The sequence below is a fragment of the Lotus japonicus genome, chromosome 3, assembly GCF_012489685.1.
Source record: "Lotus japonicus ecotype B-129 chromosome 3, LjGifu_v1.2".
NCBI classification, from domain to species: domain Eukaryota; kingdom Viridiplantae; phylum Streptophyta; class Magnoliopsida; order Fabales; family Fabaceae; genus Lotus; species Lotus japonicus.
The window spans coordinates 83,553,641-83,673,439 of record NC_080043.1 but is presented as its reverse complement, the minus strand read 5'-3'; the positions used below and the strand labels follow the sequence as shown (position 1 = coordinate 83,673,439).

Here is a 119,799-nt window from a genome sequence, read left to right as displayed (position 1 = left end):
GTATGCTTCTTAGAAGTGGAATAACCAATTAGGTATTCCATAGTCCACAATGAAGGTATCCACACAGTGGGTTATATTGTGATCTCTTGGAAACCTTTTATACTTCAGTAGTGATAGACTGATAGTGCAAAATGAAGAATTATCTTTCTTTTATATATATATATATATATATGACATTGAAGTTCTGTTCAGGGTTAAGATTTGTAAGCAAAACCAACAATTGATATCTAGAACCTCTTCTTAAGGATGTGTGAAAATGGATGTTGAATCAAACTTCTTATAAGTTTCACCTTTACATGGAGAAAATTACTATCTTTGAATTGTCAAACTAGAGGCTTACATAAAGGTTTTTGATCTTTGGGAAAGCTATAAAAGAGGATTACGAAATCCTTCTGCTACAAAAATGTACGACTTTTTTTTCACTTTTTGCTCAACCGGTCAATACCACCTGCTATAACAGGTTATTTTGGTCTTTCACAGGTGATATTAAAATTCTCTTGTGATTCTTCCAAGCTCAATCTTTATCGAGGCTTTTGACTACTCTAAAGTGAAAGAGTAAGTGTAAAGTAAGTTAGCAAAAAATTAATTAAGAAATCAATAATTGAGATATATAAGATTGCACTAGTTTATTTTATTTTTGTGGTTATTGCAGGGGGGTATGGGTCCTAACATCTTAGTTTATTATATATATGCAAGTATGTCATCATAATTACAATTGTTAATTTTCCAATCAAATAATGTGACGAGTGATGACTTATTTCACCTTAAAAGTGATTCTCTCAGTTTATCGGAGCCAAATCCAACTAAATGGTATCTCAATCACTTTCCTCCAATTTATTTTGTGATCTTCCTCTACCACAATGTCATTATTCATTATTGCTGCCTGCCAATATTTGGAGAGGAATTCCTCCTGCAGCTGGACCAATATTCAGCTACCAGCTTAGAGAATGAAGAGTTGGTATCCATTAGCTTAGAAGGCTCATCATATTCCAACATTTTCCCTTTAGTAACAAAGAGAAAACAAAATTAGGCAGCAGATATAACTAAAGAAGAGTGGTAGGATAACCCATAAAAAGGAAAAATATAAATGAACAAGCAGTCAACCTACCATAGGACAGGACCATGACCATGTCACTGTCTATTACAGTTGGAACTCTATGAGCCACAGTTATAACTGTGCATTCTGCAAACTCTTGTCTAATTACTTGCTGAAGAATGGCATCTGTGGCAGCGTCAATGGAGGCGGTAGCTTCATCCAGAACAAGAATTCTGTTCCTCTTAAGAAGTACTCTTCCAAGACAAAACAATTGGCGCTGTCCCAAGCTCCAATTTCCCCCTTCATCACTCACTGTAATAAAACTTGTCAAAATTAGACTTCAATAGCTAATTTGTTCCCTAATCTTAGTATGGAAATAGAAAATTTTATTAGGACAACAAGCATGTTCAGTGATCTTGTATTTTCCTCAACTTTAAAACTATAGAACTGCAAATCTGAAATACATTGTTATCAAACCAAAATTTATTCTTATATCAGATTTGTAGCTTCAAGTTGGTGAAGTTAACTCACCTGAAGAGTCCAAGAGACTTGGTAGATTGCTGATTGTTCCCTTAAGCTGACATTTCTCCAAAGCCTGTTTACAAATCAAGTCTAATCAAACATGTGCTTATTGAAAAGATCATGTAGAAGGTAGTGGTATTCAAATGCAACATTTTTTAACTGTGAAGTTCATTCATTCACCTTCCATATTTGGTCATCAGTGTACAGACCTAGAGGGTCCAAGTTGGTTCTAATGCTGCCCTTGAAAAGAGTTGGTTCTTGAGGGATGATGCTAAGATTGGTTCTCAAATCCTTCAACCCCATTGAGCATATGTTAATCTCATCTATGAGAATAGTACCTCTTGAAGGCTCAACTAAGCGAAACAAAGCACTGATAAGTGTGCTTTTTCCACTTCCAGTCCTTCCTACAACTCCAACTCTGCTCCCTTCTTTAAACGTACAAGTGATACCCTTGAGGACTAATGGAGCATTTGGACGATATCTAATCTGAAATCAATGTAGCAAAAACAGCCATCAAACTCTAATTTGTCTGTCCAATTGTCAGAAATGAAGGAAAAAAATATGAAAGTAGAGTAGAAAAAAGACAATTATTCAACTTGTCATGAACCAACTATCCTAAAAGCTTAAGCTGTTAGGGTAACATTTGGCTTAAAGCATGAACAATGCACTAATCCATCTACTTTGTGCTGAAATTCAACTTTTTATTAGAATAATGTGGGGAAACAAGGATCAAACCCTACACCACTTGATCATAGAAACTTGGATACCGCGTAAAGAAACAACAACCCTAAAAGCTTAAGTTGTTGGTTGAATACACGTGAATGATTTTATATTATATTTATAACACAACCTTACCTCTAAGGCTTGAAGATCAATCCTGCCCTTGGAAGGCCATGAAGATGGAGGCCGGTTATCCTCCACAATGGCAGGAGGCTCTGCTGGTATGTGAATGAATTGCTTGATTCTTTCAACAGAGATTAGATAGTTTGATAAGTTGCAAAACCATCTAGTCCAAAATATTTGGGATCCTGTCAATGAGAAAGCATAAGAAAGAGAGAGCCCTACAAGGCCTGCACAGATCAGGAGAATTACCAACAATTATTAGCTTGTTAAGTGCATGAAGAGAATCATACTGTGGTAACTGAACTTTCATGTAATAGTACCTGGCGACACGTATCCTTGAGGAGCAAGAATAAGTAACAAAGCAGCAGTGATGACTGTCAAATTTTGAAGCACTTCAATCCTTAAAGCTAACCATTCCATGGCCACATTAGAATGGAGGAACAGTGTTGCATCTGTGTCGACAAGTTTTAAGTAGTTTCTGAAAAATCTGTCTACCATGTTGAATGCTCTTACAGTAACCACTCCAAGGGAAGTCTCAGTTGCAAAATTCATCACTGGAGCTTTTGTTGTTCCATTGATCCTTATTAGTTCCCTTGCAGAGGCTTGATAATATCCCTTTCAGGCAAAATAAAAATATTAACTTCCTAGCGCCACTTCTAAGCAGGGACAAAGAATGGAAAATCAAGAACAAATACAAAATGATTAAACCTGAACAAACTTTGATGCGACCATTGCAGGAACAGCAACAATGAGAACTTGCCATGTGACTGAAGCCATTATACCAATTGTCACCAGAATTTCAATTATTACAGATGCTACAAAAGTGATGGCATAAGGAATATCAAAGTCCAAAATGCTCAAATCTGATGAAGCCTGCAAGAGAGAAAAAATTGACATATATTTTGGTAATGATTAAACAGAAGAAATTATAGAGATTTTTCTATTGGGAATGAAGAAATCTTACTCGGGTTAGAATCCTTCCTATAGGGGTTGAGTCAAAGAACAGCATAGGAGCATTGAAGATAGCTGTAGTGAAACTTGAGAAGAAGTTTTTAGAAGCTTTTAATCCAAGATATGCGGTCCAGATAGACCTTAAATATATAAACCCAACACTAGAAAATGAAATTAATGTGTAAACTCCAATCAAGATGGCACTGGTTACTTTTGGAATATCAATGGCTATAGCAAGCCAAAAACTTGATGCACTCTGGAAAACAATAAAAGCAGCTTGTGCTAACATGATGAAGCACAGCATGAGTGTCCCCTTGGAAAAAGTAATATAATCCCAGAATGGCATCCAGCCAACATCACCAATCTCTTTTCCTTCTTCTTCTGTAAGCTGTGGCCCGAGTTGACCCTTTGTAGAAATCTCCCCCTCACTTTGATTTTTAGTCAGGTAAATGCCATGGGAATCTTTTGGATGAGCCATAACCTCATTTTCAGAACCTCCTTTATTTCCATTGTCTTGATTCAACTCTGTGATTGCGTCTTTATGGGCGGTCACAAGTTTTTCAAAGGCTGTCCCAGCTTTCAGGAGATTCTCATAACTACCTGATTGAATAACTTTTCCACCTTCCATTACCTAGAATTTGAGTTAAAATAAATCATGTTAATTATGTTGCAATGTGCAATAGGCATCCAAATGAGATACGTTACCAAGATTGTATCCACTTCTGAGAGAAACTCCACTTGATGAGTGACTAGGATGACTGTTTTCTCTCTTAGAGCAGTCATGACACAGTCCTGTAATTTTGTAAATGCAGTTAGTTTGATAAACCAAAAATGAGGACAATAGCTTTTTCAACAATTATTAATTAACTAGATGAAAGTGATGTCTCCTCACATTGAACAGAATAGCAGAAGTGTGTGCATCAACTGCACTGAAAGGGTCATCTAGGAGATAGATATCAGCATCATTATAGACTGCTCGCGCGAGTTGAATCCTTTGCTTTTGTCCTCCACTCATGTTAATCCCTCGCTGACCTATTTCTGTTAGATCACCATGGCTAAAATCATTGATATCCTTATCCAAGGCACACACTTTGATGGCATTCTCATATCTTGTTTTGTCCATTGGCTTGCCAAAGAGTATATTGTCTTGAACTGTCCCACTTTGTATCCAAGAAGTTTGAGAAACATAGGCTAGGGTGCCTCCTAGATTAACCTGTTTTTTATTATGGTGAAATTCCAGGGGTGATAAAATGTAAGATAGTAAGACAGTGATCATAAACTTTGCATGATAAAAAGCTAAATTTGTTTGATTAATCACTTACAATTCCTGAAATCTTAGGAATCTCTCCAAGTATTGCATACAAAAGTGATGACTTTCCAGCTCCAACTGGACCACAAATTGCAATTTTCTGTCCCCATTTGATTTCTGAATTCACATCTCTTAGAGTTGGAGACACAGATTCATGATCCCAAATGAAGTTGCCATCTTGAATTTCCACAGCATTGGCTGAACATTGCTTTATATTTCTTCCACTATCATCATTGTTTAGCTCTTCATCAAGCAAAAACGCATTGAGACGATCATAGGAGACCTGATTTTGGATCATAATAGATAGAGCCTCCGGAATCAGTCGAACAGGTTCTCCCAAGTTCCTGAGTGTCGCAAGAACTGTGAAAATGGTTTCAGCATTCAAAGGGGCACTTTTGAAAAGAGCACATCCAAGGAAAACAACACTAGAAACAATGGTAGGAGACATCCAATAAAGAAATGATCCAGAAGCTTTCAGGATCTGTGCCTTAGACAACCATATGAACTCCTCAGCGCGTAAGGACTCGATCAAGTTCCTGAACTTATCCTCCCATGATTGTAATTTAATGATTTTCATACTATTTAGAATTTCTGATGTTGATCTAAGACGCTCATCCTGTGCAATCATGAACTTTGACTGACAATTTTGTAGGATCTTCGCAAACGGTACATTGAGAAATCCACATATCAAAAGAGGGACTAAACCAGGAAGAGCACCAAGGCCTACAACACCAAAAAGTACACCAACAGACACAACAAGCTGCAATGCACAAACCCATGTTATATGAAACCACCATGGAAACTCTCCCATTCTATAGGCATCAACCGCGATGTAATTCACAATTTCACCAGTTGAGTGCCTTCTCCTTGCTGTGCTTGAAAGCTTCAGCTGCTTCTTATAAACTGCCACCATCAGAGCTGATCTCATTTTCATCCCAGACCTCCTAGAGTTGAAAAACCAATGTCTCTGGGACAAAGACTCAACCACCTTGGTGACAATCAGAAAACCCACTATGGAAAGACCTTCTTTGAGATCTGACTCAGTTTTATTAGAGTAGTTTACAAATGCAAAGAGTATTAGAGGTGAAACTACTACAGCAATGGTTCTGAGCAACGCATAAAATGCTATTAATATGTTTTCTTTTAAGTAAGTTCTGACAATAGACCAAAGAACCAAGTTCTTGGTATTGTTCTTGCTCCTCTCCCTCACAAGGGATTCCCATGAATGCACAAAGTTTTGGTAGGCAGAGTCTGCTTCGTCTTCGGAAACAAGGGAAGGGATGTCTTCAAGAGCTAGAGGTTTTGAGTAACCTAAACTGAGTAAAGGATTAACCCAAGAGAAAATAAACTTGCTGAGGAAGGTAGCATGGGCTAGTCCTGTTTGTTTAGTTTCAAATTTCTGAGATAAAAGTGGCTCAGATAAATATTCAGGGTCACTTTGAGTGACAAAAAAAGCAAGGTTCTTGAAGGCACAGAATAGAAGAAGGAAATGCACAAGCCACTCTATGATATCAAAAATTTCAATGGCATGATCTTTGAACAGAATTTCAATGTTGAGAGCTGAAACCAATACACATGAAGATGCCCACCAGATAGATGTTAAAATTGCAATCCATTTTGATCTCTGAACAAGCAGAGAAACTGTGAAAGAAATCCAAACAAATCCTCTGATAATGCAAGCTAACCATTTGGAGTTGCCAGTTTTGACTATGATATTCCACAAGCCAATAGTGAAGAAAGCAATGGCAATGAGAGCACAACAGATTGAGACAACAGGGAAAACCCAGCTTTTTCTGTGGCTCCCACTCGAAACTCTTCTGATTAAACTAATAAGCAAGGAAGTGTACAAGAAACAGACAAAAAGTACATTGATGATGTCTATTGAGCTCCTTTGAGAACAGAGAGATGTGATATCAAAATCCTTCAGACAAATCAATGAGAAATCACCTACATATCCATTAAAGAAATTGCAATAAGAAAATAACTAGTATAAAATTCAATAATTAATATAAAGACATGAACTGCATGAACAAGCTGCACTCAAGAATCAAGATCTATCTCTACTGCATATATAATAAGAACACATGGTATGTGACACATCAAATGGTACAGAAAAGCAAGAAACCATTACATCTTATAGCAGAACCTGATAGTGCTAGCATGATTAACATACGTGCACCCTCGCACACGATCACAAGAGGAAAAAGAAGAAAAGAAGAAAAGATTGAAAGTGTAGCTAGCAATAGCATACCTATTGAAATCCCAGAGTTAGCCATTTTTTGAGCAAGAATTTGAATGGTTTGTGCTTCTTTTCCAGCTGAGAAGCATCTAGCTAGGAACACTAGTGTTTTTGTAGTACTTGCCGAACAACTTAGCCCTTTGTGGCATGCCGTGAGAATTTATCTCGCTCATATTTTATATTATATAATATTTGAATGAAATCTTGATTTTTTTTAACTTCATTCTCCCTATCCCCTCATTCCTTTTGGCTTTTAGTTAGGAGAATGGAATGATAGAATTCCCGCATGGGTTGAGTAGTTTATAACCGCAATGTCTCACTCACGAGTTATTTTAAGGTTTTGTAATGAATGTATGTGAATGATGTTAAATCATTTGTATTCTTTGCATAACGTGGGTTGGACAATGAACTCGTATCCTTTAGCCAAAAAGTGTTACATTCACGTCACACTTACTCTTATAACTTCATTTTCACTTTTTTTGGATGTCTATCCTCTTTCCATATCTCATTCGTTATCATATTTTTTTTATTCACATCTCATTTTCCCTAATAATTTCATTTTCATTTTTTTAGTCTCTCTTCTTTCCATATCTCATTACTTATCATGTTCTCTTTTTTCTCTCTTTTTTACTCTATTTCTCTTTATGCATGTGGATAAATCTTTTTTTTTCCCTCTTTTTTATTCTATTTCACAATGAAATATTATAAGTGAGATTTTATGTTTTTACATGTTTCTTTTGTCTGAAGAAATTATTATTCAGAATATTTTATAATTCCATCGTATCTTTTTGCAACGAAATGAACGTAAATATAATCAGAGCGATTCTGATTTTCTGAATGCCTTTATGAATTTTCATCAATGTCTATTCATGGAATGTGAGAAGTACGTAGACGAATCCATATATATGAACTTAAAATTTTTATTAGGGACCTTATAAAATTTGTTTTTTTTTTTGATAGGTGGTCAAAAGTTCATATGAGTTCGAATCATACTGAGATTCATTAAGTATCAGAAATCATTGAAGTTCTAAGAAATTACTGGTAAATTAAATATATATGTAAGACAAAATTGTATTTGCAAAAATATTTTCTTAACTAATTCTATTTCATCAAATTCAATAGGTGATATGGTTTTGAAAGATAAGATCAGATGTAATTTTAATTTTAAATAAGATTTAATTCTTGAACATTTTTTCCCATCTATTCCATGATAAACATTACTCCACGATTGAAATCAAGAAATGACATATTTATTTACTTTTTTTTTATTTTCCAATATCTCACAACTGACCATATGAGATTAATTCTTCAAAATTCTAAAATTACATATAAGTAATTAAGGATCTCCTAATAAATAAATGTTTATTCATATAAATTGTTTAGAGATCGAACCTTGACTATATACTTAAGGTCTAAGGAGCTAAAATATATGTTTTTGTCGGTAAATATATATTCACTTTATCAATGAACAAGTCGGATATTGTGTATTATACTATTTAGTAAGAGATTTAATTTTTTATTTATTGATCCCTTCGAAATGCATAAAAATTTATTTTTAATAAGATATTGAACTCATACTCAAGGGATAGGAATTCAAAAATAAATCTTTATTATTGAATCTAAAGTGACTTTGACTAAACTTTGACTAAATTGGTTACATCGTATTTATGACTACACATTCATCGCATTTCTGAGTACCACACGTTCAAACCAGATCCAGCAGCCAGATGATAATTCATTAATGAGTAGCAATAATTATGTCGTCTGTACTCAAATAGACATTTGAAAAGCTACAGATTTTTTTTTTGTGTGTATATATATATATATAGAGTACTCCTTCCTTTCCTTCTATTCCAAAATAAAATATAAATTGTTTTAATATTTATACTATGTCTTAAAATATAAATTGTTTTGCAAACTCAAAACATTAATTTATTTAATATTATGTTTCTTATCAATCATCTTTAATTTTTACCAATCACAAACTCTTACTACATACACCCTCCGATCACTATTATAAACAAAAGTTAGTTCTTTAGATTCATTCAATAAATGATGTATGTGGTCATTAAAATGGTCACATACATCATTTATTGAATGAATCTAGAAAGCTAACTTTTGCTTATAATAGTCACCGGAGGGTGTTCTTGATCAATAATTACATTTATCTCTTCTTATAATGACTCAACTTTAAATATGAATATTTCAGTCAAAATATTTAACAAATTACGAGTTGTTAATATTCGTATATAATCTTACACATAACTTATATTTTAGAATGAGGAAGTACTGGGTGGGTACGTGCTTTAATTCCTTGTAAAAACATTCCAAGGGTATCACTTTAATCTCCATGGTTGTGAAAGTCTCTCTGCATAGTTTTGGTTCACGTTATTGTTTTCACCACAACACGACTAATTTGGTTGAAATTAAAAATAAATAAATATCTAAGAATACAAAAAAAAATCTTATTGATAATTATAATTATCTATTGATTTTTTTTATGAAAGAATGTTAGTTGTTAGTAAACTAGTACAAATTATCCATCTTCAGAGTTTAAACCCTGACTTTTCACCTGCAATTATCCATAGATTCAACCATGTGAGCTACTCAACTCACCCATATGATCTATTGATAATATTAAAGTTTAAGTTGCTGCTCAATCATACTATTTTATAATGTTATTACTCTATATTTAAATGAAAAATTAAACCCTGCTCCCAATAACTAAAAAAATTAAAAACAACATAGTAAAATAAAATATTTGTACTAAAAAACTATTTTTTTTGGTGTACAGGGAAAATAAGTACAAACTTATTAATACTGCTAAGTGCTAATACATGATTATTAAATTGAAAAGGAAAACAAAATATGAGCTGTCAGCCGTAGGACTTCGTGTGGATAAAACAAAAGTCATGTCAGTTCATATATTTTTTGACGAACACAAAAAGGTAATATTTTCACACAAAAAGGTAATATTGTTCCCCTTATCAAATCATGTTCATATTTTACATGCGTTACGCCAAAAAGTGACTCAAAAGAGAAAGAGATGCACAAGGATGGATGCATCTGCTTTTGAATGATACGACGACAGACAAAATAATAGAACATAAAAAGAATAAGGGTTAAATATGTTTTGGGTCTCTGAATTATAGTGAGAAATTAGTTTTCATCATTGAATTATATTTTCGTTGATTTTCATTCCTTAACTTGTAAAACTGTTTGATTTCATCCTTTGACCACTTAAATGGCATGTCACCTTGTAGGTAAATGGTGACGTATCAGTTTATTAGCCGGTTTTTTTAATTACATGTAGGAAAATAACTTAGAAAATGATTTAAACTTTAATTAAAATGCTTAAAATAAATAAATAAAATCAACAACATTTTCTGAGACAAACTCTTTTTTCCTAATCCGTTCTTTCCATTTCCTCTTGCACCTTTGTTTCTTCATTTTCTCAATTTCCCTTACAACGGCCGCCACCCCTCTTCCTTTCCCTCTTTCCCATGTTTCCACTATTTTTTTCCTCTAACCCTAACAATGTCCGCCCACTCAAACCCAGAGGAGAGGAAGATGAAAGTGTCTTCCTTTTCAGAATAAAGATCGCCGGCAAATTTGCCGAGAATCGTCTCTTATGGCGGCACGATGTAGGACGTCGGAGTCAAGTGTTCAGTGGATCTTTTTCTCCTTATAACAGAGATCATCATGGTGGTATTTGTTTTCCCAAAAGGTGAAGGATCTGGTCAGAAAACGTCGTTGCAGGTTCAGTGGCTCGACGGAGTAAACCTAGATCAAGGCGGAGCTCGAGGCTTCTAGGGTCTTCTTCTTCACCTAGATTGGGGTCTCTCATGATAGTGGCTGATTTTGTCTCTACAAATGTTGTTGATTTTATTTACTTTTTTAAGCATTTTAATTAAAATTTTAAGGCTTAATACATCAGAAGGCCCCTGTAATTGTAAAGGGAATCAAATCCAGGGCCTAGAAATTTTTTGCATCAAATTGGGTCCCTAGAAAATTTTTTTTAATTCAATTAAGGTCAAAGTGTGCCAGCTCTCAATTTTATCCCAGTCAGCATTTCCACGTGGCTTTTATTATTATTTTTTAATTTAAAAAAATAATTAAAAATTATTTTTAATTCCATCTCAGTTAAGTAATCAGAAAAAAAAATTAAAAAACTTAATAAATAACCTAATCTAACTAATAAACTAATCTAACCTATTCTAATCCCAAATCTAATAATCTAACCTAATCTAATCTAATAATCTAACCTAAAACAAAGCATCAAATTGAACCCAATCCCAAATTCCCAATTGAACCCTAACTGAGGAGAACGAAGAACACGACTGAGAGAGAGAGAGCGAAGAACACCTTGATAACATCGAAGAACAACCACCACCATCACGATCGAAGAAGGCAAAGAAAACGAACTCCAACCGAGAGAGCGAAGAAGAAGGTGAAGATCAACAAACTCGAAGAAGCTGGTGCTGTATTTAGAAAGGTCGAACCAGGTATTACGAATATAGTTGTTGATTTGCGTATTAAAATGCTGTCTGGGATGTTCTTACTTCTTGTTGGGGATGAATGGTTGCTTACTTGTTCTTTGTTGGGGATGAATACTTGCTTAGTTGTTATTGGTTTGAATACTTGCTTAGTTGTTATGGGTTTGACTACTTGCTTACTTGCTATGAGTTTGAATACTTACAAGTTAGGTTTTCTTTTGCAGGAATGGCAGAAGGTTTGATCAAAACCAGAATCCACCATAAGGGTCATTTCAGAGGCATACCTTTGAGATATGTTGGGGGAGAGTCCATTGAAATTGATGGGGATATTGATTTATTCTGTTACTTTTCCATCAAATCTACTGTGAAGGGACTTCTGGGATATCCTGATGATGAGTACAAATTGTGGTGGTCCTCAGAAGTGAATTTAGCAAAGGGCTTGAAGAAGATACTTGATGATAAGGATGCTATGGAAGTTGCTAGGTATGCAATGGATACTGGGGGGTGGTTGATATATACCTGGAACATACTGTGGAATTGCCTGAAGTTGTTAGGAATGAGATGCAAAAAGAAGATGCTGTGTTGGATGATGAAGATGATGTGTTTGTGGAAGTGACTGAAGTGGAAGTGATTCCTATGACTCAGGAAGCTCCTACTGTTGCAGTGCCTGAAGTGGAAGTGCATGAAGTGGAAGTGACTGAAGTGGGAGTGATTCCTATGACTCAGGAAGCTCCTCTTACTGTGCCTGAAGTGGAAGTGAATCCTGCCACTAAAGAAGCAAAGGGAAAATGTCTTGCTGACAGTGATTCTGATGACATTAGGATAGTATACTCTAGTGACAGTGACATTGAATGGAGCGGTGCTAGCAACATAGACAGTGAGGATGAAATCTGTAAAAACCTGACCAATGATGGGTTTGATGATGTGGATGAACCATTTGATGTACAACAGGATGGTGATGGAAGAGATGATGTGAACAGAAACAGTGGGCCCAACAATGGTGTTCAAGATGGTGATGAAAGTGATAATAATGTTGGTTTCATTCCCTCTGAGGTTGCAGCCCAACATAACATTGATATGGAGTATGAGAGTGATGACCTTCTGAGTGATTATTCTTGTGATGAGGAAGATAATGGTTCCAGGGTCAGATACCAGAGGTTCAGGCAAGAGGACTTTGACAAAGACTATAAGTTCAGATTGGGAATGGAGTTTGCTTCCACAGAAGAGTTTAAGAAAGCTATCCTTGCACACTCTGTGATGAATGGGAAGGCTGTGATATACAAGAAGAATGACAAGAATAGGGTGAGGTTTGCTTGCAAACAAGAAGAATGTAGGTTCATTGCATACTGTGCCAATATAAAAGGGACTTCAACATACAGGATTAAGACACTTAATCCTGATCACACATGTGGAAGAACATTCAAGAATAGGGCAGCAACAACTAAGTGGATTGCAAAGGTCATTGAGGACAGAATGAGGAACTCTAATGGGGTAATGCAAGTCAAGGAGATTATTCATGAGATGAGGACAAGGTACAGTGTTGGTGTCAGTTGGGGGACTGCTTGGAATGCAAGAAAAATTGCTAAGGAGGCTGTTGAGGGAGATGCCCTAAAGCAGTTCACCTTGATAACATCTTATGCAGCTGAGCTCATGAGGGTGAATCATGAAAACACAGCAGCTATCATTCTGAGATATATTCCCACCACACTTCAGCCTAGATTTGGTTGTTTTTATATGTGTTTGGAGGGATGCAAATCTGCTTTTAAGCTCGCTTGCAGACCATTTATTGGGATTGATGGATGTCACCTCAAAACCAAATATGGTGGCATCCTTCTCATTGCTGTGGGAAGGGACCCAAATGATCAATACTTCCCACTGGCATTTGCAGTGGTTGAAGCTGAGTGCAAAGAATCTTGGAGATGGTTTTTGAACCATTTGATGCGGGATATTGGGGATAATGGTGAGAAAAAATGGGTGTTCATCAGTGATAAGCAAAAGGTAACCTAAATTAACATATTATATTTACAGCCTATATTAAACCCGAGTCATCATGCCTTACTTAACTTACATTACAATCTGATTGTGTTGGCTAGGGGTTGCTACAAGTGTTTGCTGAGGACTTTCCTGGTATAGAGCACCGCTATTGTGTGAGACATTTGTACGCAAACTTCAAGCAGAAGTTTGGTGGAGGAACTGAGGTTAGAGACCTGCTGATGTGGGCATCCAAAGCAACATATAAGGAGCTGTGGGAGGAGATTCAAGGGCAAAAAAACAAGCTCCACCACCTGCCACTGGAAAAGCCAAAAAACAACCAACACCATCTCAGCCTGCTGCAGCTGCCATAGCTACAAATCAAGCACCACAACCTCCACCATCTCCAGCTGCAGCTGCTAGAGCTAGACATCAAGCACCACCACCACCTCCAGCATCTCCAGCTGCAGCTGCCAGAGCTAGACATCAAGCACCACAACCACCTCCAGCATCTCCAGCTGCAGCTGCCAGAGCTAGACATCAAGCACCACAACCACCTCCACCATCTCCAGCTGCAGCTGCTAGGGCAAGACATGAAGGAGAACCTGCTGCTAGATCTGCATCACAACCAAAGAAACCTGCTGTCCAGCCCTCAAAGCCTGCTGCTCAGCCCACCAAAAAGCCTGCTACTAAGCCCTCCAAGCCTGCTGCTCAGCCCTGCAACACAACCCAAGAAACCTGTTGTTGCTGCTCCTAATCAAAGGGGAAAAAAGAGAGGGCCAGACAATGAGATTGGTCATTGGATTCCAGGAGACCAAGGAAAGAAGAGAGTTATCAAAAGGAGAAGATGGATCTGAAGAAAAAGAGGAGCACATGATGCTGCAGGACAACAAAAGATGCTCATATCTGTCTTTTTTTGTAATAGTTATGTTAGATATAGTTATTTAGTGGAACATGGGACCACATCACCAACTATTGTAATGAAATGCTTGGATGACATTACTTTGGCTCCATTACTTTTGTATTAGCTTTATGGCTCACATTTGCTATGTTCAAGACTCACATGTTTTGAGGTTGTGTTTTCTATAACAATTTGGCTTTTGTTTATTAAGCATTTACTTTACAATTATGCATCATGTGTATATACTGCCAAAACAGGGCAGCAAGTATACTTTATTGTGTGCATGAGTTATGGAACATTGCAGGGGAAAACATAACAAAATTGAAGACCATACTTTATGTTCAAAACAACCAGAACACATTGCATTTAATCATGCTGGATGTTGCATTCATTACATAGGACCTTTTGCATTCAATTCAATCCTGGCAAAATACAAAAGCCATACAATGCAGACAAAAGAAGTTCAACTTGGACAACACATAAGAACCTAAGCCCTAAATCCACCACACCCCATTCCTAGAAAAACTTTGACACTGCTACAGCCAAAGTAATGCCTAAAAAGAACAAGAGCACATTAATCTTCAATCCCTCTGTTTCCAGCTTCATCTTCATCATCTCAATTTTGTTGTCCTTCTCATTCATGTCTTCACATAACTTAATAATTGCCCTGTGCACTATTTCCTTAACATCTTCCCTCAAACTAGCAATCCTTTTTTCCATAATGTCATTTATGTCTTCATTCAGATTTGAAGAACCCTGCATACCATCTTCAGCAGCAACACCTTTATCCCATTCGAAAATACCACAAGTCCCTTTCTCCTGGAACAATTGAAAAATCAAACATTACAAGCAGAACCACAGCCAATCAGATGAATAATTATACATGAATCAGTAGAGAAGAAATTACCTTCCAATCAGGGCACCTCCAAAATAGCTTTCCTGGGTTATTCTTGGAATTGGATCGGTAGAGAATTACCTCTTTCCCACAGCCACAAGTCTTGCATGAAAGTGAGGGTGAAGGACAAGATGTGGATGAACGACCACTGAGCCTTGGGTTCTTCGATGCTTCGTGGTTCTGAGAATTCATCTCAGTCGACCCAACAAGCTTCGTTCGCTTCTCTTCTTGTCGTTCTTCACCCTTCGCTCAGCTCCTTCCTCCCTCCTGCAACTCTCTCGTTCGTGGAGCTGTCTCTCAATCGTGTTCTTCGTTCTCCTCAGTTAGGGTTCAATTGGGAATTTGGGATTGGGTTCAATTTGATACTTTGTTTTAGGTTAGATTATTAGATTAGATTAGGTTAGATTATTAGATTTGGGATTAGAATAGGTTAGATTAGTTTATTAGTTTATTAGTTTATTAGTTAGATTAGGTTATTTATTAAGTTTTTTAATTTTTTTTTCTGATTACTTAACTGAGATGGAATTAAAAATAATTTTTAATTATTTTTTTAAATTAAAAAATAATAATAAAAGCCACGTGGAAATGCTGACTGGGATAAAATTGAGAGCTGGCACACTTTGGCCTTAATTGAATTAAAAAAAATTTTCTAGGGACCCAATTTGATGCAAAAATTTTCTAGGCCCTGGATTTGATTCCCTTTACAATTACAGGGGCCTTCTGATGTATTAAGCCAAATTTTAAATCATTATCTATGTTATTTTCCTACATGTAATATATATATATATATATATATATATATATATATATATATCGGCTAATAAAATGACACGTCAGCGTTTACCTACAAGGTGACATGCCACCTAAGTGGTCAATATGTTAAATGGACGAAAACCAAACGGTTTTACAAGTTAAGGAATGGAAAGCAACAAAAATTTAATTCAATGATGAAAACCAATTTCTGGTTATAGTTCAGGGACTCCCAAACATATTTAACCCAAAAATGAAAAATGTGTTGGTTATGTTCATATTACACTAAACTTATATAATGCATTCTTGTAAATATTTTTACTAGTAATTTTATAAATAAAACTCTATCTTTGTCCCTATGTAATATTTATTAATTTAGTAAATAAATTTTATCATTTGAATCTTCTGAATTATAATTTTATTGTGGGAAATGGGAATTACTAAATTTGGACTGTAGGAGTACACCAGGAGGACGTAGATCACCAGTCACCACACACAGTGACGGATCCAAGAACTTTAAGTTGTGGGGGCAACTTATATATATAATTTTTTTTTTAAAAATTATACATATAAATTCATAGCACTAAAAATACATTAATACTATAAAAAAGAGTATAGTTTGTACTCCTAAAAAATTATCCATTATCCCACATACCAATACTTAATACTATGGGGGCATTCAATGTAGTACATAAAAAAAACTTTTACGTGGGGGCATACTATTGGTAAACTATTAGTGTTGGGGGCATAATTTAATCTTTTGCTAGTTTATTACTCTTGTGAAACTTTTTTTCCAAAAAAAAAACGGTGGGGGCATTTGCCCCCATAGTGTTTCATGTGGATCCGTCATTGACCACACATATTATGAAGTTGATCTTTCAACACAAGTTTTCTGTTGATGACTGCCGCGGCCATGAATGATAAGAAATTAAGAATAGAAAGTGACAAAGAGGTTTTTTTTTTGGTCAAAAAAGTGACAAAGAGGTGAATGATAGGATTTGGTATTTGGGCTATTCTTTAAAAAAGTTTGGGGCCCTCGTCAGTTTTTTTAAAGTGAGCTGTGTGCTTCTTTTGAAACATTTTACAATTGGGTAAATAAAATAAACTGGGTAAATATTTTAAACTATATTTAGTTTTTTACCAAAGACATAAACTATTTAGTTATTGGATACTAGTACTTTTACCCGTGCGATGCACGGGGGTTATTCATTTATGTTTATCGTGTATATTTTTTCTTTTTAAATTTGTGTTTTTTATGTTTATTGATAGAAAATTTATTATGAATTAAAAGAATAAAATTAATTTAAGATATTAGTAAATATAAATTTGTATACTTTTTCAAGTGATGAATGTATTTGTTTTTATTTTGTAGAAGCGGTGAAATTAAATTTTTTGTGGTTTTTGTCCTAACTTTTTTTTGTATGAGCTTTGATTAAATATGCATTTACCACTATGTTGGGTAATAAGTCTTCGTCTATATGTAAAATATAATCACTTAAATACTTTCAGGATTCTTTCTAAACAAATTATGCCCTTAAAAGCAGATATGTTAATAGTAATGTAGCAAAAAGTCTTCTAAGATTGTTTGTTGTGCTGCAATGCAAGACTTCTGTTACTTCATCAATGTATTCTTTATCATCATATAGCACACGTCCTTGAATGTGTCATATGTAACTTTATATACTTTTCTTATGTTTAGAAATTAATGAGCCCCTTTATAAAATTTAGCAATAACTTTAGGTAATATTAACTTTTTTATAGCCTATAAAAATCTGTGTTACTTTTGATACATTTATAAAAAGAAATTATGAATTAAAATATTTAAATTAAATTCAGATATAAGAAATCATAAATTTGGAAGCTTTTTTTTACCGTGAAAAAAAAAAACATGAAAATAAACCTATTTGTAAACCATGAAAACACCTATTTATAAACCATGAAAACTGTCCAATATTAAGTAGGATGAAATCAATAGGAAATCATTACAAAATCAAAGCGCGAGTTATAGCACATTTAGACATTCTAAGCTAAAAAATCAGTATCTAGCCTCTGGTATATGCACTTGCAAAATGACTAAAAGTTCGAGCCTTAATTCAATGCGAATAAGTCAAAGCAGACTATATGAAGTGCACATTTTGAATGAGTGTTGTTGCTAATTTATATAGTTGTAGGACCGGTTAGTGGAAAATTTATTTTTTGGAGTGATATCATATTTCGTACTAAATCCACCACCTTTAATTTTTATGTTCTAATTTTTAATATTAATATTAATTAAAAACTACTTAATAATTCTCTAGATCAAAACATATTAATTGTGACCTATGTAATTCTCTAAATTATACTATGAACCAAATAGTAATGGGCTAAATAATAATAAACTCATTTACAAAAAATTCAAGGTAAATAATTAATGTTTTAATATAATTAAAAACCATTAATTTAATACTTATATAGTTTCATGGAAAATGCATAATGGGAAGGTTATTTTCTACATTGATATGATATTAAACACACTATCTTTATCTTTTATGGATTAATATTAATATTAATTTTTATTTAACTAATAATTCAATAAATCAAAACTAACTTTGTGTGCTCTATGAAATTTCCTAACTCATATGAACCAAATACCTACACTTTTTTATATATTTTAAGGTAAATAGAAGAAAGATATATTTTCTAACTTATATATAGCCCCTATAATGTGTTTTCTTTAATAAAAAAATCAGTTTATTCTAGTTTTATTCGTATATAAAGTATTTGACCCTGAAAAGAAAATAGGACCAATATCCTTCAATTTTTGGTCTAGAAAATATCATTAATAAAAAATTGAAAATAATAAATCACTTATTATGAAAATCTAACTTGAAGGTTAGAAATTCTTTTGTCATATAATCATTCAAAGAAAAATGCCTTCATGCTAGATCTATGTGAATTTTTTTCAAAAGCATAAACTTTTATTCATTAAGAAAATAAAAATCGAGAAAAAATCTTTCTCAATTTGACAAAGAGTCAAAATATGACATAAAATATATCTATCACACTCAACGAAGCATACCTTCACAATTGACAAAGAAAGCCAAATAAAAGGGTTGTCAACCTACAAAACAATCTTTAAAAAATTATTCAATGATAATTTAGATGTTAAATGATATGAATGAATAATTGGGCCATTGGAAAGCAATTTTTCAAGTGTTTTGAGTCCCTTGAGGATGTTCTCAAAAACTTCTCAATGCCATACACCAAATTTTTCAAGGATGACAAATAGGCAATGGAAAGATTGAATCAAACTAAGAAGAATGATATAAAGAAACTATATAGAAGATGAGAGTTCATAAAGTTTAGTTAGTTGGCTACCTTGAGATGTACAACTTTTTAATGGCTAACACCAAGCCTAACATGAGAAACTTAATATCGGTTACATTATACCTTAGAGAGTAGATCAACCGCAACAATTGACCTCAGATGACTTCAAATCTTGGATTGGTTTTCGAACCAAGAAGAATGCATATGGGAAACATACTGACACAAAAATAGAAAAATAAATCACAGAAAAATGAAATCGATAAACATAGTCATTGTTCAGGAAATCCTGATCTTACATCCTTATAGAAAAATCTACAGAAAAAATAAATAACAAAACAGAACATGTGCACTGTCTAAAAACCGCATTGATTTTTTATGCAGGATTTACAAAACTTGAAACCTAAAACATAAGCTAGAAGCTCACCAATTTCACAGCAGCAAAGAAACTCTGCATAGAGTTATGATTTGTAGTCACTGACAACTTTGGAGCCCAAAAATGTAGATGAGATTAATGGAAAGATGTAGACAAATCAAACAAATGAAGAGTATTTATACCTAAAGACTCAACCATGAAGGATATGAAAAGCCCAACCTCTTCCCTATTCCATTCATTGAATATTATTCATTTTAGAATCAATTAAAATTAGATGAGAAGTTTCAGATAATGAAAAGTCATGAATCATTAATTTAAAAAAGATGAAACAATTAGAATATTGAAAGATCAAGAATTATTTTAAAGTATTAAAATCATTTAAGTGATCTCAAATTTTAAAATCAATTTCATAAGAGATGAATTAAAAATTTTTTTTTTTTATAAATGTATAAAAAAATATAAATATTTGATTGGACAAATGGCGAAATTAAAAGAGAAATAAAACTACATAAATTTTAAAAATTTAGAATAAATAAAAAACTAAAAAACTATGTGCTAACAAAATAACTTATTTGTATATCACTAAAAAATCACATAATAAATAAAAATATTTTTTAAAAAGGTTGCTTGATTGTTAAAGAATTGTTGATTAACCTAATGGAATATGAAAAATCAATGTTATTTAAAACCACAAATTAATTAATGTTTAAATTTAAATGTTAAATTTTATATTACTTTTTTATGTGAATATGATTGTAGAATTTGAAAGGTTCTTGTGACATTATTAGACACTTTGAAGTTGGATCAATTGTTCTTTTTAAGGTTACATGGAATGAATGGCTGAGATTCAATCTAAGCAAAATAAAATACATTTTTACTAAAATATCCATACTCATCTTTCACAGTTTATAAAATTAATTGTTGAATGACAGTTTGCCCCCAAAGTTGCATAAACTCTCCCTTTATATATAGTATAGATAGATATGTTGAAAAAAGTTTTGCCATCTGAACCATGTTCTTTGTTTCATATTTAAAAAAAATAAACACTAAGTTAACATTTTAAATTATGTTCAGTAACATGTTGAAACACGATGTAATTAGTATAGATTATTATTATAACCTTACAAAGTATATTAAAAATTATTAGAGTGACACGAAATAGTCATTTCTTTTAATATCTATCTATAATCTATCTATAATTTATAATCTATCTATCTATCTATAATATATATAAAAGCAAAGTTTTGCAGTCTTGGGGGCAAAAAAGTCATTCAACAATTTATTCCAATAACTATGAAAGCTGGGCATGAATATTTTTGTAAAAAGTCATTTTATTTCACTCAGGTTTGATCTCAGCCATTCATTCATATCAGTTTCACCCCTTCTTTCATTCAAGGGATTTATTAAATTTGTGAAACGCTTTTCAGTTTCAACAAAATACAGACGCTTCCCCTTTCACCTTTACCTTCTTCCTTTTCTCCTTCTCTCAGCCGTTTAACGAACTTGAAAAGGCAGACACATGGTTTCAAGTTCGTTTAAAACCTTCTCTCAGACACTGCTTTTCCGTGTCTGCCTCTGATTTCCAGCATCTCCTCGACACCCTGCCTCGCCCTTCCACCGCCGTCTGGAACACCTTCATCATCGGCTTCATCTGCGACCAGAAGCCCCTCGACGCCCTCCTCCTCTACGCCCACGTCTCTTTCAGGATCTCAAGGAGGATATTTGTTTTGCAATGGTAACCCCTGTCGCAGGTACCTTGGCCACTGGGATTGGGGCTTTGACGGGTGGTCAAGGAACTGGCTAGATGGCGGTTATGCAAATGAAGGGGAGACAAAGGATTTTTGGAGGGTTCGAATCAAAGTAGGGAAGGCGGTCTGCTCCGTTTAGGTATGTATTTCATCTCTGGTGGTCTCTAGGATTCTGAACTGATATCGTTTCCTTTGTTTTTTTTCCACTTCGTGATGGAGATGATTTTTGGCTAAGCAAATTTGATTCAAATTGTTCACTGTGATTCCTGTCCTGCAGATTTGGTGCGCCTTTGCTGGGATTATGGGGTTCCAGTTTGTGCATTGGTGTCGTTCTTCTACGTTGTTCTTGATTGTGGTATTGAATTTCCTTTCCCTCTCTCTCTCTCTGTTGTTCCTGAAAGGCCCAATTTTTTTTGTCTCTGATGATTGATTCCCAATTTTTCCATCCTTAGAATGGGGCAGCTCTGTTGTTAGGTCGCAATAACCTTCATTCTATAAATTAGTTTACTTTAAATGTATTATATTGAAGTTTGAAAGATGGCTAAAATTGAGTTGATGCATCTGTGTTGATGGTGAAGGAATCCTTTGTGATCTTCATTGGAGTTTTTTGGTTTTCAGTGAGAACAAAGATTTAAACTTGATAATTTTAATTTTTTATAATTTCCTGTACATATTGATAATTATATTGTTGATCTTTTCCTTTCTAGAGCTTGCCATAATTAAAGGAGGCAATTGATTCATCTTTTTGTTATTTTGATTTCCATTCTACTGTTTTGATGCTAATTCTTTGTTTTGGTTAGCATCCAAAAAGAAGAAGCCTCAAACACAGTGAATGTATGTATTTTAATATGAGATTTACCATGCTTTGAGATTATACTTAAAACAGGGCTAAGAGTTTGAGGTTCATTAGAAAGCGTTTTGAGTTTCGGGATGTGAAGTTCATCACAACTTTGATGCAGATAACTTCTTTTAGCTAGCATTTACTATAGAAACAATTTAACTACAGTTGATTTTTCTTTGCTGAAAAGCTTTGTTTGCTGAGAAACATTTGAGTTCTCTACAAATGTATTGGTATAACGCTAAATTTTTTGTAATTTTTAGGGTTAATCAGTTCTTTGGTGTGATGAGGCTGCAACTCATGATGCTTATTCCCAAAAGAAGTATTAGCAGCAACAACAGAAAAAGCAAAACGGAGGTGGCTTTCTCTCTCTATCAGCTTATTGTTTTCTTTTATTTTTCAGATACAAAGTAAAAGTTCATTTTTTCATTTGTTAAAGGTTGACTGAAGCTTGGCTTTGAGGCAGGACTCTCGAAAGCTACCACTTGCGGAGTTATTCAATTTCAGAATCAGAAGTGAAAGATCTCTGAAACTGAAATTAAGTTGGGGTGTTCAAAGAACCTGATGATTCTATCCTGAGACAAAGAATGACTTCAGTCACCAGCTTAGGAAACAATTAGATTGTGCGGTGGAAATCAGAAATGGCGTGAAGAGGACACATGCTGGTGAGTAACTTGCTGATTTCCTTTCCATCTTTGGTTTCTCTTTGTCTTTCTCCATTGTTGATTGTTTTGGTATGTGTTCAATGTTGACGATTGGGTTTCGGTTTCTCTGAAATCAGGTTTCGCTTGGTTTAATATTACCTGGTGAGTACTTCTAACTATTCTCTTTTCACCATTTTTTAATTGTTTTCGCTATAAGAAAAACGTGTTAAAAGTTGAAGCCGTGGGTATTTGATCTCTGGTGGGGTTGTACTGTTAATTTAGGAATCAATTCTCTGATTTCATTTGTGATCTGCTAGGATTCAGAATCATCCTCTGATATCATTTGCGATTTGCCGGGGTTCATTCATTAAGACAAAGCAATCACCTTTTGTTTCTTCACTTTTGACATTCACCACCATTACTGTTTCGCTTTGGTTTTTGGCCTTTTCCCTTTTCAGTGCATCTATCAGAATCATCATTCTTTTTGTTACCTTACATTTTTAATTTCTCACTGTTTCTTTAAAAGCTTAACATGTTTTTGAGGCCCTCAATTATAAGCTAACAAAGAGTAAATGAAATGTTTTGGCTGGAAAATTTGGAGTTGGTACTTGATACGTATGCAGCTTATTTTGCTTTGTCTTAATTTTTATTTTCTTCACTTTCATTGTTTGGAACTGATGAAGTGGTTGTTTTATGTTTTGATATTGTTAATTAAGATTGTCATGGTTTTTTCAGAATGAGTTTATTTACCTTTTCAGAATATTGATGGTGAATTTGGAGGGATTGGTTAAATCCAATCAAATAATTTTTTGGCATATTGAAAAACTTCAATTGAAACATTCACTGGAGACACACAGTTACCCTCAATGTTGTAAATATGGGTGGAACTTAAATAATGTACATTCCTTCTCACGGTCTCTTTTTTTAATAAGATCTTAAGCTTCACATAGCTTTTTTGGCTTGCATTCCGTCTCATAATCTCTTTCTTTGTTGTCATTGTTTTTTGGAGGGCGTTTGACAACAGGTTTCTCCTTGGATTTCATCTATTAGGTCTGTTATAGGATGGGAATATTGATGGGAGTACACTGTTTGGTTTGATTCAATTGAGATCATGGAAGTGGTTGTCTGCAGAAAACAAGGAATTTACTTCATCAATGTTTGAATGGTTAACTAATCTAATGGCATGCCTCGGTGGATATTGATCAGTGCTTTTGGTTCAGGATGGCTTTTGATTTCAAGTTGCAATTGGGTTGGCGGTTGCTGCAATTTTGGATTTGCTTCTTGGATCCTGTATTGTTTCGCTAGAGGATGCTGGACGTAGAGGACAAGATGCTGGTGGATTTTGAGATAGTAATTACTATTGTAATAGCCACTATCTTAGCTTTAGGCAGCATAGTTGGTTTTTTCTTTTTGTCTAATTTTCTGGCCCATTGAATGTTTTGTGCAGAAGCCTCTCAATAAAAGTGAAGCAGTTGTTCCTTCTAATTTGCTGGATAATAATTTGGCTTTTGATCCAGCCCTCAATAAGATTGCCAGACATGAGGGTGCATCAGACATGTAGCTTAATCCCTTTTGTAATTTGGTATTTGATTTCTAATGGGCAGAAGTGTTTGAATTCTGAACTGTACCATGAAATTTGCAGTGCTTTTTTCTTTTTACGGATTATTAGCTACACAATTTTTATTTGTGGCTTTAATGTGATTGATCTACCTTACTCGATTACAATCCATAAAACTGAAGAAAAAAAAAGGATGAAAGATTAAGGATGAAATTTTGCGTAGAACAAACATAAGGGGCAATTCCAAATGTAGAAATTTTTAAGAATGGCATAATTTATTTGACCTATAGTACGTTCTGTTAAAAATTGTGTTGATCATTTAAATAAAAAACATTAACAATTGTGTTGTTTCAAGTAAAATAACTAAAAGGCTATGTAACACCATTAAGTCTATTAAAAAATATTACAAAACTTTGTCACTGATATAAATTAATGTGCAAATGATTTCATTAAATTAAAGCATAGGGAAGTTAGCAAAGTCATGGAATCCAAAGAGGATTTTAGTGAAGCTTACAATTGAACAATAAAGGTACTAAATTAATATTTTTAAGAAATATTGTGAGGAGAGTTACAAAGTGATGGAATCCCAAGGGGATTTTAGTGAAGCTTGCAATTGAATATTAAATATTAAACACCATTAAGCCTATTAAAAATGAAACTGATGTCAATTAACCACCCAGTACACAACTACGAAAAAAACTAAAAGACAAATAAGAATGATCCAGCTTCTTAGGGAAAATAGATTGATAAGCGATTTTTTTAAAACATAAATTTAGAAGTTAATAGTTATTTAAATTTAATTATGTGATAATTAGTATTTATTAGTCAATTTAAAATTAAATTTATTCTTGCCTTTTGGTTCCTTTCTTTGAAGTTAGAATCCACACTCTTGAGCTCTATATATAGATACAATAGTATGTGCATAGGCATCAAAGCAAGAGCTAATATTTTGTCATGGCTAACTCTATAGGTTCATATTCTATTATGTCTCACTCCATTCCTCCCTTTGCATTTGCGGTTTTGCATACCGAGTCAAGGGTAATGGTTGATTGCGTTTCTCTATTGTTTTACTCTCTCTTCTGTGTTTTCATTTTAATAGTTTTTTTGGGCTCTTATTTACTGGATGCAACACTACGGTAAGACTAATGAGGATGTGGTGGAATACTTACAACTCCCGGATGATGGAGATTTGATCCTTACTGACTCATTAGGTGTGACCAAAGAGATATCATTTGCTATGGTAGGCAAAAAAGCTTACCTAATCCTTGGATGGTGTGAGCTTCGCCAATTCTACAATTTTTTAGGAAATGTTTGGTTCCTTTTGAAACATGTGAACAACTAGCTAAGATACACTAATCAATAAAGACAGAAATAATATTAATCTACCATTTAAAACAACAAGTCAAAAGATAAAAATAAAATAATAAAAAAAAACAAAAAACAAACATTTAATTAAAAGAAACACATAAGAATTCATAAACTAATTTTTTTTATTATCTTTTAATCAATAAATTATATTTAAATAAAAACAAAATTAACAAAAAAAAAACAAAAAAAAACAAAAAAATGAATATCCCCGTGCATCGCACGGGTAAAAAGTACTAGTATTATATATATATATGATGTTAAAAATAATATTTAATTATCACCCATTCGAACATGTTATTTTCAGCAATCATGATCTTTACCCCTATTTAGCTAAGTAGGAACAATTCCATGTAACAATAATTCTCTTTTTAATTTTGGTCCTCCTGACATTAAAATGTTGCCTCCGCCAGTTATATAGTAATTCTAAACAAATAAATATATCTAAGAACAATAAAATACTAGGTAAGGATTCTCGTTGGAATTCTCTCCCCTCTCACGCTCAGGGCCGGACATCTTGACCGTGAAATTAATATTAACGGGTGGTCCAAATTTGGGGGAGTCCCCACAACAAATAAATAGATCTAGGATAAGCTATGATGTGATATTAGAATTATAGAGAGATATAACTTAACTCAAAAGCTAGCTCGATCAAGAGTTGATGATTGCTCTATATATATATATCCTTTATATATAAGCGATTGATCGACCACATCTCTGACAAATGTAGGACTTCTAACAATCATGACTATTAAAATTATGTGTTCTAAAAGAGTGACGAGTGGTCTGATTTTGTCCTTCAATGTTCTGATTAGGCTCAAACTCTACAAAGTACAAACTTGAGACTATTGTCATTTAATAATTAATATAGTTCTTTTTGTCTTTAGATGTTAGATCGAATGGAGTCCAACAACTTAAATGTGATCCAAGTCAAAGAAACACGAATCTAAGTCAGTGCTCTTGTAAGCATCAGTCAAGATGTAAGAATAAGATCAATAGAAACAACTTATTCGGCAACTTGAAAAAATCAACACTCTTGATGAGTATTGATTAGGAAAGAAAAAAGCTTGAAAGTAAAATTACATGAACATGAAAGAGATTGAAACGTCAATTCGTCAAACTTGTATTGAACATATTGAAATGTAAAATGACGGGTCACACTTTTGGTAGCTATTATCGTAACACTAGAGTTGAGTTTTATGGCCCGTTTGGTGGTCAAGATAGGATATGATAGGATATGATATGTGAACAGGATATCAACAGGATAGGATAAGAGCAGGATAGACTCTTATCATATCCTGTGTTTGAGGTGCACATGATAAGAACAGGATATGATAAAGAAAAATGTATCAGATTTATATTTGAATAAAAAATACATTTAAAATTGATTATTCTATTAAATTTAATTTCTTTACATTTTCATGAATGAGTCTATATTTTAAAATAAATAAAATTAATTTAAATTTTATTAATTAGCCTATTTTATTGTTTTGAAGATGTCCTATATGTTAAATAAAATTATGCAGTTAACCGATTGGTTTTCAATTAGTTGTGACACGTGATAATTAACAATAAAAGTTAACTAAATTAAGAATATTATTATTTCAAAAGTACTTTATATTTGAATTATAAATTATTATATAAGTAGATAAGTAGTTTTAAATAATAGGAGATGAAAATAAAAGATTAATCTACTACTATTAAAAAATCAATATTTGTAATCAATGTTTTTCACTTAGTTGTGACACGTGATAAACAATAAAAATTAACTAAATTAAAAATATTATTATTTCAAAAATACTTTATATTTAAATTATTATATAAGTAGATAAATAATTTTTAGATAATAGGATATGAAAATATTAAATTAGTCTATTATTATTAATAAATCAATATTTGTAAGTGAGTAGTCTATTTTACAATTTATGAATAATAATTTTATTTATTTTTATTTTAGTTAAATTAATATTTTTATATTTATTAATTAATATTATTATAAATTATAAATTATATAATATTAAAATAAATTAATTTGGAGTTAGGATACTGAAAGAAAATATATAACTGGTATCCTATCCTGCTCTATCCTAACTCCCCCCTCAGGATAACTTTTACACATGATTGACAGGATAGGATATGAGACAGGATAGTGTTATCATATCCTGCTGACGCAACAAACAACAGATAACAACAGGATATGATTATTATCCTGTCTTATCCTATCCTGTCCTGGTAACCAAACGGGCCCTAAATAGTACTTGAAGGAGATAACTGCTGGTTAAACCCACTGACAATATTAAAACTAAAATATAACTTCCTACATTTGGCACAACCATGAAGCATGCACAGAGATAAATAACTTTCAATAATATAGATTATTGTCGAGTGACTTCAAATGAAGTCCTTATAGCATGATTTCGAATCGATCATGAAGAGTTGTACCTGAATTGGACTGCCTTGAATTGGTCCTTGAACTTGCCTTAAATTGATGTTGGAGATTTTGGACTTCTTTAAGTTAATCTGGAATGCTTGTATTTTGATTTGGTTTTAATAACTTGTGTCTTGAATCTTGATTGACCTTGGAACTTCAATTCGGATCAACCTCATAGGAATGCATTTCAAAATGGTCATGACCATTGGCATTTTGAGATTATCCTTTGAGCCTGAGTTTCGAGCTGATCATGAAAGTTTGCACTTTGAGCTGGTCTTCATGCTAATGTTCATATTAGACAATCAAAGCCTTTGAACTAAACAATGGGACTTGTCTTCAAGCTAAAAGCTTTCTTCTTGAACTGGACTTTGGTATTTCCGAAATGATCAGTTTTTTTTTTCTGGTCAGTACCATGTTAGGATTTTTTTTTTGGACAAAGTACCATGTTAGTTTCAGCACGGGTCTTTTGGGGTACTTTTTTGTGGTTTACAAATTCGGTGACAAATTAGCCCAAAAGTAAAGGCCCAACAAAAAACAGGCATAGTATTTTTTTGATAAAATGAATGTTTTTTTTTTTTTGGGTAAAAAAACAGGGGTATAAAAACACTGTTAAACAATGTTTTAAACCGCTGACAAAATATAGTTTTGAACAAAAAAGAGTTGTTTAAAAAAAAAGGATGTTAGATTTGGCACTCCAATCGCTTAGTGTGTGTTTGGATCAACATTGGTAGAATTAGATTCAGTCAGAATTGGATCTAGGCTGGTAAACGCGAGTTTGAGTGACATGGTTTATGTTTGGATATATTTATTTATCAGGAATTGATTTCCGTAATAGAATTTTATTTGGATAATTTTGGTTAGAATTGATTTTGATTATATAATGACTAAAATGAGTATCAATATTTAAATCATTAATTATACAAGGTTTACATCATTTTTTTAACTTTATATTAGTATGAATTATTTTTAATTTATTTTGACTAAATTAATCTTAATATATATATATATATGAATAATATTAATTTCAAAAAAAAAATAAAAAATATTTAGATTTCATTAAATTAACAAATAATTGTAATAACAAATAAGTTGACAATGTTAATGGCAACTTCCACACTAGCACACTTCAACATAGATACCATATATACCATTTCTTCTCACCGCCCACATCTTCCTCGATGCCTGCTTGATTTCTCAATCCACGGCTCAATCAGTCAACAAGTCAACTGCAATAACCATTAAAAAAATGAAGAGAAAAATGGGTATTAAAGGAAAAGTTGGAATAGGGAAAATCTTGTGATGAGAGAATTGTATCTCTCAAAAGGACAAGCTAGCCTCCAACAATTCAGCCAAAATCAGATCTGGAAGGCGAAATCGATTATGCAAGAGAGTAATCAAACATCTCATTTTTTTATTGGATCCGCGTTTGACTGACCTCTCCACTTCTAGACGTTCTAGGCGCTGATCCAAACACAAGGTCGTGGAAGCCATAAGGCTAATTATGCACATGCCTAAGGCCTGAATTTCTTTTACTACCTATAGGCCCCAAATTGTTTTTTTCACACCTCACTTTAAGGTAGCAATTTCCTAAAATGCCCCTTCCTTATTTACTTTTTTTGTTTTTTTAAAACTTGGAAGTATAAATTTAATATACAGAGATTTAAAATTCAGTAGTGTGTGGTTTTTAATATATCGGGTTGTAAAAATCCTGAAGTTTATTTTCTAATATTTCCTGTTTTAGATATAAATTGATTGTCACTATATCTCACACTTCAGACATAAATTTAGACTAATATAAGAATAATAAGGGCCAAGCCTTTGTAATTAGCATGAACATGTTGGCTACATGCTGATCTTATGCTTTTTTTTATAAGCACTATGAATTATATTGAAAAGAAGTACAATAGGTACTTCAATCCCAATACAAGTAAGAAAGGATACAAGCACATGCTGATCTTATGCTTAATTGCTAGCTAATTTAATTAGCATACCTATCTTTTGTCTTGTAGGAAGCTCAAGCGAAGAAGCTTAACGGCGTGTTTGGAGTCGGCTAAATTTTCAGAATAAATTTTCCACAAATTTTACTTTTAAATTATTTCTGTCCCCAAAATGAAAATCTACTGGCTTTTTACATAGTCAAAATATAGAGGATAAGAGAATAATTTACTGTTCACGCTTAATTTTAATTATCACAGCAATAGTTCTTTTATTTGTTGAACTAGTATTTTTTTTTGAAAAAAATTAATCAGAGCTTGCAAATGGAAAAGCGTTTCGTAGGTTTGATTGGAAAACTACAAGACACGATCCGGGATATGTGGCGCCAAAATCAAGTAGAGCAAATGATGTCGTTGAATCATTGTCCAAAGTAATTAAACCATTAAATAAATTGTAGAGTTGAATATATTTTTGTCCTGATAAGACAGACACCAATGCTTAAACAGTTAAACGTTTAGTTGGTAATAATGAAGCACTTACCCTTAAAATGTTCTGTATTCGATTCTATTGCCAATATGAGAATTGTTTAGTGGGTTATCTAACGATGATCTAGGTGAATTCATCAAAACTTTTATTCATTCAAAAGAAAAATTTGTTGGTAAAGATGCTATGACTTCCATTGATGAGAGGACACTACAAATGGAGCTCTGTATGTTGTTAAAAACCGTGAGTGGGTCCAATCCAATGAGGGTAGAGTAGGGGCCTGGTGGTGTGGTGGTACCACCCTAGCTACCACCGAATTGGTTTGGAAAATTGGAAGTAAGAGATGAACCGTTGATTGAATGCTGCGGTGGTGACGTGACACGGTGCATTTTTAAAGTTCAACCGCTATGACATTTATGGCAAATTCCAAAACTACTGAATTGGGTCACACAATACGACAATGTAATTCAGCAATTTTAGTTTTACCATCATGGAAGAGGGGGATTGTCGTTTTTATTTATGGTCACTTGCATTCATTCACACACACCTGACCATGGCCACTTAACTCAATGCACACACCACACCACAGTTAATTAATGCACATTTTATTACCCTACAAAAATACAGGCGTGAACTTTCTATGACTTAATATTAAGCCCTCCTCTATTAAGAGGTTTGAAAATTATAACTATCCTTACTTTCTTACTTTTTCTTTTGTCTATTTCTGTTCCGGTATGGAACCGCAGACTAAGGCTAACCAATATCGAGAGCAAGCGAGAGTAAACAAAGCGAATAAAAATGCGTGAAATGATAGGATCCCTGCCGCTTGGGCGGCCCTTCTTTATTTATAGTTGGGTTTTGATCCGGCTGGATCATGGGTTACCCGGCCCATTTAATACATGATTCGGTCAGCCTAAGTAATATACATATTGATCAGCCCATACCAGACCACAAGCCCTCAAGACACTAAGGCTTAGTATAAGGCGAAAGTGTCTTTGATAAGCCCTCAGCAATTTACATCACATAAAATGTCAATAAAGGCGTGTAAATTCAAATATTTATAAATCTTAACTAACACATAATGAATATCATCTTTGCACGCTGAACCAATCTTGTCACATCCACTCAGCTGTCACTTCACATGCCCTTACCGTGGCAGATTTCGAAATCATTATTACTTTACCTGCTTTAAGTTCATCAAGTAGATCTTCTGCATATTTTTGGGAACTTGATACTACAATACTATCATATATATTGAAATTCCACTAACACAATCATCAAAGCTGCAATAAATATAATAAAGTGTTATAAATTTAAACGAAAAATTATACCTCCTCCTGAAACGCACCTAGTCTCGAAACGTCACGTCCTTAGACTATAATACCCCTCACCACTTCTCCCTTAACAAATCACATCCCTTCAAATTCAAAAAATTTTAGACCAACGTATCCCTTTGGTCCAAACGTCAGAACTTTTGCCTCGAACACAGCCCACACGCGAGGACACGCGTCCCTTTACTCACCATTCAATTCACCTTTTCATCTCCCCTCCCCCTTTCTATATAAGATCCGAAATTCTTACCCTTCTCTCACACTCTCATTTTCACTTTTCTTACCCTTATCATCCTCTCCGATCATCCACAACGGTAAGAATTTTTCTATTTTCTCCACCAAGTTTGCTTAACGTTCGACGACCCCACTGCATTCATCACCAAAATCCCAGAAATCGCTCAAACTTCTCTCCTTCGCAGGTAAACCTCATCCTCTTCTCCTTTCTAATTTCTACATTTCTTTTTTGTTTTTAAAACTTTAGCCTCACATGAACAACTTACTCTACTAAACCCAGAAACTCAACACAATGTTCTACCTTTCTACCCAGAAAATCAAAGTTTGACATTTCCACCCAGAAATTCAAACTACTTTTTCTCTTCTTCTCACACTTTGAAACTCTTCCTTTCAGGAATCCTTTGAAAATGACTACCAAACGTACTCGTAAGGAAGCTTCTGACTCCACCATTCCATCTCCTGCTGATTCTCTATGGGTTTCTAGTAAAATTAAAAAACAATTTTCAAAGATTTGCACCCCAAAAGCTGTCATCGACTTAGTCACTAAATATAATTTTAGGAAAGATGGCCTAGATGCCCACCTAGACATAATTCCCTGCGCCCCTGATGAACCATGTTGTTTCGGGAAAACAGATGGTCAAGGGCGAAACTTTACCTACTTATTCGAAAGCCTGTTCTCCGATCTAAAGTATGATTTGCCATTCTCTGACTTTACTTGCTCGGTTCTAACCCTTTTGAACGTTGCCCCCACTCAACTCCATGGTAATGCCTGGGCTTACTTAAAAGCTTTTGAAGTCCTGTGTCAAACCTTACACATCATACCTACCAGCAACAAATTTTTTTACTTCTTTGAAACATGCGGACGAAATGTGAAGGGCGAATATGTCTCACTCGCCACCGCTAGGGGTCTAGGATTGTTCACCCTGTATAAAAGCCATTACAAACACTTCAAAGGTAAATTTTTCAAACTTCGCGAATCTGATGCTTGCAAAGACATATTTTACTTTGCCGATGGAAGCCCAAAATTTCCTTTCTATTGGACGAACCAATACGAGAGCATCATCAAAATTCCCGATGATGCTCTTACCCCCGAGGAATTAGTAGACTGCAAATTTCTATCTGGCCTAGGCTTAAACCTTACAGATTTTATGGTTGCTCTCTCTAAAAATGCAGTTGAAAAATATGTTGGTAAGGCATTCTAACCTGTTTCGCCCCTTCCTTAAATTACATAAGAAGACTTTACCAAGTTCTAACTCTTGCTCACTCTTTTGCAGGAACAATGGCTCGCCTAACTGAAGAAGACATCCTTCGATTTCGCCGCGAACAACAGGCTGCTCGCGAAAAAAGGAACCCCGCGAAGTCGGTGGACGAACACGCCACCAGCCACTCTGGTACTGAATCAGGCCGCCCCGTAAAAAAGAAAAAGAAGAATGAAGATCCTACCTCTATCAAAAGCAAAGCCTCGAACCAAACCTCACTGGAGAAGTTCATGGCCAAAGGCGAATCTGCGTTGGTGAACAAAGGCTGTTCATCAAGCACCCCACCCGTTTGCTGGAAAAACTTGCTGAAAGAGTTTGAGGAATTATCCTCGGATGATGTAACTTCAATTTGGGACTCCAAAATTGATTTCAACTCCCTGGTGGAAACAAATCTGGTGTTCGAGGCAGACCGTGATAAGATGAGGAAACTAGGTTTGAAGGAAGCTTGTCAAGCCATGATGACAAAGGGCTTGGAGATTGCTGCTATCTCCAAGATGATCGACCTTGAATCAGCCGGATTCGATGGTCTCGCTTCAGCCAAACTTGTTGAAGAGAAGGAAAAAGAAATTGGAAAAATGAAAGCTACACTCAAGTTGCTGGACAAGTCGAACAAGGCGAATGAAAAGAAAGCCGCGGATTTGGCTTTAGAGTTGGAAAAAATGAAGAAAACCTCTGATGAAAACAATGCTACCCTCCAAACCTTGAATGAGGAAAATGAAAAAATCAAGGCTGACTGCGCTCAATTGACTACTGTGCATAATCAAATGCTTGAAGAAAATTCCCAGATGAAAACCGAAATCGCTGACTTGAAAATTTCCGTTCTGGATCAGTTTGAAGCTGGATTTTCTAAAGCACTTACTCAAGTCACTTTCCTTAATCCTGACCTGGCGATCAACTTGACGGGAACAGACCCTTACGCCCGCATTGTTAATGGCAAATTGATCGGCCCGGATAACGCGGATGAGGAAAGAGTTGATGAAGAAGAAGAAAAAGAGGAAGAAGAAAACCAAGAAGATGATGAAGGAAATGTCAACAACAAAGAAGGAGGTGGCGAAACTATCTGAATGATCTAGGCTCTGAGTTTGTTAGCCCCTTCTCTTTCAACCGACAATGTAAAAGGCTACAGGCCTCTTCTGCTTTAAATTACTCAACGTTCCTTACCTTATGTAACAATTTCCTTTATCATAATGAAATTTTCTTCAGTATCCACATGAGTGCCCTCTATCTAATTGTTTCGCCCAATCAACTGTAATAACTTCTGAAATTGTCATAACTTCTATAATAACACTATCCCTTACTCACCCAAACAACTATCACAATAACTAATTCTATAACTAAGCATATCCTTATTTAGTCACCTGGATTATCATATGACTCAAAAAATATAAGCATAACTTTACCTAGTTATTCAAGTTATCATATAACTTCAAAATATAACTTAACATAAATAACGTTTACTAACCTTTCACCCGAATCGGTCCGCCTTCGTCATTTAATTGAACTCGTTACTCTCACATTTTACTGTACATAGTAAAATACTCTGGAATAGATCTCTTTAAATGTTATAAAATTTAAACTTAATCAACTACTTTGGAATCATAAGGCCTTTGTGTATATAACTTAGTCAAATTTTCATTTTTGACATAGTTATTATTCATGGAAATCAAAGTCAACATATTTGATTTCATTGGTATGCTCGCGTGGAGACTTGTGCTTAGTTTGGACAAGCTTAAATCCAATTTAAGACTGTGCTTATGAATTCGTGGCCGGATGCTCTTGTTTTAAGAGACTTACTTTTTTCTCAATTGTCTGACGTCGCCCAATTGATAGACCTTAGTTGATAAGTTTCCGCTATGGGTAAAAGAAATAAGTAAAATGATAAGCCCTTGATCATTTTAAAAAAAAAAGGTTATGCCTCGTTAAAAACTCTCCCGCCTGGGGTAGAGAAAAGAGTGCACACCTGTTATTCATTAGTAATTGATGCCTCGTTAAAAACTCTCCCGCCTGGGGTAGAGAAAAGAGTGCATCAAATCTAGTCTTACACAACAAACATAGTCTTAAACGATACAACCAACAAACGTAGACTTCAACACACACAAACTGAAACAACGAAACATAGTCTTGGACAAACATACACTGAAACAAACTGTACAAAACCAAACAAACCGAACGAACCACCCTGCACTTCAACTGTAATAATAACGGAGATGCTGTGCATTCCAAGCCCTTGGGACCCTTCGCCCCGATAACTCCTCCAAATGATACGCCCCTTGACCAAGCTCACGCAGAATCCTGTAAGGTCCTTCCCAATTAGGTGATAACTTCGAATCATCAGGCCCCTTTGCCTTCCTACGCAGAACCAAATCACCAACTTTCATTTTCCTCGGAACCACTCTAGAATTGTATCGCCTTTCCGACCTCTGTTTTACCATCGCTTGCCTCAAACGAACCTCTGCTTGCGTTTCCTCTGCCAAATTGAGATCAACCACTCTGTTCATGTCGTTCTGCTCTTCATTATAAGTTGCCACCCTGAGATTTACATCCTGCAATTCTGCTGGTATCATTGCATCTACCCCGTAAGTCAACTTAAAAGGCGATTCGCCAGTAGTCGATTGAGGAGTTGTATTGTACGCCCAAATGACTGTGATCAACTCTTCAGCCCATAATCCTTTAGCTTCGCCTAGACGCTTTCTAATTCCATTGAGAATGACCTTATTCGCTGACTCCACTTGTCCATTTGTCTGAGGGTGCTCAACTGAGGCGAAACGCATCTCAATTCCCATTCCTGCACAAAAATCCTTCACACTCCTGCTTGTAAACTGTGTCCCATTGTCTGAGACAATAGTTGCTGGAACGCCAAATCTGCAAACCAACTTTCTCCAATAAAACTTTTTGACTTTTTCTGCTGTTATTTTCGCCATTGATTCCGCCTCAATCCACTTAGTAAAATAGTCTACCGCAACCAAAATAAACCTGATCTGAGAACCTGCCGGAGTGAACGGTCCCAGAATATCTACTCCCCACATTGCAAACGGCCACGATGAACTTATTAAGCTAAGAGTCTCGGGCGGCGCCTTATGTAAATCTGCATAAATTTGACACTTACCACACTTCTTCACATACTCCATACAATCCCCTCGTAAAGTTGGCCAATAGAACCCTGCTCTGAGCACTTTCGCCGCCAAAGATCTTCCCCCAACATGACTTGCGCACACACCTTCGTGAACCTCAAACATGATTCTTTCCGCCTCATCCTTGGAAACACATCTCAATAAAGGTATTCCAATCCCTCTTCTGTACAATTGACCGCCTAACAATGTGTAACGACTTGCCTCGCGAATTTGATCCTTAGAAAATGTCAGCACAGCAGAACCTTCTGCCTCCAAACACTTTTTGATACGCCCTATCCAATCTGAATCCGCTAAAGTTAACACCATCATTGTCTCATCTTCTTCGATACTTGGGCTGCTTAAAACTTCCTGGATGACTGATTTATTGTTTCCCGGCTTCTTGGTGCTTGCTAACTTTGATAGAATATCTGCCCTTGTATTCTCCTCGCGCGGAACATAATTGACCTGCACTATGCCTATCTGCTTTATCAATCCTTGAGCTTTCAATAAATACTTAGCCAGCTGTGCGTCCCTCGCCTGATATTCACCCTGAATTTGTCTGGAAACTATCTGAGAATCTGTTTTAATTATTATGCTCTTGACTCCCATCTCGATCGCCAACTTCAGCCCTGCAATTATAGCTTCATACTCTGCCTGATTATTGCTTGCTTTAAAGTCAAACTTGAGTGACTGCTCAACTGTCACGCCACCTGGCCCTTCTAAAATGATTCCAGCTCCACTACCCTTGACGTTAGACAAACCATCTACAGACAAACTCCATTCACCAACTTCCATATTTTTCTCACAGGAAGACATTTCATTGACAAAATCCACCAATACCTGTGCTTTAACCAGACCTTTCTTATCAAACGTGATTTCAAATTCCGACAACTCAACAGCCCAGGAAACCATTCTTCCAGCCAGATCAGGCTTTTGCAAAACTTGACGAAGTGGCAAATCTGTTTTTACCACAACTGGAAAGCCTTGAAAATAAGGTCTTAATTTCCTGGCGGAGATGATTAAAGCTAACGCAGCCTTTTCAATTTTTTGATATCTAACTTCAGCTCCTTGAAGAGCATGACTCACAAAATATATGATCCTCACATCATCTTTACTTTCTTGCAACAAAACTGAACTAACTGCATTATCAGAAATGGAAATAAACATTGATAATGAAATACCTGGAACTGGTTTGGCTAAAATTGGTGGCCTGGATAAATGATCCTTCAAACTTTGGAACGCCTTCTCACATTCTTCAGTCCAATGAAAAGTTTTGTTCTTCCTTAAGCATTGAAAAAATGGTGCTGATTTTTCCCCAGAACACGGAAGAAACCTGGACAAAGCCGCTATTCTTCCTGTTAATTTCTGCACATCTTTAACTGAAGCTGGACTCTGCATATCAAGTATCGCCTTGCACTTATCAGGATTCGCCTCAATTCCTCTCCTAGTGATCATGAAACCCAAAAACTTTCCACTTTGAATTCCAAACGAACACTTTTCTGGATTAAGTCTCATGTTATGCTTTCTTAATTCGCCAAAAGCTTCTTCGAGATCAGAACAATGTGCCATCATTTCCTCTGACTTGACCACCATGTCGTCTACATAAATCTCCATGTTCCGCCCCACCTGCTTGTCAAACACCTTATCCATCAACCTTTGATATGTTGCTCCCGCATTCTTCAACCCAAACGGCATAGTCTGATAACAATAGTTCGCCTGATTTGTCATAAAAGCTGTCTTCTCCTCATCGGGCTGGTACATTCTTATCTGGTGATACCCTGAATATGCATCCATGAGGCTAAGCATTCCGAACCCTGATGCCCTATCAACAAGCTTATCAATATTTGGTAAAGGATAAGAATCCTTAGGACAGTGTTTGTTCAAATCTGTATAATCCGTGCACATTCGCCACTTTCCATTAGCCTTCTTCACCATAACAACATTCGCCAACCAAGTTGGATACTTTACTTCCCTAATAAATCCAGCTTCCAATAACTTATTTGTTTCCACCTTCACAGCCTCTGCCTTTTCTTCACCCATCTTTCTTTTAAGTTGAACAATAGGTTGCGCCCCGGGATTTAAAGCCAATTTGTGACATATAAATTCCGGATCGATTCCTGGTAAATCCCTTGCACTCCATGCGAACAAATCCATATTCTCAGATAATAACTTTACTAACCTGTTTTCCTGACTTGTAGTTAAATTGACACCAACTTTCAAGTTTCGCTCCCCAATCTGGATCGCCTTAGTTTCCTCTTCTGATTTCATCTTGTGCTCACTAAATCCCTCTCGAGGATCCAAAATAATTTCTGACTGTTCTAAATCCACCTCATAGACCCGATGCCCCTCTTTCACTGCCTTCTTACCCATGTGCCCATACTGCTTGAAGCTTTCTGAATAACACTTTCGAGCAACCATTTGATCAGCCTTTAAAATTTCAACTCCTCCTTTGCTCAATGGATACTTCGCCGTTAAATGTCTTGTAGAAATGATCGCCCCCAGTCTGTTTAGTGATGGCCTCCCAATAAGTACATTGTACGGTGAAGTACACTTTACTACCAAAAACTTAATAGCAAATGCCTCCGCACTCTTCCCTTCTCCAAAAACAGTCTTCAATTCCACATATCCTCGAACAAATACTTTTTCTCCAGAAAAACCCACTAAAGAACCATCATAAGGCAATAAATCAGATTCACTGAGCCCCAACTTTTCAAAAGCGTCACCATAAATCAAATTCGCTGAGCTTCCTTGATCCAAAAGTACCCTCTCAATTTCATAATCCGCAATCCTCAGCATTACAACAATTGGATCGTCTTCGTGAGGTTGTACTCCCTCAAAATCTCGCACAGTAAACGTTATATCGGGTTGATTGGTTGCCCAACTTCCCCAATCATTAGAGTAAACATCATTAATAGAATGAACGTACCTCTTACGAGCTGAGTTAGTCATTCCTCCGCCACGAAATCCACCAAAAATAGAATGAATTCGCCCCTTTGCTTTTCCATCTGACTGCCTATCTTGACCATCTTCCTCAATCTCTTTTCCATCTTCGGTTCGTCTTGTTGAAGTTCCTGCTTCATCTGAATTGCTTCGCCCTTTAAGCTGCTTCATATACCCAGCCTTTATCAATTTATCAATCTCCTTCTTCAAAGTAAAACAGTCATCAGTATTGTGTCATGAAATCCTGTGATACTCACACCACTTCTTCTTATCCACATAACCCGTTGACGGCTTTGGCTGTCGCGGAAAACGAATAACATTCGCCTCCAGACACGTGTGCAAAGCTTCAGTCAAATTAACCGCCAATGGAACTGCACGATCATTTTGGTTCCGAGTCCACGTCATCGAATGTCCTGGCCCACGCACTCCATACGGTTGAGCACGATTTTTTAAATTAGAACGATTCTCAAATCGTCCGTCATAACGGTTACGATTGTTATACCCTGCGTTGCCACGTTCGGTCCATCCCTTCGAATATTGATCTGCAACCGCTCCCTTCTTCGTCTCAAACTGCTGTTTCTGTCCTGGAACCGCTGCATTCGGGCGGTTGTTCTTGATCCGATCACTCTGCTCCTCCCTGATGTATCCTTGTACCCTTTCGCGCAAATGCACCATTGTCTCCACAGGTTTTCTACTCAAATTACTGTTCAAACCACCCGGCTTCAAGCCCAATTCAAAAGCTGCAATGCAAATTTCTGGCATTTTATCCTCCAAATGAACAGATAATTGATTGAAACGCCCCATGTAAGACTGCAAAGTCTCATTTGGTCCTTGACGAACATTAAATAATGTCGCCGGAGTTACTTTTTGTGCACGACTGGTAGAAAACTGAGACAAGAACTTTGTAGATAATTCAGTGAAATTGACAATTGACCTTGACGGTAGAGTTGTAAACCAAATCATCGCCGATTTCTTAAAAGTTGATGGCAACATTTTGCACTTCAACGCGTCTGATGCGCCTACAATGACCATTTTCGTGTTGAAATACACTAAATGGTCCTTTGGATCTGAATCGCCATAGTAAGAGTCAAGTTTCAATGTCTTTAAATTGTCTGGGACGGCAGTGTTCGCTATTTCCTCTGTAAAAGGTTGAAAGTCCACCACCGTCTCAGCCATTCTTCGATCGCCCTCTCGTAAACCCTGAGTCTGATTGATATTAGTAAGTTGATTCTGTAACTGTTGATTATGTTGACGAAGTTCATTGAGATCGTCCATGATCCGCTGAAGAACATCGGGAGGAACATCATTTTGTTGAACATGATTCCTCTCTCCGTTCGTCCCGGATCGAGTCACCATTGCGGTGAAAATTGAAGCCTAGGAAAGTATCCTTCGGCCCCACGGTGGGCGCCAATGTTCCGGTATGGAACCGCAGACTAAGGCTAACCAATATCGAGAGCAAGCGAGAGTAAACAAAGCGAATAAAAATGCGTGAAATGATAGGATCCCTGCCGCTTGGGCGGCCCTTCTTTATTTATAGTTGGGTTTTGATCCGGCTGGATCATGGGTTACCCGGCCCATTTAATACATGATTCGGTCAGCCTAAGTAATATACATATTGATCAGCCCATACCAGACCAATTTCAAAAAAAAAAAACTTTTTCTTTTGTCAAATGTTTACTTTTTACTTCATTTTTTTTATAAATAACACTTAATTCATCTAAGATATCTTACACTCTGTTTGTTATAACAAAAGTTTGTGTAGAAAGAGAGATAAGGAAAAGAGAGTTTTCAAAGGGAGATGTTTTCCAACTTTATTTTCCCTAAACACTTTCACTTCTATCTTCTCTTTTTCATTATCTCATAAACCAAACGAAGCTTTACAGTTTACACAATGCTAGGTAAGAGTTAGGGAAAGAGAAATAGGGGAGAGGAGAGGGGGTACTCACTCTTATTTGGTGGGAGTAAGGATGGAGGGAAGGAGAGCTACAAAGCAAGATCTCACCCCAACACCTTTTTGCAATCTCCTATTTTACGAAGAGATTGAAGAGGGGCGCTCCCTGTTTAAATCCCTCCAGAATGAGAGCTGCAAAGCAAGATCTCATCCCAACACCTTTTTGCAATCTCCTATTTTACAAAGAGATTAAAGAGGGGCGTTCCCTGTTTAAATCTCCCTCCCCCAATTATATTTAAACCATTTACTCGTGATTTAACACCTACCACAAACTTTTTGGGTTTGATTTGAACACAAAAAATAATTCTCTCTTTTCTTTTTCATATTTTCTCTATGCTCTTTTTCTCTCTTAAGTTAAACAAAGCATTAAAGACAATATTAGGGGCTATTTGTACTTCAATTGAAACCAGAAAATTGATCGATTTTATAAAGTTAAAATTAATTAGCACAGTGTTAAATAAACGGACTCTCAATCTTTACATAAAATTTTAGGACATAATGATATCCATTTTTTAATCATGACATGGATATATACTAAAAAAGTAAAAATGTCAATTAGATACCGGCATTCAGAGACAGCATTGACGTAGCACTGAAACCAATCATATGCCGAATCATGAAGGAAGCTTTGATAATGGAGCAATAACATTAATCTTGGAAGCGCAGATGAAGGTACCCTTTTATAATTCACATCATAAAAAAAACTACTATATTATCTCCATCGATCCCATTTGAGTTGATGTCACCTAGATTTCCCTCCCCCAACTGCTGTTTTGGTCTCAAATGGCACACAACTTTAGGAGGAAGCAAGCATACTTTAGCACATTCGAATCACGCACCAAAACAAACAAAGCCCTTTAATTTGAAATTTAAGATGATATCATGAAGCAAAGATACAAATAAAACAAGATTATGTAGGTCCCCCAACACATTGTTACCTTCCCATAGCTCCAAATAACAATTGCATCATTTTGTCAGTGACCAAAAGTCGGTGAGTTTGTCATAACAACCACAACAAAATCAACTTATAGTTAATTCAACATTTCAAATGATATCATTTAAAAAAAACATTTCAAATGATACATGTTTGATTTATCTTAAACTTAAATAAAATCTTGTATTCTAGTCATATGTACGTGGATATAAATGTTTCTAAGCTCGAACATAACTAACTATCTTATGCGAGAATGGACAAAAAATAACAGTTACAGCAATATCAGGACACTGCCCCTTATTAATGTCATCATAGAAGTCATAACAAAATCACTGCAGAACAGAGCAGAGCAACCCTTGTTAAGATCCCGCGCATGCAACAGTTTAAAAATTTGGTATATTTCTCAGGATCACAATATTTCAATGCTAAAACGACACCGTGCGTTCTACAAATCAAAACCAAGGGGCATATCCAAAATTAAGAGGCATAAGAAGGGCATATGTTAAGGAGATTTTACTGCGAAAAGAAAACAAATTTGAGAGATGACTTGCAAGTTGCAACTGAGTATGAGGACAATTTACAATGTACAACCCAACCAAAGAGGAACATGATTGCCTTTTCCCCTAAAATTTGTATTTTTTCTTAAAAGAGAAAATTAATATTAGTACTTTCTTTATTTAAATATTCGATGACTTTAGCTTTTACCATATATATTATATTTATGGGTTTATTTACTGTGCACAACTTTTATTTTGTGTAAGGTTACACAACCCTAGTTTTTACTTGCTATACCAGGTTGCTTTCCAGTTTATTCATTTTGAATTTTTTTTATTTTACTAAATTATAATTAACCCTTGTTTACCCACCACCACCATTTTGTCATGGCTGAAGAGGAAGGAGATGAGGAGAAGAAAGGGGTGGCTCCGGCGGTGGCAGGAGAGGTTGTGGTGGCCGCTGGAGTGAGGCTGTGTTAACAGCGCCACCACCACCAGAAAAACAAAGCCAAACACCAACCAAGCCAAGCCTTCATAATCGATCGGGATCCTCCATAGTCGAGATCTTAGGCGTCGTCACTTAGCACCTCATCTCCACCGTTTCAGTCTTCACGGAACCATAGATCCATAGCCAACGTCGTTCGCGTCTCCACCACAGGGTCACCACGATCGAAATTTCTTCTGATCCCTCTCTCATCGTCTTCTCCGATCTCACTTCTGGTATCACCTCTCCCATCTTCCCTCTTTTGTTCGATGGTTGATTGCAGTGTATGGCTGGTGGTGGTGTTGGTGATTGGTGGGGGGGGGGGGGGAGAAGAAGATCTGTTGGTGGCGGCGGCGGCGGGGGTGGTGGAGGAGGAGGGATTTGGGGAAAGAAAAGAGGAATAAGTGGGGGAGAGGTAGGGATTAGTCTAATTTTGTTTTGATTTGGGTTTGCAGGTCCATGGATGTGTTTTCTTTCATCTTCATTTTCTGATTATGGCTTAGGGAAGGTTTGATTGGGGGTGGGAGTGAAGTGGTTCTAATGGTGGAGAGGTAGCTATGGTGGCTGGCGGTCATGGTGGAGGGTTGTAATTGTGGTGGTTTGAGTTGTTGGTAGGGAAAAAGAAGGTTGAGTTTATGGGAGGTGGTGGTGCTGTTGGGTGGGGGTTCTGGTGGTGGTGTGGTTGGGTTCTACAGGTAAGAGGAAGAAGGGGAGAGAAAGAAGGGAGTGGAGCCGGTGGTGGAGGAAGGGAGGGGTGGTGATTGGTGGGGGAGGAAGGAGAATATTTGGTGGTGGCAGCGGCGGCGCTGGCGGCGGATGACGTGGAGGAAGGTGGTGGAGAGAGGAGGAAATTAACATATAAATTTATAAATTAAAATAAATGGATGACCTGAACACCTACAAATGCAGGTAAAAATTTAGGGTTGTGCAACCTTACACAAGAGAAAAGTTGTGCACACTAAATGAACCCTATATTTATCACATTATAATTAAATTAAAACAAAAAATTCTAAAATGACAAGATCAAAATATATAATTGAATAACAAGGCAAATAATTTACAATAATTTTTCTCGAAGAATAACTCAAGTGATTAGAGCTGTGAGATTTACAGGTTGTGGAGGAGAATGTCCAAAGATTAATCTTTAGAAGAGAAATTTGACTGATAAAAAACAATTTTCTATACACATACATCGAACAAACATCTCTATTTTTTCTTAAATTTTATTAGGACATGGTAAATTGGTAAATCTTAAGTAAATGATTATATATTTTTCATATAATACATTTGTGGTCAGGGACATAACTACAGTATTCCGAGTCAGATTAGTCACGTGAGACCCCTTTCCTCTGGAGACTCGTGGTCAAAGTAAAAAAAAAACCTCATATTAATAAATAGAGGATAGGTTCAAATACTCATCCGTTCATCGTACTCAATTTCTCATTAATAAAGTCTCAGCTTTAAAAAAAATCCATTAATTATGAAAGCTAGTCCAAATTTCATGAGAATCAAGATATGGATATTCAGGCTTTGAATTACCCTCTTGTGGAAAGATTAAAAAAATTCCATATAAAATGATTTCTCATTGAAAACTACATGTCTTACCTATATTGTACATGTGGAGATCATTTAATTAAATCAAATCAAATCAATCATAATTAATTATTTTTAGAAAAATTAATAAAAGTTAAATAATTACCAATCAAAATATAATATTAATTTATTTAATTAGTACTTAAAATTCTTTAATCATTTAACATTATATTATTAAAACTAATCAAAAGTCTCTGACACTTCTCCTCTATACTATTTGCTTAACCAAGTGGATTGGTGTAGTGGTTCAGCACTTCATCCTTTAAGCAAGTGGTTGGGGGTTCGAATCTCAACTCTTGCGAATAGAAAAAACTCCTTGGCCAGCCCCCTACCGCTTAGTGCGCTGACCGTGGGGCGAGGGATTAGTCTCATGGCTGTCGGCTGTGGGGATATCTTGATTAAGAAAAAAAAAAAAATACTATTTGCTTTGTTTCTGCTTTCATTTTCCCTTCTCTGTCAGTCACCATCTCCATTTCTCACTCACAGCGAAGCTGATAATCTTCCTTGTATTCAATACTCATTACTCATTATCCATTCAACCATCAATCACTGTTATCTTCTTCCCCAACTCTCTTTCATTCTCAGTGTTTCTCTTCGCTCACAATATCATAGCCCTAATTTCACATTTTTTATTCAAATTAGGTCATTCAAATTTTCACTGGAAATCAAAGGTGAACAAGAATCTGATTACAATAATCGTGAGCTCAAACAAAAACAATGTCTTACATTCTTTTTTCTTTTTTTTTTGCTGGTTGTTTCATTTGTCCAAAAGGGTTTGATTCAATAAACAAATAAAATATTATAAAGCAAAAGAAATTGGATTTTTTTGGATCTTATGTAATTCACTTTTTCTTTCTTGTTTTCTAGTCTGCAATGATGTTTTTGACCTTCTAATCCAACAAAAATGGCAGTTCAAACTGATTAGCATATCATATTACATCTTGTGTTTGCACATGTTTGTGTTGTTCTGCAATGTTACTAGGATAGATTTTCACTGTTCTTGATTTTCTGATCTAAGTTGATTTGGGACTGTGCAGGGTAAAAATTGATGGTGAATAATCATGAGGGGTGATTTGATTTGACTGTTCTGTGTTGAAGAAGGAAGAACAAGGACAACAAGATACTATTTTTGTTGAGGAATCTTTAGTGGGGATTTGCTTCTAAGTTTTTTTTGGGTAGTAGAGCCAACACTAGTGGGATCCAAATCATACACCCCCACCCCTTTATCTTTTTGGCTTTTCTGGAGCTGCTTCTTTTCAACTATTTTGACTTGGTAGGTGATTTGAAGGCACAAGTAGGGAGGGGAGTGAAGGGTCCCCTTTGGCTATGTCTTTTTAAATATCTCACCAAACAAATAGTGAGCAGTGCTGTGCTTTGAATCCTGTTGAATTTCAGAAAATGCATATTGCATTTTTTAGCTGAGGGACTGCTGCAACAGTGTCTTGCTTTCTGAGCCACAAAAGGGTATCTGATTCTGCACAGATTTGATACTACTTTAGAACATACTTGTGGAGTCACTCTTGTTGGTGTTTAAAAAAAAGCAGATTCTGTGAACGTTACATGAGGCTTTACTTGTGAGTCTGTAATATACATAAGGTTTGAATTTGGTTACAAGACTTGGTATTGTCCTGTGGAAGTTGAAATGTACAAGGCACAAGCATGTTGGTGATAAATGATAATTGTACTGGTGGGGCAGGCTTATGGTATTGAACATCTTCTTGTGTTTCACTTTCTTCTACATTGGAGTTAGGGACATGTATGCTTTTCATGGTTGTTGTTGAAACTTAAAAGAGCTGAATTTTTTGAGTTAAGTTCTTGTGGCATTATTATTGCTGATGATGAGTCAAGAGCAACAGAAACGGGGTAAGCAAGAGAAAGGTTCTGATGGTGCTGAGAAGGTTATTGTTGCCGTTAAGGCTTCAAGGGAAATTCCAAGGACTGCTCTTGTTTGGTCCCTGACTCATGTTGTTCAACCTGGAGATTGCATTACTCTGCTTGTGGTTGTGCCTTCACAAAATTCAGGTGATACCTCTTTCTCCTCCATTTGATTAACTTCTATCTGCTTTTCAATTTAGATAGTGTTTTTTCTGAAATTTTTTGAAAATGATGATTTGTTTCCCCTGACTCAGATGTGATATGGTCAATGGTTTCTCATGTGTTAATCCTTCTTTCATCATATAGAGATTGTTTTTGGTTTCCGGTTCTGAAATTTTGTCTTGGCAGTGTGACAGGAAACAGCGCTGCCTGCATTGTTTATTCTTAGTCCCTGTTTCTAAATTACAGCAGTTTTTTATTGACACACTCCAAACTTTCTTTGTGTTTGTGTTATGGGCCTAATAACATTCACTATCCTATCATATGTAACTGTCTATTATCCTTCTCATGTGCAGGTAGAAGATTATGGGGATTTCCGAGATTTGCTGGTGACTGTGCCAGTGGTATTAAGAAGTACCCTCCAGGAACCATTTTAGAGCAGAAAAGTGATATCACTGATTCTTGCTCCCAGATGATCCTTCGGCTCCATGACGTATATGATCCAAACAAGGTTAGTAGCCTTGGTGTATGAAAGCTTAATGCAAATTGAATGATGAAGATATTATCCTTATCCAACCTTTTCCACAGATAAATGTCAGGATTAAAATTGTTTCCGGATCACCTTGTGGAGCAGTGGCGGCAGAAGCCAAGAAAGCAGAAGCCAATTGGGTGGTATTAGACAAGTAATAGTCTCTCTTATCATTTCTCAACTGAGAAGCATGCCATTGTCACAGTTAAACTTGATGATATTTATTTCTGGTTTATTGTTTAATTATTGATCATAGATTATAATCCTGTTAGTGTTGTTGGTTTTTGGTGTTCTTTCATTGCAGGCATCTCAAACAAGAGGAAAAGCGATGCATGGAGGAGTTGCAGTGTAATATTGCGGTTATGAAGCATTCTCAACCAAAAGTGCTACGCTTGAATTTGATTGGACCACAAAAGAAGGATGTTGGAGAAGCAAGTCCATCTCCTTCTGAGCAAGATGATATGCCTGAAAAGGGAACCAGAAACAAGATTGATTCTTTAAATTCTATCAAAGGGCCAACTGTCACTCCATCTAGCAGCCCTGAGCTAGGGACACCGTTCACTGCTACTGAAGCTGGTACCTCATCAGCTTCAAGCTCTGATCCAGGAACCTCACCATTCTTTAACTCAGAGGTGAATGGTCAATCAAAGAAAGAGGAAACCATCAAGGAAAATGAAGAGCTTGGTGATACTAATTCAGATACAGAAAGTGAAAGTCTGTCCACATCTTCAGCAAGCTTGAGATTTCAGCCGTGGATCACAGAATTGCTTTTACATCAACAATCATCTCAATGCAATGAAGAAAGATCAGAGACATATCCTGGTATGCCTCAAGCACCTACAACCAGAGCTTTGGTAGAAAAGTTTTCTAGGCTTGATAGAGGAGCTGGAATTGAAATCTCAACCTATAGAAATGACTCTGATTTCAGTGGTAATTTAAGAGAAGCAATAGCATTATCAGGAAATGCTCCACCAGGTCCCCCTCCATTGTGTTCAATTTGTCAACACAAGGCACCTGTTTTTGGAAAACCTCCAAGGTGGTTCAGCTATGCTGAGTTAGAACTTGCCACTGGTGGATTTTCACAAGCCAACTTCTTGGCAGAAGGAGGGTTTGGATCTGTTCACAGAGGGGTTCTACCTGAAGGACAGGTCATTGCTGTTAAACAACACAAATTGGCTAGTTCTCAAGGTGATATTGAGTTTTGCTCTGAGGTAGAAGTCTTGAGCTGTGCTCAACACCGGAATGTTGTTATGCTGATTGGGTTCTGTATAGAGGATAAAAGAAGGCTTCTAGTTTACGAGTACATTTGCAATGGGTCATTGGATGTACATTTATATGGTGATTTCTCTTGCCCCATACCAAACTATCTCATGATAGAAGTATATTTTGGAATTCACTTGAGCTTAATTAAGACATTCAGCATGTAATATTGACAAACAGCCAAGTTCTTACATGTTTTTCATATTTCTTAGTGTCATCAAACAATTGGAAAATGGGATTAGATAATTTACAATAATTTTGTAAAATAGGACCTAGTTTTATTTGTTCTTTGGTGGTATTTGCTTTATGAACCCATATGCTAACTAACATGATATTTTTTGACTTAAAGGTTACATTCATGCAGGCTAGAGTTTGGTAATATCATGCATGATATATTCATCATGTTTCATTGAGTTATTGAAATATGGTATAGGGTGCATTACACTAATACTGACTTGATTTTCAGTTGATCTAATACTTCAAATTGTTTCAGGGAGACAAAGGGATCCACTAGAATGGTCTGCTCGGCAAAAAATTGCTGTTGGAGCTGCTCGTGGTTTAAGGTATCTTCATGAAGAGTGCAGAGTGGGTTGCATTATCCACCGTGACATGAGACCAAACAACATTCTCATAACTCATGATTTTGAACCTCTGGTAGGGTAGTTCTTTGCCTCCCTTGTCAATGCATTGCAGTCCCATATAGTTTACACTTTACATGATTAAAGGCACCATTACTTCATTGTTGCAGATTCATCTGTCTATATTTCTGTTTGCACTCTAGATATTGTATTGAAATGCCTCAGATGTGTGCTTGATTTTCTAACAGTATTGTATTGTGTTGAATTATGCAAGGTTGGTGACTTTGGACTGGCTAGGTGGCAGCCTGATGGAGATACAGGTGTGGAAACTAGAGTGATTGGAACATTCGGGTACGTGTTGTATTGATTGTGAATTTCTTTCGTCGTTAAACTTGTCTGTGCAATGTTGGATGCAGCTAAGTTATGCTGTTATCATAATATCATGTAGGTATTTGGCTCCTGAATATGCTCAAAGTGGCCAAATCACTGAAAAAGCTGATGTATATTCCTTTGGGGTGGTATTAGTCGAACTTGTTACAGGGAGAAAAGCTGTGGATCTCACTCGGCCCAAGGGACAGCAGTGCCTTACTGAGTGGGTAAGTTCAGATTGTGGTAGTATATAACATTTGATATTTTATTGTCTGATGTTAGCATTATTTCAGGAGTCAATTAGCATTCATGATAACTTTTTTTGTCCATCAATGACTAATTGTGAAAACACTTGGAAATTATACAGGCACGACCGCTCTTGGAAGAATATGCCATTGATGAACTGATTGATCCGAGGCTAGGTAGTCACTATGCAGAGCAAGAAGTATATTGCATGCTGCATGCTGCAGCATTATGCATACGGCGAGATCCTCATTCCAGACCACGCATGTCACAGGTAAAAAAATTGTTTTCTACACATTTTATTTTTTTTCTGGTAAACTTTGCTTCCTTTAAAGAATCAACAACTAACATATTTCTAACATCTTGATCCAAAAGTTATAGAAAAAATCCTACATAAGTCAATGGGAAAAGGTTAACAGCACATCTTTTTCAGAAGGATCAGAAGCGGTCCACTTTCACTTTAATAATGCATGAAATTTAAAAAATTTGTTGCATTACCATTAAATGCTAATTGGAAAACACTTTTTAGTGACAATAATTCTTCTAATATGTCGATTGCTGGATACTAGAAGTTTAGTTGTTTGGACATGTTTGTGTATTTGCACGTTGCCCCAGCTTTTGGTTAACCCGCGGCTAACCGCTTTGGCATACTTGTGGCTGTTTATTAGGTTCTCCGAATACTAGAGGGAGACATGGTCATGGACACAAATTACATATCAACTCCAGGTTATGATGTGGGAAACAGGAGTGGTCGAATTTGGTCAGAGCCTCTACAGAGGCAGCACCCTTACAGTGGTCCCCTCTTAGAAGAATCATTCAGTGGGAAGCTATCTCTTGACAAATACAAACCTGCCTACTGGGATAGGGATAGGCACTAGCCTTCATGTGAAGATGATGACTTTTCAGGTGGTTGATGATGAAAATAGCATCCTTGGTATGCTAAATATGTTTGTGTCGCTCCTATTTTGTTGTTTTCCTCTTAATTTTTTCTGCATTGGGATCTGATTTTGTATGTGTATAGCAGAGTGAAAGTAGGTGAATACACAATTTTTTGAAAAAAATTCCAGAAATTATGTAAGCAAGTATGATCAGACTGAATAGGTTGTATGGTCTTCAAAAATGAAATAGCTTCTTGTAAAGTGGTCCAAAGTTCTAACCCCTCCCCCCCCCCCCCCCCCACTCTCCAATTCTGTGTGTGCATGGATGAGAAGCAAACAAACTTGGGTTGAAAATTGTCATCTGAACCAGCAAACAAGGACAATGATAGCACCAGATCACAGTTTACTTTAAGCATTTATGAAGGGTAAAAGAAGAGTGTCATATTTTGAATCTTCAACTTCTGAGCATGTACAATCAAGAACCTTGGTTGGCTGATGTTGACAATGTCATTATTTTTTGAATTCTTGACTTGTGTAGCATGTGAAGCAAATTTTATTGGCTATGTAAAAAAGAAGGCAACAATTTATTGGTTGGCTGATGATGACAGGGCTGGGAAGATCAGACATTTGAGAGACATGTCAAGTGTCTTGTTTTTCTGTTATATTTTGGCAAGTTACAAACAGAGTATCTCCAACCTTATCTTAAGGACATCTAGGCCTGATTTTGTGCTATCTTTTTCATCGCAGGCCTGATTCTTGTCCAAACATGTATGTCTTACTTATTAGATCAACATCAACAAAAATCTTTGCAGAACCCACGGCTTTGATCCTTTCAGTATTCTGTTAATTTTAATCTTGTTTTAGGACAAACTAGTTATATTAGGGTCAGAGGGTACAATTCCTGACTAAGTTTTTCCACTCTATTTTTCCATTTGAATTGGTCTCTCATTAAAGTAAGAAAATAGTACTTCAAAAAAAAAAAAAGTAAGCAATCATAATTGATGATAAAAAAAAATTAATTGATATTGTATATAAATACATGCATATGTTTAATAAATTGTGAAGTTATTTGAGTTCATTCCCTTAAATTTTTTTTTTGTTGAAATGTCATTCCCTTAATTTAATACAACAGTTATAAACTTATAATTTAAAAAATAATTTTCCGATGTACCAAAAAAAAAAAAATTTCTACAGACATCCACTCAAATAAACACAGCATTAGTGTGGTGACAACCTCTCATTCCCTCATCATCTCCTTATGATTGACTCCAAACAGAGCTTGGTTTAGTGCGGCTGAGCCGTCTTGATTGATATTCATTGCAACAGTTCTAACAGAGCTAACAATAACCCAAATATAGGGAGCAAAGAAAACGTGAAGATGTGACATGTTGTCTTAGTGAGTCACTAAGATATGAAATAAACGAACAAATATTGTGTTATCTTGAGTAGAGGGTGTCCCTCATGGGCAGTGTTATAAAACTCGGACCGGACCGGCCGGTTCGACCGGTTGAACCGGGAACCGGACCCCTGACCGATCCGAGCCATTTAATGGATCGGCCATGCAATTCAACCGGTATGAACCGGTTTGGACTGGCCGGTTCAGGGAATAAACTGGCGACTCGGCCGGTTTTCTATGAACTGGTCAGTTTTTTTTTTCTTCCTGATTTTGCCTTTTTTTTCAAAACTGTTTTTAATGGTCAAACTGTAATTAATTTATATTTAATGTTAATTATTTGGTCAAATGATATTCAATTGAGAGTTATTTAAAAAAATTGTCATAGATAGGACTTGAACACAGGACCTAGAGGGAAGAAAGCTAATCCAAATTTCCACTACACCACTTTGCTTCTTGTTAGGAAGAATGCATATTATTTTATATATATGATATACTAAATATTTTAAATTATTATAATTTTTTAATATAAATCGAGTCAAACAATCGAACCAATGACCCAGTGGTTGAACCATTGACTCATTGACCCAGTGTCTCGACCGAGTCGATCACCGGCCCGAGTCTGATAACACTGCTCATGGGTGACCTTCATGGTGGATGGTGAATTGTAATTCAAATCAGCCTTTTTGTACTTGAAAGGAAATTAATTTTTTATTTATAATGAGAAGTATGGTAAAGCTAAAATTCTAACTTTACCCATTTAATTTTAACACGACAAAATTTATTTGGGACCATAATTCATAAGTCATAACTAAGGATAGCATAATTTTGAAACAAAAATGAAATCTCATCAACTTAAAAAACACATTACTAATTTATAGTATATTATGAAATAATGTAATTTCATTTATTATATTCTTCACTAGAGTTTACAATTTCTTTCGTTACATAAAGCTTATGCAGAAACACGTGCAGATTCCGTTGGAGAAAGATTATGTGAAAGAGAAGCACAATATCCCCAAACTTTCTTACTTCTTTGTGAAATAGGAATCTTTTTGGCCTTGAGTTGTGGTGACATCAAAAGAAAATTTGTCAAGTCTTCATGACAACGTTGTCCCATGTCATTCACGAGATCAAGACAACATTCATCACCAACAATTTGATTACCATAAAATACACTATTGAAAATATCACGACCACACGTAGGGTTCAACCTTGTTGCACAACTTTTTATATACTTTACGTAGGACGACGATGACTCTGGTGCATAGTTACTTTCAGCTGAATCCATTGGAGAGAGGTTATGTGAAAGAGAAGCACAATATCCCCAAACTTTCTTACTTCTTGGTGAAATAGGAATCTTTTTGGCCTTGAACTGTGGTGACATCAAAAGAAAATTGGTCAAGTCTTCATAGCAACGTTGTCCCATGCCATTCACGAGATCAAGACAACATTCATCACCAACAGTTTGATTACCATAAAATACACTATTGAAAATCTCACGACCACACGCCGCGTTTAACCTTGTTGCACAACTTTTTATATACTTTACATAGGAGAGAGATGGCTCTGGTGCATAGTTACTTTCAGCAGAAAGCCCTGTTTGGACTACCAAAGCAAAACTTGTCATGAAAACCACCAATAGACTAATAGCGTGCAATGAGACCATGACTCAAAGTTTAAAGACTAGCTATTGATGATAACAAGACAACTTTGCTTTTGATTTTAGCGGTAAAATAAACTATATTTATAGATTGGTGATATTCAATATTTGATAACATAACTTAATTTGCTAAAACGCGCATAACTTGAGCTACAGAACTCAGAATGACATGAAACCAAAGCCTAAATTTCGACAATCGAAAGAGCTACGCTATAGCTCAGGTCATAGAGACCCAAAAATTATTTTTGGACACGGTACCCTAACAAACAGGTTTCGGCCACTCTAAAAAATAGGGTTTCCGAACTTTTTCTTCGATCTAATTCAATTCATAGGTATTCTTAGGCGATATCTAGGCCAGGGAAACTCTCAGAAAAATTATCGGATCGAAAACTAGAACATGGGTATTTTAGTCAAGATTTTTAGCTCGGAAACTCAAAGTCGGAATTTCGAAAAATAAATTGGATGAGGTTGATACCAACGACGTTTATGATGACTAATCCTACTGACGCTAAGCTCAGTCGAGAGTTTTTTATTCAAAAAGCAGAACCTCAGCATAAAATGAGTATTTTGAGCAGAATTGAAGTTCTGCGGCGATTTGACGAGATTCGGCGAAATGTAATCCGCTAAACATGCTCTTGGGCATGCAGGGAATAAGTTTAGACAGACAAATCAAGTTATTTGGACAGTTTTACAAAACACTCAAAACTTTGAGCACAGAAAGACATATAGAAAAGCGACAGAATTTACGATCAGAGGTAAGGAAAATCATCAGTACCTCGAGGCCTACATGTAGCAACGAATTGAGCGACGATCAGACAAGAATCGGCGAAAAGCTCTCCTCCCTTTCTCTCCTTGAAGCTCGCGGGTTTGGGTGCTTGAATGGTGAGGATTTTTGAGTTTTTCTCCTATTTATAGGAGATGGAAAACGCGGGAAAATGAAAATTTCGCGATTCTGATTTTTCCTGCACATTCCTCTGTGAATTATAAAATAGAATCTGGCGACAGAATTCCAGAACTCGAACCAGGTTTCTTGGAATTTGAGCAAACGATTCACTAACGGTGTTAATCGATTTAACCCGAAAAGTTACTTTTTGCAGTTGATGTCGGAAGAGAAAACTTCCTTCTGAAGAAAGGTCGAAAACATCGAAAGAAATGGGCGTGCGCGTGTGGAATCTTCATTTGAAGCTCCGAATAGAAAAAGCCTTCATCGACATTTTACTTTTAGGTTCTTGAGCTATCAGGGGTTTAGTTTCGGCAAACTTCCGAGAATTGAAATCGGTCGTTCGTACAGTCCAGGGTTTCGTGTCGAAACACTTGTCAAGGAAAGGAATAAGAGAAATTCTTATATTCCTCTGAATATTTTTGAATATCGTTTCTACAGTGCTTTAAGAGCAGATTGGTCATTTACTAACGTTTTTGCCCTAAGGCGGAAGTGAATAAGACTCGTGCTATAACCTATAGCGACTATAGAATTATTCTTAACCATTTCCTGAACTTTCTTCTTCATAACGCTAATCCAAACATTAAATGTAAGACCCAGGATTTTAGAATTAAATAAATAATTAATTTCCAACTCACGCATAGGTTTTTGTGTCAGCGTGAGAGGAACTTGACTTGTCTTTAATGTTTGGATTAGCGTTATGAAGAAGAAAGTTCAGGAAATGGTTAAGAATAGTTCTATAGTCGCTATAGGTTATAACACGAGCTTTATTCACTTCCGCCTTAGGGCGAAAGCGTTAGTAAAAGGCTAATCTGCTCTTAAAGCACTGTAGAAGCGGAATTCAAAAATATTCAGAGGATTATAAGAATTTCTCTTATTCCTTTTCACGACGAGTGTTTCGACAAGAAACCCTGGATTGTACGAACGATCGATTTCGATTCTCGGAAGTTTGCCGAAACCGAGTTCCTGTTAGCTCAAAAACCTTAAAGTAAACTGTTGATGAAGACTTTTTCTATTCGGAGCTTCAAATGAAGATTCCACACGCGTTCACCCATTTCTTTCGATGTTTCCAATCTTTCTTCAGAAGGAAGTTTCTGCATCTGACATTCGCTGCAAAAAGTAGTTTTTCGGGTAAAATAGATTTACACCGACTTTGGATCGTTTGCTTTAATTCTGAGAAACCTGTTTTGAGTTCTGGAATTCTGTCGCCAGAACCTATCTTAGAATTCACGGAGGAATGTGCAGGAATTATCGGAATCGCGAAATTTTCATTTTTCCGCATTTTCCAAAACCTATAAATAGCAAGAAAATGAAAAAAAAAACAAAAAAAAACCTCACAAACACACACACACGGCCGTGAGCTTCTTGGAGGAGAGGAGGAGAAGTGATTTTTGCTGATTCTTGCCTGATCGTCCCACAGTTCGTTGCTACGCGTAGGCCTCGAGGTACTGATGCTTTTCCTTACCTCTGATCGTAAATTCTGTCGCTTTTATCTATGTCTTTCTGTGCTCAAAGTTTTGAGATTTTTGTAAAACTGTCCAAATAACTTGATTTTAGTGTCTAAACTTATTCCCTACGTGCCCCTGAGCATGTTTAGCGGATTACATTTCGCCGAATGTCGCCGAAAGGCCGCCGAGTTTCGATTATGCTCAAAATACCCATTTTTGGCTAAAGTTCTGTTCTTTGGGCTTAAAAGTCTCGACTGAGCTTAGCGTTAGTAGGATTAGTCGTCATAATCTTCGTTGGCGTCGACCCCATCTAATTTGTTTTTCGAAATTCTGATTTTGAGTTTCCGAGCTAAAAATATTGACCAAAATACCCCTGCGACAGTTTTCGACCCGATAATTTTTCTGAGAGTTTCTCTGGCATAGATATCGCCTAAGAATACTTAGGAATTGATTTAGATCGAAGAAAAAGTTCGGAAACCCTATTTTTGAGAGTGGCCGAAACCTATTTGCTAGGGTACCGTATCCCAAAATAATTTTTGGGTCTCTATGACCTGAGCCATTGCGTAGCTCTTTCAATTGTCGAAATTTTGGCTCCGGTTTCGTGTCATTCCGAGTTCTGTAGCTCGAGTTATGCGCATTTTAGCGAAAACATGTCTTACTGTCCATTCGTGCCTAAATGTCGAACTCTAGAACTTCGAAAGATTCTTTTCGGGTTTTGATAGTGTTATTAGTTGTTTTGTTTCTTAGCGACTAAGCAATGATACTTTGCTTAAGGTTTGGAACGAGTTGAGCTGAGGAAAGAGACTTTGGATCAATTGGTGAGGTTTCACAACTGAGGAGGACGCCCGAGGAACTTGCTGGGTTCGGGAGCTTTATTTTGGATTGGACTGGGATGTTGAGCTTGGACGGAGAAATTGACTAAGGTAAGGGTAACTCAGTTTTAGAGCGTCTTTGAGTCTTGCCTGCTTTTATCGCATTGCATGCGTTTGAGATGAAGATGTTTATATTGATTGACATTGGATTATGATTATTATGCTTGCAATGTTGTATGCTTGCTTATGTTGACTGTTTCTGAGGCTTGTGCCAAATGTTTTCTGAAGGCTTCGGCCGAGTAAACTTATTGAGACGTGTGTCTCCGTTTTCTGAGAGGCTTCGGCCGTTTACTGGTTTCTGTCATTGAGTTGAGTTGAAGTATGCTTGTTGATATTAAGAGTAACATAGGGTTATTCTGTCTTGATTATTGGATTTGAAATTGTTGATATATATTTGTGCATATGCGTTGTTGGATTGTACTGTGTGGCCTTCGTGGCCTTGCTAAGTGGCGATGAGGAGGTGTGGTCCTATCATTGTCCCGTCTTGTGAGACGCTAAGTGGCGATGAGGAGGTGTGGTCCTATCATTGTCCCGTCTTGTGAGACGCTAAGTGGCGATGAGGAGGTGTGGTCCTATCATTGTCCCGTCTTGTGAGACGCTAAGTGGCGATGAGGAGGTGTGGTCCTATCATTGTCCCGTCTTGTGAGACGTTATAAGTGGCGATCAGGAGGTGTGGTCCTATGATTGTCCCGTCTTGTGAGACGTTATAAGTGGCGATGAGGAGGTGTGGTCCTATCATCGTCCCGTCTTTTGAGACGTTATTGATTGACTCATATTGTTGGTTTTATTGTCATCTGATATGTTAAGTGGTTGATAGCTGAGTTAATTTATATTGTTGAGGATTATTGATATCTGATTTGTTGTTATATTGTTGAGGATTATTGATATCTGATTTGACGTTATATTGTCAAGGTTGTTGACACCTGATTAGATGTTATAGATTGAGGTTGTTGTCATTTGATTTGATGTTATATTGTTGAGATTATTGTCATATGATTTGATTCTATACTGTGGAGGTTGTGGATATCTGAGTTGTTATATGTTGTTAAGTTGATGTCTGAATAAATGTTATATGTTGTTAAGTGGATGTCTGAATAAATGTTACATGTTGTTAAGTTGCTGATATCTGAGTAGTAATATTGTTGAGGTTGTTGATAGTTGATTTAAATCTATATTGTTGAATATATGTCGTCATCTATCTTGAATCAGGTTGCTAGCGTATGTGCTATGTTATGCAATTATATCTGAATAGCATGTTTTTCTCTTTCATACGTGGTAATGGCATGGAGTTAACCCTTTCTATTTGCTATTTGTTGTTTGGGCGCTTAACGTTATTAGGCGATGGAGGACTATCGATGAAACTTGACCTTTGCACGAGTCGGAGCTGAAGACTTGAAGATTAGTGGAAGACACGAAGAGTAGAGTCGGGTTTAAGGTTAGAGCCTTGGGTTAGAGAGCTTGCCGTTATTGGTTTAAGCTTGCCTAATAATTTTTAGGAATTTGCATTTGAGATTCGAGTAGGTTCCGATGCATCGCTTTCTTGCGGTTCCCCGGTGTGGAGATCGTAGGGAGTAGGTCGGATTAGGGTGTCGTGGCATAACAGATTCCTTATTGGATCTGATTTCATTCGTTAGATTTGTAGTTGTGTTCTTTCGTTCATACATTCGGGAACTTGCCTTGGTCAAGGCTTGATGTAGATTTTATTTACTGTTGGGTGTAGCCATTACATGTTTTGAAAACAATTCAAAAGAAAAAAAATTACTCGCTTTATAAATTCATTTGGAAAATATTGCATATTTAAATTAATAGGTTACTAAAGTGACACCCGAAAATCGGGGCGTTACATTAAACACAAGTCAAAATTCCCTCACGCTTACACAGAATCCTATGCGTGAGTTGGAAATAAATTATTTATTTAATTATAAAATCTTGGGTCTTACAGTAATACTCAAACCAAATTCTTTTAATAACCCTAAGGAAGCGCAAAATGTCTTCACCTCTGCTTATAAAGCTCATAAAGACCCCAACGCCATTGAGAAAAAAACCAGCAGTCTACCCTTCATGATTATCACTATGTTTTCTGGTGGTTTTTCGTATCCTTCCAACAAAGCTCTAGGTCTTAACCATTCAATATAGTTTCCACCTTTAAAATTAATATAAATACATGAGTTTTCTTTGAAATAAGTAGCAATAATAAATAAAATGAGGGTTAAATATGCTTTTAGTCCCTTTAAAGTAAATATTAATTGAATTTGATTCCTCTAAAAACAATCCATAGGTTTTAGTCCCTAAAACTATTGAAATGAGAAAAGTTAGTCAGTTGATTCACTTTGTGGCGGTTTCAACTACTACTAAAACAAAGAATAAACAATTTGTGGCGGTTAAAAATTGCCTTAAATATACAAAAATGCCACGAAAAGTGTGACAGAGACTACCTTCACCTATTTAAATAATGTTGAGGATTAAAAGGAATGAATTTTTTTGAGGGATGAGATGCAATTCACCAATGTTTAGTAGGGATACTAATATATTCAAGCCTAAAAGTAAATATAAAATGAAGCATATTTCCATAAATGCTATATTTGAGTGACATTAAATAGAGAAATTGCTGGAAAAGTAGTGTTCTAGCAATGAACATTGAAGAAAGGTACGGCATCAAAGGGTAGAGAGATTGTGCTAGCGAGAGAGAATGAGAGAGAGAATGCTGAATTTCATGTGTTATTTCATCCAATGAGCCAAAAAAGTCCCTTACAATTGATAACTACCTCCTATTTATAGGGTTTGAGCACTACCTATTGGGCTGATTGGGCCTCCGGAGTCGAGGCCCAACCCAAGGCCAAACTCTTGCTCTTTGGCGAGCTAACCCCTGGGCGTTGCCCCTCTAGGGGCTCGCCCAGTCCACAAGTCCACAAGACACCGAGCGCGAAGTATGAGAGCTGAGTGTGTCTTTTAAATGTCTTTACATGTATCCCATAATGCACCGGGATCTAAGCTGCCAACATGGCTTGAGAAAGAATAAATAAGCTATATCGCCGACATGGCGTAGATGAAAGGGAACAAGCATTTTTGGTCTTGGTGATCAACCTAAACCGGCGAGTCCACAAGTCCACCAGCGGCGAGGGCGATCGCTCCATGCCGGCGAGTCCACAAGCCCACAAACGGCGAGAGCGATCACTCCGCGATGAGAAAGGTGGCGTGTACTGACCAGGTACTGATCACCCCAGTGTCGGCTGGCGATGTCCCTTGCGAGCGACTAAACTTTAACGCTAGTATTACTTGTTAGGCGGTGGCGCTCGGCTTCTATGATGGCGAGGTCCTTCGCGCTTCCTCTTATTTCAAAATCCTTCAAATCCTTAACTGCTCCACGTGACGCGTCAGCTACATCAGTTTTCCTCTTTCTCCGGAACCGTCACTTCACTTTTCATAATTGTCCCATCACGCGCAGTAACTCCCCATTACATCCCATCATGCGCAATAACTCCCCATTACACGCAACCTACTTCCCCAAAAAACCATCATGACTTCCAACCTTCCACACGCGTCCAACACGCGTCACTCTTCCAGCCTCCCCCCTCTCCCTATAAAAACCCTCCTTCCCTACAATCATCCCTTTTCGAAACCTCTCTTCACATCCCTAATCGCTTACCAAACCCCCTCTGCCAACTTCCGTTCCGGAGCCGTCGCTTATCACCCTTTCCGCTACCCACTCTTCACATCTTACTCCGGTGAGTCCTACTGCCCTCATCTTTGCATCGTATCATCTTTGCATCGTATACATACTCATCTTTTCTTTTCTTTCATTTCGCTGTCTTCTAAAAATGGCTTCAAATCCTACCTCCCCTAACCACTCCTCTTCCTCCTCCGGAAGCGATCCTGACTCCATCGCCGCCGGCGGCCTTCGTTTAGAGGTCCCAGAGATCCCTCCTTACCGACTAAAAACCTTCGCCACTCTGCCCCTTCCAGTCCAAGGAGCCCCCACCCACGAGGCTATAGACCAACCTTCCATTTTCTAGGATAGCGATCTCATTGTGCAATTCGTGAGCTCCCTGGGTGGTTTGTCTAATGACGATGAGCTTAACGCCAAACTCAGGATCTGGATCTGCAGTTCTGAGGATCGCCCCTGGCTCCATAAGCTAAACGACGACGTAAAGAGATCCCACTTTTTCTTTGCGTACGAATACATGTTTAGCGAGCTCGGAATCAGGCTTCCTTTCTCGCCCTTTGTCCAAACCGTCCTCCGCGACATCAATGCGGCTCCCTGTCAACTTCACCCCAACGCCTGGGCCTTCATTCGGTGCTTTGAAATCTTATGCGCCGCGGTCGGCATCGCCCCATCGCCTACCAGTTTCTTCTACCTCTACGACGTCGACCCCAAGTCCATCAAAAACAGAGGATGGATTTCCTTAAAGGCCCGGGCCGGCCGGAAGTGCCTGCATCCCCACAAAAGTAACGCGAAGTCCTCCTTCGCGCGGAAGTACTTTCGTGTGGCGGTTCACCCCGCCTACCCAGAGGCATTCACCCTTAGGGACGGGACCGCCCTTTTCCCTCTTTACTGGACGGAGAAACCCAATGGGATCACCGATCCTTCAGAGGAATCTTTGTCTGCCAACGACAAAGCCTTTCTGAATCTCCTTGCCCCACTTCCCATCCTTGAGTGCACCACAGTCCTTGAGGGCGCTGACCTCTCAAGAACTCCCAAATACTTAGGTTGTCCATAGCTTACTTTTATTATCGACATTTTCTTTCTCGTCTCCTATGTTGTCACTGATCTTCTCTTTGTACTGTTGCAGAAGATATGAACTTCACGAACGCCGAGCTCCTGAAGGCTCGCGAGAGGAGAATGGCCCGCTTTTCCCCAAAGTTCAACGCTGAGGGCGATGGGAAAAAACGGGGCGGTGCCGAGAACCAAGGTGAGGGCGCCAAAGCCCCTAAGAGGAGAAAATTCGTCAAAGCCTCCTCCGTCGCCGGCACTTCCAACCCTGGCGCTCAGCCCATCACTGCCGCTGCATCTAAAGGCAAAAGTGTTGCTAAAGCCTCCGCCGCCGGAGCTACCGAGACAACCACTGTCCCGGCCTCCAAATCTGCTACCGCGGACGTGACCTCCGCAGCCGCCGCCAAGTCCACTACTGTAGGTGCTACAGCGGCCTCCACCGGTACTGCAACTACCTCTGCTGATCAGTCGCCAACCGCTGACACAACCGCCAACATCTCCCAACCCTCAGCTGTTGAGAAGCCCGTCACCGTTAATGCCACAGCAGCTGCCGCGCCGTCTGATGCTCCTGCCAGGGAGAAAGGAAAAGAAAATGAAACCCCCCAGTCTCCTCCTCGCCAGGATGCACCTCCTAGCCCCCCCCCAACAGATGATGGGCGCTCCGCGTCTTCTCCACCTCGCCGCGAAGAGGGACCTTCTCCTGATGCCACCGCTACCTCTGAAGCGACCCAGATCGAGCAAGCTCCTGGTAAAGAGGGCGGTTCCTCCAGCTACTACAACATGCTTCCCAACGCCATTGAACCTTCAGAATTCTTGCTTACCGGCCTCAACCGCGAAGTCATAGAGAAAGAAGTTTTGAGCCGGGGTATTGATGAAGCCAAGGAGGAAACCCTTGCGTGTCTTCTACGTGCTGGGTGTATTTTTTCCCATGCGTTTGAGAAGTTCAACGCCGCCACCGTTGAAGCTGAGCGGTTGAAGGCCGAGAGTGCTAAGCATCAAGAAGCCGTCGCTGCTTGGGAAAAGCGCTTCGACAAACTGGCGACGCAGGCAGGAAAAGACAAAGTTCATGCCGACAAGTTGATTGGCACGGCGGGGATTAAAATCGGCGAACTGGAGGATCAGCTGGCGCTGATGAAGGAAGAAGCGGATGATCTTGATGCAAGTCTTCAAGCTTGCAAAAAGGAAAAAGAGCAAGCTGAGAAGGACCTGATCGCCAGAGGTGAGGCGCTGGTTGCTAAAGAGTCAGAGCTCGCCATATTGCGCGCTGAGCTGGAGTTAGTGAAGAAGGCGCTGGCGGAGCAGGAGAAAAAGTTTGCTGAGTCCTTGGCCTTGGCGAAGTCTGACATGGAGACGGTGATGCAGGCCACGTCCGAGGAGATCAAGAAAGCGACCGAAGCTCATGCTGAGGCCCTCGCCACGAAAGATGCTGAGATTGCTTCCCAACTGGCAAAGATCAAAGGGCTAGAGGACGAGCTGGCGGCGGAGAAAACCAAAGCCACTGAGGCGAGGGAACAAGCCGCTGACATTGCTCTTGACAATCGCGAGCGCGGCTTCTACCTTGCCAAAGATCAGGCCCAACATTTGTACCCGAACTTTGATTTCAGCGCTATGGGAGTGATGAAAGAGATAACCGCTGAAGGACTGGTTGGTCCTGACGATCCTCCCCTGATTGACCAACACCTCTGGATGGCGACTGAAGAAGAAGAAGAAGAGGAAGAAGAAGAAATAGGAGAAAAAGACAGAAACAGTAAATAATGTAATTTTAATGTCACTTAGCCTCTTCCGCCTTCTTGTAATGCACTTTTCCGCCATTCATATATATAAGCAACCTTTCGCCATAGCCTTTATATCGCCGTTGGATATTTTGTACATCATGTTGGAATGATTTCGCCAAATATTCATTCGCCGACCTTATATCTTGCGCTATTTTTTCACGCGTCATGTGATTGAATTACGCCTAACGATTCTGTGCGTTAATTTTAACTAGGACTTGTTGCTTGGTATTTCCCCACCAAGACTTTATCATTTTCCACAAAGGGATAAATGGCCTCCATTCTTGAGGGCTTCGCCCGGGGCTTTGCCCGCTCGGGGCTTACAATGCTTGGGTCCCAATGGCCATATGGGGGTCCCAAGACTTTTGCCTAGTTAACGGTGCTCGTCGTATTCTGGCGAGACTTACCCAGCACATCGTTTACGGGACCGGCGATCACATCAGACTTTCCGGGGGGTGATTCCCAGGCGTCAAAGGCCATTTGTGGAATCGCCGCCACCATCAGGGTTCCAGCAGGCCCCTTTGGGGATCAAGCTTGTCCCACTTAGTGATAGCCGTAATTCTTTATGTCGATCGGCAATTCCGATCGTCAGGGAATCCTGGGAATTTTTGGACACGAATTTCATGAATTTTCATTTTATTTTATTGATGGAGCGCCTCATTAAAAAACTCCTTTCGGAGAAAAAGAGCACGCTTTGTTATAGCAATACATTGGAGAATTTGAAGACACTTTTTCAGAAAAATTTAAAGGATATCCAGCTTCGGCGACTCCACCTTGTTCACTTTCTCGCCTGCGATCAACTATAATAGTAGCGCAAGCTCAGACCATTGAACGACCTGGGTAAACGCCTTCCATCGAGCTCTTCCAAGTGATAGGCCCCTGTACCGAGAACTTTGACGATGCGATAGGGCCCTTCCCAGTTCGGAGTCAACTTGTTTCCTGGGGCTCCCGATCGCCACTTGAGGACCAGATCACCAACCTGTATGTCTCGGACGCGAACCCTGCTATTGTACTTGGCAGCCACACGCTGCTTCATCGCGGCTTCTCGAATGTGCGCTTCATCACGCGTTTCAGATAGGAGGTCCAACTCCGCCGCCATATTGGCTTGATTCTCCCCTTCAAAATCTGGCTGGGTTCGCCATGTGAAGTTGTCAATCTCCACTGGCAACATAGCATCGACCCCATAGTTCATTCTAAAGGGGGTTTCTCTTGTAGTGGATTGCATAGTGGTGTTGTACGACCATAGCACCACCGGGAGTTCCTCCAGCCAAGCTCCCTTAGCCTCCTTGAGTCGTCGCCTTAACCCACGCAAAATTACCCTGTTTGCGGATTCCACCTGTCCGTTCGTTTGTGGATGCTCCACAGAAGCGAACCTCATTTGTATGCCCATTTCCTTGCAAAATTCCCTTGTCTGGTTGCTTGAAAACTGGGTCCCATTGTCGGATACGATCGCCCTTGGGATCCCAAACCTACAAACAATACGCTTCCAGTAAAAGTTGACTATTTTTGCAGAGGTTATTTTGGCCAGGGGCTCGGCCTCAATCCATTTAGTGAAATAATCCACCGCCACTAGTATAAACTTCATTTGCGACTTGGCGATCGGAAAAGGTCCGACCAAGTCCACACCCCACATGGCGAAAGGCCACGGGGCGCTCATCGTTACCAACTCCTTTGGCGGTGCCTTAGATAAATCAGCAAACACTTGACATTTTTTGCATCTTTTCACAAAGTCCATGCAATCTTTCCTGAGGGTGGGCCAGTAGAATCCCGCCCTCAACACCTTGCAAGCCAAAGATCTCCCCCCAATGTGGCTTGCGCACACTCCCTCGTGCACCTCAGACATTATCGCCTCGTATTTTTCCGGCGGTACGCATTTTAACAATGGCGTCGAAAAACCACGACGATACAAATGTCCGTCGATGAGAGTATAGTGGCTAGCCTCTCGCCGTTGTTCCTTTGTGCATTGCTCCACTTCCGCTGGGTCCCCCGCCAAGATGGACAGTATAGGTCCCATCCACGTTGCCCCCCTGTCCACGCATGCCATGAGCTCGCCTTCAATGTTGGGGCACGCCAGCGTTTCCTGAATCACACTTCTGTTGTTGCCGGGCTTCCGCGTGCTCGCCAATTTGGCCAACGCGTCCGCCCGCTGGTTTTCAGCCCGAGGAACATACTCTACCACAACCTCTTGAAAAAGTGTCATCAAATATCGCACCCGCTCTAGGTACTTGATCAGATTAGGATCTTTGACCTGGAAAGTGCCCTTCACTTGGTTCTCCACCAACTGCGAGTCCGTTCTTATCAACAAGTTTCCAATCTTTACTTCACGCGCCAACTTCAACCCGGCGATGAGAGCCTCATACTCCGCCTGGTTGTTTGTGGCCTTGAACTCGAATTTCAGCGATTGTTCCAGTACTAGATCTCCTGGTCCTTCCAACGTTACTCCCGCGCCACTGCCACTGCTATTGGAGGATCCATCTACAAAGAGAGTCCACTGAGTGTCTACTCTTTCAAACCGATCTGGGGTCAATTCCACCACAAAATCAGCCAGCGACTGTGCGCCAACCTTGCCTCGTTTATCATATTGCAACCCATATTCGGACAATTCAACCGACCAGGCGACCAATCTGCCTGACAAATCCGGTTTTTGTAACACTTGTCTCAAGGGTAAATCCGTTCGCACCCTTACTAGAAAACTCTGAAAGTAAGGTCTCAACCGCCGGGCGGTGATGAGGACCGCCAATGCTGCCTTCTCGATTTTCTGGTATCTGACCTCTGCGCCCTGGAGTGTGTGGCTAACGAAATAAATAACTCGATGTTCGCCATCCACCTTCTGCAATATCACATAACTTAGAGCACTATCACTCACAGCAAAATACAAGTGCAGCGGGTGCCCCTGTATTGGTTTTGACAAGATCGGCGGTGATGACAGGAGTTCTTTGAGGCAAACAAAAGCTTCCTCACACTCCGCTGTCCACTCGAATGCAGCATTTTTCCGAAGACACTTGAAAAATGGGAAAGATCTATCGCCAGACTTAGGGAGAAACCGAGACAGAGCTGCTATTCGCCCGGTTAAACGTTGGACTTCTTTCACATTAGAGGGACTTTTCATCTGCTGAATCGCCTTGCATTTGTCTGGGTTTATCTCTATTCCTCTGGATGTGAGCATGAATCCCAGAAACTTGCCACCCTGAACACCAAAAGAGCATTTCTCCGGGTTGAGGCGCATATTGTGCTTTCTTATCTCGCCAAATGCTTCCTCCAGATCTTGATGATGGTCCAAACCATGTACTGATTTAACAATCATATCATCAACGTAAACCTCCATTTTTCTTCCCACCTGCCCAGCAAACACCTTATCCATCAATCTTTGGTAGGTCGCCCCAGCATTCTTTAGTCCAAACGGCATGGTGCGATAACAATAATTGACTCTAGCGGTCATGAAAGCTGTTTTGTCCTCGTCTGCCGGGTGCATGCGGATTTGATGATAGCCAGAATAAGCATCCATCAAGCTAAGCAGTTCGTTGCCCGAGGCACCATCAACGAGACTATCAATGCTGGGAAGGGGATACGAATCCTTTGGACATGCTTTGTTTAAGTCTGTGTAATCCACGCACATCCGCCATTTCCCGTTCGCCTTCTTTACCATTACGACGTTCGCCAACCACGTCGGATATTTCACTTCCCTGATGAATTATGCCGTCAGCAGCTTGTCAACTTCCTGTTGCACTACCTTCCCCTTGTCGCCACCCAAGCGCCTCCTGAGTTGTGAAACTGGCTTGACACTTGGATTCAATGCTAACCGATGGCAGATGAAGTTTGGATCAATTCCGGGCATGTCTTTGCAGCTCCAAGCAAACAAATCTAGGTTCTCCCCAAGGAGCTTTGTCAGGCGCGTCTCCTGTTCGTCCGTCAGTCTGGTCCCAATCTTCAAAGTGCGATCGCCAAACTTTAGCGCCTTTGTTTCCTCGATTGGCGTGGGCCTGTTTACCCGCCCTTCGCCACGTGGATCAAGATTTTCATCCGAAGCTTCAATTTCATAACATCTATGACCGACCAACGCACTTTTCTTGCCGTACAAGTTAAGGCAGTTATTATAACATTCCCTCGCCATCTTCTGGTCCACCTTCAGCTTTCCAACCTTTCCACTGCTTAGCGGATACTTGACCGCCAAGTGGGCTGTTGAGATTACAGCACAAAGGCGATTCAATGTATTTCGCCCGATGATGACATTGTAAGATGCCACCACCTGGAGAACCAGATATCTTACCTTCAAAACCCTGGCACACTCATCTTCCCCGAATATTGTGTCTAGATCAATGTATCATCGCACCATCACTTGCTCACCTGCAAAACCCACCAGGGTTCCCGCATACGGAGTTAGATCATTGTCAGTTAGTCCCAACTTGTCGAATGCGTCACCGTAGATAATATCAGCCGAACTACCCTGATCCAGAAGTACCCTTCTGACGTTGAAACTATTCAACCTTAATTGCACCACTATCGGATCGTCCTTATGGGGTTTTATCCCCTCAAAGTCTGCCATCGAGATTGTGATGTCAGGGTGCACGAATCCGAAAGCAACTTCATGAACCGAATTAACTGCACGAACATGACGCTTTCGCGCCGCATGGGTGTCGCCACCGCCGCCAAATCCTCCGGCGATGGTGTTTATGGTCCCTACGGGCGGTCTTGAGAGTTGAGCGAACGTGTCATCGGCCCCTTTTGTGGCGATAGCCGCTGATTCTTGCTTCTTCTTCTTGCCCTTATTGTCCATTCGTTCCTCCTCTCGCATATGCGCTTTGTTTTGATCGCCACCGTTGAGCCATGGACCTTGGCGATTTCCTTGATATCCCGCCCGAATCAACTTATCAATCTCCCGCTGCAAAGTCCAACAGTCGTCTGTATCGTGCCCGGCGGACCGATGGAACTCACACCACTTCTTGGGATTGGCATCCCGTGGCTGATATTTTGGGGCCTCCGGCTCATCCACTAGATTTGCGTCCCTCGCCCCTCGGAGCATATCCGATAAATCCGTGTTCATCACCATCCCAGTCTCCTCCCGCTGGCGATGAGACTTAGATTGCCAAGGCCGGCGTTGTTCATAATCATCGCGCCGTGGATACAACTGTTCCTTGGTCGGTTTGAATACTGCCTTCCCTTTATCTGGTCTCTGCTGCTTGCCATCCCCCTTATCTTCGCCGTTCTTATCTTTTTTCGCGCGCTTGGGTGACGTGTCGCCTTTTTCCAGTTTCGCGCGCTTTCTTTTGAAAGCATCGTCCTCTTCGTCTAAGATATAAGTGCTGGCTCGAGCACGCATCTCTTCCATCGAACGTGCCGGCTTGCGTGTCAACTTGCTGTTCAACCCTCCCGGTAACAAACCATTCTTGAATGCCAGAGCACAAGCTCGAGGTTCTTCGTCTTCTACCTTAACCGATGCAGCGCTGTACCGTGCCATGTATTCCTTCAGTGACTCTCCATCTTGTTGGCGAATGTTGTACAGGTCATTGATTGTTACCGGCTGATTCTTATTCGCCGAGAATTGTACCAGAAACTTGGATGAAAAGTCTCTGAAATTCGAAATCGATCCGCGCGGCAAAGTCGTGAACCATGCCATTGCCGTTGACTTGAACGTCGATGGAAACATCCTGCACTTCACCGCATCCGATGCCGCAATTATCACCATCTTAGTGTTGAAATACAGTAGATGATCCTTCGGATCAGAATCTCCACTGTAGGAATCCAGAACTAACGTTTTCATATTATCCGGAATTGCCACACTCTCAATGTCCTCCGAGAATGGACGGAACTCAGCTACAGAATCCGCCTCCCTGCTTCCATCATCCTGCTGCCCGCGGCGATAGAAATCTAACTAAGCTTGTAGATGCTCATTCCGCTGCTGGATGTTGCCAATGCTGCGCATCATATGGCGCCATTGCTCCTGTGTCACCGCCGGTTGTTGCTCCGGAGCAGGTGAATTCTCTGGTGAGCGCTCCAGAGATCCGACCTGCGAAGGCGACGGAGGAGGTGGTGGTGATGGAGGAGGAGAAGGCGGCTGTACCCCCGCCGTTCGTATCGGAGAATCCAGGACAACTCGATGAGGCCGCCGAGGCGGCGAAATTCGCTGTCGCACTGGTGAATGATGCTGCCTCCTGCGTCGAGTCTCCATCCACACTAGGAATGACGCAAACCCGATCGAAAAACGAACACCGGTCACAGAATCAAAATCAGAAAACTAGAGAATTGCCTGATCGCAATCAGAGATAACTTCCTGCACAATCAATCCACGTGAATGGGAGTAGAAAGTTTACAGTCCCCACAGACGGCGCCAAAATGTTCTAGCAATGAACATTGAAGAAAGGTACGGTACCAAAGGGTAGAGAGATTGTGCTAGCGAGAGAGAATGAGAGAGAGAATGCTGAATTTCATGTGTTATTTCATCCAATGAGCCAAAAAAGTCCCTTACAATTGATAACTACCTCCTATTTATAGGGCTTGAGCACTACCTATTGGGCTGATTGGGCCTCCGGAGTCGAGGCCCAACCCAAGGCCAAACTCTTGCTCTTTGGCGAGCTAACCCCTGGGCGTTGCCCCTCTAGGGGCTCGCCCAGTCCAAGTAGCATTATAGTAATCAATTTAAAATATGTCATCACTCACTACAAAAATAGAATCATCATTTTCGGCATAAAATATTTCCCTTAGCGGCAGCTAAAATGGTCGTCGTATCTTTTACCTGCAACCACAATTCGCCTGATTTACGAGGTCGACAAAAGGTTTTCCCGCAATTTTATAAGGCGTAAGCAAGCCTTTAGGAACCATAATTCATGGGCAAGGATTGCATAATATTGAAGCAAAAATGAAATCTCATCAACCTAAATAAAACATTGCTAATTTATATTATTTTTTTATAAAATAATGTAATTTCATTTATTATATTCTTCAATAGAGTTTACAATTTCTTTCTTTACATTAAGCTTATGCAGGATCACGGGCAGATTCCGTTGGGGAGAGGATATGTGAAAGAGAAGCACAATATCCCCAAACTTTCTTACTTCTTTGTGAAATAGGAATGTTTTTGGCCTTGAGCTGTGGTGACATCAAAAGAAAATTTGTCAAGTCTTCATGGCAACGTTGTCCCATGTCATTCACGAGATCAAGACAACATTCATCACCAACAGTTTGATTACCATAAAATACACTATTGAAAATCTCACGACCACACGTAAGGTTCAACCTTGCCGCACAACTTTTTATATACTTTACGTAGGACGGCGATGGCTCTGGTGCATAGTTACTTTCAGCTGAACCCATTGGAGAGAGGTTATGTGAAAGAGAAGCACAATATCCCCAAACTTTCTTACTTCTTTGTGTAATAGGAATCTTTTTGGCCTTGAGCTGTGGTGACATCAAAAGAAAATTGGTCAAGTCTTCATGGCAACGTTGTCCCATGTCATTCACGAGATCAAGACAACATTCATCACCAACAGTTTGATTACCATAAATTACACTATTGAAAATCTCACGACCACACGCCGCGTTTAACCTTGCTGCACAACTTTTTATATACTTTATGTAGGAGGGCGATGGCTCTGGTGCATAGTTACTTTCAGCTGAAAGCCCTGTTTGGATTACCAAAGCAAAACTTGTCATGAAAATCACCAATAGACTAAAAGCGTGCAATGAGGCCATGACTCAAAGTTTAAAGATTAGCTATTGATGATAACAAGACAACTTTGCTTCTGATTTTAGTGGTAAACTAAACTATATTTATAGATTAGTAATATTCAATATTTGCAGTTACAACTTTCGAAAAACCGTAAAGTAATTAAAAACCTATATATCATGATAAAAGCTTTGACTAGGCCATGGCTCAATTGAAATAACCACTCAGTTCAATTATGATTATAAGTTTCTAATTAATGTAAACTTCAGCTTTTTTTAATGCACATGCAGATACAGTGGTTACAAATTTTTGTGTTTCAAAAAAATAAACATGAAATTAGGTTATTTGTAATGTACATTTTTGGTGGAATTAAAGAATGCTTTATTTGAGTTACAAATGAATTTTATTACTATTATGATTACAATCATTAATTTATACAAAAAATAGTTTAAACTACTATGTACTTTTTAAAAAACAAGCGAGAAGTAAAATTAAATTATTTTAAAATATAAATTTGAAACATCATTTCTAACTTCGATATAATCACCTGAAGTCCTCCATACTTATCATTATTATTAAATTTTTTCACATGAGCTGACAAATTATACTTTACAGTAATGGATGTAGCTCGTTTCATAGACTCTGAAGTGTGAGACACAAATAACGTGGGAAATCATTATGAGCTGATACTACTTAAGGGAGTTGAAGATAGTAAAAGACATTCATCAAACTTGCCATCATATATATATATATATATTTAATCTCTGCACCAAGAAAAAATATATTTAATGTTCACCAAATTCAATACCATTTTCATTAGTTGGTGGTGTCTTTTGGAAAATAAAAAGCTAACTAGCGTACTTGCAATGTCCATTTGAGTGAAAAGAATATTTTGAAATATATAATCGCATTATAATGATAGATTTCAAATAAAATTGAAATAAACAACAAAGTAGGTTATTTGCAATGTTCATTTGAGTGAAAAGAATATTTTGAAATTTATAATCCCAATATAATGATAATAATTTTTTCAAAAATGAAAAATATTATTATGAAATGAAACAGCAGAAGAGGGCAACCCTCACTCCTATGGTAGCACTATACGTCCATAGAAAATTCTCCCACAGGCATCGGTCCATCACAACCTGCTTTTGCCAATAAAAAAATCAGCATTAGAATTAGCCTCCCTAAAATTATGAAAAACCCCCCACACACTCCATCTCCTTACATAAGTAATCTATCATATTCAAATCATTCACCAACTTCAAAGGACCATGATTATTTGAAGTAATCCGCCCCACAACAAGCACATAATCACTCTCAATGATGGTATTACTCATACCAAATTCTTTTAATAACCCTAAGGAAGTGCAAATTGCCTTCACCTCTGCTTATAAAGCTCATAAAGACCCCAACGCCATTTAGAAAAAAACCAGCAGTCTCCCCTTCATGATTATCACTATGTTTTCTGGTGGTTTTTCGTATCCTTCCAACAAAACTCTAGGTCTTAACCATTTAATATAGTTTCCACCTTTAAAATTAATATAAATACATGAGTTTTCTTTGAAATATGTAGCAATAATAAATAAAATGAGGGTTAAATATGCTTTTAGTCCCTTTAAAGTAAATATTAATTGAATTTGATTCCTCTAAAAAAAATCCATAGGTTTTAGTCCCTAACACTATTGAAATGAGAAAAGTTAGTCAGTTGATTCACTTTGTGGCGGTTTCAACTACTACTAAAACAAAGAATAAACAATTTGTGGCGGTTAAAAATTGCCTCAAATATACAAAAATGCCACAAAAAGTGTGACAGAGACTACCTTCACCTATTTAAATAATGTTGAGGATTAAAAGAAATGAATTTTTATTAGGGATGAGATGCAATTCACCAATGTTTAATAGGGGCACTAATATATTCAAGCCTAAAAGTAAATATAAAATGAAGCATATTTCCATAAATGCTATATTTGAGTGACATTAAATAGAGAAATTGCTGGAAAAGTAGCATTATAGTAATCAATTTAAAATATGTCATCACTCACTACAAAAATAGAATCATCATTTTCGGCATAAAATATTTCCCTTAGCGGCAGCTAAAATGATCGTCGTATCTTTTACCTGCAACCACAATTCGCCTGATTTACGAGGTCGACAAAAGGTTTTCCCGCAATTTTATAAGGCGTAAGCAAACCTTTAGGAACCATAATTCATGGGCAAGGATTGCATAATATTGAAGCAAAAATGAAATCTCATCAACCTAAATAACACATTGCTAATTTATATTATTTTTTTATAAAATAATGTTATTTCATTTATTATATTCTTCAATAGAGTTTACAATTTCTTTCGTTACATAAAGCTTATGCAGGAACACGGGCAGATTCCGTTGGGGAGAGGTTATGTGAAAGAGAAGCACAATATCCCCAAACTTTCTTACTTCTTTGTGAAATAGGAATGTTTTTGGCCTTGAGCTGTGGTGACATCAAAAGAAAATTTGTCAAGTCTTCATGGCAACGTTGTCCCATGTCATTCACGAGATCAAGACAACATTCATCACCAACAGTTTGATTACCATAAAATACACTATTGAAAATCTCACGACCACACGTAGGGTTCAACCTTGCTGCACAACTTTTTATATACTTTACGTAGGACGGCGATGGCTCTGGTGCATAGTTACTTTCAGATGAACCCATTGGAGAGAGGTTATGTGAAAGAGAAGCACAATATCCCCAAACTTTCTTACTTCTTTGTGTAATAGGAATCTTTTTGGCCTTGAGCTGTGGTGACATCAAAAGAAAATTGGTCAAGTCTTCATGGCAACGTTGTCCCATGTCATTCACGAGATCAAGACAACATTCATCACCAACAGTTTGATTACCATAAAATACACTATTGAAAATCTCACGACCACACGCCGCGTTTAACCTTGCTGCACAACTTTTTATATACTTTATGTAGGAGGGCGATGGCTCTGGTGCATAGTTACTTTCAGCTGAAAGCCCTGTTTGGATTACCAAAGCAAAACTTGTCATGAAAATCACCAATAGACTAAAAGCGTGCAATGAGGCCATGACTCAAAGTTTAAAGATTAGCTATTGATGATAACAAGACAACTTTGCTTCTGATTTTAGTGGTAAACTAAACTATATTTATAGATTAGTAATATTCAATATTTGCAGTTACAACTTTCGAAAAACCGTAAAGTAATTAAAAACCTATGTATCACGATAAAAGCTTTGACTAGGCCATGGCTCAATTGAAATAACCACTCAGTTCAATTATGATTATAAGTTTCTAATTAATGTAAACTTCAGCTTTTTTTAATGCACATGCAGATACAATGGTTACAGATTTTTGTGTTACAAAAAAATAAACATGAAATTAGGTTATTTGTAATGTACATTTTTGGTGGAATTAAAGAATGCTTTATTTTATTTACAAATGAATTTTATTACTATTATGATTACAATCATTAATTTATACAAAAAATAGTTTAAACTACTATGTACTTTTTAAAAAACAAGCGAGAAGTAAAATTAAATTATTTTAAAATATAAATTTGAAACATCATTTCTAACTTCGATATAATCACCTGAAGTCCTCCATACTTATCATTATTATTAAATTTTTTCACATGAGCTGACAAATTATACTTTACAGTAATGGATGTAGCTCGTTTCATAGACTCTGAAGTGTGAGACACAAATAACGTGGGAAATCATTATGAGCTGATACTACTTAAGGGAGTTGAAGATAGTAAAAGACATTCATCAAACTTGCCATCATATATATATATATATATATTTAATCTCTGCACCAAGAAAAAATATATTTAATGTTCACCAAATTCAATACCATTTTCATTAGTTGGTGGTGTCTTTTGGAAAATAAAAAGCTAACTAGCGTACTTGCAATGTCCATTTGAGTGAAAAGAATATTTTGAAATATATAATCGCATTATAATGATAGATTTCAAATAAAATTGAAATAAACAACAAAGTAGGTTATTTGCAATGTTCATTTGAGTGAAAAGAATATTTTGAAATTTATAATCCCAATATAATGATAATAATTTTTTCAAAAATGAAAAATATTATTATGAAATGAAACAGCAGAAGAGGGCAACCCTCACTCCTATGGTAGCACTATACGTCCATAGAAAATTCTCCCACAGGCATCGGTCCATCACAACCTGCTTTTGCCAATAAAAAAATCAGCATTAGAATTAGCCTCCCTAAAATTATGAAAAACCCCCCACACACTCCATCTCCTTACATAAGTAATCTATCATATTCAAATCATTCACCAACTTCAAAGGACCATGATTATTTGAAGTAATCCGCCCCACAACAAGCACTTAATCACTCTCAATGATGGTATTACTCATACCAAATTCTTTTAATAACCCTAAGGAAGTGCAAATTGCCTTCACCTCTGCTTATAAAGCTCATAAAGACCCCAACGCCATTTAGAAAAAAACCAGCAGTCTCCCCTTCATGATTATCACTATGTTTTCTGGTGGTTTTTCGTATCCTTCCAACAAAACTCTAGGTCTTAACCATTTAATATAGTTTCCACCTTTAAAATTAATATAAATACATGAGTTTTCTTTGAAATATGTAGCAATAATAAATAAAATGAGGGTTAAATATGCTTTTAGTCCCTTTAAAGTAAATATTAATTGAATTTGATTCCTCTAAAAAAAATCCATAGGTTTTAGTCCCTAACACTATTGAAATGAGAAAAGTTAGTCAGTTGATTCACTTTGTGGCGGTTTCAACTACTACTAAAACAAAGAATAAACAATTTGTGGCGGTTAAAAATTGCCTCAAATATACAAAAATGCCACAAAAAGTGTGACAGAGACTACCTTCACCTATTTAAATAATGTTGAGGATTAAAAGAAATGAATTTTTTTTAGGGATGAGATGCAATTCACCAATGTTTAATAGGGGCACTAATATATTCAAGCCTAAAAGTAAATATAAAATGAAGCATATTTCCATAAATGCTATATTTGAGTGACATTAAATAGAGAAATTGCTGGAAAAGTAGAATTATAGTAATCAATTTAAAATATGTCATCACTCACTACAAAAATAGAATCATCATTTTCGGCATAAAATATTTCCCTTAGCGGCAGCTAAAATGATCGTCGTATCTTTTACCTGCAACCACAATTCGCCTGATTTACGAGGTCGACAAAAGGTTTTCCCGCAATTTTATAAGGCGTAAGCAAACCTTTAGGAACCATAATTCATGGGCAAGGATTGCATAATATTGAAGCAAAAATGAAATCTCATCAACCTAAATAACACATTGCTAATTTATATTATTTTTTTATAAAATAATGTAATTTCATTTATTATATTCTTCAATAGAGTTTACAATTTCTTTCGTTACATAAAGCTTATGCAGGAACACGGGCAAATTCCGTTGGGGAGAGGTTATGTGAAAGAGAAGCACAATATCCCCAAACTTTCTTACTTCTTTGTGAAATAGGAATGTTTTTGGCCTTGAGCTGTGGTGACATCAAAAGAAAATTTGTCAAGTCTTCATGGCAACATTGTCCCATGTCATTCACGAGATCAAGACAACATTCATCACCAACAGTTTGATTACCATAAAATACACTATTGAAAATCTCACGACCACACGTAGGGTTCAACCTTGCTGCACAACTTTTTATATACTTTACGTAGGACGGCGATGGCTCTGGTGCATAGTTACTTTCAGCTGAACCCATTGGAGAGAGGTTATGTGAAAGAGAAGCACAATATCCCCAAACTTTCTTACTTCTTTGTGTAATAGGAATCTTTTTGGCCTTGAGCTGTGGTGACATCAAAAGAAAATTGGTCAAGTCTTCATGGCAACGTTGTCCCATGTCATTCACGAGATCAAGACAACATTCATCACCAACAGTTTGATTACCATAAAATACACTATTGAAAATCTCACGACCACACGCCGCGTTTAACCTTGCTGCACAACTTTTTATATACTTTATGTAGGAGGGCGATGGCTCTGGTGCATAGTTACTTTCAGCTGAAAGCCCTGTTTGGATTACCAAAGCAAAACTTGTCATGAAAATCACCAATAGACTAAAAGCGTGCAATGAGGCCATGACTCAAAGTTTAAAGATTAGCTATTGATGATAACAAGACAACTTTGCTTCTGATTTTAGTGGTAAACTAAACTATATTTATAGATTAGTAATATTCAATATTTGCAGTTACAACTTTCGAAAAACCGTAAAGTAATTAAAAACCTATGTATCACGATAAAAGCTTTGACTAGGCCATGGCTCAATTGAAATAACCACTCAGTTCAATTATGATTATAAGTTTCTAATTAATGTAAACTTCAGCTTTTTTTAATGCACATGCAGATACAATGGTTACAGATTTTTGTGTTACAAAAAAATAAACATGAAATTAGGTTATTTGTAATGTACATTTTTGGTGGAATTAAAGAATGCTTTATTTTATTTACAAATGAATTTTATTACTATTATGATTACAATCATTAATTTATACAAAAAATAGTTTAAACTACTATGTACTTTTTAAAAAACAAGCGAGAAGTAAAATTAAATTATTTTAAAATATAAATTTGAAACATCATTATTAAATTTTTTCACATGAGCTGACAAATTATACTTTACAGTAATGGATGTAGCTCGTTTCATAGACTCTGAAGTGTGAGACACAAATAACGTGGGAAATCATTATGAGCTGATACTACTTAAGGGAGTTGAAGATAGTAAAAGACATTCATCAAACTTGCCATCATATATATATATATATATTTAATCTCTGCACCAAGAAAAAATATATTTAATGTTCACCAAATTCAATACCATTTTCATTAGTTGGTGGTGTCTTTTGGAAAATAAAAAGCTAACTAGCGTACTTACAATGTCCATTTGAGTGAAAAGAATATTTTGAAATATATAATCGCATTATAATGATAGATTTCAAATAAAATTGAAATAAACAACAAAGTAGGTTATTTGCAATGTTCATTTGAGTGAAAAGAATATTTTGAAATTTATAATCCCAATATAATGATAATAATTTTTTCAAAAATGAAAAATATTATTATGAAATGAAACAGCAGAAGAGGGCAACCCTCACTCCTATGGTAGCACTATACGTCCATAGAAAATTCTCCCACAGGCATCGGTCCATCACAACCTGCTTTTGCCAATAAAAAAATCAGCATTAGAATTAGCCTCCCTAAAATTATGAAAAACCCCCCACACACCCCATCTCCTTACATAAGTAATCTATCATATTCAAATCATTCACCAACTTCAAAGGACCATGATTATTTGAAGTAATCCGCCCCACAACAAGCACATAATCACTCTCAATGATGGTATTACTCAAACCAAATTCTTTTAATAACCCTAAGGAAGTGCAAATTGCCTTCACCTCTGCTTATAAAGCTCATAAAGACCCCAACGCCATTTAGAAAAAAACCAGCAGTCTCCCCTTCATGATTATCACTATGTTTTCTGGTGGTTTTTCGTATCCTTCCAACAAAACTCTAGGTCTTAACCATTTAATATAGTTTCCACCTTTAAAATTAATATAAATACATGAGTTTTCTTTGAAATATGTAGCAATAATAAATAAAATGAGGGTTAAATATGCTTTTAGTCCCTTTAAAGTAAATATTAATTGAATTTGATTCCTCTAAAAAAAATCCATAGGTTTTAGTCCCTAACACTATTGAAATGAGAAAAGTTAGTCAGTTGATTCACTTTGTGGCGGTTTCAACTACTACTAAAACAAAGAATAAACAATTTGTGGCGGTTAAAAATTGCCTCAAATATACAAAAATGCCACAAAAAGTGTGACAGAGACTACCTTCACCTATTTAAATAATGTTGAGGATTAAAAGAAATGAATTTTTATTAGGGATGAGATGCAATTCACCAATGTTTAATAGGGGCACTAATATATTCAAGCCTAAAAGTAAATATAAAATGAAGCATATTTCCATAAATGCTATATTTGAGTGACATTAAATAGAGAAATTGCTGGAAAAGTAGCATTATAGTAATCAATTTAAAATATGTCATCACTCACTACAAAAATAGAATCATCATTTTCGGCATAAAATATTTCCCTTAGCGGCAGCTAAAATGATCGTCGTATCTTTTACCTGCAACCACAATTCGTCTGATTTACGAGGTCGACAAAAGGTTTTCCCGCAATTTTATAAGGCGTAAGCAAACCTTTAGGAACCATAATTCATGGGCAAGGATTGCATAATATTGAAGCAAAAATGAAATCTCATCAACCTAAATAACACATTGCTAATTTATATTATTTTTTTATAAAATAATGTAATTTCATTTATTATATTCTTCAATAGAGTTTACAATTTCTTTCGTTACATAAAGCTTATGCAGGAACACGGGCAGATTCCGTTGGGGAGAGGTTATGTGAAAGAGAAGCACAATATCCCCAAACTTTCTTACTTCTTTGTGAAATAGGAATGTTTTTTGCCTTGAGCTGTGGTGACATCAAAAGAAAATTTGTCAAGTCTTCATGGCAACGTTGTCCCATGTCATTCACGAGATCAAGACAACATTCATCACCAACAGTTTGATTACCATAAAATACACTATTGAAAATCTCACGACCACACGTAGGGTTCAACCTTGCTGCACAACTTTTTATATACTTTACGTAGGACGGCGATGGCTCTGGTGCATAGTTACTTTCAGCTGAACCCATTGGAGAGAGGTTATGTGAAAGAGAAGCACAATATCCCCAAACTTTCTTACTTCTTTGTGTAATAGGAATCTTTTTGGCCTTGAGCTGTGGTGACATCAAAAGAAAATTGGTCAAGTCTTCATGGCAACGTTGTCCCATGTCATTCACGAGATCAAGACAACATTCATCACCAACAGTTTGATTACCATAAAATACACTATTGAAAATCTCACGCCCACACGTCGCGTTTAACATTGCTGCACAACTTTTTATATACTTTATGTAGGAGGGCGATGGCTCTGGTGCATAGTTACTTTCAGCTGAAAGCCCTGTTTGGATTACCAAAGCAAAACTTGTCATGAAAATCACCAATAGACTAAAAGCGTGCAATGAGGCCATGACTCAAAGTTTAAAGATTAGCTATTGATGATAACAAGACAACTTTGCTTCTGATTTTAGTGGTAAACTAAACTATATTTATAGATTAGTAATATTCAATATTTGCAGTTACAACTTTCGAAAAACCGTAAAGTAATTAAAAACCTATATATCATGATAAAAGCTTTGACTAGGCCGTGGCTCAATTGAAATAACCACTCAGTTCAATTATGATTATAAGTTTCTAATTAATGTAAACTTCAGCTTTTTTTAATGCACATGCAGATACAATGGTTACAGATTTTTGTGTTACAAAAAAATAAACATGAAATTAGGTTATTTGTAATGTACATTTTTGGTGGAATTAAAGAATGCTTTATTTTATTTACAAATGAATTTTATTACTATTATGATTACAATCATTAATTTATACAAAAAATAGTATAAACTACTATGTACTTTTTAAAAAACAAGCGAGAAGTAAAATTAAATTATTTTAAAATATAAATTTGAAACATCATTTCTAACTTCGATATAATCACCTGAAGTCCTCCATACTTATCATTATTGTTAAATTTTTTCACATGAGCTGACAAATTATACTTTACAGTAATGGATGTAGCTCGTTTCATAGACTCTGAAGTGTGAGACACAAATAACGTGGGAAATCATTATGAGCTGATACTACTTAAGGGAGTTGAAGATAGTAAAAGACATTCATCAAACTTGCCATCATATATATATTTAATCTCTGCACCAAGAAAAAATATATTTAATGTTCACCAAATTCAATACCATTTTCATTAGTTGGTGGTGTCTTTTGGAACTTAAAAAGCTAACTAGCGTACTTGCAATGTCCATTTGAGTGAAAAGAATATTTTGAAATATATAATCGCATTATAATGATAGATTTCAAATAAAATTGAAATAAACAACAAAGTAGGTTACTTGCAATGTTCATTTGAGTGAAAAGAATATTTTGAAATTTATAATCCCAATATAATGATAATAATTTTTTCAAAAATGAAAAATATTATTATGAAATGAAACAGCAGAAGAGGGCAACCCTCACTCCTATGGTAGCACTATACGTCCATAGAAAATTCTCCCACAGGCATCGGTCCATCACAACCTGCTTTTGCCAATAAAAAAATCAGCATTAGAATTAGCCTCCCTAAAATTATGAAAAACCCCCCACACACTCCATCTCCTTACATAAGTAATCTATCATATTCAAATCATTCACCAACTTCAAAGGACCATGATTATTTGAAGTAATCCGCCCCACAACAAGCACTTAATCACTCTCAATGATGGTATTACTCATACCAAATTCTTTTAATAACCCTAAGGAAGTGCAAATTGCCTTCACCTCTGCTTATAAAGCTCATAAAGACCCCAACGCCATTTAGAAAAAAACCAGCAGTCTCCCCTTCATGATTATCACTATGTTTTCTGGTGGTTTTTCGTATCCTTCCAACAAAACTCTAGGTCTTAACCATTTAATATAGTTTCCACCTTTAAAATTAATATAAATACATGAGTTTTCTTTGAAATATGTAGCAATAATAAATAAAATGAGGGTTAAATATGCTTTTAGTCCCTTTAAAGTAAATATTAATTGAATTTGATTCCTCTAAAAAAAATCCATAGGTTTTAGTCCCTAACACTATTGAAATGAGAAAAGTTAGTCAGTTGATTCACTTTGTGGCGGTTTCAACTACTACTAAAACAAAGAATAAACAATTTGTGGCGGTTAAAAATTGCCTCAAATATACAAAAATGCCACAAAAAGTGTGACAGAGACTACCTTCACCTATTTAAATAATGTTGAGGATTAAAAGAAATGAATTTTTTTTAGGGATGAGATGCAATTCACCAATGTTTAATAGGGGCACTAATATATTCAAGCCTAAAAGTAAATATAAAATGAAGCATATTTCCATAAATGCTATATTTGAGTGACATTAAATAGAGAAATTGCTGGAAAAGTAGAATTATAGTAATCAATTTAAAATATGTCATCACTCACTACAAAAATAGAATCATCATTTTCGGCATAAAATATTTCCCTTAGCGGCAGCTAAAATGATCGTCGTATCTTTTACCTGCAACCACAATTCGCCTGATTTACGAGGTCGACAAAAGGTTTTCCCGCAATTTTATAAGGCGTAAGCAAACCTTTAGGAACCATAATTCATGGGCAAGGATTGCATAATATTGAAGCAAAAATGAAATCTCATCAACCTAAATAACACATTGCTAATTTATATTATTTTTTTATAAAATAATGTAATTTCATTTATTATATTCTTCAATAGAGTTTACAATTTCTTTCGTTACATAAAGCTTATGCAGGAACACGGGCAAATTCCGTTGGGGAGAGGTTATGTGAAAGAGAAGCACAATATCCCCAAACTTTCTTACTTCTTTGTGAAATAGGAATGTTTTTGGCCTTGAGCTGTGGTGACATCAAAAGAAAATTTGTCAAGTCTTCATGGCAACATTGTCCCATGTCATTCACGAGATCAAGACAACATTCATCACCAACAGTTTGATTACCATAAAATACACTATTGAAAATCTCACGACCACACGTAGGGTTCAACCTTGCTGCACAACTTTTTATATACTTTACGTAGGACGGCGATGGCTCTGGTGCATAGTTACTTTCAGCTGAACCCATTGGAGAGAGGTTATGTGAAAGAGAAGCACAATATCCCCAAACTTTCTTACTTCTTTGTGTAATAGGAATCTTTTTGGCCTTGAGCTGTGGTGACATCAAAAGAAAATTGGTCAAGTCTTCATGGCAACGTTGTCCCATGTCATTCACGAGATCAAGACAACATTCATCACCAACAGTTTGATTACCATAAAATACACTATTGAAAATCTCACGACCACACGCCGCGTTTAACCTTGCTGCACAACTTTTTATATACTTTATGTAGGAGGGCGATGGCTCTGGTGCATAGTTACTTTCAGCTGAAAGCCCTGTTTGGATTACCAAAGCAAAACTTGTCATGAAAATCACCAATAGACTAAAAGCGTGCAATGAGGCCATGACTCAAAGTTTAAAGATTAGCTATTGATGATAACAAGACAACTTTGCTTCTGATTTTAGTGGTAAACTAAACTATATTTATAGATTAGTAATATTCAATATTTGCAGTTACAACTTTCGAAAAACCGTAAAGTAATTAAAAACCTATGTATCACGATAAAAGCTTTGACTAGGCCATGGCTCAATTGAAATAACCACTCAGTTCAATTATGATTATAAGTTTCTAATTAATGTAAACTTCAGCTTTTTTTAATGCACATGCAGATACAATGGTTACAGATTTTTGTGTTACAAAAAAATAAACATGAAATTAGGTTATTTGTAATGTACATTTTTGGTGGAATTAAAGAATGCTTTATTTTATTTACAAATGAATTTTATTACTATTATGATTACAATCATTAATTTATACAAAAAATAGTTTAAACTACTATGTACTTTTTAAAAAACAAGCGAGAAGTAAAATTAAATTATTTTAAAATATAAATTTGAAACATCATTTCTAACTTCGATATAATCACCTGAAGTCCTCCATACTTATCATTATTATTAAATTTTTTCACATGAGCTGACAAATTATACTTTACAGTAATGGATGTAGCTCGTTTCATAGACTCTGAAGTGTGAGACACAAATAACGTGGGAAATCATTATGAGCTGATACTACTTAAGGGAGTTGAAGATAGTAAAAGACATTCATCAAACTTGCCATCATATATATATATATATATTTAATCTCTGCACCAAGAAAAAATATATTTAATGTTCACCAAATTCAATACCATTTTCATTAGTTGGTGGTGTCTTTTGGAAAATAAAAAGCTAACTAGCGTACTTACAATGTCCATTTGAGTGAAAAGAATATTTTGAAATATATAATCGCATTATAATGATAGATTTCAAATAAAATTGAAATAAACAACAAAGTAGGTTATTTGCAATGTTCATTTGAGTGAAAAGAATATTTTGAAATTTATAATCCCAATATAATGATAATAATTTTTTCAAAAATGAAAAATATTATTATGAAATGAAACAGCAGAAGAGGGCAACCCTCACTCCTATGGTAGCACTATACGTCCATAGAAAATTCTCCCACAGGCATCGGTCCATCACAACCTGCTTTTGCCAATAAAAAAATCAGCATTAGAATTAGCCTCCCTAAAATTATGAAAAACCCCCCACACACCCCATCTCCTTACATAAGTAATCTATCATATTCAAATCATTCACCAACTTCAAAGGACCATGATTATTTGAAGTAATCCGCCCCACAACAAGCACATAATCACTCTCAATGATGGTATTACTCAAACCAAATTCTTTTAATAACCCTAAGGAAGTGCAAATTGCCTTCACCTCTGCTTATAAAGCTCATAAAGACCCCAACGCCATTTAGAAAAAAACCAGCAGTCTCCCCTTCATGATTATCACTATGTTTTCTGGTGGTTTTTCGTATCCTTCCAACAAAACTCTAGGTCTTAACCATTTAATATAGTTTCCACCTTTAAAATTAATATAAATACATGAGTTTTCTTTGAAATATGTAGCAATAATAAATAAAATGAGGGTTAAATATGCTTTTAGTCCCTTTAAAGTAAATATTAATTGAATTTGATTCCTCTAAAAAAAATCCATAGGTTTTAGTCCCTAACACTATTGAAATGAGAAAAGTTAGTCAGTTGATTCACTTTGTGGCGGTTTCAACTACTACTAAAACAAAGAATAAACAATTTGTGGCGGTTAAAAATTGCCTCAAATATACAAAAATGCCACAAAAAGTGTGACAGAGACTACCTTCACCTATTTAAATAATGTTGAGGATTAAAAGAAATGAATTTTTATTAGGGATGAGATGCAATTCACCAATGTTTAATAGGGGCACTAATATATTCAAGCCTAAAAGTAAATATAAAATGAAGCATATTTCCATAAATGCTATATTTGAGTGACATTAAATAGAGAAATTGCTGGAAAAGTAGCATTATAGTAATCAATTTAAAATATGTCATCACTCACTACAAAAATAGAATCATCATTTTCGGCATAAAATATTTCCCTTAGCGGCAGCTAAAATGATCGTCGTATCTTTTACCTGCAACCACAATTCGTCTGATTTACGAGGTCGACAAAAGGTTTTCCCGCAATTTTATAAGGCGTAAGCAAACCTTTAGGAACCATAATTCATGGGCAAGGATTGCATAATATTGAAGCAAAAATGAAATCTCATCAACCTAAATAACACATTGCTAATTTATATTATTTTTTTATAAAATAATGTAATTTCATTTATTATATTCTTCAATAGAGTTTACAATTTCTTTCGTTACATAAAGCTTATGCAGGAACACGGGCAGATTCCGTTGGGGAGAGGTTATGTGAAAGAGAAGCACAATATCCCCAAACTTTCTTACTTCTTTGTGAAATAGGAATGTTTTTTGCCTTGAGCTGTGGTGACATCAAAAGAAAATTTGTCAAGTCTTCATGGCAACGTTGTCCCATGTCATTCACGAGATCAAGACAACATTCATCACCAACAGTTTGATTACCATAAAATACACTATTGAAAATCTCACGACCACACGTAGGGTTCAACCTTGCTGCACAACTTTTTATATACTTTACGTAGGACGGCGATGGCTCTGGTGCATAGTTACTTTCAGCTGAACCCATTGGAGAGAGGTTATGTGAAAGAGAAGCACAATATCCCCAAACTTTCTTACTTCTTTGTGTAATAGGAATCTTTTTGGCCTTGAGCTGTGGTGACATCAAAAGAAAATTGGTCAAGTCTTCATGGCAACGTTGTCCCATGTCATTCACGAGATCAAGACAACATTCATCACCAACAGTTTGATTACCATAAAATACACTATTGAAAATCTCACGCCCACACGTCGCGTTTAACATTGCTGCACAACTTTTTATATACTTTATGTAGGAGGGCGATGGCTCTGGTGCATAGTTACTTTCAGCTGAAAGCCCTGTTTGGATTACCAAAGCAAAACTTGTCATGAAAATCACCAATAGACTAAAAGCGTGCAATGAGGCCATGACTCAAAGTTTAAAGATTAGCTATTGATGATAACAAGACAACTTTGCTTCTGATTTTAGTGGTAAACTAAACTATATTTATAGATTAGTAATATTCAATATTTGCAGTTACAACTTTCGAAAAACCGTAAAGTAATTAAAAACCTATATATCATGATAAAAGCTTTGACTAGGCCGTGGCTCAATTGAAATAACCACTCAGTTCAATTATGATTATAAGTTTCTAATTAATGTAAACTTCAGCTTTTTTTAATGCACATGCAGATACAATGGTTACAGATTTTTGTGTTACAAAAAAATAAACATGAAATTAGGTTATTTGTAATGTACATTTTTGGTGGAATTAAAGAATGCTTTATTTTATTTACAAATGAATTTTATTACTATTATGATTACAATCATTAATTTATACAAAAAATAGTATAAACTACTATGTACTTTTTAAAAAACAAGCGAGAAGTAAAATTAAATTATTTTAAAATATAAATTTGAAACATCATTTCTAACTTCGATATAATCACCTGAAGTCCTCCATACTTATCATTATTGTTAAATTTTTTCACATGAGCTGACAAATTATACTTTACAGTAATGGATGTAGCTCGTTTCATAGACTCTGAAGTGTGAGACACAAATAACGTGGGAAATCATTATGAGCTGATACTACTTAAGGGAGTTGAAGATAGTAAAAGACATTCATCAAACTTGCCATCATATATATATTTAATCTCTGCACCAAGAAAAAATATATTTAATGTTCACCAAATTCAATACCATTTTCATTAGTTGGTGGTGTCTTTTGGAACTTAAAAAGCTAACTAGCGTACTTGCAATGTCCATTTGAGTGAAAAGAATATTTTGAAATATATAATCGCATTATAATGATAGATTTCAAATAAAATTGAAATAAACAACAAAGTAGGTTACTTGCAATGTTCATTTGAGTGAAAAGAATATTTTGAAATTTATAATCCCAATATAATGATAATAATTTTTTCAAAAATGAAAAATATGATTATGAAATGAAACAGCAGAAGAGGGCAACCCTCACTCATATGTAAGCACTATACGTCCTTACAAAATTCTCACACAGGCATCGGTCCATCACAACCTGCTTTTGCCAATAAAAATATCAGCATTAGAATTAGCCTCCCTAAAAATATGAAAAACCCCCCACACACCCCACCTCCTTACATAAGTAATCTATCATATTCAAATCATTCACCAACTTCAAAGGACCATGATTATTTGAAGTAATCCGCCCCACAACAAGCACATAATCACTCTCAATGATGGTATTACTCAAACCAAATTCTTTTGATAACCCTAAGGAAGCGCAAATTGCCTTCACCTCTGCTTATAAAGCTCATAAAGACCCCAACGCCATTGAGAAAAAAACCAACAGTCTCCCCTTCATGATTATCACTATGTTTTCTGGTGTTTTTTTCGTAAAGCTCTAGGTCTTAACCATTTAATATAGTTTCCACCTTTAAAATTAATATACATACACGAATTTTCTTTGAAATAAGTAGCAATAATAAATAAAAAGAGGGTTAAATATGCTTTTAGTCCCTTTAAAGTAAATGTTAATTGAATTTGATTCCTCTAAAAAAAATCCAAAGGTTTTAGCCCCTAACACTATTGAAATGAGTAAAGTTAGTGAGTTGATTCACTTTGTGGCGGTTTCAAATACTACTAAAACAAAGAATAAACAATTTGTGGCGGTTAAAAATTGCCTCAAATATACAAAAATGCCACAAAAAGTGTGACAGAGACTACCTTCACCTATTTAAATAATGTTGAGGATTAAAAGAAATGAATTTTTTTTAGGGATGAGATGTAATTCACCAATGTTTAATAGGGGCACTAATATATTCAAGCCTAAAAGTAAATATAAAATGAAGCATATTTCCATAAATGCTATATTTGAGTGACATTAAATAGAGAAATTGCTGGAAAAGTAGCATTATAGTAATCAATTTAAAATATGTCATCACTCACTACAAAAATAGAATCATCATTTTCGGCATAAAATATTTCCCTTAGCGGCAGCTAAAATGATCGTCGTATCTTTCTCTTGCAACCACAATTCGCCTGATTTACGAGGTCGACAAAAGGTTTTCCCGCAATTTTATAAGGCGTAAGCAAACCTTTAGGAACCATAATTCATGGGCAAGGATTGCATAATATTGAAGCAAAAATGAAATCTCATCAACCTAAATAACACATTGCTAATTTATATTATTTTTTTATAAAATAATGTAATTTCATTTATTATATTCTTCAATAGAGTTTACAATTTCTTTCGTTACATAAAGCTTATGCAGGAACACGGGCAGATTCCGTTGGGGAGAGGTTATGTGAAAGAGAAGCACAATATCCCCAAACTTTCTTACTTCTTTGTGAAATAGGAATGTTTTTGGCCTTGAGCTGTGGTGACATCAAAAGAAAATTTGTCAAGTCTTCATGGCAACGTTGTCCCATGTCATTCACGAGATCAAGACAACATTCATCACCAACAGTTTGATTACCATAAAATACACTATTGAAAATCTCACGACCACACGTAGGGTTCAACCTTGCTGCACAACTTTTTATATACTTTACGTAGGACGGCGATGGCTCTGGTGCATAGTTACTTTCAGCTTAACCCATTGGAGAGAGGTTATGTGAAAGAGAAGCACAATATCCCCAAACTTTCTTACTTCTTTGTGTAATAGGAATCTTTTTGGCCTTGAGCTGTGGTGACATCAAAAGAAAATTGGTCAAGTCTTCATGGCAACGTTGTCCCATGTCATTCACGAGATCAAGACAACATTCATCACCAACAGTTTGATTACCATAAAATACACTATTGAAAATCTCACGCCCACACGTCGCGTTTAACCTTGCTGCACAACTTTTTATATACTTTATGTAGGAGGGCGATGGCTCTGGTGCATAGTTACTTTCAGCTGAAAGCCCTGTTTGGATTACCAAAGCAAAACTTTTCATGAAAATCCCCAATAGACTAAAAGCGTGCAATGAGGCCATGACTCAAAGTTTAAAGATTAGCTATTGATGATAACAAGACAACTTTGCTTCTGATTTTAGTGGTAAACTAAACTATATTTATAGATTAGTAATATTCAATATTTGCAGTTACAACTTTCGAAAAACCGTAAAGTAATTAAAAACCTATATATCATGATAAAAGCTTTGACTAGGCCATGGCTCAATTGAAATAACCACTCAGTTCAATTATGATTATAAGTTTCTAATTAATGTAAACTTCAGCTTTTTTTAATGCACATGCAGATACAATGGTTACAGATTTTTGTGTTACAAAAAAATAAACATGTATTTGTAATGTACATTTTCAGTGGCATTAAAGAATGCTTTATTTGAGTTACAAATGAATTTTATTATTATTATGATTACAATCATTAATTTATACCATAAATAATTTAAACCACTATATACTTTTTGAAACACAACCGAGAAGTAAAATTAAATTATTTGAAAATATAAATCTGAAACATCATTTCTAACTTCGATATAATCAACTGAAGTCCTCCATACTTATCATATTTATTAATTTTTTCAAATGAGCTGACAAATTATGATTTACAGTAATGGATGTTGCTCGTTTCATAGACTCTGAAGTGTGAGATACAAATAACGTGGGAAATCAATATAAGCTTATACTAATTAAGGGATTGAAGATAATAAAAAATATTCATCAAACTTGCAATCATAAGTATATTTAATGTCTGCACCAAGAAAAAATATATTTAATGTTCATGTTTGATGATTACATATATTTAGTCCCTGGCGTTTATTTGGACCGGGCGAGCCTCCCGTAACTTAGAGGGACTCGCCCAAGGGCAGTGGGACTTAAGAGTTTCGCTCGCCAAGGGAAAGCTGACTGACTTAGGAAATTAGTAGGTCTTCCCTCTTTGGCAATCTCCAGGGGCGAGGATTGTAGTGCGGTCCAACAAGCCCATTAGAGTTAAAACTAGGGGCCATGTAATCTCTATAAAAGGGGACTTGATACTCAATGTTAGAGACTTTTGGCTCATTTATCAATTGAATTAGGCTATTACCATTTCTAAGCTTTGTTAGAGTTTGAGCTTCTTTGAGTGTTCATTACCGGAACATACATCACCTTACGATACCCAAGATCTCTCACATCCTCAAGACCTACAAACATTGTGCACAACTCTGCCAGAAATGCATCTCACGCTCCAAACATAGATGAAAACCGGATATCCATCTTTCCTCCCCATCTGTGAGCATGCCCCCTCCCCCCACAGTATTTGATCGCGGAGTCAAGTTACCATTAGTACATAAAGCTACCATACTAATACCCACGTTGTTATTAGAAGGCGCAACAACCATAGTCATTCTCCCCCACCTCTGAAATTCAGGAACAGCTCTGCAAATGTTGCGCAAGGAAAACCACCCCAAAAGGCCAAGGATGCTGCTGAAAAACATAGCTATTTCGCCATGCCCACCAGCACCATAATATCACTAAAGAAAGAATATACTGCAGGTGCACAAACAGCCAAGAACAAAATGTTAGGCCATGCAGAGAAGAGGGCAACATGGAGCGGAAATTACTCCAAACTTGATGTAATGTTGGGCAACATCGCAAAATGTGTTCCACATCCCCCACAAGATCTCCGCAACAAACACACGCAACAGAGGCAGCAAGGTGACATTGCTGTTTTCTGATCACATGTTTTCATTCAATATATATATAAAACAAGTTTGTGAACGACATTACTTTTAATAGTAATATTTTGAAGAGGCCAGATTAAGAATGAAAAAAAACATTTATGTGTCAAATATAGCAATAAAAAAAAATTGGGGTTGTGACCCTTTGGATACGCTAATAAAATACGGTCTCACTATCAAACCATGAACTTGCAAAATTTCGTTTATGTAGCATACCAATTCATTAATCTTTTTTATCAACTTAATGACATCAAGCTCTTATTGCAGCCATGTTACTAATCAGCTACCTATTTTTAGTACCAACATTTAATCGTGCTCCCCTGCTTCAAAAACTATATAAATAAATAAAGCTTCTAATAAACAACGAGCAGTTTGGGTTAGATTTTTAATATGAACACCATCTGGCTTTGTAGATCTATAAGATGCCATCTTAGGATTCCATTACCTAGTAAAAATCTTTACTTTTCAACAAAATTGTAAGAACTTTCACCCTCCATTTGTAAAATGGGACACCTCAACCTTTTCCTATATGTCGTAACTATTCCAGAGGAAACAATGTTGCCTTTAACGAACAAGCACATTATCCGGGAATTGTCAAGCTCCAATTTCTTCTAACGCTTCCTCATTTTAGACCTTGCATACCTAGAGAGCACAGATAAGGAGAGAACAAGGTTAGAAAGATGAACTAACCAATCATAGTGGAATAAAAATTGATAGAACCGATTAGGTAAGAAGATACTCTATGTGCATGCCACCCCGATCTGATGATGGCAAAGAGCTGCCCTGAAGCTCCTCCAAGACCTTAGTAGCTTGATCAATTTCCTGACAAAAGAAGAAAGGCTGATAAGATCATAATAAATGTACAAATTTCAGGGCAAGGGTTGTTGGATAGATATGGTATGCTTTATTTTACTTTGGTGGCAAAGCACGCAGGCTGGAGAGGGCATGGGTGTATGGGAGGCATTTGCAGTCAACAAAGGAGGTTTACAATATCTTGTTTCTTTTTAATAAACGCAAACTCGCAAAGCTATGAAGAAGATGCCATGACGTTCTCATATTTTAATAGTAAAGTATTCAGGCATCAAGCAACAACAACAGCATACGCAATGTTGCCCAATCAATATTTTTGTGCACTGAATGATACTCCCCTTGATCAGATTTAGTCCCGTAGACATTTATGTTATGGTCAGCTGAGGTTGTGCAGCTATAGTTTCGAGATTACCTCAAACTGACACTGATGTGAAAATTAGATTTTCCAGAAACATGCTATAAAACTGATGATATTGGCTCAAAGATAATGATCAACAATCATATTATGCTATTCTTAAAAGTAGAGATTCTATTCAAAGAGCTAAGCACATTACTTCAAAGAAAAGAATAACAGAAGAGTGAGATAAAAAATTGCAATAACCCTCAAATTGATAAAGATTAAATCTATAATATCCTCCCTGTCCTTCTTTCTCTGCCTTTGACATCCACACATAATGTATGACTATTGTAAATGCCTACTCTTCCACCAAGAGATACTAGCAAGTAGCAACACACTCTCTAACACACTCAATGTGATTGGTTTATTTTTCAAAGTCAACACATTTCTCTCCTTTCTTCCACCAATGATGTCTAACATTATCCTGCAAGAACTGACTCACCTCAAAATCAGCAAATGCAACAGGCATTCCTCCTCTAGAACGCATTTTGACCATGTTGAATCCAGTATATCTGGAAAATTGGTTTGAAGACGGTAAGTTCTATAATCAATATAAAGTAGATACAAGCATTGGAGGACCTAGATATAACAAGAACACACAGTTTCAACATTGTTCCAATCTGAACAGCAATACCATAGACCCTTCGCAGATTCATAAATAAGATAGAAGCAGAAACTCACACAGATAAAGCTTGCTTCAATTCATCCTCAGTGCAGTTAGGACCCAGATTTGCAATAAAGAGAGTAGAACATGGCCCTCCATCACCACCACCCTTTTCATGTTGCTCCTGCAGCCAAAATGAAGGGATTAGATTACATAAGTTACTAATGGGAAAAGGAAACCACGCTTTCTCCAAACTAAACATTTTTTTATGTTTTATATCTATGGTTTGGCTGAACCACAGAAAGGATTGAATTCTATGGTAATCATTTAATGAGGAAGAAAATATTGGATGTTTTCTACAAATGCAGTAAGCTAAGAGTTCGAGCATATTGCTGGTTTTCACTTACACTTCCCAGAGGTACAGCACTGTCAGAACCAACAGCAGTCTCTCCACTGCACATAAGTAGCGAATATAATAGACTTAGTGAAGCATTAGAATATTCAAAATACTAGGGTAATTTTATTATTAATTTTTTGTTTGTATTAACAATTAGCAAAACTTTGACCTTTTGAACTGTGGAAAAGTTATTAAATTCTATTGTACTGCTAACCTTTGCGTGGTTGCTAAATCACCATGGTTGTCTCCACTTTCCGATGGTTCATCAGGGTCACTTTCACCTGAATGTGAAAGATGTGCAGGTAAGCCACAGAAGAGGGGCAAGAATATGAAACCTAACATCCTATATTGTCATGAACTTATAATGAGAGATACATCACCATCATCACTCGATGATTCCTGAACATTAGTCTCCCCTTTTGACCTTTTATCTATAACCACGTAGGCTCCACCACCTGCGCAAAATAAAAGACCAGTAATCATACTGGAAAAGAGTTAAAATCATCAAAGTAAAGCACACTGAATTTCTCCAGAACTCATCAAAACGATTAAATAAATAAAAAAAATTCTTAAATTGGGATTTGGGGGAACTGAAGAAAAAGCTGCTTGAAGACAAAAAAATGGAATAAATCTGAAAATGAGAAGATATCTATATTTTATATATGCAAATAGTTGACAATTTGATGTTTTCCTTTCCTCTTTTTTTAGCCATAATCATCTCTACAAAGCACCAATAAAACATATACCTGGCTTACGTTTCCTCCTGGAGTTTGACCTTGCAAGTTCAATATGTAAAACAGATCCAGTTTGAGGGTCAAATTTCACACCCTGGTTATCATCAAGGAAAAAATTACATTATACAGAAAGAAAATTCCCTTCCATTGTAAACACCTTATCAGTAAACTATGATAAATTGATAATTAACTGCAACATGCAGTTCTCATATCCACTGTCCATTTTATTTGTTAGTAAACAAAGTGACAAAATTAAACAGAGTGTTGCTATATACTACGTAAGATAGATTCGAAAAGATGCAAGATGAAGTTAATGTATCACTATTTCAAATTAATCAGAAGCACTAGCCGACTTTTCAGGAGCTGATGACCTATCGTAATCAGCTTGAATTTCATTCTTGAGTTTCATTTTCGTACCAATTAGTATTTTCCTTAAACATAACTAAATTTAATGGTAGACATAGAACCCAGTTCCACCAAACCATTACATAGGAAAAACACATTAGAAGCACAAAAAAACCACTAACTCCTACGATTTCCTTTCGATTACGTGCGTAAATTCACTGCAATTGACATATTATAATGCACTTCATGGCTTCAGCAATATCATTTTAGTCAACAAAGGGGAAGATGACACCAAATTCTCATACCAATGAACCATAACTAACACAAGTAACTGTATTATCATGAAATTAGACTACCTATAACTAAATTCCTAACTCTCAGTGTTCATCATCATGGACTGTGCTATTAAAGCTTAGGCACTCACATTTAGGGCGTGCAACGCTGCCATTGCTGATTGGTGGTTGAAAAACGTAGCGAAAGCAACGACCTGAAAAGAATAGCGAATTCTCATTCAACATTACAAAATTCACGAGTTTTCAGTGTCCATTGAAACTGCATCAGTACATAGGAGTAGAAAACGAAAGGAGTACCTGGTTGGCGCGGCCGGTGTACTTGAGCTGGCAAGAGTCGAAGCCAGGGCGGCGGCGGAAGAGGTTGTGGATTTCACGGGCTTTCACGTCGTCTGGGAGACCGGAGACGAAGAGTGTGTTGATGTTGCTTCGCTCGTCTTGTTGGTACAGGAAATACGGGTCGAATGGCTGCTGATCCATTCGGAAGGTTGCGCCGGTGAGGGCGAATTGGTGGGCGCGGTTGTATGCGGCGGAGATGGTGGTCGCCGGAGAAGGAATTGAGTTGAATGTGTGGAAATGAAGACGGAGGATGTGAGCGCCAGGATCCGGTTAGGTTTTGATTTTGTACAAAACGATTCGAAACGATTTTGCACTGTCTCAGACTCACTGTCGTTTACTTGCTTCGCTCATTTCGCTCATCTCCTATTAAATTATGTCGTTCCTAAACAAAAACGATATGAGGAGTGCTTATTATTTCAGTAAATTAGTCCATCCTAAGTTTGGAATCATGGACGGTTGGTTGAACTTTCACTCTTTATCCCACAAATTCTTATATCCTCTAACTTATTAGTAAACCACTAAACAAGATAGACAACTTTTTAACACTCAACTTTATTGTAGCTAAAAATCGCCACATAATTGAGTATCAAAAAGTGATTAGTATTGTTTAATGGTACAACACAACGATATTTTAATCCTTTGACCAATGATATCTGTATTAAGCGGTAAATAACTAAAATCGTACAAAATGTACACCAATGACCTACAAGGATTAATTCATAGAATTGATCAAATTTGATCAATGATTTTAGATTTGAACCGTGTAATGCATGACAACAATAGTTGGAGACTCATAGCAACAACTTCACACCCAACCCAATATCACAATTTGGATCTTCTTCATCCAGATCATTCACTCGATATTTTTCATCTATATATCTCTTGATTCATCTCCATTCTAGATTTGAACTATTGATTTTAAATTTGATGGTCGGTTTAGGGTTTATGTTGTCCTTCAGGCCAGACTTAGGGTTTTGGTTTGCATCGGTTCAAATTAAGGGTTTAGGTCGACATTGGGTCAGGTTCAGGGTTTAGGTCAGCATCATGTCAAGTTTAGATCAGCGTCGGGTAGGGTATCTGGTCAGACACAAGGTTTAGGTTAGTGTCAGTCAGATTTAGGGTTTAGGTTGGTGTTGGCGTTAGGCGAGTTCGCATCAAATTGAGCGGATCGACGCCAAATTAGTTTTATGGTTTATGTCGGGCAGAGAGAGAGAGAGAGAGAGAGAGAGAGAGAGAGAGAGAGAGAGAGAGAGAGAGAGAGAGAGAGAGAGAGAGAGAGATTTTTTCATAAGTCAAAGAAAAATTATAACTTTTTTTAATAAAGACGGTCCATTTTACTAATAAATGGATTGAATAAATTTTTATTAGATGGATCGTAAATGGATTGAATTCTTTGAAACAATTTTAATAGATCTTAAAAAATTAATGAATTGTTATTTTTTTTTTTATACATCAGAAAATTAATGAAGTGTTATTGACTCGTCCATTACAATTTGTATCTGTTTTTTTAATACAACTTATATCCATTTAATTCATCCATTTTCCACCCTTATTTTTTTAATTAGTGAACAACACCAATTTTTTTTTGTGAACAACACAAATTGAGAATTGGGAAGAGGAAGTTTTCAACTAACAAAAAAAAAAATGGGTTGTCTAAATGACCCATGATAAAGTTTGGGTTAAATAACCCATCATCCAATCACATTGGAGATAAATGAGTTGGAAATAAATTAATAAATAATATATAAAAATTCCAACTCACTTATCTCCAATGTGATTGGATGATGGGTTATTTAACCCAAATTTTATCATGGGTTATTTAGACAACAAAAAAAAACCATAGAAAAAGGAAACAAAGCATAAGCAATTCTACGAAATTCAGCAAATAACAATCCATTAACAGAATCAAGAACGAGCAGCGCCAGAATTAGGAACCAACCCAGCAACAGCAGCTTCTTCTTCTTCAAACAACAAATCCCCCGTCATTCTAAACGCCGCATGCACCACCACAACCACCACCCCGACAACAACCGCCACAAGAATATTAAGCGTCGCATCCGTCAGAAGCAGCAGAGCCACCGTGAGCACCGCCATGAAGATGAGAACAAGCCGGTCGTCAACGAGGCGACCGAGAAGAACAAGCGGCTGGTCACGGAGGAAGTAGAGGAACAGCCACGCTGCCATCAGGAGAAGGAACACGATGAGCGAAATGGGGTGCCATAGAAGGCTCAGGAACAGGATCAGGAGCATAACCATGGCGTAGTTCATGCGGAAATACGCCATGTTGACCCGAACACGGGAAATAGCTTCGGATATTCCGCCGTCGGGGATTGCCAGTGATCGGAGGTCGAGCATTGTCTTCCATGGGCGGCGAGTTCCGAGGCCCGCTTTGACCCTCTGCTTGGCGCGTGTGATGTACTCCAGCTTCGGAGGTGGTGAGCTGGGGATTGTGCCGTAGGTTGTTGTCATCTTTCAATTTTCACTCACAACAAGAATGGTGAGATACTGAGATCAGAGTTTTGAACTTGGGAAATTTATGTGTGTAATGTTTATGATTGCAGGCTACAATTTAAAATCTTGTGCTTCACCATTATCATGAATTGGTTAATGGAAATCCAATAATTCTAGGAGCATTTGGGTCCTACTATGCTGTTAATTTGTGAGCTTGTTTGTGTCTTTTTTTACTTCTATTTTATGAGAAGTGTATTATTGATTTGTGAGGGTGCAAGATAAGAAGGATGTTAGTTTTTTTGCTTTTGGATTTACATTTCCTTAATTGTGCTGTGCAATTGTCCAGTTTTATGATTGTGAAAAAGGGTCAAGGATATGTTATTGTATTGATGTTGTTATGTAGTTTCCAAATGAGTGAAGACATTGGTTGTAAGTTATCTTGTCAAATTTGGAAGGAGGTTGGTGTTGCTTTCTTCCTTGTTTGTAATGTTGAAGCTGTTTCGCAGATTTATGAGTTGGTATACTAAATAGATTTTTTTGTCTATACAATTATCAGCAAAATGGCACAGCAGAAAGTAAACATAGACAGATAGTAGAAACTTGCCTAGCATTACTTGCTGAGTCCTCTCTCCCTTTCAAGTGTTTAGGGTGAAGCATTTGCAATTGACTGCACATGACCCCACCTCTATCTCTTCTACTTCAGCACGGGTCCTCGGGAAATAAAAGGGATAGAAGTGTGGTCATGTGCAGTCATGTACACCACTGCTGGGTGCGCCTTAGGAAAAGTAGACGTCTCGTCAGATGGGTCACTCTTAGAAGAACTTGATGACATCGGTGGAGGTGGTCGTCTCAGACTAGGTCCTATCAGACGTAAGTCGAAACTAAGCGAAGTACGACCCGCCCCTCAACAACGAGTCTATGCTCATCAAACACGTCCTGGACCGCTCCACCAGTATAGGTAGCTCTCCGGGAGGCGTAGTCAACTGCCCATGAGGCTCTCACATCACGGTCCATATTAACGATTCACAATTATCATGTTCAAAAAACATATTATATCAGCAATCAATCAACATTCAATTAACATCGTCGGCAAGTCAGCGTTTAGCATATAGCTAGTTAACTAGGTGAATTATCCTTACCTTAGAAAATTAATCGCTTTCAAAAATGCTAAGCTCAAGATCCTAGCTTCCGCTCCCAAAATTCAAGAATCTCCTCACACTCAATACAAACACTCAAAAAAAAATTTCACTAAAAATTAATTCATTCACAACTAGTGTTATGAGTAATGTATGTCTTTGTGTGTGTTGCATCATCGAGCCATGTTGCTGCATATATATATAGGCATGAATCCTCAAGGCCTTGGAGTGAAGAAATCACCATGAAGTGCCACGTCCAACCTGTCTAAGGAGGAGGTGTAAAGTATATAAGCATGAGGTGTGGAATGAAGCATGTGGTGGAAGACATTAAGTTTGCCTTGTCATAGTTTACAAAGCTGGTGGTGTGCATGCAACAAGTTGGACGTGGAGCTTTCTCACTATTTATGAGGAATTTGGAAACCTAATTAACAGTTGTGTGGAGGTGTCGTGAGTAACTATATAATAACTTACTTTAGGTAGTGTAGAATTTAACTTATAGAGCTATAGAAAAAATATAAGAAGATGAATCATTATCCTAAGAATTATTAGGGACTTTATGATATAATTTAAGATCACTTTAAACAAGTTTAAGTGATCAAGTAACAAAATGTTAACAAAATATTATCAAGTTATATATATATATATATACTCACATAGTCATTCTCAATTTCTCATGACTTTCTTTGTAATTATTCTATTATTTTTTTCTTTTATCTTTGTCACTTACGTGACTATTTTTTTCTTTCTTTTTTTTAGCTTTAATTTTCTTTTTCTTTTCTTTTAAGTGAGAAATAATAATAATACTAATAACAACATATTCATTCTTCACCAAATCAAATATACAACCCCATAAGAATGTAGAAGGAATCAAATTCTTGCTTTAATCCTAGTCGGGGTTTCATGATGTTCCTACGGCGTAACGCCATTATTGAACTTCTTAAAAAGACGAAGGAATCTGATGATGTCGTTCCAAAACATATCATGGAAAAGATAGCCTCATTTGACATGAATTAGAAATATATATTCTCATATAAAAGCACACACAAAACACAAAGAACACATTAATTTAAGCTTAATAGCATTTATCGCCCTTAAACCGATAAATAACTAGTTAAGTAATCGTATAAACTATCCGGGTCTTACAGTAACTTTAATAAGAGTTACTCCTGGAGTAACTTGATCGAGATGTAGAAAGAAAGTTTTTTTGTCTTATGAGTAAAAGAAGGAAAAATATTAAATAAGAGTAAATGCTTAAATAAGCGACATCGCTGTGTTTGAAAAGGTTTCTAAATCGCTTTCTTTCTGAATGATGTATCCTTAAAAAAATCATGATTCATGACCTTATTTATTTTATAATTAGGTACAACCTAACTTAGACAGATTATAGACCCTTAGGAGTGGTTCGGCTTATTCTGACCCCTCTAGGCAACTAGCATTTGAAGTGTAAATGTGTATCCAATCACTTTGACATGATTATAAAACGATTAATCATCCTCCTAAGAATTTTTTTTGTTAATTGACCAAGGTATGATGTAATGTACTGAGAATTTACGAACCAAGTATTTTGACTTGTACTTGCTGAATACGGTAAATGGTGATTTGGGTTTAAGAAACATAGCTTCAAGCTAAAACATGTGATTGCAAATACTTGAAGGTTGGATTGTGTCTGTATGTAAAGGCAAAGTTATGCAAGTTTTCCCCGAACTGCCAACTTTCAATTGCATTCCAAGGTTCCATTTGCTTCTTCATGTGCAACAAAACTTAACTCACCTATATATATGAAATGTGATATTTGGTAATGCTAAATTGACACACCAAATCCCTTATACGCGAACACAAATTTCATAGTTCTCTATCTCCTTTCGTGTGAATATTTGAAGCTTAAGACAATGGAAGAAACTCCTAAGCTCCTTCATGGAACAATTGAAATTACCATCTTTAATGCCTCACCTTACTCATCTTTTTTTCCCTTCAATGTGAGCTATGTGTATATACGTGTGTGTATGTTATGTTAAGCTATAGCATTAGTTATATACGGTGAAGATTCTTTAGTGTCTGCATAAACTCATAACCATGCATGAATTTCTCTTATTTTCAGTGCATATTCAAAAGTGGAAAGCCTGCTTATGTGACCATCAAGGTAGACAACAAGAAGGTTGCAAAAACGAGTCAAGAAAGTGATCGTGTATGGAACCAAACCTTTCAGATTCAATGTGCTCATCCACCTGAGTCAACTATCACCATTGCACTGAAAACATCATGTTCCACATTGGGCAAATTCCACATCCAGGCCCAACAGCTGTTGAAGGAAGGAAGTTTAATCAATGGGCTCTTCCCTCTCCTCATGGAAAATGGAGAACCAAACCCAAAACTCAAGTTGAAGTTTGTATTGTGGTTCAAGCCAGCAGAATTGGAACCAAGTTGGGCAAAAGTACTCAGCTATGGGGAGTTTCAAGGGCTGAGGGATGCTGCATTCCCACAAAGGTCCAATTGTCATGTCAAACTTTATCATGATGCTCACCATTCTCCAGCTTTCCAACCTCCCTCTGATCTATGTGGGACTCCACAAAAGCTTTGGGAGGATGTCTATAAAGCCATTGAAGGTGCAGAATTTATAGTTTACATTGCAGGCTGGTCCTTGAATCCCAAGATGGTTCTGGTAAATATAGTGCATTTCTAGAAAACCTTCTACAGTTGTTTTTGAAGTTATAATAAATTAATGGAGAGAAACTTTTGTGAGTAGCTTCTGAGTTTCAGAACTTGATGAAAAAGAAATCGATCCAAACATGCTAATAATGTCATGTCATACCTTCCAATTACATTGATATTCATTCTTCTACAAGTTATGCTCTTTGGCAGGTTAGAGATCCTCATACAGAGATTCCACATGCCAGAGGAGTAAAGCTGGGTGAGCTATTGAAGAAGAAGGCAGAGGAAGGTGTGGCTGTGAGAGTCATGCTTTGGGATGATGAAACATCTTTGCCTTTTATCAAGAACAAAGGTGTGATGAACACCCATGATGAGGATGCCTTTGCTTACTTCAACCACACAAAGGTAATATGCAGAAAATGTCCAAGATTGCACCACAAGTTCCCCACATTGTTTGCTCACCATCAGAAGATAATAACAGTGGACACCAAAGCACCCAAATCCATTGGTGACAGAGAACTCACAAGCTTTCTGGGTGGGTTAGATTTGTGTGATGGAAGATATGACACAGAGCAGCATTCACTGTTTCACACACTCATTAAGGAATCCCATTGCTATGACTTCTACCAAACAGACATTGGAGGAGCAAGCCTCAACAAAGGAGGGCCAAGAGTGCCTTGGCATGATGCTCATGCCAGTGTTACCGGTGAGGCGGCTTGGGATGTGTTAACCAATTTTGAGCAAAGATGGACAAAGCAGTGTGATCCTTCTCTTCTAGTCCCTGCTAGCACATTGGTAAATCTCATGCCTCAAACAAGCTCAAGCACTCCCAAAGAAAGGGATTGGAAAGTTCAAGTGTACAGGTCAATTGACCATGTATCTGTTGGCAAGTTGCTTGGGCAGTTAACTGTGGAGAGGAGCATCCATGAAGCTTATGTTGAGGCAATTAGGCATGCTGAGAGGTTTATATACATTGAGAACCAATATTTCATTGGGGGGTGCCATTTGTGGGAGAAAGATAGGGATTGTGGCTGCACAAATCTAATTCCCATTGAAATTGCACTGAAGGTGGTTAGCAAGATCAAAGCAAAGGAGAGGTTTGCAGTGTACATAGTCATGCCTATGTGGCCAGAAGGAGTGCCTGAAAGTGAACCTGTTCAAGATATACTTCATTGGACAAGAGAAACAATGACAATGATGTATAGGTTGATTGGAGAAGCAATACAAGGGAGTGGGGAACCAGGACACCCATCAGATTACTTGAATTTCTTCTGCCTTGCAAATAGGGAGCAGAAGGGGAAAGGGGAGTATCTTCCACCAGATTCTCCTCAACCTGGAACACAATACTGGAATGCTCAGAAAAATAGGAGATTCATGGTTTATGTTCACTCCAAGTTCATGATAGGTATTCTTGCATTATTAGTCCTTCATTATTTTCTTTTCCACTTGTCTGTCTTTTCTTGTTCTTCAGTTAGATTATACAAGAATTCTGGTAGCAGTGTGACAACTGACAAGTGTTAATAATTAACTTTAAAGACATGTACTTAATTTGGATAAACTTCCAAACAAGGACTCATGGAAAAATCAAAATCAAAATCATTTTGCAATCATGAGTCCTCCAAATAATAGCTTCTTAAAGTCATGTACTTGTTATAGTTTTTAACTATTTCAAATGTGCAGAAGTGCTTATTTGGAATGATTGTTGCCTAATAATATACTCCATTAACTCCTTTTATATATAGAAGGGTAAACATCAAAGTAACTGAGTATAATGTTTGGAAATCGTTCTACCTCAAGATAAATTCTGCAAAGTGCATATTTGGATACACGGTGAAAAATCACAGTGAGGCAAACTTACGATGGACAGAAGCAACTTCCCTTAGCTTTTGTGGACAGAACCAAATTCTAATGTGACTTTGGCTTCTCTGTTGTTTTCCATCATGTATCCAAACATGAACACAAGTAGCTTCTGGGTGCCATAACTACTCTTAGAAAAAATAAGCTAATCCAAAGATGCTAAAAGTGTACAATTGTTGAATTGTGGTATAAGTTTTTTTGCTGCTCACAATTGTTTTCTTGCATGTGCCACCAGTGGACGACCTATACATGCTAATAGGATCAGCTAATGTGAACCAAAGATCCATGGATGGGGAAAGGGACACTGAGATAGCCATAGGATGCTACCAGTCTCAAGATGGAGCTGCTAACCAAATGAACCTAGGTGATATTCATGCATTCAGAATGTCACTATGGTATGAGCACACCAATAGTGCTGAGGAATTGTTCTTGGAGCCAGAAACATTGGAATGTGTGCAGAGGATGAAATCAATAGGAGATCAAATGTGGGAAATCTACAGCAGTGAAGAGGTTGTGGACATGGAGGGTGTGCACCTTGTTACTTACCCTGTGAGGGTTACACAAGAAGGGCATGTGAAGGACCTTGCCGATGGAGTTCACTTTCCTGACACAAATTGTCTAGTGAAGGGGAAGAGATCCAAAATGTTGCCCCATAACTTTACCACTTAGACATGAAGTTGAGATATGAATACACAAACACATTAGGAATCTAACTTAATGTATATGGAAGCTCTTAAAACAAAAACCCTGTATTGAATGAGCATATTTTCATAGTACTGAAGTATGCCGTGTTTACCCTTAAATTTAAAAGTATAACTAGATATCCTAGACTTGTGACATTAAGCATATTCAGATGATTGGAAAGTTCTTGATATCCATTAAGTACTTCCATTTAGGTTGGGACTCATGACCAATGGGGTGTGAAGTGGAAATATTACTTCTTAGTGTTTGTAAGAAGACATCTCGATCTCTCAGTGTTTATATATTTTATATAACTAGTTAAAAAATATGTTTTCTCACTTATATATACATCTTTTATAAAAAAGTATTTTTACATTGTGAAAAAATTTAGGATAATAAAGAAACGGTATTTGGAGTTTGGACCTGGTCTCTAGTCCACAGCTACCGCAGTGGAAAAGCAATAAGGTAGCGTTTGGTGACGGAATGGAACAGGACAGAACATAACGGAACGGGACAGAACAGGATGGAACAAGACAATAATGTTTTATGTGTTGTGTTTGGTAACTCCAAGTCAATAGAACAGAACCATGATTTTAATTACATATATAACCCTACATGTTTAATATTTAATTGAGGAAAACAAATTGAACTCAATTGAACATTTTGCATAGAAACCGTTTGTTATTGCTTACTTCATGAAATAATCACTTATTTCTTTAAAATAATCACTTATATATTGTTTAAGTTGTTTCAGTATGCTATTGAAAAAAGCATAAACCTAATTATCTATTTAAGCTATTTTAAGTGCGTTTATTTAGATTAAAAACATTGATTTTTAATTATAATTTTTTTAAGAGATTTTGAGAAAAGCATAAGTTGATTCGTGTTCGACTACTCTAATTAAAATCACTTTTTTTTATCTCCCCTCGTCTATCATCATAGATTTTCATTATAAGGTAAAGTAACTGTTTCAAATAATTTGTTTTCAGCATCAGCTGAAACAAACACAAAAAGTGATTTTTCCAAAATAAGTTGAATTAAACGCATTCTAATTGGCTCGTTTATCATTGCATACAAAAACTGATTTTACTTTTGAAAAAATAATTGATTTTATCTTAATTAAGTTGATTCGTGTTTGATTACTCTAATTAAAATCACCTTTTTATCTCCTCTCATCTATCATCATAGGTTTTCATGATAAGCTAAAGTAACTGTTTCAAATAATCTGTTTTCAGCTTCAGCTGAAACAAACACAAAAAGTGATATTTGATTAAAAAAGTTATTTTTTTTATTTTAAAAGTGATTTTTTGATTAAAAAGGTGATTTTTTTTATTTTAAAAGTGATTTTTTGATTAAAAAGTGATTTTTCCAAAATAAGTTGAATCAAACGCACTCTAATTGACTCGTTTATCATTGCTTACAAAAAGTGATTTTACTTTTGAAAAAAATAATTGATTTTATTTTAAGTGATTTTTTGAAAAAGTTGATTTTTATTTAACTTTGTTCTACAAATATAATAAGTGCTTTCAGTTTTATAAGTGATTTTAAACTGTTTAGATACATAAAATTTCAAATATAAATTAGGGGTATTTTTGAACTTGCAAAAGTTTTAAGAGAGTGTTCCTTTCCGTTCCACCCTTTTCCAGGGAACCAAAGTGTCCCGTTCCTGGAGCCTTTTGTCCCGTTCCGTTCCATCTTAAAAACACGACAAACACAGAACGGAACTCATGTGTCCTGTTCTGTTCCCTTCCCACCTGTCTACCAAACGCTAAGTATTTGTTCACGCTTTAATTAGATTAACACCAAGATATGAAAGAAAGAAATGAGAGAGAAATTAGAGGTATGATAGTAGAGAAAGAAAAGAGAGTGGAAATAAAATAAAAGAGAAAAAAAAGAGGTGTGAATGAATCAAAACCCATGAAAAAAAAATTGTGAAAACTTTTCAAAATTGCGAAAATGCCAAAATAACCCCATAATACTTCTTCTCACAATCTCATCTGTTGAGTCCAATCTGAACCACCGAGGAGCTCAGGATGTTGCCAACGCAAGAGAAACACTATGAAGCTCAAGGACATCCACCTCCCGCACCGCACCCTCCCCTTCCTTTACCTCCCCCTCCCCTTCGCACAAATCTCAAAGAAGCCCTTCAAAATACGGGAAAATTGCGAAAGAGGGTACCATTAACAGAACATTAACATATTCAGTTGCTTCTAACAATTTGTGAATTCAAAGCTTCAATATGTTCCCCAGTCCCTTTTGCATGTTCATTCCTTCCATCTTTGGAGAAACTTCTAGAGGGGATTGCAAATATAGGTGCCCACTAGGGTGGACAAGTTTCAAACTGGTCCACCGGTGGACCAAGGGTTATATTGGTAATTTATAATTGATAAAAATATATTAAAAAAATCTCAATCATCCAAATTCATAGCTTCATTGGTTACTGGTTCAGGACCTGGACTCAGATTCAAATCTAATTTCATATCATCGGAATTTCCTCTCCCATCACAACTTGAATGTCCAAGCTAGAAAGAGTCTTGCTTTATTACAAGTTTCCAAGAACAAATTACACAGAAGAAAAAAACAATAAAAGAGAGGGGCAAATGAAAAAGGAGGATAATCTTCAATTCGGGAACCACCTCAGTAAAGTTGAGAAGATGGGAACACCTTTGAGCTGGTTAAGGTTTTTTTTTTGGTATTCCATTTTGGTAAAGCTGCTATTGCACAAAAGAAAACCTGAACAAACCAAATCCCCCACTAGTTTAGTAACAGCAGCCACGAGCCCTTGCAATTACAGAAGAGCAAGGCATCCAACCAAAGATCCACGCAAGTCCTCTGGGAGAATTTTAGCATGCACCTTCACTGCTCAAACAAACAGGGGATATATTGAAAGGTTGTTGTGTGGGTTCGGCCATTTTCGTCGTCGATCTGGTAAGGAAGAGAGAAGAGGGGTTTAGAGTTAGAAAACAAAACGCAGAATTGAATGATTGAGATCTGAATCAGACCTGCGCTCCCATCTCAGATCTCTTCGTCCTCCTCCATCGCCATATATAGCATCAAAGGAAGCAAAACACAACATGCCGACTTGCTTTGTGAGTGAAGCAAATCCCGATGATGTGTTTGTGAGTTATGGGTTTTTTCTGGGTATTTGCCATTGGGGATTCTTTAGTTTCTGGTTTTGGGATTTTTTGGTGGTGGTGGCGTGGGAGTGAGAAAGAGGTTCTAAGAGGTCAAGGGGTGACGACGGTGACACCGCCGGCCCTGTTTAGGTGGAGACGGTGGGTGGGTTGGGGAAGATGAAGAGGGGTTATAAATTTACATTTTTATCATTTTTACCATCATTTAATCCTCACCATCCAACAAAAGAATATTCTAAGATTCTCAGATCCTACAGCATATGATAGTGGTCCACCGGCGGACCAGTTTGAAACTTGCCCACCCTAGTGGGCACCGCAAATATATATCGAAGTTTTCTTCTAGCTCTTTGAAAGAATTAGAAAAAGAATCAGGGCATCTACAACAATATTGAAGTTGGTTTGGTTTTGGCCTATCAATTTTTAAGCAGGTTAAACCTATTACACAAAGCCTAACTTAGTCCAATCTATTTCTTGTCCAGTAGGAATCCTACACATATAGTTCGATGACTGAAAAAAAATAAAATAGAAAGAAATGGAAGACATAACCTAACTTAACGATAACAATATTAACAAACAACTTCATCAAAACAGAAGCATGCATGAGTTTATTTACATATATAATTTTGTCATGTTTAATGCTTGATTAAGATTTGAACGGGGCAATATGGTCTTTGACCCAAATGCTGAGGTTGAATTTATGTTCTCATGAGTCTAGTCTGCTTCCATACCATTAGACGAATATCTTACAGTTTTTTTCTTATGTATATTTTTCAATGATAATTATCATATGAGTTGAGAAAGAAGTGAATTAAGCACCACTTCATTTATTCAAGAGCAAATGATTGATCCAGAACACTTATCTCGTACGATAAGGCCATTAGTGCCTTCCTGGTCAGCTTCATTTAGCTGCATGATTACGAGTGGAATCTTAAAAAACATGATCACAGGTCACAATTTCAGTTTCTATGGAAGGAAAACTTACACGTGGACAAGAACTAGCCCTAATGATTTTTATATTAATTAAAATATTGATATTATATTATGAGTTTACCCTTTATGGTATACGGTGTATTAATCATGATATAATAAACTTATATAATACATTATGAGTTTTTATTTTCTGTAATATAGGATGAAATCTAAATTGTTCCTTCCAAAATGTTTTAATCGTTTTTTGTCACTAGATTTCTTTTATTTGAAATAAGTCCAATGATGTCTAAGTGTTGATATGACCTAATTCTTCTCAATCACCGGACCATATGGTAGGACTAGTTTCATTTGCTTTGGTCCCTTAAAAAAATACATTAGTTTCTTTTGTTGCTTCTCTTCTCTAAACCCTAATGCCACCTTGCCTAGCGGCGAGGTCGGCCATGCTCCACCAATTTACGACGCCTTCTCATCACTCCCCTTCCCCTGCCTCGCTCAAGCGTTGGAATTGCCATGAAAAATATACACACATATGATAAAATTTAAATTTTAATCAAACTAGTTTTTAGCCGTGTTTAATAATTATACACCGGTTGAGCATAAATAAGTGTGAACAGGAATAATGCATATTTATATATCATAAAATTAGAACTTTTGATCTAAAGTTTCAAACAACCGTTTTAAATCATTATGTGTGACACTCATTAGGTGATTAAAGATAAATTTTATTCTAACAAAAATGAAAATAACAAATATCTCCTATGATATATTCATAATAAAGAGAGCGATGATTTTTCAAGTACAAATAAAAATATTTAGAGCACCTCTATCAATGGAACTCTATAGAGTTTCTCATAATTCTAATTTAAATGTTAATCCAATAACTCTAAAAAATTTCTCTAATAAACCTCACACCTTTTGTATATATTTTATAATTTTATCTTCACTTCAATTCAACATTTTTTTTTGGAAAAACTAAATATATAATAAAAAGGGATAAAGCCCAAAGGGTGTTGTCTAAGGTGCAATAGTGTGTGGGTCTTGCACCCCATGCCATACATGTTAGAGTCAATGATATTGCACCAACTGTCAATGTGGAGAATTGGAAACCGGTGGTCCAGTTAATTGTTTTATTTTTTATTTTTCAATTTTATTTTGTATTTGACAACAAACCCCCTCTACTGTGTTACTCGAAAATTGTCTCCCTCATCACTCCCGGCGTCTCCACCACCCTCTTCTTCTCTTCCTTGCGCCAGCCACCGACCGGAAACCATTGATGGGTAAAATACTCAGATCTCCTTCCCCACTAAACAACCGTTGGATCTGGCTGAAGAGATAGAGTTTCACGCCACCTCCTTCAACACCCAAAACTGAGTTTGATTTGCTTGAAACTCTCTGAAAATCAGATACATGTTGGGCCAAAGAAATACCCAAACAAAGGAGATGGTTTAAACTCGGGGGAGGGGGATAAAACTCCACATTGGGGTTTGAGCAAACCATAAGTGAACCAGACACCACATCTTTCACCCAAAACCTTAAGACAATGGGTGTATGGGTCCTCACACTTATAAACCACTCAAACTTATCCTTAGCTTTCAATATGGGACTTACTCACACTTGAAAATTCCCAACAACAATACAGGACAGTAGGAAAGAAAAGGAGATGACTTTGCTCGATTCACATCCAAGTTCGAATTTTGTGCCTGAGGAATAACCAGATCTGTTGAAGAAAATCCAAATCTCGTGGTTTCACTTGCAGACGGTGATGGATTTGATGAAAGTCTCATGGGTGTAGATGGCTATGCGTGGAGAGAAGGTACTGGTGGTGAGGAGAGAAAGACCATGGAATCTTGTTTCCAACCACTTTGTTTTTGTTGTTTGCTTGCAATTTGTATCAATCTGTCGTGTAATCTCTTTGTGCAAAACGTGGTTTGTTGGAAATTTTAATGTGCAAACATGCAAATGATGCAATATTAAGGTTGGTTGGAGCAGTGGTATTTGGTATTTTAATCTGAATGTAGCCCAGAATCAAAATTCACATTCTAGCAATTGTTGATCCAGGATGGAGCTGTTTGCCGGTGATGGGAATTCCGGTGGAAGAGGGGAGGAAGGTTGGAGGATGTTGGCAATCCAAAGATAGGAGGGAGGGTAGAGCATATCAGGGTATTATTGTAACATAATTTTTTTGATTATTTTTTCAGCAGGTAATTATTACCTGTTATAACAGGTTAAATTGGCTCTTGCATGGTACAAGACTTAGAATGCATCTGCACCCTATAAGCCACCGGCCCAAAGTATAGATTACAAGACAACTAAAGAAAAATACTAAAGAGTCAAAGACAACAAAAAGAAAGAAAGAGCAGATAATAAAAAGAAAAAGAAAGAAAGTACAATACAGCAAGGGAGCAAACAGCCTAGCCGTGGCACAAGGCTGAAACAAAAACATAAAGAGCATCCAAAACAGCAGCAACACGTTCAAGGCAAAAGTAGTTATTGTTGGTGATTTTAGTATCATCAATGGATTTTAGTAGTAATGTGATTTATTGTAGGCCGATGCGATTATGCGTTAAGCTCGGAAACGAGTTAGGATAGTGCGGAGTGCACGCTTGTTGGGCCAACGCATAATTGACCGCGATTAGATTGCGAGGTTCCAAGGGGCGGAGCCCTTGGCTAGGGTCCCGCTGAGGAGTTATCTGACCTCAGTTTCAAAATACATTCTTTATAAGGAGTTATCTGCCCTAAGTCATTCTGTTTCATTAACCGTTTTCGGTTTCTGAAGCAAACTCCTTTATAAGGAGTTATCTGGCCTCAGTTTCAAAATACAGAAAACAAAAACCGATATTGCTCCTCTACATTCTTGATCTGTTTTCATTTGCCTGAAGCAGATTGTTCTTCAAGAATTATCCCAACAAGGATTTCGTGAACCCATGCAAGAATAGGGTCGAAATACTTTGTTCGGAAAGTGTTCGAAAACGATTCTTCGAAGTTATCCAGGATTATCATACCCAAATTTCTAACAGTTATTTTTTGTTTGGAAAGATATTATAAAATACTAATAATATTATTGAAATAATAAGTTATAAAATTAATGGGATATAGGAAAGAAAAAATGGATTTTTTTCACCGTTGTTAATCAATAAATGAACTATTTTGTCGTTGTTAATAATTAATAGTTAATGAAATAAGAGCAAATAAAAAATTAAGAAGTTGTCACAATTCTTACTATACTTAAAATTTAAAATTAAGAGCTTGTCATTGATATTGACAACTCCTTAATTTTGTAATAAAAGAAATAGTACCACTCTAATAAACATGAGGATGTGGATGTTCTAAATTTCTAATCCTTTTAGCGGTCCAGCATAGGACGATGTCTTCGGTGGGACACTAGGTTTAGTGACACACCGTGCACCTGTGAAAAAAAATATGTGAAAGTCCAAACTACCCTGTAATAATATTGATTTTCCATATCTATCATTTTGATTCCCTAACCTCTTCTCCTATCTCCTGGACGTTCTTTGACCAGATCCGATGACACTTTGATTCTTGTTGACTCATGATGCTCGCCGGCAGACCTCACATTCACGGCGGAGCTAACCACCAAGCTCAGGTGATCCCGCTCAGCTCCCATAGCTTCCGCAGCCTCAACACACTGAGCAGCCACCAGCGTGGCCGCCGACGCCACCGCCATGTCCGTCTTGGCCATCTGCTCGTCTTTGCCGGAGCCTGAAGAAGCGGCGGTTGCGGCGGCAATGGCCGCAACTGCTGCGGAAACCCCGGCAACTGAAACAGCCGCGTGGAGCTAAGCATTCTGAGCCCTCATTTCTTCCTTCTTCTTCTCCTTCTTGTCCTTCAGCCACCTCCCAACGGTCTTTCCACCGCCACCGCCAGCTGCGGCCGCCCGGTACTGACTATTCAAGCTGGTGGTGATGTTGTTATGGTTGTGGTTGTGGTTGTTGGAGCGGTTATACTGCAGAGAAAAGTGGGCCATTCAGAAATTTCCTTCATATCAATTTCTTATCCTGCTAATTTTTGAAGCTGGGCTTTCTAGTGCTAGTGTCTCTTTCTGTAAATTTTATAGTTACTGACGATGAATGTCTTTCAACTTGTGAATTCAGAGTGTTTGGTCTTGTAGATTGAAGTTTCATTTTTTTTCATATATGTGATATGAACTATTTCTTTGATTGTTCAGAATTCAGAATTACTCACTAAAATAATGCAGCAAGGTGGAACTTTCAATGAATGTTGTAGTCACCTTCCCCAAATTCTGATAATTTGCTTTGTGTGATAGCTAATAAACATGGTGGTGCGGTGGATGTGGGTGGAGAGAAAAGGAAAAAGGGAAATAAATAGGAGAAAGAAAAGGGTGTTTATGTAAATGTTCATTTAAAATTAATTATATCTGTGCCGTTTATTATTTTAATATTATATCGAACGGTTGAAAATAAACTGCACCACGGTGAGACAGTTTTCAACTATCCCACTGAAGCCAAAACCCCAGCATAGTCAGGTCAAGTGATAATCACATACTCATGGTCACGGCGGCCTTCTGTTTTCGTTTTGTTTCATTTTTTTCTCTAATCAATTTTGATTTTTTTTAAATTCAAATATATTTATACGAAGATAAGAGACTAAGTCTAGAGAAAGAAAATAAAGACGTAACAAAAAAAATAGAATAACAAAGAAGATAGCAAAAATAAAAATCTCCAACTACACAATCCCATAAAAGAAACAACAAAATTAAAATCTGCCTTCAACAAAGGACAAAAGGCTGAAATGAAGCAAAAGATAGAAAGGCTAAGACTTATTACACCTAAAAATTAAGAGGAATATGAAACTATTTATCACTCCATCAATTCATTTTTCGAGCCGCAGATAGTCTTTTCGTCCCATTGTCAAACGTCAAGCCCACAAACTTTATACAACAAGCTAGCTACGTCTTCTTGACTCGATTCAGTAACCAACATCCGGAGCACTCTCAGGAACCAACGGAGCAGCAGGAACCAAGAGCGCGCAATTGCACTAGAGACAAAGCCTTTACCATCATCCTCAATCAAATCCACACACATAGCAAGAGGCACATGGCGTAGCTTGTGACCTTATCAGGACGCCCTCTCCTACGAGAAAGAGAAGCAAAAGGGGTCTCAAACAAAGAATATTTTTTCTTCATTCTTATTTCACTAACTTTTCTTTTATTATCATGTCACCTATCATACCTCTTATTTCTTTCTCGTTTGTTCTTTAATATGTTAATAGAGGTGTGATTATTTATAGGGGTTCTCTCCCAACATGTTTCTTTCACGTCAAATCACCTTGTGGCCTTTCAGCTCAAAACTTATCATTATCCTTTCTAATAATAAAACAAAAAATATTCCTAAATGGGTCATTACTCATTAGATTAGAGGTGATGTCTTTTCCTCTTAACCAAAAAAAGATTAGTTGTCATGTTAAAATAAACCTCAGAAAGTTTAGGTTTGCATGTCTGTCCTATAATGATAATGATATGGACTTGCCTGATGACTCGTTGTCTCTGGTAATTCAATTCTTGTCTTTTTTTCTCGATCTCCATTTTTGTTTCTCTAACAATGACTTTGAATCTGGTTTGACTCAGACATCGAGCTTAACTATCGGCGAGGCGCTCTGCGCGGTCTGCATACCGTTAATCGGAATCGTCGAAGCTTTGTTTTTCGGGTTAGCTGGTTGCTTCGATTTCCATCGTGGAACCAACAAGGTCAACAACAACAACAACAACAAAATCTCTTGTTCCTTCCACGATTTTCTTACCCTCGCCAAAAACTCTCCATGTTCGTCTCTCAATTTCTTCTTCCTTTTTCAATTTTCGCATCTTTCGTTTCGGAATTGAGTGAATTCATGGCATTGTGGTTTGGTTTGGTTTTGTTTTGTTGCAGTTACGGTTAATGAAATTGAGGCGTTGTATGAGTTGTTCAAGAAATTGAGTAGTTCAGTCATTGATGATGGTCTCATTCATAAGGTAATTTCACTGCTCCAATTTCTGATTCTTTGACTTTTCAATTCAATGAAGTCATTTGGGAATAATTGCTTAGATTACGATCTTGAAATGTTTTTTTGCATTTTGAGTTTGTGCATTTTTTAGGAAACAAAATTTTGTGTTGGTTGGTTGTTGTTGACTCTATTAGTTTAATCATTTCTTGCATCTTGAGTTTGTGCATTTTTAACTCTACTTTGTTTATGTTATGAAGGAAGAGCTCACACTGGCATTGTTGAAGACCTCAACTGGCAAGAATCTTTTCCTTGATAGGGTATATAAGCATTTTTCAGTTTTTATTTTTTCTTGGTTTAGTTTTAGAAACTTTGTTACATTATGGAAAAATATTTGATTTGTAAGGAAAATTTTTAAGGGACTAAATTGGTCACGCCAGTGGCACCTCTCATACTTCCTCTTTAAACTAAAACTCCGAAGCTTATTCGTTCTGCCCCCTCAAGATCTTTGATCGAGTTCCACCACTGCTGCCTGCTATTTGATATCTCCTGTTTAATTGAATTCTATTATTGAACTTAAAATATGGTTTCTGTGTTATGTAAGGTTTAAAACTCTAAAGCTGTATTTGTTTTAGCTTTTAAGTTACACATGATGCTTGTAAGTTTTGTTTCTATGTTCGGAAATATGAGGCTGGTCCCAGAAGGCAAATTTCTGCTCATAACTTAAAAGTGAATATTCAAGGCTCCAATTATGCATCTTTCCGCTCTGCCTTTTCCTTCTAAATTCCCGGTGGAACATTACCGGCTGTCCTACAACCATGAATGCTTTTACTAGTTACTAGTCCAATGTTATGTGAACAACGATTGTTGTCACACAAAACTCTGGTCTTGAATTGTTATGATGGATTGAATATTTTCCATAGCTTTGTTTGCCATCTGAGTGAACTCTTTGAAAGATCAAATTTGTATATTATCTTTTTTTTGTACAGATATTGAAAGGTGTATCTTACTAATTGACAAATGCATTTCTGATACTTCAATAAATAGCTGTGCATTGTTAATCCTATATGGCATAAGCAATGGTGTCAGGAGATGGTGTTATGTGCATATCCTCCACATTTCCCTTCCCTTTCGAGAATATAGTGTTGTGTTTCTGCAGATATATACTTGACTTGAAGAAAGATCTGTTATTTACTGCTATTCTTCCTCTCTGACCTGTATAATTGATTCCCTTTTATTGCTCTCAAACTTTTATAGGTGTTTGATCTATTTGATGAGAAAAGAAATGGCGTTATAGAATTTGAGGAGTTTGTGCATGCTCTCAGTGTCTTTCATCCTCATACGCCTTTGGAGAAGAAAATTGATTGTAAGACTTCAGTTAGCATTTTGCAGTTGGATTTTTATATTATCCATTTTAATGCTAGAAGTATTAAATTTTGAATAAAATCTTTTTTTTTCTTGGTTTGTTCACAGTTGCTTTCAGATTGTATGACTTGAGACAAACCGGATACATTGAACGAGAAGAAGTGAGTACCTTGGCATATCCAGTTTATGAAGATGCCATTGAATTAAACATATTTTTGCTATCCTGTTCCTAGTATAATATTGCACTAGAATTCTCTTAGTGCAATATCAACTTGATTTGACAAGTCCCCGAGGGTTAGCTCAAGTGGTAAGAGCTAGGGGACATAAGGGTGGGGAGGGGAAGGTCCAGGGTTCGAACCCTGGAAGGGAACTTTGAAGGGATTTTCTAACTTACTAACAACTAACCACTAACATTTGCTTATAAAAAAAAAAACTTGATTTGACAAGTTTCATGAAGAAAAGTGGTAACTTGCCCCCCCCCCCTCCCATGGTTTTCTGTTTACCATATCTGGATTGTTTTGCTAACCTGCAACGCATTCCAGGTTAGACAAATGGTGGTTGCCATTTTGTCAGAATGTGGCATGGATCTAGAAGATGAAGTCCTTGAAAGCATTATTGATAAGGTAATTGTTTGCAGGAACATTTCTTGTCCCTCTATGTTGATTTAAGTTTGGATCATTTTAAGTAACCTTTTATTTTTTTAAAAAAAATTCAGACATTTCAAGATGCTGACACCGATGGGGATGATAAGATATGTAAAGAAGAATGGAAGGAATTTGTCCTGCGGCATCCAACACTCTTGAAGCACCTGACTCTTCCTGATCTGAAGTAATTTACTCTCGTGCCTTATCTTTTTCCATCATAGTTGAATTTCTGTCATGTCATTATTATCTATGAATCAGCAAACAGTATATTGAGAAGTAGACAAAGCAAGAAAGGGATGTGGTTTTTCTTATTGCTAATGTAAAATTTCTTCATACTATCCCATTTAAACATTAGTCAAATTTTAACTCATTTTAATAACCATCACAGCAAACTTATGTTTAAATTTGATGATTTGCATTGCATTATTTGGAACTGAGTTCAAGCTTTCCATTTCTTTGTTCACTGGTCAGGGACATCACCACAGTATTTACCAGTTTCATTTTCAACACTGAAGTTGATGATTCCCACTGGCAACTCAACAACAATCATAAACACTAAGGAGGAGGAGGAGGAGCTTCTTCTGTTGCATTAGTGGTTGCTATTCTGAGAGTTATATTCTGGCGGTACCACTCCATCAATGTTCATTCCGAGCAGAGATAATTCATGGAAGTGGACAAACCCACCAACCCTTAAGCAAAGGGGTGTTCTTGAATCTGATCCAAACCGAGCAGTCCAGTTAAATTAGATCAAATATTGCACTAACAGTGTAAAAGTTTTGCATAGTCATTCAATTAGATACCATTAATTTGCCGTGTCACTATTAAATTTGAATTAAAAATATTTAAAGTGGAATATGAAGAGATGTGATTGGAAGCATGTGTAGAACTTTTCCACTGAGGGTCAATGCATATGTTTATTAATTATTGTACACCTTAAGTGTAAAAATTTTCTTGTAAATATCAGAAAATCATTTGAAAAACTGAAAATAAATATGATGTGTTTATGGAAATATTATTAGCCATCGTTATACTGTATTTAAATACCTTAATGTGGACCACTTTTAAAGTTGTCTAATTTTAGACCACTTTTTTTAACCTGCTATAACAGGACAACACATCTTTTTTTAAAGAAATTTAATATATGATAAATTTTTAATGATATTTTTTCTTAAAAAAAATAATGTGTTGACCTGCTATACCCGGCCAAAGTAGGTGGTGTAAAATTACACCACCTAAAAATGGTGCATATTAGGTTCTCCTTTAAATTATATAGTCTTCAAATTATCTTTCTTGAAAAAGAGACTAATAGCATGTTAGGATTTATTTATCTTTCTTCAGAATCAATTCTGAAAGTCAGAAGTTTCTCTCCATAATTAATTCTAACTTCAAAATTAATTGTAAAATGATTTCTAAACATGCACTAAAGAGTAAAGAGTCATCCTACATGGACCCAACACATATTATTAATGAAAAAATTATATTATTAATTATATTAACTAGAGTCATAAAATGTCTCAATTTCCCATATATAAAACTAAAATATTAAATATGTAAAATTTTCTTGACTTTTACGTTAATGATACGTGAATCTTAAATTATTTTAATCTTAACCGTTCATGATTAGATGTAATGGTTATGACTTATTTCTATGATTATCCCTTACATATATATTCAAGGGTTAAATGTGTTCTCTGTCCCTAAACTTTGAGCGAGTTTTGATTTCCGTCCCTCGTCAAAAAATCTTCCTAGCGCCATTCTCAAACTCAATTGTTTGTACGGTAAGGTAACCGTCCTTGCCGCCGATCTAGCTCCGGCAGCCGTGCACGTGGCCATGCCACGTCATTTAATGAAATGACATGGCATTTAAATAAAAAATAATAATTTTTTTTAAATTGTAATTAAGCCCTCTGATTTAACCCTAACTAAACTAAATAATCCTAAAACTTATTAACCCTAAAACCTAATCTAACCTTTACTCCTTAAAAATCTCCAAATCCAAATTAGGGTTCACCATCTTCTTTCCCTTCTTCCCTTCTCCATCGAATCTTCTTCTCCATCGATTCACCAACTCTTCCACCAACTCTTCTTTGTCGATTTCTTCCTCTCTTTCCATCGATTTCATACTCTGAGTGGCCTCCTTCGATTACACTTTTCCTTCACGCGATTTCCTGTCTTCTCCATTGAATCTTCTTCTCCTGGGTTTTCTGGTTCGTGTTCTTCACAGTTCAACCATGAGAAGACCGTGTTCATCTGGCTCTTGTGCATCCTCGGACACTTACTCCATGCCTCCAGGTGGAATCTGTGCTTGTGGGGAACTAATTGTGTACCTGACATCTCACACTTCTGAAAACCCAGGAAGGCATTGCTGGAGATGCAGGAATTTCAAGGTAAATTCTCTCCTATCTTTTACCTATAATCTGTCAATTTGAACTGCTATGTTAATCTGTCCCATTTTCATTGTAATTAAAGACCCCCAGGGACTGTGGTTTCTACTTGAGGGATGAAGATGTTGGAGTCCAAAGTTCAGGAACACAACGTGTTGTTGATATGTTGAGGACAGAGTTAGAAGATTCGAAGAACAAACTGGATGAATTAAAGAAGAAATTGGAGGATACAAAGATGAAATTTGAGGACACAAAGATGAAATTGTAGGAAAGCAAGAACAAAATTAGCAAGCTTCAAAGGAAGCTTGACTGTGAGTTGCTGAATAAGAAAATGGCATTTGCAGCCATACTGATTGTTGTGTTAGCTTGGGTTGTTAGCTTTTGCTTCCTTTATGGAAGAAAAATGTAATCTAAGAAGGGAATGGAAGTTATGTTGTACTGTTTCATGTTGTGTAAGGTTTCATGTTGATGTTTTGGATGTTATTTGGGTAGGTTGGTTGAGTTTATGTAGAATCATGTAATGGAGTTTTAATTGTAACAAGTTCCTGAATTCTGAAGAAATGGCAATGGAATTGTTTCTTTTTTCAGCATTGTTTTGATCTATATAATGAAGCATTTGTAATTGAAATGTAAAAAGAACTACAAGACACATAAAGTAAAGTGAAAGAGAGAATCTTTGACTAATGTAATGCCAACAACATCAAGCTTGATAATTCAATGTCAAGTGGTCCACACATCCACACATTCAGAATACAAAATGGTCCTAAACAAAGCTTAAGTGGTCCAAATTACATAAAAAAAAAGCATCAAACACTGCAACCCATGTGCTGCCTAAACTATATCAAAATGTGCACCCATGTGGTGTCAAAAGTAATGCCAACGAACCACAAAATATTCCCACTTGGTCTGTTCACATTAAATATCTTTCAGCCTCCATTATTGCTCCACAACCGAGCCCTTACTAACCACAACAACTTTCAACCCTTTCATTTAGCAACTTGAGATTGGAGTGCTTGAACAACTTGTGATGGCTCCTCTTGAACAGCAGCAGCACCAGCAGATCTACTTCCACCACCAACATTAGATGACCCTGCTCCATGAACAATGTGCAATCTTGTCATGTCTTGATCCCATTGTTCCCTTAGCATGGCAGGTATTTCATCAAACTGGATATGATGTTGAAAAATATGAATATTAATAATTATTTTTTATGAGAAAGTTACATAAATTTGTAGATCTGTTTAAATTAAGTTAGCATGTTATAAGTTTACTTACATTTGCATCTTGTGTTGCATTGATGACCTGAGACGCATCCTCTTGTGTTTGAACTACCTCAGTTTCTGCTGCAGCTGGAACTTGTCCTGGTTCAGACCCTTGTCCTGCTTCTGGTTCTTGACTCTCCACTGGATTTGGGCATCTCCTTGAATTATGGTCATGCTGACCACACCTGCTGCATTTGTGTTTAGCAACAGCCCT

General features: G+C 36.8%; 13 protein-coding genes and 2 long non-coding RNA genes across 23 annotated transcripts; 4 read left to right on the top strand and 11 right to left on the bottom strand.

The window, feature by feature from the left end:
- Positions 1–586: 586 nt before the first annotated feature.
- On the bottom strand, positions 587–7,065 carry LOC130746588 (ABC transporter C family member 8). The gene is made up of 12 exons (XM_057599263.1): positions 6,913–7,065; positions 4,675–6,608; positions 4,245–4,565; positions 4,058–4,144; positions 3,366–3,983; positions 3,110–3,274; positions 2,722–3,016; positions 2,414–2,628; positions 1,739–2,044; positions 1,568–1,631; positions 1,109–1,348; positions 587–1,001 (listed from the first exon to the last, which is right to left on the bottom strand). Exons 1-12 carry the CDS (start codon positions 6,935–6,937, stop codon positions 874–876), a joined length of 4,398 nt encoding a protein of 1,465 aa, XP_057455246.1. The 5' UTR covers positions 6,938–7,065; the 3' UTR covers positions 587–873.
- A 7,719-nt stretch (positions 7,066–14,784) lies between these two features.
- LOC130744876 (uncharacterized protein At4g04775-like) lies at positions 14,785–15,355 on the bottom strand. Its single transcript, XM_057597037.1, has 2 exons — positions 15,176–15,355; positions 14,785–15,087 (listed from the first exon to the last, which is right to left on the bottom strand). The coding sequence occupies exons 1-2, from the start codon at positions 15,353–15,355 to the stop codon at positions 14,785–14,787; spliced, it is 483 nt and encodes a 160-aa protein (XP_057453020.1).
- A 5,676-nt stretch (positions 15,356–21,031) lies between these two features.
- LOC130746586 (uncharacterized) lies at positions 21,032–24,449 on the top strand. 9 transcript variants are annotated; one of them, XR_009022161.1, is made up of 7 exons: positions 21,032–21,479; positions 21,618–21,695; positions 22,442–22,535; positions 22,618–22,843; positions 22,960–22,984; positions 23,581–23,719; positions 23,873–24,449. It is a non-coding gene; the product is annotated as an uncharacterized LOC130746586 (long non-coding RNA). The 9 variants fall into 9 exon arrangements; XR_009022158.1 differs by having other exon boundaries at positions 23,847–24,449; XR_009022154.1 differs by having other exon boundaries at positions 23,832–24,449.
- Positions 24,450–45,383: 20,934 nt separating this feature from the next.
- Positions 45,384–51,408, top strand: LOC130746585 (inactive protein kinase SELMODRAFT_444075-like). Its single transcript, XM_057599262.1, has 10 exons — positions 45,384–45,595; positions 45,962–46,946; positions 47,315–47,469; positions 47,547–47,641; positions 47,792–48,825; positions 49,241–49,401; positions 49,600–49,676; positions 49,774–49,921; positions 50,062–50,211; positions 50,606–51,408. Exons 2-10 carry the CDS (start codon positions 46,760–46,762, stop codon positions 50,813–50,815), a joined length of 2,217 nt encoding a protein of 738 aa, XP_057455245.1. The 5' UTR covers positions 45,384–45,595; positions 45,962–46,759; the 3' UTR covers positions 50,816–51,408.
- Positions 51,409–70,586: 19,178 nt separating this feature from the next.
- LOC130744875 (uncharacterized) lies at positions 70,587–71,300 on the bottom strand. The gene has a single exon (XM_057597036.1). It carries the CDS (start codon positions 71,298–71,300, stop codon positions 70,587–70,589), a length of 714 nt encoding a protein of 237 aa, XP_057453019.1.
- Positions 71,301–73,637: 2,337 nt separating this feature from the next.
- LOC130744874 (uncharacterized) lies at positions 73,638–74,351 on the bottom strand. The gene has a single exon (XM_057597035.1). It carries the CDS (start codon positions 74,349–74,351, stop codon positions 73,638–73,640), a length of 714 nt encoding a protein of 237 aa, XP_057453018.1.
- Positions 74,352–76,690: 2,339 nt separating this feature from the next.
- LOC130744873 (uncharacterized) lies at positions 76,691–77,404 on the bottom strand. The gene has a single exon (XM_057597033.1). The coding sequence runs from the start codon at positions 77,402–77,404 to the stop codon at positions 76,691–76,693; it is 714 nt and encodes a 237-aa protein (XP_057453016.1).
- Positions 77,405–79,694: 2,290 nt separating this feature from the next.
- On the bottom strand, positions 79,695–80,408 carry LOC130744872 (uncharacterized). Its single transcript, XM_057597032.1, has one exon. It carries the CDS (start codon positions 80,406–80,408, stop codon positions 79,695–79,697), a length of 714 nt encoding a protein of 237 aa, XP_057453015.1.
- A 2,329-nt stretch (positions 80,409–82,737) lies between these two features.
- Positions 82,738–83,451, bottom strand: LOC130744871 (uncharacterized). The gene has a single exon (XM_057597031.1). The coding sequence runs from the start codon at positions 83,449–83,451 to the stop codon at positions 82,738–82,740; it is 714 nt and encodes a 237-aa protein (XP_057453014.1).
- A 2,337-nt stretch (positions 83,452–85,788) lies between these two features.
- Positions 85,789–86,502, bottom strand: LOC130744869 (uncharacterized). The gene has a single exon (XM_057597030.1). The coding sequence runs from the start codon at positions 86,500–86,502 to the stop codon at positions 85,789–85,791; it is 714 nt and encodes a 237-aa protein (XP_057453013.1).
- Positions 86,503–91,542: 5,040 nt separating this feature from the next.
- LOC130746584 (protein WHI4) lies at positions 91,543–95,594 on the bottom strand. Its single transcript, XM_057599261.1, has 10 exons — positions 95,099–95,594; positions 94,933–94,995; positions 94,176–94,257; positions 93,810–93,884; positions 93,644–93,710; positions 93,440–93,485; positions 93,110–93,216; positions 92,871–92,940; positions 91,961–92,043; positions 91,543–91,863 (listed from the first exon to the last, which is right to left on the bottom strand). The coding sequence occupies exons 1-10, from the start codon at positions 95,276–95,278 to the stop codon at positions 91,833–91,835; spliced, it is 804 nt and encodes a 267-aa protein (XP_057455244.1). The 5' UTR covers positions 95,279–95,594; the 3' UTR covers positions 91,543–91,832.
- Positions 95,595–96,904: 1,310 nt separating this feature from the next.
- On the bottom strand, positions 96,905–98,835 carry LOC130742832 (PRA1 family protein F2-like). The gene has a single exon (XM_057594931.1). It carries the CDS (start codon positions 97,604–97,606, stop codon positions 97,043–97,045), a length of 564 nt encoding a protein of 187 aa, XP_057450914.1. The 5' UTR covers positions 97,607–98,835; the 3' UTR covers positions 96,905–97,042.
- A 1,686-nt stretch (positions 98,836–100,521) lies between these two features.
- On the top strand, positions 100,522–104,244 carry LOC130746582 (phospholipase D alpha 4-like). Its single transcript, XM_057599260.1, has 4 exons — positions 100,522–100,700; positions 100,823–101,383; positions 101,584–102,778; positions 103,466–104,244. The coding sequence occupies exons 1-4, from the start codon at positions 100,614–100,616 to the stop codon at positions 103,897–103,899; spliced, it is 2,277 nt and encodes a 758-aa protein (XP_057455243.1). The 5' UTR covers positions 100,522–100,613; the 3' UTR covers positions 103,900–104,244.
- A 2,120-nt stretch (positions 104,245–106,364) lies between these two features.
- On the bottom strand, positions 106,365–107,198 carry LOC130742830 (uncharacterized). The gene is made up of 2 exons (XR_009021278.1): positions 106,914–107,198; positions 106,365–106,836 (listed from the first exon to the last, which is right to left on the bottom strand). It is a non-coding gene; the product is annotated as an uncharacterized LOC130742830 (long non-coding RNA).
- A 6,100-nt stretch (positions 107,199–113,298) lies between these two features.
- LOC130746581 (calcineurin B-like protein 10) lies at positions 113,299–116,951 on the top strand. The gene is made up of 9 exons (XM_057599259.1): positions 113,299–113,502; positions 113,581–113,773; positions 113,879–113,961; positions 114,191–114,250; positions 115,188–115,296; positions 115,404–115,456; positions 115,838–115,918; positions 116,011–116,123; positions 116,411–116,951. Exons 1-9 carry the CDS (start codon positions 113,377–113,379, stop codon positions 116,496–116,498), a joined length of 906 nt encoding a protein of 301 aa, XP_057455242.1. The 5' UTR covers positions 113,299–113,376; the 3' UTR covers positions 116,499–116,951.
- Positions 116,952–119,799: the final 2,848 nt, after the last annotated feature.

Excerpts from the sequence above, each read along its gene's own strand:
- LOC130744871 (XM_057597031.1), bottom strand. The coding sequence starts at position 83,451 with ATGGCCTCATTGCACGCTTTTAGTCTATTGGTGATTTTCATGACAAGT.
- LOC130744876 (XM_057597037.1), bottom strand. The coding sequence starts at position 15,355 with ATGAATTCTCAGAACCACGAAGCATCGAAGAACCCAAGGCTCAGTGGT. Across the intron at positions 15,088-15,175 it reads GGAGGTGCCCTGATTGGAAG|GAGAAAGGGACTTGTGGTAT; the intron begins GTAATTTCTTCT and ends CAATTGTTCCAG.
- LOC130744873 (XM_057597033.1), bottom strand. The coding sequence starts at position 77,404 with ATGGCCTCATTGCACGCTTTTAGTCTATTGGTGATTTTCATGACAAGT.
- LOC130746588 (XM_057599263.1), bottom strand. The coding sequence starts at position 6,937 with ATGGCTAACTCTGGGATTTCAATAG. Across the intron at positions 4,145-4,244 it reads CTTCTGCTATTCTGTTCAAT|GACTGTGTCATGACTGCTCT; the intron begins GTGAGGAGACAT and ends ACAAAATTACAG. Across the intron at positions 1,002-1,108 it reads GGTCATGGTCCTGTCCTATG|GGAAAATGTTGGAATATGAT; the intron begins GTAGGTTGACTG and ends TTGTTACTAAAG.
- LOC130744869 (XM_057597030.1), bottom strand. The coding sequence starts at position 86,502 with ATGGCCTCATTGCACGCTTTTAGTCTATTGGTGATTTTCATGACAAGT.
- LOC130746585 (XM_057599262.1), top strand. The coding sequence starts at position 46,760 with ATGATGAGTCAAGAGCAACAGAAACGGGGTAAGCAAGAGAAAGGTTCT. Across the intron at positions 46,947-47,314 it reads TGTGCCTTCACAAAATTCAG|GTAGAAGATTATGGGGATTT; the intron begins GTGATACCTCTT and ends TCTCATGTGCAG. Across the intron at positions 49,922-50,061 it reads AGCAGTGCCTTACTGAGTGG|GCACGACCGCTCTTGGAAGA; the intron begins GTAAGTTCAGAT and ends GAAATTATACAG.
- LOC130746584 (XM_057599261.1), bottom strand. The coding sequence starts at position 95,278 with ATGGATCAGCAGCCATTCGACCCGTATTTCCTGTACCAACAAGACGAG. Across the intron at positions 92,941-93,109 it reads TTGAAGCAAGCTTTATCTGT|ATATACTGGATTCAACATGG; the intron begins GTGAGTTTCTGC and ends CCAATTTTCCAG. Across the intron at positions 91,864-91,960 it reads CGGGGTGGCATGCACATAGA|GTATGCAAGGTCTAAAATGA; the intron begins GTATCTTCTTAC and ends TGTGCTCTCTAG.
- LOC130744874 (XM_057597035.1), bottom strand. The coding sequence starts at position 74,351 with ATGGCCTCATTGCACGCTTTTAGTCTATTGGTGATTTTCATGACAAGT.
- LOC130746582 (XM_057599260.1), top strand. The coding sequence starts at position 100,614 with ATGGAAGAAACTCCTAAGCTCCTTCATGGAACAATTGAAATTACCATC. Across the intron at positions 100,701-100,822 it reads CATCTTTTTTTCCCTTCAAT|TGCATATTCAAAAGTGGAAA; the intron begins GTGAGCTATGTG and ends TCTTATTTTCAG. Across the intron at positions 102,779-103,465 it reads TCACTCCAAGTTCATGATAG|TGGACGACCTATACATGCTA; the intron begins GTATTCTTGCAT and ends ATGTGCCACCAG.
- LOC130744875 (XM_057597036.1), bottom strand. The coding sequence starts at position 71,300 with ATGGCCTCATTGCACGCTTTTAGTCTATTGGTGATTTTCATGACAAGT.
- LOC130746581 (XM_057599259.1), top strand. The coding sequence starts at position 113,377 with ATGTCTTTTCCTCTTAACCAAAAAAAGATTAGTTGTCATGTTAAAATA. Across the intron at positions 114,251-115,187 it reads AGAATCTTTTCCTTGATAGG|GTGTTTGATCTATTTGATGA; the intron begins GTATATAAGCAT and ends AAACTTTTATAG. Across the intron at positions 115,457-115,837 it reads GATACATTGAACGAGAAGAA|GTTAGACAAATGGTGGTTGC; the intron begins GTGAGTACCTTG and ends AACGCATTCCAG.
- LOC130742832 (XM_057594931.1), bottom strand. The coding sequence starts at position 97,606 with ATGACAACAACCTACGGCACAATCCCCAGCTCACCACCTCCGAAGCTG.
- LOC130744872 (XM_057597032.1), bottom strand. The coding sequence starts at position 80,408 with ATGGCCTCATTGCACGCTTTTAGTCTATTGGTGATTTTCATGACAAGT.